This window comes from Pinus tabuliformis, chromosome 7 (assembly GCF_031772625.1).
Source record: "Pinus tabuliformis cultivar Carrire ecotype Pingquan chromosome 7, CPIR1, whole genome shotgun sequence".
Classification (NCBI taxonomy): domain Eukaryota; kingdom Viridiplantae; phylum Streptophyta; class Pinopsida; order Pinales; family Pinaceae; genus Pinus; species Pinus tabuliformis.
The window spans coordinates 1,477,377,103-1,477,521,281 of record NC_142293.1 but is presented as its reverse complement, the minus strand read 5'-3'; the positions used below and the strand labels follow the sequence as shown (position 1 = coordinate 1,477,521,281).

The window sequence follows — 144,179 nt, the reverse complement described above, 5'->3', positions numbered from 1 at the left end:
AGAATTTTCCCTTCACCCCCCATAATTTTAGCCCTAAATTGCTTCATCTTAGCTAGTTTTAAAACCAAGATTGCCTGTATGCCTACTGGGGTGTGATCACCTACAGGTTGTTCCAATGTGGCTTGCATTGGTCACCAGTTAGATTCTCCCCTTTGCACCTATGTTGGTTCTAGAAATCCAGGAGAATAATCGAGATTCCAGAAGCTTCCCCTTCTACGAGTTTCCAGAAGTTGTTTCAACTACATATCTTGGATAAAACATATGTATCTTATCCTTCCCTATTTTGGAGTCTTCACCACTTATCCTTTGATCCTATCCCTCCATCAAAGGTGGATCTCAAACCCTAGATTGGTAATTAGATAAGAACTCCCAAATTACCTTTCTTCTATATATATTCCCAACTTTCTATGTGGTTGGGGGTTGGCTTTAGGAGAGTGATTCTACCTTTATGTTGATGTAGTGAGTGGTCATCATCTCATGCATTTAGGGCGATTGGGGGTGCATATTGTGACAAGGAAAGGACAAGTCAACAATTTGGAGGGGATCTTCTACAAGATCAACTACTACTTATGGTTGTAATCTCCTTCCATTTATATTAATGTAAATAATTCATTGTTTTCATATATGTGATGTTTTTATTTCACTTATTTCAATACCAAGTTGATCTATTGAATGAAGTACTTATATGATACTGCATAGATCTCGTAGTTTCTTGGCTTGTGATAATTGACTGTGCAAGTTCTAATTTTGGCATTTGGAGTTGGAATTGGAGCTTCCAAGCTAAACAAGGAACGAAGTGTGTGAAGGATTACAAATAGGCCTCACTCTGTCATTTATTTACTTTAAGGAAAGGAATTGTGTTCCTTGTCTCTATATTGTTCTAGGTTAGCCACCAACCTAGGAGAGATACTTTTGTCCGCAATTGTAAATCCCATATAACATGGTTTATACTTTATTTCCCTTTGCAAGAGCTGCAAAGGGGACCTCCTATATTAGGGTTTTAAATTTATGTTGGGAAATGGCTGACTCAGTCGAGGGGGGTTCTTTTTTTCCAACTCCAGTTTTACGATTTTTTTAGACAAATTCCTTATTAGCTTGTTCATCTCGTCTAACTTATGTTCTTGGGTTTCCTTTGCATACCTCAAAGAACTGGCTTCTTCCTTTCCCCACCTCCTATCACCATATTCAACCTTCCCTTTCCACTTTCCAGTGGAGGTGAAATCTGCTTCAACTTCTAGGGTGTCTATTTGGATTTTATCTAGAGTACATGACCTTCTTTCTCTAAGGGTAAACTCAAACTGTGGTTCAAAGGCCCCAGCAAAATCAAATTTTGCAGTAGTCTGTGGGGGTTTAATTTTCACAAGAAGATTGTTATATAGTTCCTTAAATCTCCTTATAAACTCTAAGACATCTTCATTGTGTTTTTTCTGCATTGCATTGAATTCTGTAAGGATATATCCATGGTCCCTTCTTTCCCCCCATTTCTGCATGAAAGAGTTCTCCTTCTCCTCCTAGTTATTGATTGAATCATATGGTAGCTTCTTGAACCATTTCTTGGCCTCTTTGTCCAAATACTGAACAAAGAGTCTTAGTACTACATCTAGATGTTCTACATTCAGATTCTCAGCAAATGCACAAAAGGTTTCTATATGCTTCTGGGTTGGGATCTCATCCTCTCCCGTGAATCTGGGTAGGATTTTAAGGTAATCTTGTGGCATCCCATTTAGAGGTTGTGGTAGGTTGAGTGGAGCATATATATTAAGTATAAAACCAAGGATAGCCATGTTTTGCAATGGAGGTGGTAGAATGTTTACTGCAGGACCTGGTTGGGCAGCTATATGGATTATGGCTATTTGGAGTTGAGCAGTTCTCTGAGTCGGACTATTAATGAGGATATCTTTAATTTCCTCAAATGTTGGGGAGGTATGGTAAGTGAAAAGAGGTGTACTGATAGAAGCCTCCTCATAGTTGGTTCTTGAGGGAAATTAGATTAATAGTTGTAAACATTCTCCTGAATGTTCCAAGGCTTTGGAAGAGCGATGGGAGGATTTTATTTCACCCTTTTTTGAGTTGGAAGTTGTTACTTTAGGGAATGAGATTACAAGATCTGGAGTAATAGGGGCCCTCTCTTTCTGAGTCCTCCTGGATATGATTTTTTCAAGGTCGAATATAGGAGGAGTCTTCTGTTGAGAAGTATCAGAACGAGTATGAGGCCTTTTGAAAGCCAGGATGATGAATCTAAGATTTAAAATAGTGGAGTCACCAAGGTGAGATATCTTCAACCAACACTTCCTTTTCTCACCTGACAAAAGGAATTCACTAATGTCATCCCCAGGGAAAATATTTTGATCCGTTCCCCAACAACGACGCTAAAATATATTGTAGCTCCTAGAGAAAACCCTTGGGTTGAGGAGAGGTCAGTGCCTAGGACATCTTAGTGTCTCTTCAAGATAAATCAGTGCATCTCAAGAGGTGGATGTAAAATGATTTGGATTTTGGTTCAATTACCTTTCTCAGAGGCAGATTCAATATACGAGTTAACAATGTATAATTCCCAAGAATACATGTTCAGATTGAGTGGCCAACGCACAAAGAATGCAACTTAATTTTTTGTTTCAGTAAATATGGAAAGAAAAAAAAAAAAAAAAAAAGGAACCTAGTGTAGAGGGTTGGATAAACACAGAGTCCTAGGCAACAAATCCCAGCAGAACCATGAAAAGATAAAAGGAGTGAGGTGCAGAAATTATGGAGCACATTTTAAGGCTTTCAACTCTATCTCTTACAGGTACTATCATCTATTTTGTAACATGGGTAGTTCTTCAATTTCATAGGTATCATCTGCTAATACATAACATAGATAAATCTATAATTTCACAGGTTTAACCTGTTGTCACATAACGTAAGTAAATCTGTGAATTTAGGAGTGAAACAGCACTACAATTACACAATTTTTGAAGAAGAAAACATACATGAAGTGGAATACAGAGGAAGAACACATACTACATATCTCAAATGGTTGGAATCACCAAAACTTGTTCATTAATCATCCTAAATGAAATGCATGTCACAACCTAGACTTGTGGGATTTGCAAGACAATAACATCTCGTTGGAACCAGGAAAATCAAACCCTTCCTATTAAGTTCCTCTTACCTTTAATAGGGAGAGATTTCAAACAAATGGTTACAAAATATATTAAATTCTCCATTTGTCTGAACTGCCCAGTTGTCTAAGCATGCAAGTGGCCTAGCTTTCCTAAAAACTTTTGATTCCTCTTTGAAATGAAATCGTTACAAAACATAAACAAAACATGAGGTGTCATGATTGACACAACAAAATATTTCCCTTACCGATTCCTCCAATTTCCTAAGGTGGACTCAGGCTCCATTATCTGGGTCTATGGTGGGCTGATGATCTGGAGTAGTGGGGCATTGACAAACTGATCACATTTATGCATCATTAACCACTGAGAATGGGCCTTTGAGTGATATCCATGCTGAGAATTAACTCTCAGCCATACTGCACAAAGATCAAAAGGTACAGCGGTATGGCTTCTCTAAATTGATGGCACTGTTCTTTATTTAATCCCCTCTAACGTGCATGTTATGTCAGGGACGACTTACTTCTCAGCACAAGACATGACCAAACTTCTCTTTGCATATCGTGGTCCTTCTTGCTTTGACCCACTGATCTCTGCAGTTACAATTACTCTTGTGACACCAACCTTCTGCATGCATTTACTAAGTTTTTGACCTATTTTTCTTCCATGCTCTTTTGCTGCAATATCATGCCTTAATATATCACAAATCTAATAAAAATAATGTTACAAAATCATAATCTCCTGATGCCCCTAGCTCCTCTTCATTTAGATCCTTATTGCTTATTCTCCATAGAACTGTTGCCTATGACCGGAGGCTTTCATACAATACAACATTCGATATTTCAGAGCCCCCATGCATTGTAACTTTATTTAAAAGAACATTACGAATTACAAAGTCTCGATTTGATTTTAGCTCCTTGATGCCGCCCTAGCCCCCCTTCTTGTTTATCCTCCATGGGACCTTTTCTTGTGACCACCGGTGTAGTTCTTAGGTGTTGCGATATCGAAGCCTTCATCCATCATAACTCTATTAAAATAGAAGTTATGAAATCATATCATCTCGATTCTCTTATTCCCTTTTCTATTATCCTCCTTATCGCAACCCCACCATAGAACCGAGTGCCATGACCAGTTTCTTCGTGCTTGGGTGATAAGGCCTTCAAGCTCCTGTTGAGGCCTATTTCCCTTTGTAATTTATCTTCTGCCCCTGGTTCCTTTAAGTCTCTCCAAAACCATGAGCCATCGATGCATCAGAGATCCTTTCCTTGGAAGTTCTTCAAAATCAGTTTTCAATGGAGTTATGAAATCCTCCGCATCTAATTTTATCCATAGCACTTAGGTGTTAAACCTTCTCTCTCTCCAGATTCTTTGTATTTATTATGACCACGGGCTAGTCCTCATCAAAGCCCCTCTCTTTAGAAATTGTTAAAAAAAGGTTATAAAGGAGTTCTGATATTTTCAACCTCTGATATGATGCCTCCAAGGCCTTCTCCTTTCAATATCAGGTTCCAAAATGTTGAGGCTCTGATATGCTCTTCGCCTCTCATTTTGATTTCCCTCTCCGATATTCAATTTCCAGCCTGCCTTTTAAATAAACCACCAAGGTCACTCATGCTCCGACCCCCGATATCCTGAAGTCTCGATATGTTGTCTGTTGGTCCCTCTGATATGGAGTTCTGATATTATCAACCCCCAAATTCCAGCCCTTCCTTGTGATATCAGCCTTTGAATTTCAGCCCTACCATTTGGTTTTGGCTCCTAATTAAATATTGGCCTTCCTTCTCATTTCCCTTTGGTTTTCGAACTTCGGCTCTTCCTTTAGTCAACCAAGAATGCACCGTCCCTTCTCTACATCAAGGATGAAAGATATGACCATTTGGCATAAATATAAGATGGTATGATAGGTGACAACAAATATGATTCTATAAGAAGAGAATTCTTTGGGCTTTCCCCTGGTGGGGTTTTGGCCCTGGATTGGAGAGCCTAATTTCTTGTATTATTTTGTTTTTTTTTTTTTTTTTATCTTCATGTACATTATGGAAATTTCTTGATGAAGAATAATAGAATGTAGCAATAATAAGCCAACAAACTCTCACAAGTAATTATCATGAAAGAGAAATCTACCCTAATATGTAATCAACATGATTTCGCAACATGATCAACAGTGGAGAGCCATTTCTCCCCCCGCCCTCTTCTTCTTATGTTAGGAGCCACTTTCCCCTATCGTGGATTAATAAGAGTTGCTTGTGGCATTTGAACCGAGACCCCATGCTAGCAATGCACCTAGTCACCAATTTGACCATAGAAATTCGATTGAATCCTCCCAGAATTGGGAATGAGTATGGGTGTTCAGGGATTGTCCCATAATAATTGGCTATGTATGGATTAATATTAAGGGTTTATCATTTCTTCCCAGGCTCAAAAAATTTATAAATGAGAGGAATGAGAACATCCTACTTCAAGCTGAGAAAACCTAGACTGGTTGTGTCAGTTATGGTTAAAACATTTAATTAGTATGTTTCCCAAGGTGAAGGAAATGTGAATTTCCTTCCATGCTCAACATGAGGGAATAAATTTATCAAGGTGCCAAATCAATCAAGTTCCAAGAGGGGTCAAATTTCTCAAGGTTTCAAGCCAATCAAGTTCCAAGAGGGATTAAATATCTCAAGGTGCAAACCGTTCTTGAAGTATTTCGCTGTAAAAGAAACTTACATAATAAGAAATTTGATCCCTCTCAACCCTTCATACACCTGGCATTAATATGGATATATTTCATTATAGTATTAATCTATTCATAAAAATGGCCATGCATGTAGAAATTATGGTGTAGATTTTCAACTGCTCATGAAATTTTAATCAAAATCACAAGACACAAACCTACTCTATTGCTTTACAAAATTCAATTCACAATTTATAACATCAATCATAAACATGCAACGAGAAATAACACACATGCACACAATATTTTCCAAGGGGAAAGAAATCTGCTAAAAATCCCTTATGACTATTTGCATTAATCTGATGAATAGATATGTATTACAATTACTAGCTCAATTTGAGCTCAACCTACAAGTGAATAACCTATCTCTCTACTCACTGAGAAGCTCTCACCCAGATTTAGTCAATTTATGCCTCTGATTGAGCCCCTATTTCCTTACACAATTCCTGAGTAAATTAGACACCTATTATTTAGGAATTTCCTCCACAATGATTGTGCAATTCCCAAGGTTGATCATCTGACTTCATGCAACACTTGTACACTCAAGACTAGTCTACAATTGATGTTACACTGCCTTGGAATATCCACCCCAGTTGGGGAACTCAAATTCTCTACATGAACTAGATATTTTCGGTTGATTGATCAGTTACCTAGATGATCATTGAGTTATATTGAAGTCCCATTGCACAACTAACCTTCCACTAGTTCCTCCAACAGTTAGAACTAGTTTAACTTACAAAAACTTGAAATAGCTAACCTTGATTGCTATAAATTATAAATCACACATGATTAACTAAACTCCAACTCCTCTAACTCAAATTTACTAAGCTAACTAAGTGACAAGAGCCATGTCACACAAGTTAGTTGCATCCAAGTTGTCTGCTAACGTTGAAATTCAAATTTTCTCAAATTGACCAAGGCAAAGTCAAATTGAGACTTTCTTGCTACATTTTCCAACACAACCCTTTAGCAAGAAAGAGATTATCAACCACCCCTATCCTTCACATGTGGAACTCAAAATTCCCTCTTGACAAAGTTATCAAAATGTTAGCATCTTGTTCCTCTGTCGGAATGTATTATAGAAACACCCTCTGTAACACCCTCCTCCCACATCTACCCAAGTAACTAGCCAATTGGGGTAAACATGAGACGAGAGGCTACTATGATTGGATTTGACCTCCTATGTGACCTTAAGGAAGTGGAATCAATGGAAACATCACACACAATCATCCAACATCAGCTTCAGAATCCTCAGGAGACAAGTCAACCACTCAGACAGCCTGTCCCTAGGTCCCACTGATGTTTTAGACATCTTAGGCCTCAGTCACTCCCATGCTATGGGCAAGAGAGTGTCTAGAAACCCAAAGTCGCTCTCATAGGCTTTCCTGCCAACGACTAGAGACTAAAATTTCCAGTTTTGTGCCAGCGACCCCGGGATTTAAGCCACTTTTTCAGGCCCAGAGCCCAAGTCACTGCCCAGAATGGAGTGATAGCTTAAAATCAGTAAAGTTACAAGGAAACAATGATGCCAAAGTAATAAGTTGAACAAGATCTTAACCATACCCCTACTCACCATGATAGGCATTTCATCAAGCATATCATTGACATGTAACCTACAGGTTTAAACAATAGAATTAAGTGTATGGATCTCATACTTATCTGAGAATTGCTATGAACCATTGTTCCCTCATGTCATTTATTTTATTATCACTTGTTAGGCCATAGATACATTAGCCATTCATTTACAAGCAACAACATGCTGAGATCCATACATTGTTGCTATCATAAAACATACATATAACCAGCATAATAGGGATAGAAATATCATAAGCATATCACCCATAAAATCCACATATACATCAGTGCATCTACACATGAAAATTAGGGGAATAAATTTCTCATTAATGATTGCAATAAACCATCTGGAGATGGGACTACGATGTTCCACCCGACCATAGAATGGTTGAGCCAAATCTCTCTTCATCTACTCACCCCTGTACCATATTCCAATTATGAATGTCGGACTCAAACTAAAAGAACCAACCTAGGCATACTGAGGCTAAACCACCTCACCCTCATTAATAGAAACTAGCCTTTACCGTAATCCATCCCAGATCATAGTTGGGTCATATTGACATCCTTGGCACAACTAGAGACAATCATGTTTGGCCCTATTCTTTAATATTTATTTTTTCATTGATTCAGGGAGGTAGGAGGCAGAACATGGCGGATTAGGGTTGTGTCAGGCCCTACAACAGAGGTTCTGCTCTGAAGATAACACGTCTACAACAACACCTCTGCACCCCTGGCAACTGCTTATGGCAACGAATAGCACATTCGTCAGGAAACGATGAGGTTCCCAAAGCAACCTCTGCAACCTGCAAACATGTTGTAGCAGAGAGACCAAAAATTGAATTACCAAGTCAAAGAATCAATACCCAAATCCAGTTCATGAAAGACCATGCTCTCATCGGGAAATTTATTGGCTTCTGGCCAACGGAGAAAGCCCTGCAAGGATGGATTGCAGCCAAATGGAAACCCAAAGGGCATATCACCCTGCAGCTGGGACCAAAAGGTTTCTTCACGGTGGTCTTTAACTGCATAGAAGACTGAAATAGGGTAATCGATGGCGGCCCCTATTTCTTCAACGTTGCAGGCCTGTACCTGAGAGACTGGATCGAAAGATTCAACCCGGACAAAGAGGATCTGAGTTGGGCACCAGTCTGGATTCGGCTATACTCCCTTCCATTGGAGTATTGGGATGAAGAATCACTAAAAGACATTGGAAATGGTCTGGGGGAGTTCATAAAGATCGCGGAAGAAACAAAACTCAGAAGATATACTTCCTACGCCCGCATCTGTGTCTACATGCATCTGAACAAAGCTCTTCCAGATTCGGTAAGTCTATATCATGATGATTTTGAGTGGATTCAGTCTATAGATTATGAACATGTCCCCTTCAGATGTAGAAAATGTCATGCCCATGGCCATCTTTTTCGTGATTGCCCACAAAATGCAAAGCCCACTACCAATACCACCTCAGAGAAACCTGATTCTGAAGGATTTACCAAAGTAAACAATCAGAAAAAGAATCACAAAAAACCCGCATCGTACCCCAAAAATCCCCCAGCCAGTGCCTCAATACCCTCTACTAGCAACAGCTTCGACATCCTGGCTCAACCAGCATCACTGGCCTCTGAACCCCCCATGCATTCTGCTGAGCCACCCAAGCCACCCTCTGCAACCAATCCCATAGATTCAAGGCAAGCACAAAAGCCCTTGCAGACCAAAGAATTCCCAATCTCCACTTCCAATAAGGATTCTGATTGGAAACCTAATGGTATGGACATCGATATCTTTCTGCAAGAACCCAACCATTCAACTGACTTCCTGGCGGAAAGCAGTGAACCCAAGCATATGGAAGAAGAGCCTGAAAGTATAGACATAGGAGATCTGGACATATTCGGCCTTGAGCAAGCCTGTAGGAAAAAAGAATTTGACAAAATCCCAGAAAGACAGCTAGAAAGTTTGGAGGTAATTCTCTCTAGAGCACATCAGCAGCGAACTTTAGGAATTCAACCAGGGAGTCAATGGGACGGGAAAAATATTCCCAAAGATACCAAGAAACGAGGGAGAAAGACAGATCTACAAAGAACCATCCTCATTGGGGAAATGTTGGTGGAATCAAGAAGATATTCCAAGTTAACAAAGTATTACAGGCCGCTCCCCAATACTGAATCATGAAGCTCACATCTTGGAATTTAAGAGGGTTAAATAGCCTTGTGAAATACAGAATGATCAAAAACATGATACAGCAGGAGAAACCTCAAATTTTCTTCATGCAAGAGACTAAATGTAATAGTATCACACTTGGCACCATTCTCTCAAAAGCTTGGCCAGGAAGCCAAACAGTAGTAGTGGACGCCTCGGGAGCCTCAGGGGGACTTGCAATAGCATGGGATGCACAGGCTATTACGCTCACTGATATCCATGCATCTCATCATTTCATTCAAGCTACCTTCCATATCATAGGGACCAATGTTCATGGTCATCTCACCAATGTTTACTTTCCCTAGGAAGCAGCGAACAAGTTAGCAATTCTGAATACATTAACTTTGCTCAATTCCACCAGAATCCATCCACTTTGGATAACAGGTGGTGACTTCAACATGATCACTAAACTTGAGGAAAAAAGTGGGGGCCGAATCAAACTGGACATTGAAAGTACTCATTTCAAGGATTTCATACAAAACAACTGGCTCATTGATCTGCCATTTAACAATGGAATCTATACATGGAATAATAAAAGATCAGGCACCCAGCAGATTGCCTCCCGGCTGGATCGATTCCTGATTTCAGACAATGCCATCCACCTTGGAGGAGACTTTTCAGCCTCAATCTTACCTCTATTTGGATCAGACCATTGGCCCATCTCGCTTCAATGGCAAAGACCTGGAAAATCCACTCGAAGACCCTTCCGCTTTGAAGCATTTTGGCTGACACATCCAGACTTCAACAATTTGGTCCATTCTGCGTGGAAAAGCTTCATTCCCCTAGAAGGAACAAAAATGTTTCAATTCCAGCAAAAACTCAAATATCTCAAAATGCACATCAAGCAGTGGAATCAATCGACCTTTGGAAACATCTTTCAAGCTCAAAATGCTTTAGCTCAGGAAATGAAGAAAATCCAGCAAACCATAATTACTAAAGGAAGGACTGAAGCACTTTCAGAATAGGAAAAGAACCTTCAGAATCAGATTGCAGAAAGAGAAAAGCAAGAGGAGATCCTCTGGAAACAAAAATCCAGAGTAAGATGGCTAAAAGAGGGAGAGCGGAATACGAAATTCTTTCACCGCACCACCATACAGAGAAGAATGCACAATAACATTACCCAAATTCAGAATCAACGGGAGAAAGATTGGAAGAACATGAGGATATTGAAAAAGAGCTCCTCAATCATTTCAAAAAAGTTCATCAAGAGCCACAAATCAATAGACAGCCAGCTATAGAAAGGATTCTCCAGCACATCCAGAAAGTTATAACAGAAGAACAAAATCAATTGCTCCTTCGTTCGGTCTCTTTATAGGAAGTCGAGTCTGCCATGCATCAGCTCAAGGAAGGAAAAGCACCTGGTCCAGACGGTTTTACCTCAAACTTCTTTCATAAATTCTAGGATCTTATCAAAGAGGAAGTTTGGCAGGTAGTGGAAGAATCTAGGACCCTCCATTGGATGCTTCCCTCTCTAAACGTGACTTTTATTACTCTCATTCCCAAAGAAGAGCAATCTATTACTCCAGACAAATTCAGGCCTATAGCTCTCTGTAATGTTATCTATAAAGTCATATCTAAAGTCATTGCTTCCCGACTGAAGCCGCTGCTTCCCCTGCTCATCTCGCCAGAACAATCGAGCTATGTGGAAGGACGGCAAATCATAGATGGCATCATTCTCACCCATGAGATCATACACTCCCTAAAGCACCATAAAAAAGTAGGTATGCTCCTCAAAATTGACCTCTCTAAAGCTTTTGATAAGTTGAGTTGGATTTACATTCAAAAAATGCTTTCAGCCTTTGGCTTCTCTCCTCCTTGGGTAAGATGGGTCATGAGTCTAATCTCCTCTACTTTCTTCTCCATTCTAGTTAACAGAATTCCTTCCATCCCTTTTCATCCCTCTAGAGGCATCCGTCAAGGAGATCCCCTCTCCCCCTTTCTCTTTGTACTTATGGCTGAAGGGTTAGGTCGTATTATCAAGAATGCACTTCAATCTCAATAGCTTAGAGGAATCTCTATCCATAATTCCCCTGCTATCACTCACCAACAATTTGTGGACGATAACATGTTGTTTGGGCACCCTTCGGTTCAAGAGGCCCTAAAATTCAAATCCCTACTCGATGATTTCTCAGAAGCATCTGGAGCCAGCATAAATACTGTCAAATCCCAAATCTTCTTTTTTCACACTCCCTCCATAACTCAATCCTCTATAGCCTGCATTCTTGGATTCTCTGTCGCCTCTCTCCCATCCAAATATCTTGGTGCCCCCTTGACTGATTCTACATTAAAGCATACCTCCTGGCAATTGCTCCTAGAAAAATTTGAAGCCCGCCTTTCCTCCTGGACTTATAGAGCCCTCAATATGGCTAGTCATCTAGTGCTAGTCAAAGTTGTCTTGCAATCAATGCCTCTTTATCTCTTCTCTGTTTTGGCGGCACCAAAATGGGTGCTTAAAAAGATCAAAAATCTACAACGGAACTTTTTATGGGGATCTTCTGGTCAAAATCGCAAATGGGCACTAGTCAAATGGGCAACAGTGTGCCTCCCAAAAAACTCTGGAGGTATTGGTCTCCAAGACCCTCAACACAGTAATGCAGTCATGGGAGCAAGAATATGGTGGAAATGGCTCTCTACTCCACACACACCTTGGGCCATCCTCTGGACTGCCAAATATGCAAACAACAGACCGCCAGATGATTTAATCCGACTCACAGATACGGAAAAAGGCTCCTTAATCTGGAATGTTGCCAGACAGCACAGAGCCATGATTCAACAGCACAGTTTTTGGGAAATAAGAGACGGCAACAACGCCCGCTTCTGGGTCGACTCTTGGCAGCAAAGACCCAAGCTAAGCAACCTGATCAGACCACCCCAAACAGAGGATTGGGATGAGCATCAGATGGACAAAGTCAACCAGCACTGGACTCCCACCCTCAATCAGGGTTATAGACAATGGCTAAGCGTGACACACATCATCAGGCAAGGAACATAGCTAATACATAAGGAGATTGACACAGAACTCACAAACCGGAAAATTAGATTTTCTGATAAGAAGGATATCTTACGTTGGGGGTACACTCCACGTGGGACCTTTACCACTCAGGAGGCGTACAACCTTCTGATTAGCAATCAGAAATTCAAGGACCCTCTTTGGGACAAAATTTGGTCTCCTAGAATTTGGCCCAAGGTCTCTACTTTCCTCTGGCTGTTATGTCAAAAAAGAATACTCACCTGGGACAACCTAAGGAAAAAAATCTTCCACGAGCCCTCAATATGCCCCAACTGTAAACAACAGGAAGAGACCATACAACACCTCATGGACACATGCAATTTGGCAAATAAACTCTGGGAAAAAACAAGCTTCAGATGTCAAAAAGAAGGCAAAGTAAAAGGGGACATTACCAACACCATCCGCAGTTGGGCAATCAATCCGTACAAGAGCAAACTACTAAACTCTTTGTGGAAAATCATCCCAGGTCTTCTCATTTGGACTATATGGAAGGAAAGGAACCGCCGCATCTTCAAGAATCAATGCACACCAATAGAGATCATATGGAGAAATCTCTGCAACAATCTTCAGGAAACCTTAGCGCTCCAAACATGGCACGAAGATGATTTTCCCACCCTTCCACAGGAGCAGAACATATGGAAGAATTGGAATCTTCGGATTAACCAGATACAGGAGAACCCCAGTAAATCCTCTTTAAATCACAAAACTTCCAGCAAATGGCTCCCTCCGCCACACAGAATGACTCAATTAAATTTTGATGGAGCCTCCAAAGGCAACCCAGGCATGGCAGGTTATGGAGGAATATTCAGGGATCACAAAGGCAAACCTCTCTTGATTTTCCTAGGCACAATTGGATGGGACACGAACAATTCAGCTGAGCTTGAGGGACTGTGGCAAGGACTTCGTCTAGCTCAGCATCATGGCTTCTTCCCCTTAGTGATTGAAGGAGACTCTCAGATACTTATCAACATGGCTAATCAAATTCTACAGGGGACCCCTGCTCACAAAGTGGCCTGCAGTTGGAGATTGGCAGCACGTTTAGAGCTCATTGAACAATGGCTCACAACTAACAGAGCAATCACATTCAAACATATCAGAAGAGAAGGCAACAAAGTGGTTGATCTCCTGGAAAATTTGGGGTGAACAGTGATAAGACTCTACACTCAGGTTCGCTCAACATTATAAATGATGGATCCCAGCTACAAGATTGCACTGAACTGGTGCAAAATGATGCAACACCCCCAGATGTGGGTGATTACAGATGCGTTAATGCGGATTAGACAATGGGACGGCAAGCGGCTTAGCCACATGGCCACCCGCGTTCCCACCCGAGATGATTTATGGCGAGCCACCGTTAACCTACAGGCGCAATTACTCTAGTGCATAGGTAGAGGACTCCTCTGCAAGTTTAATTCCATGGCTTCGGCAAGCCTGCATACTTACGCCCCGCCCCCTCTGAACTACTCCTACCTCCCTGATGCTATGGAGCCAAGCTCTCACACGACAACAGGGAGGTGCTGTCAACTCCTGAGATGTATAGATTTGGGGGATGGAATCCATTTTTCCCAAAATGTTATCTACACTCTGCAAACTAAAGCCTCGATTCTGGTCTCTGTCTCTCCTCTGAATCGCCCTCTGAATTCCCTCGCTGAGTCTGCCTCTTCCTCTACTCACACTGTTAGCACCTTCATCATTTCAGCCCATACCAGTCAGCTCCACCCCACCCGCAGGACCATGCTGCGACTTCGCCGGCGAATGCGTTGCAGAAGGGGCAGCAACTGAGGCAGAGCCATTTGCCCCCCCTCTTCATCCCCCTTTGAGCCAACGACCCCTTCGTCCTCCCCTTCCTCCACCTTGTCCACAGCCCAATTCTCTAACAGATATCTCACCACCCACAGTGGGAGAGGCCAGGTCCAACCCATCAAAACTCGGCGTGTCAAAGCTGTAACCCAGATGCTCAACCCCTCTCTGTCCCCTCACCAGCCGCATCAAACGGCCCAATTCCGCTTCCACTGCACCATGAACCGCCCTGCCATCATCGCCATTGTCTGTGGTGTTCAGAGAGGAGACTCGCCCGTAGAATGAACAGACTCACACCATTGCAAAACATCTTGTCACTGCACAACCCGCTACTGTTCAGGAGAAGCTGGACACTAGCAAACAAAAGGTGGCCCAGGAGAAGCCATCCATCAGCAAACAGAAGGCCTCGGGCAGCAGCTCTAGTTCTCGCAAATGCAAAGGCGCCCAGAATAGCGTCAAGCATGCATGGTGAAGGCATTCCTAGTAGCACGCAAGCAGTTGAGGATGATTGGGATGAATACAGATGTCTAGTTGTGGAAGAGCCTCCTCCACCAAATGACACCTAGAGGGTCATCACAGCTAGGTTTCGATTCCCAATTCCTATTCTTAGGGGATTTTTTATTGTTTTTTCAAATTATGTTGTCAATTTTGGCAATTTACCATAACTGTGTCTCTTGGATTTTGAGCTGTAACCCCTGCGCGGGCAGCATTTTCCATCGGTTTTTCGAACTAGTTTCCCCTCAGTGGGCAGTCTTGAATCAGTCTTTTGGATGTTTAAACTTGTTATAACTATGTTCTAGCACCACAGAGGCTTGAGCCTCACTGTAAATTAACTGTTTCATTAATAGAAATAGTGCTACTTAGAAAAAGAAATCCATCCCAGATCATTAGGCCAACACAATGAATATATCATAACAGGATTTACTGTGATCTCCACCCGATCACTAGGCCAAACAAGCATGGATTCCACCAGATTTCTCCATCTACACCGTGAGGAATTTTCCTGTCTCCTAGTCTCTCAGGATTTACCGCAATCCCAACCTAGATCACTAGGTCCTAAACCGAGACCCACTCTCCAGGCTTTACCGCATATCCCAAACCTGAGATTACTAGGCCCAATGGAGAGAAAACCACCTCTTGGCTTTACCATATATCCTACCATTCACCGGGAAGGATTCCTAGGCCCACCGAGGCAACATAATCCTAGCCTTACCACAGCCCACAGTCTAGCTCAAGGGTCACTAGGCTAGTGGCTTTACCATGATCCATAATCTGATTCAGGGACCAGTAGGCCATGTGCTTTATCATTCGGATATCCACCCCACTCAGCTTTGAATCCATCCAGCAATCTACCTCAACCAAAACATGAGAACCCCATCACACCATGGCTATCCAGAAATGGCAAGGCTAGGCTGAAAACATTGTCATGCCTGGAAAAACCCATGCCATGATAGAAAAGAACCACATGCAATCCCATGCATGCCAATTCTAGTAAGGAAAATACACATGCAAATCGATACTTGCAATGAATCTAGTTGTACATGCTTGATCCTACCTTTCCCTGCTTGATCTTTGTTTCCTCTTGTCTTCTTTTCCTTTCTTACTCCAATGCCAAAATGCTCCAAGAAACTCTAAGTGTACAAGAGTGAGAGAGAGAGAGAATAATGAGAGAGCTCCAAAACTCAACTGACAAAAGGTTACCAACTAATCCTCATAAGCCTTTTTTGTAGGTTTAAACCCCATACAGAAATTACCTTCATACAAATTCTAAAACACAGAAAATAAACAATGTGAGAGCATAACACATAAAACACATAAACATGGAGATTTTCCCCTGGATCCCAAAACTGAGACTACCAGCTTGATTTTTCATTTATGTTCCTTTCAATGTTACAATACATATTTATACATGCTGAAGCATCCAATACCATGGACCGAAAACCATCGTATCCAAAACCATGGACCAAAAACCATAGGTAGGTTCGCCCAACCTAATATAGGGTCCAAAAAAATAGCTAGACTAACCCCCCAGTTCACTACGTAGGTTAGTCGTGGAAAGAATATAACACAACCCAACATTTTTATGAATGAGGCCTCTATTTTCTTCATTTTCCATTATTTTCCTTCATTTCCTCCTCACATGCAACCTGTGACTTTTCACCTTCTTTTTCTCCTAATTTCCACTATTTTCATAAATAAATGTGGCAAAAATGCCATTTTTCCTTTCCAAAGCCTTATCCATTGCCTTTGCCAATTTCCTTAGCCATAAACAACCAAATCAACACCCCCTAGGATGTCTTGCCCAACATTCAGCTTGGAATAAGTGTCCCATCAACTATGGTTAATTTTTTAACTTTTATTACATGGAATGTTTACCGGGGTTGTTACAGAACCCTCCCCCTCGGGGAACACCATCCTCGGTTTTAGACCACACCAAAACCTCAGCAAAACCACTGAAAATCAAACATACTACCCATGGAGCTTTATAACATAGCTCGATGTAGTATTTACAATGATCACCCTGCTGAAAGCAAACCAACATAATAACATGACATTATAATGACATGACACCTATACCGTTTATTGGAGCTTTATAACTTAGCTCATGGCGGTATTTACATCCATATACATATGTACATAAACCAACATCATCAAAAGATATACCAAAGAATATACCACAATATATACCAAAATCACACCAAAACACCAAGCCAAAACTTCTTTGCCTCAATCGGAAAACAAGGAAGGATACATAGCCCACATTTGATCCGCCATCTCCCATGTAGCTTCATTGAGACCAAAGTGCTTCCACTGCACTTTAACTTGCTCGATTGCTTAGTTCCAGAGCATGAGCACCTTTTTCTGCAATATACATTGAGGCTCCGGCTGGAATCCTCCATCTAGTTCCACCTGCAATACAGACCGGTCATTCACATGATCAGCATCCTTAACATACTTCTTAAGAAAAGATACATGGAAAACATCATGGACTTTCACTGTCGGAGGCAGTGAAATTTGATAGGTTACTGGCCCAATCCTCTTAATAACACTGAAGAGTCCACAAAAGTGTGGTGCCATCTTGGGACAAGATCCAATCCACAAGGAGCTCTTCTTTGGTTTGATGCACAAGTACACTTGTTCCCCAAATTAGAACTTCTTGAACAACATGTTCCTATCTGCATAACTCTTCTGCCTATCTTGTGTTGCATTTAGATTCTTCTTAATCACCTGCATTTCCTGTTCCATGTCTGCCAACATCTCTGGTCCAATCAACACCCTGCTAACCGAATCACTCCAACTGATGGGAGTGTTACAACTCCACCCATACAATGCCTCAAAAGGACTCATTCTCAATGATTCCTGATACCCATTGTTGTACACGAACTCTACCAAGGGGAGATACTCTTCCCATTTCCATTTTTAATGCATCACATACATCCTCAACATGTCCTCCAATATCTTGTTGACCCTTTCTGTCTGTCCATCTTTTTATGGATGATAAGTTGTACTGAAGGCCAACTCTGTGCCCAAACCTACAAACAACTCCTTCCAAAACTTGGAAGTGAACTGCCCATACCTGTCTCACACAATATTCTTTGGAACACCATGTAGTCTAACCACATCTCTAATGAATACTTGTGCTAGATCACTAGTTAAGAATGTAGACTTGATTGGAATGAAATGTGCAACCTTTTTCGACTTGTCCATGATAACCATGATGAAATCATGTTGTCTCACTATCTTCGGAAACCTTGTAATGAATTCCATGGAAATTACCTCCCATTTCCACTCTGGAATCACAATTGGTTGCAGCAATCCACCTGTATGTTTGCACTTAGGGTTCACTCACTGACAATCAAAACACCTCGCCACAAACTCTGCTACATCCCTCTTCAAATTTGGCCAATAGTAAAATCTCTTCACTATTGTCAGTGTCTTCTAATAACCCAGGTGACCCGAATATGGTTTTTCATGAAACTCCCTCAATATCATCTTATTAAGCTCATTGTTATCTGGTACAAATATCCTATCTCGGAACTTGACCAATCCATCTGATGTAAGATAATAATCCATACCTTGTGCACCTGCACCTATACCCGTGCATGTGCCTATACCTGTATTGTCACCAGTACCTGTACCTATACCTTCATCTATACATGTACTATCACGTGTACCTATACCAGCACCCTATTGCAACTTGTGCACAATATTTGTATACCTGACATCCTACTGACCAGCCTACAAGATTATATCCTATAGATCTATCCCATAGGATCTCATAGCTACCAAGTGATTTACCTATACCCTCCTTTTGAAGCATCTACCACCCTATTCTATTTACCTTTGATGCACCTGATCTCGAAGTCAAACTAACTGATCGTGGCCAACTATATAGCCTACTTTCCATTCAAATTTGGCTAGTCAAACAAATACCTCAACCGAATGTGATCACTCATAAGTACAAACCTCCTACCAAGAAGATAATGTCTCCACATTTTCAATGCATGTATGATGGCTCCTAACTCAAGATCATGTGTCGGGTAGTTTTGATTGTGCTCATTCATTTTCTGATACTCATAGCATACCACTTGTCCATCTTGCATAAGGAATCCACCAAGCCCTCTCTTGCAAGCATCTATGCATACCACAAACTCTTTGTCTAGATCTGCAATCTATAGCATTGGTGCATGTGTGAACAACTGCTTAAGCTACTCAAAGCTAGCCTCACACTCCTCTATCCATTTGAACTTATTAACTTTCCTTTGCAATGATGTGATAGGATAAGCAATCTATGAGAAGTTCTTGATGAACCTCAACACTGTTGCTAAATGCTCAGCATGCTCTTCCTCATTTTTAGAATATACCAATATGTCATCAATGAACACAATAAAAAACTTACCCAAATATGGACACAGCACACTATTCATCAAGCACATAAATGTAGTTGGATCATTAGTTAAGCCAAATGGAATAGCAACAAACTCATAATGCCCATAGCTAGTCTTGAACGTGGTCTTGTAAATGCCCCCCTCTTTGATGTGTACCTGATGGTATCGAGATATCAAGTGAATCTTCGAGAACACTGTTTCTCCCTTCAACTAATCGAAAAAGTCATCAATCCTCGGTATAGGGTACTTGTTCTTGATAGTCACTTTGTTCAACTTCCTGTAGTCAATGCATAATCTGAGAGTTCCATCTTTCTTCTTCACAAACAATATTGGTGCGCCCCAAGGTGATATACTTGGCCCAATGTATCCCTTGTCCAAAATTTCCTTCAACTGTAGCTTTAACTCAACCAACTTAGGTGTGCTAATCCTATAAGGTGCTTTTGATGTTGGAGCTTCCCCTGACATTTACTCAATAAAAAATTCTACTCCCTATGAGGTGGAAACTCTGTAATGTCCTCAGGAAATACATCTTGAAACTGCTGCAAAATCGGGTAGTTGTTCAACACATCTGCATCCTCAACCTCCTTACCCTTATCACTAAAAATGTGTACTACAAATAACATACACCCTTTCCTATGGCTACGCTTTGCTTGCATAGTTGTCACCATCCTAACTGATGTGGCTTTCTTCTTACCCTGCAAGACTCTTGGTTCTCCATTATCATCAACACACTCAATAGCTTTGTCATAGCAGTCTACCTTGGTTCTATGAAGATACAACCAATCCATGCTCAACAACATACTGTATGATCCCAATAGTAATACATGTAGATGTGTTGTGGTAGGCATACCATTAAAATCAAATTCACAAGCTCTTACCCAATGATGAACTCAATTCTATGTACATGTAGCCAACTGCACTAACCAAGACTCTGCATGAAATTCCTTACTCAAACCACACTTATTCACCAAGTTGGGACTAACATAGCTATAATTAGATCTAGGGTCAATCAAAATAGAAATAAATTTATCACAAAGATTATTGTCCCTCTCAATGATAGATGTATAGTATTCTTCTTGCCTGCTTTCCACTGCTGGATAGATACGAGGAATTCCTTGTCATACATCCCCAACATTTTGTGCCTCATGTGCACTGTATATCTAAGGCCTACCACCCTGATTCTATGTACAATCTCTCTTAAGGTGTTCCTTGCCACATGTCCAACACTCCAGCCAACCAATGCCCTCACCTTTATGTTGTTGTTGTTGTGACCTATGTCCCTGCCTAGCTGCATTAAACTTCTTTTGTGGTGCCACATTCTCTTTCTCATATGCATGTTGAGGCCTTATCCTCTTAGGCTGCCATTTACCTTTACCTTTGTCTTTTCCTTTCCATCCTTGCTGAGATTCATTCTTATGCTTTGATTGTTCATAGCAATACTTTAATTTCCCAATAACTTCCTCAAGTGATCAAGGCTCATCATACTCAATCCAATCTCTAAATTCTAATGGCAAACCATTGATAAATATCTATACTTTAGCCTTTTCATCAGTAATATACAATTCATACCTCAATAGCTCTAGAAAATTGGTCATGTACTCTTCGTCTGTCATCAATCCTATCTTTAGCTCATATAACACTTTAGTAACTTTCTGATAAGTACTTCTTCCTGAAAAACCTCTTGAACTTTCACCAACTCAAGTCATCTATCCTGATGTCTCTGACTTGCTTAACATATTCCCACCAAATTTCTGCTTTACCTTCCAAGATGAAGATCGCTACTCGGGTCTTCATGTTATCTGTGTAATTATGCAACTCAAATAATTTGTTCATCCCAAGTATCCAAGCCTCTGCATCTTCCAACTTCTTCATATGTCCATCAAAAGTAGGTGGCTTCTTAAACTCATCTGGTAAGTATCCCCTATCATTCCTCCCGTAAGGATGATAGCGATGACGATCATGTTGTCTATCAGAGCCAGAACTAGAATAGTAGTTGTACTCATTACCCCTCCTATCCAAAGTGTCCAACAACCTACCATCTCTCACTGTATTAGATCTATTTGACCTGTGTCTGCTAGCATACCTACTGCCATATGCCCCATTAGTTCTATCCTCATTTCCATGGCTGATCTAAAGTGGCCCTCATTGCTGCAAGTCTAACAAACTCTGAAGAAGTATAGCATTAACCTCTGCTTGTTTCTCTTGTGCCTGTATGATCCAGTCATTATCTACCTTACAACTCCTTATCTCTTCTTTCAAGTTTCTCATGATGTCTTCCAAATCAGAAGAGTGCCCCACACGCTACTCATCTGATGCATAGGGAGATTCTATGTAGTCTACCACCTTGCTAGCCATTTCATCTCTTTCATACAATGCATAATATGTCAGATAAACCAAATCACAATAAATCAACGTACCTTAGTATAATTTGGGAAGGATACCTCATCTGCAAGATCATCAAATCATCATGATACATGTATAACATAATCATAACAACATATAGACATATAACAAGTAAGTGCATTAATGAATAAACATAGTTCTAGTTAGGGTCCAGTCATCAAAGCAAGGCCATATCAACAATGCATGTTATGACCTCATGCATGACAACAACCATTACTCCATTGTATACATTGCCACATGAAACCATCAACATGTCTAATCAACTACACCTACGCATAAATGCATGTAGTCGAACATAAGTGATCAATTCTTGTAATCAACCTACAAGATTGATACATGTAATCAAAACATTCAAGAATGCAGCCTAACATACAAGGATGTAAGTAGGCGATATGAAATCAACATGTAAGCGGCATATAATCCATATGCAACCATTCATATACTCATGACAAATGCATTCCACAAAATCAACATCAAATTATCCATGGAAACACTACTGCAACGATAATCAATCACCCAGAAAATGAAATAAGCACATGGAATGCAAGTGTCAAAGACACACATGAAACTGACATGCACGCATGACCAACACACACCGCCCATCCAGTCTAAGGGGTGAACCATGCTTTGATACCACTCTGTAACACCCTCCTCCCAAATCTACCCAAGGAACTAGCCAACTAGGGTAAACATGAGATGATAAGCTACTATGATTGGTTTCAACCTCCTATGTGACCTTAAGTAAGTGGAATCAATGGAAACATCACACAGAGTCACCCAACATCAGCTTTAGAATCCTCAGGAGACAAGTCATCCACCCAGACAGCTTGTCCTTGGGCCCCACTGATGTTCTGGACATCTTAGGCCTAAGTCGCTCCCGTGTTATGGTCAAGAGAGCATCCAGAAACCCAAATTCGCTCTCACAGGCTTACCTACCAGTGACCAAAGACTAAAATTGTCAGTTTTGTGCCACGACCCTAGGATTTAAGCCACTTTTTTAGGCCCAAATCCTAGGTCATTGCCTAGAATGGAGTGATAGCTTAAAATGAGTAAAAGTACAGGGAAAAATTGATGCCAAAGCAATAAGTTGAACAAGACCTTAACCAGACCCCTACTCGCCATGACAGGAATTTCGTTAAACATATCATCGACATGTAACCTAGAGGTGTAAACAACATAATTAAGTGTAGGGATATCATACTTATCTAAGAATCGCTATGAACCATTGTTCCCTCATGTCATTTGTTGCATTATCATCTATTAGGCCATAGAGACATTAGCCATTCATTTACAAGTAACAACATGTTGAGAGCCATACATAGATATTGTCATAAAACATACATATAACCAGCATAATAGGGACAAAAATATCATAAGCATATCAGCCATAAAATCCACATGTACATCAGTGCATTTACACATGAAAATCAGGGGAATGAATTTCTCATTAATGAATGCTATAAACCAACCGGAGATGGGACTACCACGTTACACTCGACCATAGAATGGTTGAGCTAAATCTCTCTTCAACCATTCACCCCCGTGCCATATTCCAAGTATGAATGTGGGACTCAAACCAAAAGAACCAACCGAGGCATACCAAGGCTAAACCACCTCACACTCATCAATAGAAACCGGGATTTACTGTAATCCATTCTAGAACACTAGGCAAACATAATGAACACATCATAATAGTCTTTACCGTGATCTCCACTCGATCACTAGGCCAAACAAGCATGGGTGCCACAAGATTTATCCACCTACACCATGAGGAATTTTCTTGTCTCCTAGTCTCTAAGGCTTTACTATAAGCCCAACCCGAATCACTAGGCCCTAAACTGAGACCCACTCTCCAATATTTATCACATATCCCCAACTCAGGATTACTATTCCCAATGGAGAGAAATCCACCTCTTGGATTTATTGTATATCCTGCCATTCACCGGCGAGGATTCCTAGGCCCACCGAAGCAACATAATCTTGGTTTTATGGCAACCCACAGTCTGGGTCAGGGGTCACTAGGCCAGTGGCTTTACCATGATCCATAGTCTAGTTCAGGGACCACTAGGCCTTGTACTCTATCATTCAAAAATACACCCCACTCAGCTTCGAATCCATCCGGAAATCTAGCTCAACCAAAATATGAGAACCACATCACACCATGGCTATCCGAAAATGGAAAGGCTAGGATGAACACACTTTCACACCTGGAAAAACTCATGCCATGATAGAAAAGAACCACATGCAGTCCCATGCATGCCAAATATAGTAAGGAAAATACACATGCAAATTGATACCTGCAATGAATCCTGTTGTATCTGCTTGATCCTACCTTTCCTTGCTTGATCTTTGCTTCCTCTCGCCTTCTTTGCCTTTCTTGCTCCAATGCCAAAATGATCCAAGAAACTCTAAGTATCCAAGAGTGAGAGAGAGAGAGAGAATAATGGGAGATCTCCAAAACTCAACTGACAAAAGGTTGCCGACTAATCCTCAGAAGCCTTTTTATGAATGAGTCCTCTATTTTCTTCATTTTCCAATATTTTCCTTCATTTCCTCTTCACATGCAACCTATGACCTTTCACCTCCTTTTCTCCTAATTTCCATTATTTTCATAAATAAATGTGCCAAACATGCCATTTTTCCTTTCCAAAGACTTAGCCATTTCCTTTTCCAATTTCCTTAGCCATAAACAACCAAATGAACACCCCCTTAGGATGTCTTGCCCAACATTCATCTTAGAATAAGTGTCCCATCAACCGTGGTTATTGTTTTTAACTTTTATTACATGGAATTTTCACCAAGGTTGTTACACCTCCTCCCACATCTACCCAAGTAATCGGCTAACCAGGGTAAACATGTGATGAAGATTTACTATGATATGATTCAACTCCCTATGTATTTGTTAAGGAAGTGGAACCGATGGAACATAGCCAGCCAGGCCTTCTACACATGCAACAGAACCCTTAGAAGCCATCCAACCCATCCAAGTGACAAGCCCCTGAGACAAATTGACATTTTGTTGCATTAAAGACTCATTCATTCCCTTGACATGGGCATGCATGCAACTAGGAACCTCCAGTCACTCCCACAATAAGGCATCCCTGTGACTAGGAAATTTTCCAGTTAGTTCTGTGCTAATGACTCTACATTATGTGCCACTTTTTCAGGGCCAGGACTTAGGCCACTGCCCAAAACTCCATGAAACTTCCATAAATTAAAAATAACATCAAAACATTGATACAAATGAAAATACTTGAACAAGGACTTAACTGGACCCCTACTATCCATGACAGGCATTTTATCAAACATGCCATAAATATGCATTCTCTAGGTTTAAACAACATATCTGAGCATAGGGGTCTCACACTTATCTGAGAATCACTAAGAATCATTATTTCCTCATCACAATAATTGCATTACCATCTATTAAGCCATATATTCATTGTACATTCAGTGATTAACCAAAACATGATGAGAGCCATACATTTTCACTATCATAAAACTCACTCATAACCAGCATATAACCAACATAAATATCAAGGATATAACAACCATATAAGCCACATATAAACAAGTATATTTACCCATAAAATATCAAGGAGGAAGAGCTCTTATTGATGATTGCATAAGCTGACCAGGTATGGGACTTCCACGAACCACCCGACCATAAACTAGGCTGAACCAAATATTTCTTTCAACCAGTCACCCCCATGCCATATTCCAAGCATGAATGTGGGATCTCATAAATAAAACCAATCAAAACCACCCAGGGCTCCCAGAGGCCAAACCACCTCAACCCTTAATCAGTGATTCCACCTCATGGTCGAACATCACTAACCATCACCAGATTGGTCTCTACTCAAGTTATCCAGGGCTCCAGATGTTGTTGGGAAAAGTATCCATTCAGAATGCCCCTATCCCACTCTAAGGTGTGATAGTGCCTTAGCAACAAACAAGGAAAACTATTTTCGTATTCTTCTTTATGAAATGTAAACGAAGAGGAAGGATGTAACTAACCTGTGCCTTTCGCTAGTTTGTTGGTCCAATCGCTCTCCTCTTTGTTCGCTTCCCGCTACCTGCTCCCTCACTGGTCCAGCTTCACCAAGTTCCTGCAAGATCACAGAAGAGGAAACTACACAAAAGACATAGATTTACATTCATAAAAAGCTTAGGATCAGATTAAGCTAAACATGCAAATATAACAAAGCATCATTGATACACAGCATGTAGGAGAAACTCAAATAGTTTTATTGATATGATAAGAAAGTCCAAGAGGAGATACAATCAAGAGAGTCCTGATCCAGCATCTACCTCCCAGCAAAGGAATCCCTTCCTCTCCTCCAACAAAGCATAAATCACCCAATGCACTAATCTCAATCTCAAACCAACAGCAATTCTCTGCAAAATACAAAATTCCAGCCTCCGGATCTCTGGGATGAGGGATCCATATATAGATGTAAGCAGAGGGGATGAGTCAGCTTATGTTTTGACTTGTGGCTTCTCTCTGTCAGTTCTTGCTTCCACTTGGAGACTGAGAGCCTCTTACTCATCATTAGTCGAATTCAGTGAGGCAAGTGTCATTGGAGAAGATTCTGGAAGCTTCCATTGTCTTTCCACCTCGTTGAATGAGCTTGCCATTTGTCATTTCCCGCTCAACGCACCCTGGTAGTGCATTCACCTGCGTTGCAACGCACCTAGCCAGTGTATTTGGGTGCTTTGCAACGCAGGCAGCTAGTGGAGCCTCTGAATTGATCCTGATTTGACTAGTTTTGAGCAGTTTTTGGTGCAGAACTTCTGGGAGAAGATGTCATTGGTTGACCTTGTTCCTTTAGGGGCAGGAACAACACTTTTAGGGACTTTGGATCCCTTGGATTATGGACATTTCATGCTCAATGTTGTAAGGCACAAAAATGTCTATAACAGTTGCCCCCTCAAGTATGAGGCCGTTTATCGGGTGAAATGCTTTATTAGGAGGATCCGAAGTTCTTTCAATGCTGGGAGGAGACCTGTAATAAGATACAATACAATACATTATTTTCATATTGTTTTCATGATCTAGCTGAGGCGGACATTCCCATGCTCAGCTTTATAAATTCATTTTTATGTACATAGGACAGACAATCGTCTGATGGTAGACTGATGATTCTGATGAAATCATCATCCTTTTGGTAGGATGATTATCTGTGCTGCAATGCTGTACATGTCAATGTCTTTATTTTTTCCTGAATACATATCGCAGCCCGGATGGATGAAACTAGATCCGGGGTCTTCAATCTCGTCCGATCTTCACTCTAAGTACAAGTCGATCCATGTGAGAAATGTTCTGAAGTCGAACATGGAAAGACATCGCTTGATTACCAGTCAATGATGTAAACTGTTAACAAGCGCGAGAGGAATCACCGATAATGATAATGACCCTCAAGGTACTGCAGTACAATTCACGTGGTGTGAATAAAGGACTTGGCGTCGAACACCACGCAAAATCTTTCGGTCGAAGGTCATTGATGTATACCTGTCTCCGGAAGTGAGAAACTTGCCATTGAGGCATGCAAGCTTCAAAGTACTGAAGGGGTGTTCCTAGATCAACTTCTTGGATAATGAGCTGATGTCGACAAGAAGCAATCCGTCAAAGGAGGGCCTTGATGTATCCCACATCAATGACACGGAACGGAGCAAATGATTTTGATGGAGGTGAAAACGATCTGATGATATATGGTTCAGGGTGGCGGTCATGAAAGAATGAAGTATAATGTATGGTAGTGGATGGGACACGGTTGACTTCTCTGGATGACTTCTCTTGAACATATTGGCGACACTTGTATGATGGATTGGTAGCATTTACCCCAAAGGTGGATGGTATGGCGAGACCATGGTGATGTGACCGGTGAATGAAACAACCCAACCCGACTCAGGCACGGAGCGGAAGTGTCATGTTCAAGAGCGACTTGCTACCAATAAAGGTTCTTTGAGTTTCTTCCCAATTTTTCCCCAGTCATTGCTGACCAGTACCTCTTTATTTTTGTCAAGCTTGAGGAGGATAACATATGCTTGTTCTATAATTTGCCCTTGGGGCAAACCCATCGCTATGTTTTAACGAGCCTAGCGATAGTGAAACTCGTTCTCGTCTAAAGACAAGTTTGTCGCTATTAATGTTTTTAACGAGTTTAACGACAAAGATAACTCGGTCCTTTTCATTTTTAGAGAGTCTGAAAAGGAACGTAAAGGTAACTCCGGAAGTCCTTTTTCGTCATCTAATCCCTTAAGTCCGAAAAAGTATAAAACAATACAGAAGGGATGAATTTTCGATAGTTTTAACGAGCCGAACTAAACAAGCGCTCGATCTTTTTGTGCAATAATCCCTCAGGTCCAAAAAGATTAAAATCTAGAGGAGGGATAGCACTTTCGGTCGCTTTAATGAGCTGGAAGGCCAAAACTCAGCAATCTTTTCATATTTTACGAGTCAGATGAAAAGAGCTTAAAGAAGACTCGTCTTTTGAGGAACGAGTGATAAAACGGGTAGCAGCTGATTCCAGGTAAGGGTTGGAATTTTCCAATCACGGCAGTGTCACAAGGATGGCTAGTGAAATCACTCTTCGCAGTTGTTCCTCAAAATGGGTAAACAATCAAATGGAGGTGAATGATCGGCCAATGGAAAAGTGGAGGTGACGGTGCAAACACGACCAAGGCTTTAATGGCTGATAATGTTACATTCACGGTGGCTATTTATCGGAGGATAGTTCATTTTTTAACGAGCTTAAACGTGGGTCGAAACACTTGCTCGATCTTATGTTTATTTTTTAACGAGCATGAACTATGTGCTAAAATTGCTCGATTAATCCAGTCATATGATAAGAATGTCTCATGTAAGATGCCATTTTTTATGGAGCTTGCACCTTACAAAGCTTTTGCCCCGCATCCTTTCGTTATGCAAGTTCAGAAACGACTAATCCTACGAGTTTAAAGGGTTAGAGGCCCTAAAAATTTTAAAAATAAATAGCCGCCCCTTGCTTGCACTCCAAAAAGGTTTGCATGCCCCCAGGTATAAAGCAGAGTTTCAAAGTTACCCCTACTTTAGTCCGATAAAACATTTGTTTTAGCGAGAGAGGCCTACCTCTTACAGGTCACCCAAAGACTGTTCTATTCACACAGCAAATAAAACACTTCTTCGGCGATGTCTACCGAGATAAACAAAGGTGATTGACTCAGTTCTGTCAACTCACATAACTTTGACAAGAGAATCTTATTATAGAATAACCCCTATCTCAATCACGGACGGGGTACAGACTAGTCATATTCTCCCGCGGAAACCTACCCTATACCCAAAGTTTTCCTGCCGAAGCAGACCAGGACGCATGCCCCCTGGGTTCCAATCATATCCCTCTGAATTACTCGCGCTCATCGGAAGGACGGACCGTAGGTTGAGACATTTCTTGCGTGAAGAGACCATTTAGGGATGGTATATGACTATTTGCGATGCGTGATCTGGGAAATGAAAGCTGGTCCACGAGCTTGACCACTCTTCCTTCGTGCGGAAAACACATTACTCTAAAGAGTGAGGAGATGATGGCTCCCATGCAATATATATAGTCTCGTCCAAGGAGTAGGTTATAATCCAAGGGTCCTTGAATGACCATCACGTTCATTTGAACGGTCTTCCCTTTCAATGTTATGGGCACATTGGGGAGGATCCCTAAAGGTCGACTGGTTCCTTTATCAAAGCCTGTCAGATTTCTCATCTCAGGCAAAAGCGATGGCGAACCAAGCGCTTTCCAAGCAATAGAGGAAAGGATACTCACAGAAGCCCCCTCATCAATGATGGTACCAGCCATGACCATTCTGTATATTTGGACGATAATTCTGAATGGTATGCTTGCTGGCAAACGGGGTCTGCCTAGTTGGTTCCAGTCGAAGGACACAACTAGGTTGCTTGGAGGTGGGACCGAGTAGACGGCCGGGTATGGCTCCGACGAACTTCCTTCCTGCGATAAAGGAATGGGTGGATTGCCCCCGTGTTCGTCGGAGTCTGTGTTGATGAAGAGAATTTGGACGGTGTCATCCTTATCCTCTTTAGTGACTGTATCATTCGAAGATAAAACCTCTGAAGGCAAGACCGGGTCAACTGCCGCCTCGACCTTTTGACTTTTGTCTGGTATGGATTCAGTTGGTTTATCTTCAATGATAGACGCTTCAGCTGACCACTTGAGCGGGCCAGCTGGATTCTCAACTAATGAAGGACTTGGCAAGAGTTTTTTATATCCAGGAGGAAGTCGCAATGGTGAAACCGGACGATCATCCAAAACTCTTTTAGCTTCGTCTAAGAAGGGACAACGGTGGAGGGCATGGTTGCCTTCGCACAGTCTACAGGGAGGTCTAGCCCTCCCTTTTTGTCCTGGAATTTCACTTTCACTAGTTGACGGTGTACTTTCAACATGGCCATCAGAGGTTGACGACACCGGATTGTGCAAATGGGGAGACCAGTCCCTTAGTATCTGAGGGATGCAAGGACAATCTCTTTGAAAGTGGTCTCCCTTGCACATGACACATGGCGATTTAGGCCTGGTCAGTGCTGTGTGTGGATTTTCATTAGACAACACTTGCTTTCCCTTATTTGCCTTTGGCTCCTTCTTCTTTTTCTCTTTCTTCTTCTTTTCCTTCTTCTCCTTAGGAACTTGGTTTTTAGCTTTACCAGTCCCGTCAGACAAAGAGGAAGGAAGAGAGGAAGAATTAGAGGAAGTAGAAGGTTGGTGGGAAATTCTGGACTCGTCTAACTGCTGATTCGATTGTTCAGGAATAGTGGTGTTCTGAACGACATTGGTTGAGAAGAGCCAGACCGGCAAGTCAATTGTCAGTCCTGGAAGTGACAATGTGGCCATATGGGGCGCACCAACATCTCCCCAAGAGGAGAAGGGACTAGGATTTCCACCAAGGGGAATTCCTTGGTTGGTAGGCTCCATTTTCTCAACCTAAAGATCAACGCAGGAAAAAGGGTATGATTATTCCGTTTAAAATAAATTTTAATGACGCTTGGACACAACTTACTTTTTCAATTTTAAAGAGTCGAGAAAAAGCAAAAGATGACTCTAGTCTCCTTCGATTTTTAATGAGCCTGAAGTGACAAGTGCTCAGATGGACCTTTTCCGTTAAGGAGTCTGAAAAGGAACGAAAGGGACTGCTCTAGAGTTCTAGGTAGAGGGTGTGCCAAACCAATCGCAAAACCGCAGAATACTTTTTAGGGTACGGGCGGTCAATCTTCCCGAATGCTGTGTTCAGTGCATTGCGATCAGTAGGGCGGCCGACACGGTTTCCTATGGATAAAGGTTTTATGCCTATAGGGGTCTCCCAATATATACTCGACGGTACGTGGGAGCACAATCCGTACTGGCACTTATTGTCTCTCAGGAGGAATCACCCAACCATCAGTGAGGCCAACAGTTACCAGGTTTTACGACGCCGGAACACGTCTCTATCCTAGATCTCTATGTTGTGCGTTAAGTTACAAAGCGTTGTTAAGTTCATTCAATTTATTTTAGGTTGATCTTTCTTAGAAGTTTGCCTTTTTGGATCACCACGAGATGTAGATACAATTCCTAAATGCAGTCTAAAGATGATAAGCAAGCTTTTATCTCTTTTCAACAATGAAAATCCTAGCTACAAGGGGAAAAGAAAGACACAATCTTTTCTCAAAGAGCATAGAGCACACTGTAAATGCACTTTTCCTAAATCAATCCATACAAACTGTCAAAATGCAAATGCACTTGTGCATGTATTTGTTTTCACTTTCTTAATATTGATGCCTAAAAAGAAAGTTGTTGTACAAATTTGAATTTTATTTCAAGTGAAAACACAAACAAGCTTCTTTTTGAAATCAAAAAGACGATTACGACACTTTATGATTTTGAAGTAAACACTTGTTTCGACACTACAAATTCATAAATTCAAACCAAAAGACAAAAGTAAAAGCATAATCAACTGTCAACAGCAAACAAACTTATTCCTAAGATCAAAACGACACTTACGACAGGTCTAGATCTAAGGGCGACAGTATGACTAGTTTACTTTTGTAATGGGAAACTGCAAATGATGTAACAAATACACAAAAACAAATACAGTTTCTTTTATACAACTGAGGTGGAATTAAGGCAAAGAAAAGGGGTTTTCAGATAGGTACACACACTGATAACAGGCAACAAAAATCAGAGATAAAACTGAGCAAAATGAAGCAGAGAACCACAGCTGCACAGGGCAAAGGCTGATCAACGCACCTGTTGCACAGAGAAACTGAATTGCAGCGCAGGTAGCCCTCTCGGGACCTGCGTTGAAATGCAGAACCTCTTCACAGAGTCTGCGCTGAAGCAGAAACGAGAATTGTCTCTGGGTTCTGGGTCACGGTTTGCAGTTTAATCTACAGTTTTTGGCCGGATAAAAGCTATCAATAAGGTACAATTAGAGGGATGATTTAAAGGAGGACTAAGAGCTATCACAAAGGGCAGTTAGAGCATTTGTGATTCAAGTGTTCAGATCATAAACAGGCCCAGTAAATGGACTAGAGTAGCAGATCTCTACTTTGCATTTGTAAATGGCAAATGCAGTTCGATTTTCCACTCCTAAGTTTATGAGAAGAACAACAATAGAAACACAAATAAACTAACTAGATACGCTCCCCAGCGGAGTCGCCAATTTGCTGTTGGGAAAAGTATCCATTCAGAACGCCCCTATCCCACTCTAAGGTGTGATAGTGCCTTAGCAACAAACAAGGAAAACTATTTTCGTATTCTTCTTTATGAAATGTAAACGAAGAGGAAGGATGTAACTAACCTGTGTCTTTCGCTAGTTTGTTGGTCCAATCGCTCTCCTCTTTGTTCGCTTCTCGCTGCCTGCTCCCTCACTGGTCCAGCTTCACCAAGTTTTTGCAAGATCACAGAAGAGGAAACTACACAAAAGACATAGATTTACATTCATAAAAAGCTTAGGATCAGATTAAGCTAAACATGCAAATATAACAAAGCATCATTGATACACAGCATGTAGGAGAAACTCAAATAGTTTTATTGATATGATAAGAAAGTCCAAGAGGAGATACAACCAAGAGAGTCCCGATCCAGCGTCTACCTCCCAGCAAAGGAATCCCTTCCTCTCCTCCAACAAAGCATAAATCACCCAATGCACTAATCTCAATCTCAAACCAACAGCAATTCTCTGCAAAATACAAACTTCCAGCCTCCGGATCTCTGGGATGAGGGATCCATATATAGATGTAAGCAGAGGGGATGAGTCAACTTATGTTTTGACTTGTGGTTTCTCTCTGTCAGTTCTTGCTTCCACTTGGAGACTGAGAGCCTCTTACTCATCATTAGTCGAATTCAGTGAGGCAAGTGTCATTGGAGAAGATTCTGGAAGCTTCCATTGTCTTTCCACCTCGTTGAATGAGCTTGCCATTTGTCATTTCCCGCTCAACGCACCCTGGTAGTGAATTCACCTGCGTTGCAACACACCTAGCCAGTGTATTTGGGTGCTTTGCAACGCAGGCAGCTAGTGGAGCCTCTGAATTGATCCTGATTTGACTAGTTTTGAGCAGTTTTTGGTGGAGAACTTCTGGGAGAAGCTGTCATTGGTTGACCTTGTTCCTTTAGGGGCAGGAACAACACTTTTAGGGACTTTGGATCCCTTGGATTATGGACATTTCATGCTCAATGCTGTAAGGCACAAAAATGTCTATAACACCAGAGCATTTGTTCCAACCAGGGCTTCCATGACGAGTAACTCAACCCACAGTTGCCATCAGGCTTCCAAAGTGTTTGTCCAACCAGGGCTTCCAGGAATAGTAACTCAACCCAACAAGGGCTTCCAGAGAGTTTGTCCAACCAAGGCTTCCAGGAACTCAACCCACAGCCAAAGGCACAAGAAAACCAACCAGAAAACAAAATTAAAACCCACAACACCATGGCTATCTAGGAAATGGAAAGGCTAGGCAAAACCACTGTCAATCCAGGAAATCCTCCATGCCACTAACAGGTCATAACCAAATAACCACATGCATATGCCATGCATGCCAAAACTAGCAAGGAAATCAAACATGCAACTCGGTACCTGCAAGAAAAATCCAATTTATTTATTGATCCTAATGCCCTCTTGTGCTTTCCTACTTTTCCTTTGCCTTTTTTCTCCAAATCCCAAGTATTCCATACTCTTCCAAGAGTGCTCCAAGAAAACTCTGAGTGCTCAAGAGTATGAGAGAGAGAGTAGAAGAGAGATCAAAGTTAAAACTGAAAAAATGGTTACCAAATGATCCGCAGAAGCCTTTTTATTAATGAGGCCTCTATTTTCTTCAATTTTCCATTATTTTCTTTCAATTTCCTCCTCACATGCAACCTGTGACCTTTCACCTTCCTTTTCTCCTAATTTCCATTATTTTCATATAAAATGTTAAATAATACCTCTTTGCATTTCCAAATCCTTTTTCATTACCTTTACCAATTTCCTTAGCCATAGTAAAACAATTGAACACCCACTAGGTTGTTTCTCCCACCATTCAGCTTTGAATACATGTCACATGACCTTGGTCTCATTTATTTTTTTACATGGATTTTTAACCATGGTTGTTACAATGTCTCCACTCTTTACTCCTCAATTTGTGGTTGCTCCATAACTTCCTGAGACTCCTCCTTTGTAGCTAAAAGCCCCTCTTCTGGTGGGATTTGAAACTCCCTCTCAAGAGAGCACGCGTCACTTTCTCCACATCAAAATTTACATCCCTTTGCAAAACTATCATTCTAAGGGAAGGTAAGTACACACAATAGTTATGAGGAGTTTTTGTATAACCCACAAATATTTCCAACTCTGTTGTCAACTCAAGCTTCTTCCTTGATTATTTGGAGTCATGGTAGTAAACAAAGGCTCCAAAAATATTGAAGTGCGACACATCCGACTTTCTCCCCGAGAAGGCATCTTCCAATGTAATCATACCAAGAATCAAATGAGGGTACTAGTTCTGCAAGTAGAATGTTGTGTTGCATGCCTCTTCCCACAAATCCAGTGGTAGGCCTTGGCCATGCAACATAGCCCTCGCAACTCCCACAATGTTATGGTTCTTTCTCTCAGCCATCCCATTATGTTGTGGGTTGTGGGGTGCTATCATCTCTCTTTGAATGCCTTCTTTCACATATAAATTTTTTAATTCATTCGAAACATACTCACCTCCATTATTTCTCCTGAGCCTTCACCTTCTTGTTGTTTTCTTTCTCAACCAGTGCCTTGAATTCAACGAACTTGGAGAATGTCTCATCCTTCTTCCGCATGAAGAAGATCCAACACTTCCTTGAGAAGTCATCAATAAAAATGAAAAAATATTTGTTTTTTGCAGTGGAGAATTTCGAGAAAGCTCCATGGACATCAGAGTGGATCCTTTCCAATACTGCATGTGCTTTGTTGTCCCGATCATGGAATATGTATTTTTCATAATTCCCTAAGGTACATCCTTTGCATACATCCTATCGCTCAAGTTCTCCTTTGGGGAGGCCAGTGCTTATTTTTTGCATAATCTTTAAGGTGTCATGATGCAAATGGCCAAGTCTTTTGTGTCAAATTTCATCGACATCGCAAAGTTGCACTTTCTCCACCTTATTGTTTAATGCAACACAATATCCCACATCAAGCTTATATAGGTTCTTCACACAGACCCCAATCTCTTTCACCTGTCCCATGGCTATGTGTCTCATGAATGCTTTCCCTTTACTAAAGATCACATCATAACCATGGTCTTCCAAAAATGTTGCAAAGATGATATTGTTCTTTAGGCCTGGAACAAACATGACATCTTTGAGTTTCATAGGGAAGCCTGACTCCCTCTGAAAGGTGAGTGTTCCAATCCCAGTCACGTTGCACCTTCCGCCGTCCCCCATCTTGATGTGCATCTAGAGATTTTTCTCCTCGAGGTCACTGTGCTAGCCATGCATGCAATAAGTGTGAAGTCAAACTCGAATTGTGAAGCCAAGGCTTCACCTGCTACTCTTCCTAAGTTCTTCTTGCTTGAATTTTTGTGTCGACACTTCGCGGCATAGTGCCTGAATTCATGAAAATTGAAGCATTTATTTTTGGACAAATCTTTCTTCTTGCCACCTTGGTTGGATTCTGGTTTGGTTTGAGATTTCTTCCCTTTTCCCTTCTTTCCCTTTCCAACCAATGCACCTTGGATGAGGTTCCATCTCTGGTATTCCACTTGATCTCCTCTTGTACCAAATAATACCATAAGCATTCTTAATTCGGTAATTTCTCCCTCTTGTTCACCGAGTCTTGGTAGTTGTGATAACTTTTGGGAAGGCCTAGAAGAGCTAGGCTTACCAAGTCACATTATGAAACATTAACACCAACCCCTCCAAGATCATCACGAAATTTTGTAAATCTTATCAGATACTACGAAATAGTGTCACTCTTCTGCATCTTGATATTTCAAAGTTTGTCTTTGAGGGCCAATATCTTATAGTCGATGTTATTATAGAATAGACCTATTAGTGCTTGCCACATTGCGTAAGGAGTTTCTTTCCTGTGGATATTTGAGATAATGTGGTCTCGCACTCCCTCCAATATTATTATCCTTTCCTTTTCCTACATATTTCTTCCACTAAGCAAGGTTCTGAGCATCAGATGTCTATGGTTTTGCAATATTTGTATTGACATGTTCTAGCAATCTATTTTCATCCAATACTACCTCCATGCAATCCTTCCATGAAATGAAATTCAAGCTACCTTCCAAGGCATACTATAATCTCAGCCAGTGGAAGGTCATCTTCCCAACTTTGAAGAGATCCTACTAAATTGAAGCTGCAAATTCGAACCTCCTAATAAACAACTTCGAAATAATTGTTCTAATGTGAATCCAGCTTCGATACCATGTAGAAATTGTGGTGTATATTTGCAACTTCTCATGAAATTTTAATCAAAATCACAAGACACAAACCTATTGTATTGCCTTGTGGAATTCAATTCATAATTTAGAACATCAATCACAAACATGTAATGAGAAATAACACACATGCACACAGTATTTTTCCAGGGGAAAGCAATCTGCAAAAAAACCCTTATGCATGTTTGCATTAATCTAATGAATATAGATGTATTACAATTGCTAGCTCAATTTGAGCTCAACCTGCAAGTGGATAACCTATCTCTCTGCTCATTAAGAAGCTCTAATCCAAGCTTAGTCAATTTCTGCCTCTTCTTGAGGCCCTATTTCCATGTGCAATTCCTGAGGAAATTAGGTCCATATTGTTTACGAATTTCCTCTAAAATGCTTATACAATTCCCAAGGTTGATCATCTGATTGCATGCAACACTTGTACACTCAAGACTAATCTACAACTGATGTTGCACTACCTTGGAATCTCCGCCACAACTGGAAAACTCAATTTCTCTGCATGCATTGGCTATTCTGGGTTGATTGATCAGTTAACTAGATGATCACTCAGTTAGACTAAAGTCTCACTGCACCACTGACCTTCCACTAGTTCCTCCAATAGTTAGAATTATTTTAATTGAAAACAACTTGAAATAATTGACCTTGACTACTACAAATTATCAATCACACATGATTAACTGAAATCAAACTCCTCTAACAAAAATTTATTGAGATAACTGAGTGACAAGAGCCATGTCACACAATTTAACTGCATCCAAGTTGTTTGCTGATGTGGAAATTCGAATTTTCTCAATTTGACCAAGGCAAAGTCAACTTGAGACTTTCTTGTTGCATTTTGTGATAAGGTTTGAGACTTGATTCTTATTAAGTAATAAATTAAATCATACTGACAAGTTATGTTATAATGGAAATTGAGAACTTTAAAAAAAAATTAACATATTTTTTATAAATAATTATTTTTCTCCTTAATAATAATAATAATTTTAGAATTCACAAAGGATATGAGGGCATGCTTGAGCTTATTGACTCCCTGATCTCATTGGTCCCTAATTTCCTATGATTCCTACCAACTCCCATGTTCCCTTGGAGTCCTCTCCATGGGGAGGCCATCCCCCACCCTTGCCTGACCCTTCAACAGAGGCCTTCCTCTCTCTAATCTTCTCCCTTGGCCCTTCGTGCGATCGACCTATGGTCTCAAAGTTTTTCAAACGCTTGGAATCCATCCCAGAAATTGAATTGCCTCCTTTAGTTCCTCACAAGGTATCTCTTTCCCTTATCAAGAGAGGCATGGTAGGGCAGCTTACCGGTCTCTGGCCTTCACCAAAATTGGTACACAAGTGGATTGAGTGTAATGGGTCCACCAAAATCAAGGGGAAAATCTCAGCTTGCTTTTGCAGAAGAGGGTTTTACACCTTCTACTTTGAAACTAAGGAAGACAAAGAATTAGTCGTCAGAAATGGGCCATACTTCATGGATGTGAGAGGTATTTGCTTAGCCAAATGGACCCCGGACTTTGATCTAGTTTTTAACATCCTTATTGCAATCCCAATATGGGTTTGTCTTCCACACTTGCCACACCATTGTTGGGGAGGTGACTCAATAAGAAAAATACAAAATGCAATTGGAAAATACATAGATTGGAGCGAGCCAAATGAGAACATGCATGCATGCACAAGGATCTATGTGGAGGTTGACTTAGGCAAAGGCCTTCCTGAAGCAGTAAATATCAGTGTTAACAACTAGTCACAAATAAAATAGATTGACTATAAGCATCTACCCTTGAAATTCAAGGTATCCGGCAGATATGGTCATTTTGAAAATAGATGTCCGAAATAATCAGCAACAAAAATTGAAGAAAACAAATAAGACAAATGGGAAATAGCCAAATGTAAAACCAGCAATACCAAAAAAAACCCAATCCTAAATGGGAAATTTCATCATAGTATCCCCCCTTCGGCTCCTCACTCTTGACCATATATCCTAGTTCCCATCAATACCAACCTTTCAAGTCCCTTAGGTGCTTCAATTCCTTGTTCCTCTAACATTTTTGAAATTTTGGCTAATACTACTATTGATCCTGAATACCAACAAAATATAACTACTGAGAAGGAGGATGAGGAGGCTTTAGAGGATCAACGTCCCCCAACCTACCCAAGCTGCAATCACCAAACTATTGTACTTAATAAAACAAGATATAATCCCCAGCCTCCTCTAAATCTAGAAGAATCCTCAATGTACCATGAATCGATGCACCATGATTCCATGTTTCTTTCCTTTGATATGCCCCTTATTCCATCATCCCAATTAGCTCCCTCCTTTGTTGGCATCTTAATTGATGAACACCAGTATTGCAGCAAGAATGTTGCAACTCCTAGGCTACCATCTTTACTTTATCAACCGGGGTTCGTACAAACTTGGAGGTGACAGTGTTGTATACACAAGTAAAAGTGATGGTTCTGCCTTTTGTCACTTGTTCAGCTGGCGAGAGACCACTGGGGGTTTTCAAGCCAAACTTCTATGGATTCAGAAGAAGCTTGGTTTCTTGATGAAAGAAAGGGAAATCTAATCTAAGAGAGAGTTGATCTATTGCAATAATGAAAAAGACCGAAATTCAATGCTAAATCACACCATTTCCTAATTAACTACTAAGAAACTATGATTTGCAATAATGCTAAATTAACATGAACCAAATGCTATTGTCTAAGTATGGAAGTTAAAATCATCAAACATCACTATTGTGCAAGTAAAGGGACTAAAATAACTTTGTTTTGTCTTTTTGTTCTTTTCATGCAAAATCAAATATGCAAACTAATCTCTTTTGGTGATGTGGCAGGTGGTTTAAGGATGTTTGAGGATGGCTAGAAGGTTTAGGAGATGTCTGGATGGTGTGGGAGACCCTTGGGTGGCCTTTGGGGGCTTCCTAGAGGTTTTCCCTCAATTTGGCCTCAAAACAGGCCACTACAGGAAAACCTACAGGATGTACTAGAAACCTACAGGATTCCCTGTATTTCTATAGGATGCAGCCGTGAGAAAAACGATGGGTGTTGGAGGTGATGGAAAGCTTAGGGAAGGTGGTTGATGGGTGGAATGGAGTGAGAAGAGACCTAGGATCACTCAGAAATCAACAACAAGGTTAGGAGATGGTTGCATTCGCTCAATGTGCTTGGAAGAATTTCTATGTAAAATGATGAAATTAGTGAAGGCAATGGTGAAAGCAATGAATGATTATGGTGGATGTAGTGGAAAGTGATTGTTGGATATGAGGTCTCTGTCTTCCCCTGAAGCACCTACTTTATATCAAACATGTATAATTTCCAAAAAGTCATGTAAACAAGAAGCATTCTCATAAGCTAGAAAAGCAGAATTAATGAACTAATTGTCTACCTTATGCATAAGGAAAGTAGCTAAAAGGAATGGAATCAAGGATGAGATCTACTGCAAGAATGAATATATAAGATATGGAAATGTAATCCTACTGCGCAAAACTTATCAAATGCTAGCTTAAATACAATAAACGCTAAAGCTTATGAAAGAAATAGAAATCTGTGTTTTTGGGGCTGCATAAGGGTCCCTTCCTCAAATCATGATCCCAAAGGGAAGAAGTGAGGCCAAGACACCTGCTGACAGCCTTGTGGTGCTTCTTTTATCCCTGTCAACCTGCTACTGAAGTAAGGCAAAAATGGAAGCAAACTAATAAACAACCAATCAGATCTACACTACTTGCAATGAAAGTACCTCTAAAGAGAAATTAGCAATGAAGCTATGAAACTAAGCTAAACATACAAATATAAAAAACAGGATCCTTGGTTTCCAGGGTTGGGCCCTAACCCAAGAGCTTCAGCCCTCTGATTTAACTCAGTGTTGGCTCAAAACAAAACTCATTCTTATTACCAAAACAGAAAATTACATCAAAATCTTCCACAAGTCTAGAGCTCGAAAATACTTAGAGTTTTACAACAAAAATTCGAATCCTAATGAGGCTCTAGGCCTCTCTACTTATACAACTAAAGTCCCCAATGACTTCCTTAAAATTAGGGAGGCTTATCTCCCAAACTCGAGATAAACTAGCTCTTTGTCTCTCACTTGCTCGGCTGCCTTCTAATCCTCATGACTTGGTTGCTTGCACTCTGAGCTAGTGTGATAAATGGAGGAATATTCGAATGGGGGACAAGTAAATGAGGAGGATTTACCTCCTACAATCCATCTCGCTTGTTCCATTCAAGTTTCAACCTTATTCTTTGCCAAAATTCCTTGATTTTGTCCTTCAAACCTGCTGTCAATGCATATTATTCCACCAGGCATGATATCCCACTCTAACTCATCTCATAAACAAAATAAAATCAAAAACATGTAATAAGTTATGAGAAAAGTTGCTTTTACTAAGCTAGGAGGTGAATTAAGGCCCATATAATTACCTAATGATTAGGCTCATCATCACCCCCTACTGAAAGTGTTGCTCATCCACTGAGAAACTCAATCAATATCCATATCCTTCATGGCTCTAGTGGCCTCCCTGACATCCCATGCCTCTACTGTGGTTTCCTCTTCTTGTTCATAGAAACCTTCTTTCTTTTCTACCTCCTCCCACTGCCTCTTTTCTTCTTCTTCCTTCCTTCCTTCTAGCATTCCTAAGAGTAGTGGTGGACTGAGTTTCAAGCCAATCCAATTGACTTTGAGCCTTTGCATAGATTTCTTGTACATGGGTGTCTAGTTCAGTGCTTCTCTCATCCTTTGAGGAGAGTGGTACTCTCTTATCTTTAAGTTGTATGGAAATGTGTTCCATCTCCTCAGGCAAGCATGTATGTTGTCATCCCCTAACAACCTGAACATGTCCTCAAAATGTGAAATTGCTTTCTCTTGGGTAGCAAGATACCTGGGTGCAAGTTGAGGATCATTTGCAATTAAATTATGTGTGCTGATGAGAGCCATTGGATTGGACTGCTCAGCTCTGATCATAAGAGGTTTTGTTTGTTCTCTCGCTAATATCATTTTCATTTATGCAGCCCTTGATTCCTCATGGTTCATCCATGATGCCAAGGCCATCAACTGTAAATCTCCTATCTTTGCATTACGGTCCCATACATTCATGTATGTTAAGGCCATATTATGCAAATAAAACTCAGACATCTTGGCCCTATCTTCTAGTGTGCTCTGATCACAAAGATCAATGAACTGCCTATAGTCCTGAAATGGCATAGTGCCCCTCTATGCTAGGGTCTTAATTTGGAACTACAGCCACTGTTCCTTAAGGTATAGGGCATAGGATTTAGCTGGCATCCTACACTGGATTGCTTCCAAAGAGAGACTGGCCATACATGCCAATTGGTTCTCTCTTTCTTGCAGTTGTCCTTTCAACCATGCATTTTTTGTCTCTAACTGATTTCTCATTATGGCCTCTCTGTCTCTCAAGCTACTTAATTCTCTGCCCATCTCCTTGAGCTTCTCCTCCATGTGACCAATGTCTTCCACCCCCTTGGATTTGGCAATCTACATCCATCGATGAGTTCTAGCTCTCTCCTTCTCAAGCTCAAAGAATAGTGGAATAACATATTTTTGTGGAATGACCCTTCCCCCATCAATAAATCTATAGTAAGAGTCAATGTAAAGTTGGGGGCTAGGTTCCTTTAAATCTCAGTCCTCTTATTTGGTTTCTTACTGTAGGCTTCCCTCCTTATCTAATTTTTGAGTCTCCTGTAGGTTGAACAGAGTATCCTATAGGTCCTGCAGTGTATCCTGTAGGATTGTGTTTCCTTTGAATGAGGTGGATCTAGTTATAGGCCTTCTCACATAGGTGATATGAGACTTAGGAGGAGGCATTTTCTCCTGCTGTTTAGGTGAGTCCTCAATCACAATGGGAATTATGGTTGGTGTTTGGGGTTTCCCCTGCCTTATCCTTGTGCTTTTGCTTGTCTTGAAATATAAGGGGGTAAGCCTCTGTCTTTTGCCTTTCTGTTTGATAGGGGTGCTAAGAGTAGTGAGGGAAGTTTTTCTTCTCTCTGAGTGGCCTCTGGAGACACCTTAGGTGACTCCTCCTTGTCTTTTGCCTCCTATTTTTCATTGTCCTTTTCCTCTCTGTTTTTCCTCTCCTCTTCTCCTTCTAGCTTCTCTTCTTGTTTATCAGTCTCTTCGTTGTCATCTTCCTCTATTTCCTCATCATTCTCCTTCTCTTTCTCCTCAACTATATCATCTTCATCTTGCTCTACTTCTTCTTCCTCTGCTTCAGTCTCTTCCTCATCCTTTTCACTAATAGTAGGCCTAACATCATATGTGAGAGACTTGATGTCCTCCTCTGTCTGCATGTCTCTAAAAATTGACCATTGGATAGGAATTCTAAGGTGTGGAGGGCATCTTCTATGATGATTTTGATTAACCCATGATGAGCTAATTGTTGGAAATTTCCCTCTTGCACCTTTATGCTTGTGTCTATCAATGATTGCAAAAGAAAGTATAGTATGATGAGCCTGTGGTGAGGAGGTGTTTCTGCTTCAAACCTCAACTCTTCAAGAAGCCTAAAGTGATAGCCATAGACCACACTATACCTACCCTCACATGATATGTATTTGATAAGTTGGTAGCTCACCTCATTCCAGGGATATGGCAGGTTTCCTCTCCTTACTCCATTCTTTTCTTCAATGGGTTCCCCACCTTCTAAAAATAATTTCCTCTTGGCAATATGGCTATCTCCATTATCTTCCTTCCTCCATGTTACTCCAAGGGGAAGTGTTGTAACTCTGTTGATGAGTTCAGGGTTGAGTGTTGGCATTATGATACATATGTTGTACTTGATGGCAACCCACTCATCTCAGAAAATAAATTATAGTGTAGAGAAAAGTTCACACACTTATATGCAGAGAAAAGTTTATTTCATGTAGAGAAAAGTTCACGCACTTTTATGCAGAGAAAAGTTTATTTCATGTAGAGAAACGTTCACGCACTTTTATGCAGAGAAAAGTTTATTTCATGTAGAGAAAAGTTCACGCACTTTTATGCAGAGAAAAGTTTATTTCATGTAGAGAAAAAGTTCACGCACTTTCATGCAAGGAAAAGCGCGTATATGTTGGAGAACTTACCTTTGGTCCATGGTAGTTAGTCCTTGGTATTTGAACCTATGAGGAAAAGCGCGTATATGTTGGAGAACTTACCTTTGGTCCATGGTAGTTAGTCCTTGGTATTTGAACCTATGAGGAAAAGCGTGTATATGTTGGAGAACTTACCTTTGGTCCATGGTAGTTAGTCCTTGGTATTTGAACCTATGGTTTTGGACCATGGTACCTCGTCAAAAGTGTTGATCTCATGCAATTTCATGGTTGGTTCATGGTATTTGTCCGACAATTTTTAATCCTATGGTTTTGGCCCGTGGTATTGCATCCAAAAGTGTTGATCTCACGTACTTTCATCGTTGGTTCATGGTATTAGTCCAACAGTTTTTTGATCCTATGGTTTTGGCCCGTGGTATTGTGAAAGGCCTAAGACTATAAAAGAGGAAGGAGATCATTTGGCAAAGCATCTTCTGAATTATCGAATATCTAATAAAGTGCTAGATCTGGAATATTGTGATTGGGTTTTGGTGCAAATCTGGATCTGAATGAAGAAGGAACCTGAGCGTAAGGAGAAGGATAAGTTCTATTGATGGGTCAAAATCTTAAGGCTGGAATAGTGGTATCTCTATATGATTTTGATCTGTGATATGTGGCATATGCTTGATCTATAAATCTAATAATCTGGGTCTGAATTATTGATGCATGTTTTATTTTACACATGTTATGATCTGGGTATGTCTAATGTAACAACTGCAAAGTTATAACGAAATATTTGCAGATCTGTATGCAGGTTGGCTTTGGTGAAATCAGAGATTGATGATGCAAGTGTAGTTGATGGGTTTTTTTGATGTTCTTGGATCCAGTTTGAAAATTTATGAAAAGTGGTCCTTGAAAGAAAAGTAGGGGGTTGTAGCTCCCTTCCAGGAGAGACTAGAAAACGAGAGAGAGTTGTAGCTCTCTGCAGGTTGCAGCCTGCGTACTGGTAAAGGACTGCACCAGTACAAAACCATTGTAAAAGGAGTTTCTAATGTGAAAGAAGATAGAGACATATTGCAGCAGGTGGTTTTCACCCACATTGGGTTTCCACCTTACATCTTGTGTTCTTTGGTGTGACTATCTGTTTTCTTTGTTCATGCTCATTATTTTATGGTACTGACATGCAAAAATAATTTAAAGAATAAATAAGGAAGATTTATTAAAAGAACTTGATAATACTGATTCACCCCCCCTCTCAGTATTATTTCCAACAATTGGTATCAGAGCAGGTCCTTCAGAGAAGCTTGATCGCTTGAAGGAAGATCATTCATCATGAGCAACTACGAGAGGGAAGCATCAATCAGGCCACCAATTTTTGATGGGACAAACTTCAATTATTGGAAGGTAAGAGTTATAGCATATCTTCAATCTCTTGGTACAGAAGTTTGGGATATCATAGATACAGGCTACACTTTTCCTTCAGCTACTCCTACAGATACGGCCGAAAAGAAGAAATATGAAACAAATGCTAAAGCAGTCAATACTCTGCTGGGATGCTTATCTCAAACAGAATTCGTGAAGGTTATGCAATATAAATCCGCAAAAGAAATATGGGACAAGATTGTCTTGAGCTACGAAGAAGATGAAGGCCATCCTCAAAGACAGAATGATGAAGAAGAAGAACCTCAAGAAGAACCAGAGGAGCAGATAAGGATAGAAGAGAAGACTCCATCCAGATATGTTCAGAAGAATCATCCAGAATCTCAGATTTTGGGACAAAAAGAAGCAGGTGTACAAACAAGAAGAACAATTGCAGAAGCTTCAAGCTATTTGGCATTACTCTCGTCCACTGAACCACAAAATGTGAAAGAGGCATGCAAAGATGAATGTTGGGTCAAAGCAATGGATGAAGAACTTGAGCAGATCGAAAAGAACAACACTTGGGAGCTGGTTCCTAGACCAAAGGATAAGAACGTTATAGGGACAAAATGGGTCTTCAAAAATAAATTGAATGAAAATGGAGAAGTAATTAGAAACAAGGCTAGACTTTTTTGTAAAGGGTATGCGCAGCAAGAAGGAATAGATTTTGAAGAAACCTTTGCTCCTGTTGCAAGACTTGAGGCCATCCGAATGTTCCTTGCTCTCTCAAGCTTTCAAAACTTCAAAGTATTTCAAATGGACATGAAATCAGCCTTTCTGAATGGAGACTTGGAAGAAGAAGTATACATTGAGCAGCCAGATGGTTTCATTCTTGGAAATGATCCAAATCTTGTATGCAGATTGAAAAAGGCTCTCTATGGTCTCAAACAAGCTCCAAGGGCTTGGTACTATCGTTTGGACAAATATCTTCATCAACAAGGTTTTTCAAAAGGATCAACAGACAGCAATCTTTATATAAAAGTTGAAAATGAAAAATTGCTAATACTTGTTGTGTATGTAGATGACATTATCTTTGGCAACAATGAAGAAGCTATGAGTCAAAGCTTTGCCTTGGTGATGCAGAAAGAATTCGAAATGTCCTTGCTGGGAGAATTGACATATTTTCTTGGTTTGCAAATCCAACAAAAGGAAGGAGGGATCTTTTTGTCTCAAACCAAGTATCTCAAGCAGATTTTGAAGAAATATGGCATGGAAGATGCAAAACCAGTATGTACACCCATGGTCACAGGATGTAGCCTCAGTGCAAATGATGAATCAGCAGCAGTGCATCAACCAACCTACAGATCTATGATTGGAAGTCTACTTTATTTGACAGGTACCCGACCAGACATCATGCATGCAGTGGGAATAGTTGGAAGATTTCAAGAAAATCCGAAGGAAACTCATCTTCAGACAGTGAAGAGAATCTTTAAATATCTTCAAGGGACTCAAAATTATGGCTTATGGTATCCTAGAGATACAGATCTCACACTTCATGCTTATACAGATGCAGATTGGGCAGGAAGCGTGGATGACAGGAAGAGCATAAGTGGTGGTGCGTTCTTTATGGGCTCCAGATTGGCATCTTGGTTCAGCAAGAAACAGAGTTCGATTACCTTGTCTACAGCTGAAGCAGAATATGTTGCTGCTGCATCTTGCTGCACTCAACTCCTTTGGATGATGCAAACCTTGCAGGACTTTCAAATCACTTGTACACCACCTATCTCCATCTTATGTGATAACACAAATGCAATCAGCATTTCAAAGAACCCAGTCATGCATTCAAAGACCAAGCACATACCGATCAAGTATCATTTTCTCCGGGAACAAGTACTTGAACAAAAGGTCAAGTTGGAGTATGTTCCTTCTAAGGAACAAGTTGCTGATATACTCACCAAACCATTGCCCAGGGAGACCTTTGAATACCTCAGGCAAAAGCTGGGGGTTGTTGATGCATCATCTTGTTGAATCTCTTCTGGTTGTTGGTTGTACACAAGGTTCATCTGAAGTATATGCGTACATGTGTTGGGTTGCAGATTGGTCAAAGATCGAATGGCACAGGTTCAAGGGGAGCATATCATGCATTGTTGGCATTATGGAGGAAGTACAGAAGGAGATCATGGATGCTGGTCTGAATATTGCTGCAATACGTCTCTATCTCTTTCATGGTCATGGATTATGGTTCTTCTTTGCAGATCTAGTTTATAGTCAGGGGGAGCATAACCCTTTGCCCTTGATGTCAAAGGGGGAGAGTGATTGGTTGTTGTTTCCATCAAGTCCAAAGGGGGAGATTGTTGGCATTATGATACATATGTTGTACTTGATGGCAACCCACTCATCTCATAAAATAAATTATAGTGTAGAGAAAATTTCACGCACTTATATGCAGAGAAAAGTTTATTTCATGTAGAGAAAAGTTCACTCACTTTTATGCAGAGAAAAGTTTATTTCATGTAGAGAAAAGTTCACGCACTTTTATGCAGAGAAAAGTTTATTTCATGTAGAGAAAAATTTCACGCACTTTCATGCAAGGAAAAGCGCGTATATGTTGGAGAACTTACCTTTGGTCCATGGTAGTTAGTCCTTGGTATTTGAACCTATGAGGAAAAGCACGTATATGTTGGACAACTTACCTTTGGTCCATGGTAGTTAGTCCTTGGTATTTGAACCTATGAGGAAAAGCGCGTATATGTTGGAGAACTTACCTTTGGTCCATGGTAGTTAGTCCTTGGTATTTGAACCTATGAGGAAAAGCGTGTATATGTTGGAGAACTTACCTTTGGTCCAAGGTAGTTAGTCCTTGGTATTTGAACCTATGGTTTTGGACCATGGTACCTCGTCAAAAGTGTTGATCTCACGCAATTTCATGGTTGGTTCATGGTATTTGTTCGACAGTTTTTGATCCTATGGTTTTGGCCCGTGGTATTGCATCTAAAAGTGTTGATCTCACGTACTTTCATGGTTGGTTCATGGTATTAGTCCAACAGTTTTTTGATCCTATGGTTTTGGCCCGTGGTATTGTGAAAGGCCTAAGACTATAAAAGAGGAAGGAGATCATTTGGCAAAGCATCTTCTGAATTATCGAATATCTGATAAAGTGCTAGATCTGGAATATTGTGATTGGGTTTTGGTGCAGATCTGGATCTGAATGAAGAAGGAACCTGAGCGTAAGGAGAAGGATAAGTTCTATTGATGGGTCAAAATCTTAAGGCTGGAATAGTGGTATCTCTATATGATTTTGATCTGTGATATGTGGCATATGCTTGATCTATAAATCTAATAATCTGGGTCTGAATTATTGATGCATGTTTTATTTTACACATGTTATGATCTGGGTATGTCTGATGTAACAACTGCAAAGTTATAACGAAATATTTGCAGATCTGTATGTGGGTTGGCTTTGGTGAAATCAGAGATTGATGATGCAAGTGTAGTTGATGGGTTTTTTTGATGTTCTTGGATCCAGTTTGAAAATTTATGAAAAGTGGTCCTTGAAAGAAAAGAAGTAGGGGGTTGTAGCTCCCTTCCAGGAGAGACTGGAAAACGAGAGAGAGTTGTAGCTCTCTGCAGGTTGCAGCCTGCGTACTGGTAAAGGACTGCACCAGTACAAAACCATTGTAAAAGGAGTTTCTAATGTGAAAGAAGATAGAGACATATTGCAGCAGGTGGTTTTCACCCACATTGGGTTTCCACCTTACATCTTGTGTTCTTTGGTGTGACTATCTGTTTTCTTTGTTCATGCTCATTATTTTATGGTACTGACATGCAAAAATAATTTAAAGAATAAATAAGGAAGATTTATTAAAAGAACTTGATAATACTGATTCACCCCCCCTCTCAGTATTATTTCCAATATTGAGCTCTATAGAGAGGCCTCTTACAACAACAGTGGCATGGAATCTGGTAAATGGAATGAGGGAGAGAGAAAACTCTCGGGCCACTTCATCATCATACCCTCTTAATTTTTCAAAATACCCCATCCAATTATGCCTTGTGAAGGTTTCTAACACCTGAGGGTGTTGTTGATTTCTCACAGTGTTAATGGGCTCCCTTCTATTAAACCCTCTTGTCATCTTGGTTTGTGAAGTTTGAGGAAATGAGAGAGTTGAAACAATTGTTAGATGTAGCAGTAAATAACTGAAATGACTGTGTGGACAATTCCCTTACGTGGCTGTCAAATTCACTCAAACTAGAGGATTTATTGTTCAATTCACTTGGAAAAAGGGAAGTAATTACATAGCCTACCTCTTCATAGTGTTTGTTGTGGCCAACCCCCATGTTTTCCCCTCTGAAACTCCTCTCAGCCAATCCTGTAGACTATCTTTGTGTATCCTATAGGAATCATGTGTGCAATCCTGTAGGAAGCCTTGTGCAAAAAAATGATGGAGTTTTCCTCTTCGGTAGGTGGCCTGGGTATGAGAGTGACTTTTGCAAGAGTGAGCCTCGAGGAAATGCATGCATGAGTGCATGGGGATCAACAAATATTTCTTCTTATGGCCGAGTTATGTGAGGTGGTGTGCTAGCAGCAGAGGTACGTTTTCTATTTTTGGACTGTTGGTCCCCACTACCACCTCATCATTTCCCCCTCCTCGTAATCAACTTCAAATTCATGCCTCCATAAACTTAACTGTTTTTGTCCTATTCTTATCCTTTTTTGACTTGAATGTTGCCACATGTGGGAGGACCAACTGTTTTGTCCTCATCGACTGAACGAAGGTGGCCAAGTTAACTGGCCACCTTTCTCTTATAAACCAACTTACTCATAACCTTTACATCTTTTGACTACATTATGCAAATGAGAGAGTAAGCAAGATACTTACCTGTGGTGCTAACCCTTGCTGCAGTTGTTGAAGACCAAAGATTTTTGTTGTGTGTTGATTGCATGCTATTTTTTCCTTTTTTTATTTTGCTCCCTGATGATTCTTTTGATGTGCAGGTACCTGGTGTGGAAGATGTTGGTGTTGTTGCTACTTTGGAGCTCCTTCTTCTCTTGGATCATTATGCTAGAAGCTTGCTGCAATCATGATTTGTATTATGTGGGATAGGCTGCTACAAGATTTCCTACAGGATGTCCTATAGTTGCTTCTCCCTCAGAACTCTTAATCATACACTCTACTAGGATTTTGAGGATGGTGACATAGATTGAGAGGGATACTAGGAGTGTGGAGAAATGAGACATACTCAGGTGCTACTCCCTTCTACTCTCTAGTTCATGTTTTTTTCTTTTTTTTTTCTTGAAGACTGTGACAAATATTTTTTTTTTGAAACTGATTTTTTTGATGGTGACTATAGGGGTAATGAAAGTGGACATAGGTATGGCAATGAAATGTTGATGTAGGTGTGTTAATTCTTTGACATAGCAGGGCATTTTTTTTAGGGTCACTTCCTGTAGGATTCCCGAGCCACTGTAATTACTATAGGATCATCCTGTAGGTTTTCAGGGGATCCTGTAGAAAACACAGTCCCCTTGTAAATTGAAGCAAAGGAATGAAAAAAATGGAAGAAGTGGTGGAGTGATGAATGACAATGAGTGGAAAAATAACAATGTGAGTGAAATAGGTCCCTTTTTTATACTCCTTTTTTCTCTTATTGTCCTCCTTGGTGACCTGCAAATAGAAAATTTCATGATTTTTTCTCTTTTTTTTTTCTTTTTTTTAAAAACAACTAGGCTGCCTCTGAGAGGTTTTCATCCTAGTTGTTTGCCCTGGGCGCCTCAAGAGAGGTTTTCACCCAGGGATCTTTTTATTTTCCTTTTTTTGACACCATTGGGTCACCCCAAGAGGTTTTCAACCCAATAGTGGGACTCAGGCACCTCATGGAGGTTTTCACCTGAGTCCTTATTTTTATTTTTTCTCAGTGATTTGATGAGGCAGGAGTTGAAACTTGCTCCACTACCATCACTATTTTATTGATACCATCAATGAACTCTTGATTTGACAATGGTCTTTTGTAAACTTTCAATCGGTGCCCATTAACAAGTAAAGGAATGGCCTCTTCATCTATGGTTCTAATTTGCATTGAACCATTATCATGACATCTCTCTATAACATAAGGTCCTAGCCATCTTGTCCTCAACTTTCCCTTAAAGTATTTATATCTAGAATCATATAACAAGGCCCAATCACCTTCTTGAAATTGTTTATCCTTGATGTTTTTATCATGCCATATCTTCCTCTGAAGTTGGGTTACCTCCGTGTGCAGGAGGGCCTGCATTCTGAACTCATCTAAACCATTTAACTACAACAATCTCTCTTTTTGTGCACTGTTGAGATCTAGATCTAGTTGGGCTGCCATCCTTAGTGTGTTATACTCAAATTCAATGGACAACAAGGCCTTTTTCCCATAGACCATCTCATAGGGTGTGAATCTAGTGGTGGTCTTCTAGGTGGTATTATAGGCCCAAGTGGCCTCAACTAGTCTATCTGCCCAATCTTTCTTGCTGTTGTTAACCACTTTGGTCAAGATGCCCTCCAATGCTCTGTTGGTCACCTCCACTTGCCTGTTAGCTTGTGGGTGATAGGGAGTGGAGGTCCTATGCTTGATCTTGTGCTGCCTTAGCAAGTGTTCAATCATGTTGGAGGTAAATTGGCTGCCTTGATCAGTGACCAATTCTCTATGGTACCCAAATTTGTAAAATACATTCTCACTTAAGAACTCAGCCACCTTCTCCTCTGTTGTTGCCTTAATTTCCTTAGTTTCAGCCCACTTAGTCAGATAATCAGTGCACACAATGATGTACCGCTTTTTCTTGAAAGGAGGGTCAATAGGTCCAATGAAGTCCATGCCCCACTTGTCAAATGGCTCGAAAGTCACTTGAGGCTGCAGAGGCATTTCATCCCTTGGAGTGGGCTTTCCCATCCTTTGGCACCGATCACACTAACTAGTATATATTTTCACATCCTGATGAAGAGTGGTCCAATAATATCCTGCTTGTAACACTTTGAATGTTGTCCTCTTTGCTGCAAAGTGACGTCCAGAAGGCCCATCATGACAACTCAAAAGGATGTCAAAGACTTCCTCCTCCCTGACACACCTTCTCAAGATTTTATCTGGGCCAAGTTTGAATAGGTTGCCCCCAATCCAAGTGAAGGGGGCGCTCTTCCTTATAATTTTGCTTTTCTCTTTGGAGGACAAGTTTGATGGGAACTGTGCAGATACCAAATAGTTTTCTATGTTAGCAAACCATGGAGAGAGAACTGAAATGGCGAACAAGTGCTCATCTGGTAACTAGTCATCAACCATTCCCTCTTCACCTGCAGGCAAAGTTAACCTAAACAAAAAGTCTACAACAACATTTTCCTTACAAGGCTTATCAACAATAGTTAGATCAAACTGTTGTAATAAAAACAACCATCTTATAATACGAGCATTCACATCGGGTTTATTCATTAAATATTTGATTGCAACATGGTCAGTATGGACAAATGTTTGATAGCCTGTAATATAATGCCTAAATTTGTTCAATGAATGCACAACAGCGAGGAGCTCCTTTTCGGTCACTGTGTAGTTCAGTTCGGCCTTTGATAGATTCTTACTGATAAAGTAAATGGCATAAGGAAATTTTTCATCTATCTGACCTAGGGCTTCTCCTATGGCTTTATGTGAGGCATCAGTATGAATTTGAAAAGGAAGGGCCCAATTTGGGCCTCGGAGAATTGTGGCAGTGGTTAACTTGTTCTTCAAGATGTCCAAGGCCTCTTGACAGCTTTTTGACTATATAAACTCAGATTCCCTGTCCAACAACCCAAATAAAGGAGATGCCAACTTGTTGAAGTCCTTTATGAACTTTCGATAGTATCCAGCTAATCCTAGGAAACTTTTGACATCTCTCTGATTTTGAGGAGGTGGGACCCTTTGGATAATAGCTATTTTGTTGGGGTCCATTCGCAGTCCTTGTTGAGATATTGAATGACCCAGCACAGTCCCTTCAGTCATCAAGAATTCACATTTGTCGGGACTGAGAGACAAGTTCATCTCAATGCATTTGTGCAGTACCTTACCTAAGTTGGACAAAGCCTCCTCGAAATCACCCCCATAAGGTGTGAAATCATCCATATAGATTTCTACCGCATCATGGACCAACTCAACAAAGATACTCAGGACTTCTCTCTGAAAGGTGGCAAGAGCATTGCATAGGCCAAAAGGAAGGACCCTACAGGAAAATGTGCCCCAAGGACAAGTGAAGGTGGTTTTATCCTAGTCTTCCAGGATAATCTGGATTTGGTTCTACCCGTTGAATTCATCTAGGAAAGAGAAAAAAAAATTCCCTACCAAGCCATCTAGCAATTGGTCGATGAAAGGTAGAGGGAAGTGGTCCTTCTTTGTGGCTTTGTTCAGTTCCCTGTAATCGACACAAATCCTCCACTTATCATTTTTCTTGGGAACTAACACCAGAGGGGAAACCCACTCACTGTCAGAGATAGGATAAATGAATCTTGCATCTAGTAATTTTTACAGTTCCTCTTTTACTATATCTTTAAGAGATGGATTCATCCTCCTTTGGGTTTGTTGGACTGGCTTGAAACCTTCCTTGATATAGATATGGTGAGAACACACTAAGGGGTATACTCCCTTCATTTCTTTGTAACTCCAAGTGAAGGCATCCAGATGTTCCTTTAGCATGTTGCACAACTTCCCCTCTTGGAGAACAGAAACAGATGGATTGATTTTCAAAATTTTCTTAGGGCCGAATTCTATGGTTTTGACACAGAGAGGATTGGAATTAGCGAAGTATAGATCAATTCGATGGTTGTTCTAGGTTTCCTTTACTACTTCTTCTAGGGACAATGTACTGGGAGTTGGACTTTGGAGCAGGCGTTCAATCAAATTGTCTTCATCTTGTGGTCCTCCTCCCATGGTTATTTCTAAGGTATACAATTGGGTAGTATAAACTTCATCTTCCTCCTCTTCTAGCCATAAATATAAATCATGTTCTAGAGATGGCTAAGCAGGAGGGTAGAGGACTAAATTCTTGGACATATGCCCATTCTTGATGGTCATATTCCCAGTTCTGCAGCTAATGTAAGCATCGACAGTGGCCAATCAGGGCCTCCTAAGGATGAGAGGGTAACCAGTGAGCTTAGCCTTAGGCTGGAGAACTAGGAAATCTACAGGGTACTCCCAAGAGTCAATGGAGACCATCACATCCTCCACAATCCCCTCAGGGGTCACTGTGGAGTAGTCTGCAAGTTGCAGGACCGTTGTGGTCTTTCTCAATGAACCTTGGAGGTTGAGCTTGAGCATGGTGTCCTTGGTCATCACATTAATGGTAGACCCAAGATCGATCAAAGTGTGTGGGACAATGGTTCCATTGATGTGCACATCTACTACAGGGCTTCCAGGGTCCAAATACTTTGGACAGATTACCTACACCAACATTAAGTCAGATAGCTATCCAATGACATTAATGGTAGGGGCATCTCTTAGTCGCCTCCCTAGATTCTTGAAGCACTTCTCCTTAATCAACTTATTGTAAAAAGGCACATCTTTTATTGCTTAGAGAAGTGGAATCTTTACACATAGATTATTCAATTCTCCCAGAAGTTCAATTTCTTTTGAGGTAAGCTAGAGTAGTTGGGTTAATCTCTCAGGAAAGGGTGGATTTACTTTAAGAATGCTTTCCTCTCTTTCTTCTTCAACCTCCCTAGGTGGAGGCGGAGGTTAGTTATCCAGGAGAAATCTCCCAGATCCCAGGTTAATTTCCTGGATTTCCACAGCATAATTTGGATATGATGTCTCTCCACTACATACTTGTTGAGCCTGTCTATTGTTTGGGTTCGGATTTGTTTGGGCATACATATGGGGTTGCTTTGGTGGAGCAGAGTGTAACCGCTGTGGTTGGGCAGGTGGTGGAGGCAATAACGATGGAGCATTGTTGTATTGGGTCCTCCACCCCTAGGGCGGTGCATTCCATTGAGGTTGTGGTGGAGCATATGGTTGAAATGACTGGCTGGCTGGCTGGGAGTGATACTGAGATGCAAAGGACCAAGGAGGAGGTGTAGACCAAGGAGGATGAGCAGGGGATCCCCAAGAAGGTATGGAAGTGGTCTGGTTGGGGTTGTAGTATGCATGGCATGACCCTTGCATGCCCTGCTGGTATGGCTTATGCCCATGAGGTCTCATTTGGTTTATGTAGCGGTGCTGCTCAGTGACCCCTTCAGCTCCTTGATATATACTTTTGAGTCTAGGCAAAGAAGGGCACTTGTCTGTGGAGTGGTTTTCTTCACAAACTGAGTAGATTTCAATAGAATTTAATGGACATTCATTCCTAGGGTGCCTCTTGGTGCACCTAGGACAAAAAATGGCCAAGGCTCTCTCTTCTTCCTCTTGCTTTCTCTTAATGTGCATAGTGTCCATTTGTAAGGCAAGGGTTTGTAACATCTCACTCTTGAAATATTCCAACATGTTTCCAATTTCACCCTTGATGGATGAGTTGGAAGAGGATGTACTGACCATAGGTTGACTACCCCTACCCTTTTTCCTGGCTGCCCTAGAATGGTTTCTAAAGATAGTCTTGATGTCCTCATAGGGTAACTGGTAGATATCTCCTCCTGCTAACAAGTGTAGGGTATCCAGAAGATCTTCCCTTACTCCCCTAAGTAGGACCAACTTTAGTGACTCAAGGTCAAGTGTGCACCTGGCCCTTTTGTAACTAAGATGGAATCTTTCTTCATAATCCTCTGGGGATTCATCATTGCCTAACGTCATCCTAAAAAATTCTTTTTTAGCATCCTTAGACCTATAGTAGTCTTGATAATTATTGTTGAAGGCTTGCTGCATTTGAGCCCAAGTTGCGATGCTATCCCCAGGTAAACCCATGAACCAACACAGAGTTGCATCCTTGAGGATAGATGGAAATAGTTTCAACTTATGCTCATCATCTATATAGTCATAGGTTCGGCATATAATAGTAAACTCAAATAGGAAAGTGTCGGGGTCTTCTGTGGTCAAGCCATGGAAATGAGGAAGGGTAGAGGGGCTTATATTTTTCATCTTAGTGTCCCCGTTCATTTCCCTGATGGGGAAGGTACCCTCAACTCTCTCTATATTCCCTCTGTCATTTCTGTTTTCAGCCATTGGCTCGGTAGGAATGGGTCCTTCTTCTTCCCCTGTAGATTCTTCAAATATGTCTGGTTGCTCACCTAAGGGTTCCTCCAGTTCACAGCCACCGAAGAAGAGGGAAGGTTGGCTGTTGGATGTAGTGGGGGTATTTGGAAAAAAATTCCCTAAGTTATCCCTATTCCTACAAGGCATGAAAGGAAATGTTTTTGGTTTGGTTTTGTGATTTTTTCAAATTTTGAAAGTGTTTTGCAAAACTGAATTTGCAGATGGAATGAAAACTACTAACTAAATGAAAAACTAATTGTTGAATTGAAATCTAACTTGCAGAATTAAAATTGTAGACTGAATGAGAACTACTAACTGAATGAAAAGATTAACTAATTGTTTGAAATCTAACTTGCAGAATGGAAAGGAAAGCAAAGAATGCAGAATGAAAATCACACTAAATTACTTTTGCAGAAATGAAACTAATGGTAGAATAGTAGAAACAAGAAGTAGAAGAAATAAAGCAGTAATCACATATTACTTAGACACATCCCTGGAAACGGCGCCAAAAAGTGATGAACACCAGTATTGTAGAAAGAATGTTGCAACTCCTTGGCTACCAACTGTACTTTATCAACCTGGAGTTCTTACAAACTTGGAGGTGACAGTGTTGTATACACAAGTAAAAGTGATGGTTCTGCCTTTTGTCACTTGTTCAGTTGGCGAGAGACCACTAGGGGTTTTCAAGATAGAATTCTATGGATTCAGAAGAGGCTTGGTTTCTTGATCAAAGAAAGGGAAATCTAATCTAAGAGAGAGCTGATCTATTGCAATAATGAAAAATATCGAAATTCAATGCTAAATCACACAATTTCCTAATTAACTGCTAAGAACATATGCTTTGCAATAATGCTAAATTAACATGAACCAAATGCTATTGTCTAAGTATGGGAGTTAAAATCATCAAACATCACTATTGTGCAAGTAAAGGGACTAAAATAACTATGTTTTGTCTTTTTGTTCTTTTCATGCAAAATCAAATATGCAAACTAATCTCTTGTGGTGATGTAGCAGGTGGTTTAAGGATGTTTGAGGATGGCTAGAAGGTTTAGGAGATGGTTGGATGGTGTGGGAGACCCTTGGGTGACCTTTGGGGGCTTCCTAAAGGTTTTCCCTCAATTCAGCCTCAAAACAGGCCACGATAAGAAAACCTACAGGATGTACTAGAAACTTACAGGATTCCCTGTATTTCTACAGGATGCAACTGTGAGAAAAACGATGGGTGTTGGAGGTGATGGAAAGCTTAGGGAAGGTGGTTGATGGGTGGAAGGAGTGAGAAGAGACCTAGTATCACTCAGAAGTCAACAACAAGGTTAGGAGATGTTTGGATTCACTCAATGTGCTTGGAAGAATTTCTATGTAAAATGATGAAATTAGTGAAGGTAATGGTGAAAGCAAGGAATGATTATGGTGGATGAAGTCGAAAGTGATTGTTGGCTATGAGGTCTCTGTCTTCCCCTGAAGCACCTGCTCTACATCAAACATGTATAATTTCCAAAAAGTCATGTAAACAAGAAGCATTCTCATAAGCTAGAAAAAAAGAATTAATGAACTAATTGTCTACCTTATGCATGAGGAAAGTAGCTGAAAGGAATGGAATCAAGGATGAGATCTACTGCAAGAATGAAGATAGAAGAGATGGAAATGCAATCCTACTTTGCAAAACTGATAAAATGCTAGCTTAAATACAATAAACGCTAAAGCTTATGAAAGAAATGGAAATTTGTGTTTTTGGGGCTGCATGAGGGTCCCTTCCTAAAATCATGATCCCAAAGGGAATAAGTGAGGCAAAGACACCCATTGAAAACTTTGTGGTGCTTCTTTTATCCTTGCTAACCTACTATTGAAGTAAGGCACAAACGGAAGCAAACTAATAAACACCCAATCAGATCTACACTACTTGCAATGAAAGTACCTCTAAAGACAAATTAACAATGAAACTATGAAACTAAGCTAAACATACAGATACAAAAAAGAGGAGCCTTGGCTACTAGGGTTGGGCCCTAAACCAAGAGCTTCAGCCCTCTGATTTAACTCGGTGCTGGCTCAAAACAAAACTCATTCTTATTACCAAAACACAAAACTACATCAAAATCTTCCACAAGTCTAGAGCTTGAAAATACTTAGAGTTTTACAACAAAAATTCGAATCCTAATGAGGCTCTAGGCCTCTCTACTTATACAACTGAAGTCCCCAATGAGTTCCTTAAAATTAGGGAGCCCCAGCTCCCAAACTCGAGATAAACTAGCTCTTTGTCTCTCACTTGCTCGACTGCCTTCTAATCCTCATGACTTGGTTGCCTACACTCTGAGCTGGTGTGTTAAATGGAGGAATATTCAAATGGAGGAGAAGTAAATGAGTAGGATTTACCTCCTACAATCCCTCTCCCTTGTTCCATTCGAGTTTCAACCTCAGTCTTTGCCAAAATTCCTTGATTTTCTTCTTCAAACTTGCATTCAATGCATTTAAGTCCACTAGGCATGATATCCCACTCTAACTCATCTCATAAACAAAATATAATCAAAACATGTAATAAGTTGTGAGAAAAGTTGGTTTGACTAAGCTAGGAGGTGAATTAAGGCCCATATAATTACCCAATGATGAGGCTCATCATTAACTAGAACCAAGGCTAAGGAAATCATGGCACCCCTAGAGGGATCACAAAAGATACTTAGAACAATGCCCAATAAGAAAGTTCATCATGAGGTAGCACAAAAAGCCATGGCATTAGGCATTCAACAACCCATGGATTCATTTTCAGGGAAAGGGAAAGAAATGAAAGAATATCTGACCTAAGAAGGGAGAGTCAAGGAATCTACCACCCCTTCCCAAGGTAAATAATGATTATGATCTCCTGGATTGTAGAGGACTTGGAACTGCTCCAAAAATAAGTGCAATAAGAGATCTAGTTAGATCAGAAAATCCCACAGTCCTATTCATTCAGGAGACCAAATCAAGTGAAGAAGAAATGACCTCTACAATCAATAAAATTGGTAAATATATTAAAGGAATAATGATCAATGTTAGAGGTGCATCAAGAGGTATATGTACGATATGGAATCATACAATCATAGCTATACAAAATACACACTGGGAGAAGCATTGGGTAAACACTGATTTCAAGAATGAAGAAAATGGAAAAACTTTCACAATTTACAATATCTATGGCCTGGCCCACTACAAAGACAAGGAGAAATGCTAGAACTCCTTGGCACTTAAGTTAGATTCAAAAGGCATCCATTATACCATACTTGTAGAGGATCTCAATCTGGTCCTAAATCAGAAAGAAAAAAGTAGCGGTCTCCATGTTCATGATCCATGCAAAGACAAACTAGAAAACATTATGGTTGATCACAGTTTCATAGACATCAAGCCAAGAAATGGAAAATTCACCTAGAGAAATAGGCGCCTTGGTCCTAGCAACATCAAAGAAAAATTGAAGAGGTTCATTGTCCACACAGATCTCATAGCTAGCTCTACCTCAACGTCCTAATTTTTTTTTATCTACAACAATATCATATCACAAGCCTATATGTTGGGCAGCAGATCCCCCCATAGCATGTTTTTGGGGCTTAAAGCATGAGTTTTGGTCAATGTAATGTAAATACCCCACGAAATGCGGGCGCGAAGTGCAAGAGTCTAGGGTTGTCTGCCCTAAAATAAAGTAATTTAATGTATAGTATGTCAGCCTACCCATGGTCCATGGACCATGGGTTTGTATAAATAGAGTGAGGCTCTAAGTGTAAAGTTAGTTCGAAGTTTTTGGAAAGAAACAGATAGATGCGAAGGCATGGTTAGAAGATAGAAGTGGATCTGAAGTGTATTGGGTCGTAGTGGTAGGTAGAGGCTCTGCAGTTGAGTGCGCAGAGGCCTAGTAGAGTCCGCAGTTGAGTGCACAGACCCCTGCAGCTGAGTGCGTAGGGCGGAGTCGGGTTTGTAACTGAACTTGAGTATTAATAAAGATAAGATTGATTCAGAATATTGTGCGTCTGTTTGTAGATCTGTATTTCTATGTTCTGGTTATCTTTATGCATTTATATTGTTTTCAAGCACACACGCTTATCTGAAAGTTGAATAAGTAATAAGAATATTGGGCCCGCACAAACTAAGTTAAGCACTAATATAATAGCACAGTAAGGATCGGATCGGAATAATATTGTATTCCCAAAGGTGCGCACAGGTTGTGAAGAATAGAAAGCTGCGCGGAGCAGCACAGCGCACAGATTAGGATCGCAAACCTCCAGAACCTTCATCAAGACATCCCTAGGGTGTGGAAACCTGGTTCCAGCACCCTCCCATACTACTTCGGGTGAGACCTCAGTCCGCGCTTCACGAACTGTTGTTGAAAGGGCCAGTAATACCAAGATTTTCTTGGCTAAACTCACTACTGAACCTAGGTTATGCCCCACATAGCCAACACTATACGTATAACCTTTGAAGAAAAATGAAACTTTGGTCCTCTTCATTTCCGTTACAATCCTCTTTGGTCCAAGAATAAGGATGTACAATTGTTGGTTGAACAAGCCTAGAACACAGAAATAGATGGCTCTCCAAGCTTTGTATGGGAGTCAAAACTTAAGCATGTCAAGTTTCTTCTCAAGATCTTGGAAAAGAATAAGTACGGGGAACAGACCCAAGAAAAAAGTGCCATCAAAACGAAACTAGTAGTGAAATCAAGATTGGAGAATGAAACAAAGACAAAAGAATTCCAAGCTCAAGAAAAGGAGCTCTACTAGAAATATACCAAATAAATATAAAAGAGGAGGAGGATTGGTGAATTAAATCAAGAAGTCTCTAGCTCTAGGAATGAGACAAAAAACACAACCTTTTTTTTATAACCGAACAAAGGCTCGAAGAAATAAAAATAATGTTCATTCTATCTACAAAGAAGGGAATATTCTAGTCGAAGGGGTGGAGGAGGTCAAATAGGAATCATATTAGCATTTAAAAGGCTCCTAACAGTTGATCATGAGCCAACGTATTTTGAGAAAATATTGAGCTCAATTCCAAAAATAGTCTGCAGAGCAAAATGCAATCTTACTCAATCCAGGCACTGAGGACTAAATGAAAAAAGTAATAGGGGACCTACATCCTGACAAAGAAACATGGCCTGATGGATTCTCCATATCCTTTTACAGATAATTTTGGGTGGTCATCAAGAATGACCTCCTAAAAATGATCCAATACTCCCAAAAGAATCTTGAAATTGGAAGTGGCACCAATTCAACCTTTCTAGCCTTAATCCCCAAAGAAACCAAACCTTCCTCTTTCAATCGCTTCCAACCAATTTCTTTATGCAACTCCTCTTACAAAATTCTGACCAAAATTCTTCCAAACTGCCTCAAAACCTTTCTACCATGCTTGATATCCGAAAACCAAGGTGGGTTCATCCAACATAGACAGATTGTGGACAACATTCTCCTTGTCTAAGAAGAAATACATTCCATCCTCTCTAGAGAAGAACCAGGCTTCATCCTCAAACTAGATATGGAAAACGCCTTCAATAGGGTAAGACAGTCCTTTCTCTTTGATGTCTTGAAAATATTTGGTTTTTGTAATGAATTCATTGGTTTGATCAAAGCATGTATGAGTAAGCCATGGGTAGTAGTATTAGAAAATAGAAGGTCTGTCTAGTTCTCCAAAAGAAATAATGGTAATGCAAGGATGCCCTCTCTCGCCCTTCCTATATGTCCTAATGGAAAATGCTCTTAGCAGAAAGCTGGAGAAAGAAAGACAAAGAGGAATGATTGAAGGTATTCAATTCATCAAGGAAACAAAAGGTCTAAACCACTCACAATTTGCAGATGATACTCTCATGATTGGAGGGGCCTCACCAACAATGGCGTGAAGAATCAAAACAATTTTGGATCTCTTCCTCAAAGCATCAGGAGGACTCCTCAATAAAATCAAAAGCAACATATTTGGATGGAATACTCCCCCTATAATGCTGAGAAAAAAACCATCAAATATTTGAAATTACTTACAAATTAGAGTGGACTCACTTCAAGTACTTGGGAATGCCAATATTTAAGCAAGCTATGAAATCGGAGGTCTGGATAGAGATATTGGATAAAATGAGAAAGAAAATGAAAAATGAGGGACACAATGGCTAAATCTAGTAGGTCACACCATCTTAATTAAATCAACCTTAACAACTCTCCCCCTCTATCAATACACGATCCTTCAAGCACCAACTGGAATACTAAAACAAATTGAAATTCTCATTAGAAAATTGTTGTGGTAGGGGGTGGGGTGGGGCAGGGGGCAAAAAAAAATTTTAAAAATCACCTCCTCAATTGGAATAAGGTTATGGCCCCCTACGAAAGAGGAGAAATTGGAATAAGACAACCTGTACTTATTAATACAAACCCGAGAGTAAAAATCCTTTGGAGATTCATTGCAGAGGGATCAACTTGGTGGAAATAAGTGATGGAAGGTAAATATCTCTCCACAACCTACCAACATATTCTTAATTCTCCTATTCCCCCCCGCAACTGCTCATCAATTTAGAAACCCTATAAAAATTCCCTTCTCCTTATAAAATCTCATACTATTGTATCCTTGGGAATGGAACTGATATAGACTTTTGCAAAGAAAGTATTCTTGGTAAGCCTATCTTTTCCACCCTTCTTGCCCTTCAACGTCTTAGGATTTGGTGTGCTGCCAGAAGTATCTCTCACTTGGTGCAAATTTCTTTTTTGGAGCAAGATGGAGCCATTTGGAAGGCCTAAACACCCCCAAACCCCACCCCACCCGCCCCGCCTCCCTCTTCCAACTAGATTATCACATCTTTGGAGATTACTCATAGAAAACCTAAAGGGTGTTGCCCCAACCTCAACCACTCAAAAGGACAGGTTAAAGTGGAATTTATCAAGGAAATACTACACTGTCAAAAGTTGATAAAGGGTGTTATAGGAGGAGCACATCTAACAAACATCCTGGCCATACTAGAAAACAATGTGGAGATCTGAAAGCTTTCCTAAGATCAAACTCTTCATTTGGACTCTCCTCAGGGAGGAAATATTGACCACTAAAATTTTAAGGAAGCGCAACATTTAAGGCCCCTCAAGATGCCCCCCTTTGCATGAACTCTTCAGAATTGTTGCAACACTTATTCCTCTTGCGACCTTTCTCTCAACCCTATTGGAAATATTTACTCCATACCCTTCCAGTCCATTTAAACTTTAGTCTTCCTCTACCTGAATTCTTCACCCAATGGAACATTAATTATCCCTACTTTTTCAAAAAGAAAACTATTATTAGATGTTTCTGGAATACCCTTCCAGCAACCCTTTGCTGGAAAATTTGGCTAGCAAGGAATATGAGTATATTTGAGTCAAGGAAGCCAAAACAAGGGAGGATCATGGCCAAAGCCCGGGGCCTAACAATTGAAGCTATATTACCAAAAGGGAACAATAAATTGGACCAAAAAATCCTTCACAAAACAAAGCTATAATGGTTCAACTTTAAGCTACCAAAAATCAGCCACGACATTCTCAATCAACCAAAGGAATCTTCTACTCTGCCAAAGTGGAAAATTTGGCTGAAAAAATAGGACTTCTAGAACTAGACTCAAAGCGTAAATCATATCATGTATCTTCTTCGATTGAGCATCCAAAAATAAACAAGGAAAGGCTAGCGCAGATGGGATCATCACCAATATTGAAGGAGGAGAACAAATTTCCTTTAAGTGGGGCCTTGGGAAAGAAACAAATGTGTGGAGGCTTACGCCCTTCTTCTACGTGTGATAATCCTCCAAGAACAACAGGAAACCCGCCCCATAATTTTGGGTGATTAAGCTTTGGTTATAAGTCAATTAATTAAAGGATCCAATCCTAATAATGCAAAGCTTGAGACAATATTAATTTGTATCTGTTACCACCTAGGTCAACTGGATGGGGTCTCCTTTTATCACATTTTAAGAGGGAATAAGAAAGCAACAGATATACATACAAATAGAGCATGCAAGAAACTTCAAGGTGAAGCTCGAATCAACGCTAAAACAAGATTCATTCTTATCCCGTGATCATGAGATTCGAGATTAGCATCATGTTGGAACTTGTTCTATCTTTACCAAGTCCCAACCTTGTCACACCTATATCTAGAATTCGTAGGCTTCATCCTCAGGAAATGATGTTTAGAAGTCCAAAATCTCTCCTCCCAAAATATTCAAAAGGGCAATATTCTCAAATCAAATCCCCAAGGAAATCCTCCTCCCTGATTCACATCATCTTGAATTTTGATCACAATCTCTTGAGCCTCATGCACTTCACACGCAAGTAGATCAAGCTGAGCTACATATCCCCCCTTCCTTGGTCACCTTCACACATTCGCTCTGCACCCCTTGATTTCTCTTCGCTCCTTAGCTCCCCCCTACTCATTTTCCCATTGAAATGGATCCCTTTGGATCCTCAAACTCCTCTTGCAAATGTTGTGAATGCCTCTATGCAGAGTTGGCTCAAACCAAAGACCTCTAGCAACAATGGAACCCCAAATGTGAAGAAGCCTTTAGCTATGAAATTAGGAGCTTGCAGGTAGAAGCAACCTCACTTAGGGAGGCGATCAATAGGTGCAATCAACGATGCAGACACCTTATGAAGGCAATCTCTGTGCTGCAAGACATTGTCTCCACACATCATCGTTGAATTGCTTCCTTGGAACATAGAGTTTCTTCGCTGGAATGGAAGACCACAAATGCAAGTGAATCAAACAATGAAGTTTAGTACCATGTTGCAAGAGAAGATAAGTCCATTAACCAAGCCGAATGAGGATGAACAAACAAAAAACACAAAAATTCACAACGAGTTCCGCTAATCATAAAATGCAAATATGTGTTTTTATTGTCTTAGTATGTAGATGGCTACACAAGTAGCAAAGTAAAATCATATTATGGTCTAAAAATAAATAATAATAATAGTGAAGTGACAACTCTATCTTAGAATCCATTTCCCTCTTTTACACTAATATAATCAAACTTCCAAACCTAACTTTTTTTAGAATTAATAAAACATAACCGTTATTATTAAAAATAATAATAATAATTAAATTGGAAAAAAAAATATTATTAATAAAATAATAAAAACCACCGGAATATTATGTCATTGTCACCTTTCGTATACCGCAATAATGACTAGAACCCTTCGGACATAAATCGTTGTCCCAAAGCTGGTTTAAAACCACAGTTGTCATCACTCTATGAGAGTTTTCAAGTCTCTGTCATGTGTCCTTGTGCTGGACTTACAAATTCTGATGTACCCGCCTTTCTTCAGTTGGCTGATCTCATCACTGGGTTCGGCACAAATTGCCATGGACCACATCTATTAAATCAAATAAAAAAATCACAAGGCGTTTGAGTGGAGTTCTCTTTTTCTTGATTGAATTATTGGTGCCCAACTTGTCAGCGCTCTAAACAGTAAACAACATGTTTTATTGCAGGTTTGGATAAAATACGATCATATGTGTTCCCTGCTTAACTTCGATTGGGTTTACGATTTTATAAAGTTATTGGTCGACCTTGTAAATACCCTTGAAACATAGGTGAAGCCATAGAGTTCACCATTCCAATTTCTAATTGAAATTGTGGTTGGAAATGAGATCGTTTTGACCCACTTTACGTTAATCTCTAAACAACCACTCCGTATCTGAAAACAGATTTACACAGTTCCATGGACAGGGCAGCCTAGGCTAGGTAAGTGGAAAAATATATAGAGAGAAAGAGAGATTAGCCAATGCCCTCCTGTCTAACCATGGGAAAACATTCATTAAAGGAATGTGAGCTCTGCAACAAATTGCAAGCCAAAATGGTTTGTGAGTCGGACAAGGCCAATCTCTGTTGGGTTTGTGATGTGAAGGTCCACTCTGCAAATTTTATTGTGGCTCGCCATGTTAGGAAGCTTCTCTGCCATGTCTGCCAATCCCCAACCGAATGGCAAGCCTCAGGAGTGCGTCCATCCCCAACTCTTTCTCTCTGTAACAAGTGCTTCTCCGCCAAACACTCAGCTAGAAAGCATCAGTTTGATGAGAATGATCACCATGTGGTTACTTTCACACCCTCTTCTGCTTCATCACGCTGTGGAGAAAACGATGATGATGCCCGTGGAGAGCATCAGCTGTATGGGAATGGCGACTCATCTAGAAAGCATCAGCGCGATGGGAATGACAACCAAGTGGTTCCTTTCACACCCTCTTTGGAAGCAGCTGCCTCTGCTTCATCAAGCACTGGAGGAAACGCTGGTGATGCCGATGCACAACATATGGGAGCTTGAAAGGGCAGCTACAAGTGAGAATTGCAGTGAACAGCATTGACACTTCTTTGAATTGGACAAAAGGAAATCAGTTGGTTAGTTGCAGGCAATAGTAAGTAATGTTTTTTTATGTGATGCGGCTCACATTGCAAGCGATAAGACTTCAGATTGTGATGATCGAAAATTCAGTGTGGATCTTTGAAGCCATCATGACCAAGTATGTCCTTATAAGCATGGAGTTACATTGGATTACAACAGGGTTTTTGTCTTTTCCTAAGAATTCAGAGAGGGATCACTAGTGAATTCATTTTTCCAAAAATTCAGAGAAGGATCACTAGTGAAGAGTTGGAGTGGTCTGCTGGATCCATGGGAATAGTTTCTTGCTAATATGCTTTTTTGTTATGCAATTCTGGTCAGCACATCACAGAGGTTTTAGTATATTTCGAAATATAATACATATTTTGAACAATATTTCACTCTATTGATAACAAACACTCTTTGATTAGGAGAAGTGTTGTTTTTTCTCTCAGTAAAAAACAAGAGAGCATGGAGTCACATTTAGATTTAGAAAGCTCATGCATAATTGTGAGAAACTACATTGAAAGTTACATATTATCTGATCTCACAATATAAATGCTGCATTAAAGTGTTTTCAATATGAAAATTAAGGAATAATAGCAATGTTTAAGAAGTGCCCAAATGTTTCAGCAGATTTATTCCCATGAAAAAGAAAACCATATTTATGTAATGTTGGTATCTGTTCTTGGCTGGACTTGAATGTGTTGATTATTCATAGGAATACTCCACAAACAATAAACCATGGAGTCCATCAGTGATGCACATTATAAATGACTGTAAATAGCAGGAGAAAAATTTCATTTGTGAACCCTTTGATTCAAAATAATTTTGGTAACACTAGCAAATTGTAGCCAACTGCATGTGTCTAAGCTTCCACAGACAATCCTTAACAAGTTTGTAGCGGATGACACCCTTATACAACTAAATCGGACTGTTAACTTCCTTTTAAAATTATGTCATCTCAGGTATGTGGTTTAGAAGATTATGAACTGGTCTGATTTGAGCTTTACAAAATTTGAAATAGGTAATAGTATAAAATCAACCCAACCTTTGCTTTTGTCTGAATATTCCATTGCCACATTTTGGTTCTGCTGTATCCTTGCTCTCTTCAGTTTTTGGGTCTTATCCAAAGAGAAGTTTTGTTTGCTCTTGAATGTGATTTAGGGGAGAGAATATAACAGCTGGAATTGAGCGTCTTAGTGCCCTTGAGAGGTATAATGCGAATAAGGCTTCGTGTGATGGAAGACAAATCTGTAAGATCTCTCAAAACCTGGATTTGAAGCAGATGCCAACTAAGCTTTTAATAACCTCTGGCCTTTCGTGCTCCATAGATACATGTTCAAGAAATGACCAACCCTACCGTCAATCTGCTGTCAAATCAAAGTCAATTTCTGTCTGTAATGAGCATCTGCCATCAGCTAGCTATAGTTGAGATGTTGTCATGACATACATTATCTAGCTAGTGATCTACAAGACTTCGGATCTGAAAATTGAGTGTTTATTTTTGGTCTACATGCTAATGTTTAGTGTCTTTTCAGACGTACCTGGTCTACAAAACCTTGTTCATAGAATTAAAGAAAATTTGATTAAAAACTTGTTGGGATTTCAATATTGCGATCTAGTGACTATAGCTTTTGGTTATCAAATTTCTTGGAGAGCTTTATAATTGTTTAAAAGAGTGTATTCATTTCTAATGGGTTCATGGTGGGAAATGGAGTATTCAAATCTATAAAAGAAGTTATTTTGTACACTGCTGGGTATTTAGTCAATTCAAATTTTGAGATTAGTCAACTAAATTTTTGGGATTTGGTTATGAACGTCTGTAGATTGTCATTTTCTCCACTGGTATTTATTAAGTAGTTGAAGATACCTCTCATAACATTATGGTTTATAATATTTTTTTCTATGTATTTGCAGAGCTTTAGATTTCTTTAGTTATTGATCTATAGTATTGTAACAAAGTCTATTTATAGACTAAGAATTTACATGGTTAAGAATCTTATTCCATGTTTTTTTAAATGTAGGTATGTTTAACTATATATTACTTTTTTAATAAATAATAATAATTTAAAATAAAGTTATAATTTAGTTTGTTATCTTGATTTTTTTTAATTTTAGCAACATAAAGTTGCCTATAATTTTTAGCAACACAAGGTTAATTTGAATTTTAATATATATAATTTTGTTAAAATTTATAATTTTATTTGATTGATAGGTATTTTGCCTATAAAATTTTAACTCATTTTAGAATATGAAAATCATCTAAATTTTGAAAAGATAAGTCAATTGAATAGAATTTTACTTTATCTTAGAGGAAAAATGAACTTGTTCACATTTTAAGTTACTCCCTTCAATAATACTTAGAATAAGATTTATTTCCTACCATGCATATATATTCACCAATATCATATATTTTTATTTACTTAATATATTTTTTTTAGGCTGTGGTTCATGGACACCCTAGTCAACGAGTGGCGCTACATCCATGGAAAAATCTGGGCTAATCAACCTCGAAGGGAATCTAGCCCCGCAGCCCACTAGCTAGGCCTAACCCCAAGGGCTTCAGGGAGAATGGAAATCTGAGCTAATCAACCCCGAAGGGAATCTAGCCCCGCGGCCCACTAGCTAGGCCTAACCCCAAGGGCTTCGGGGAGAATGGAAATCTGAGTTGATCAACGCCGGAGGGAATCTAGCCCCACGGCCCACTAGCTAGGCCTAACCCCAAGGGCTTCGAGGAGAATGGACCCTGTGACCTCCTGATGGCGAGGCACTGATTTTGACCCACTGAGCTAACCCTTGGAGCTTTTTTTTAGGCTGTGGTTCACGGACACCCTGGTCAACGAGTGGCGCTACGTCCACAGAAAAATATGGGTTGATCGACCCCGAAGGGAATCTAGCCCCACGACCCACTAGCAAGGCCTGACCCCAAGGGCTTCGAGGAGATTGGACCTCGTGACCTCCCGATGGCGAGGCACTGATTTTAACCAACTGAGCTAACCCTTGGGGCTTATTTACTTAATATGTTATTCTAATCTCTTAATGTATATTAGGACTTCTTTATGTCACCAAGCTTCCTAAATGAAAGTTTTAATCTCTAAAAGTCATTTTTCCTTACTAATAAGCACTCTCCATAATACCAAACAATGAAGAGATTTGTAATGTAAAGTCATTTTGTTTCTAATAAAAATATGATTTACAATGTCACTATGATTTTTCATAAATAATATCAACCTAGATTATATTAATTCCTTTTTTTTGTTAATATTCTAATTAACACTTTATTTGTGATAAATGAAATTTTTTATTTATGAAAAATAATTCATTTTCCAATATCATAAATTAATTATTAAATTTATTGAATTGACAATTACTTTTACATAGATATCACCAACCAAAATCATATCAATTTTAAGAAAAACACCTAACTTCAAAGAACATTTTACATCTATTACATTTTTTCTCCCAGATGTTACCCCTCCAGTGTTGAATTTCTGACCTCTTAGAAGGAAACACTTGCTCTTAACCATTAGGCCCACTTAAACTGTATACAGAAAACATTGGGTTTTAACAAATTATATAATATATTTATATTAATTCATAAAATTACTTTAATATATTGTTAATTCTATTTTTTTTAATTTATATATATATATATATATATATATATATATATCTCAGTTTCACAATCTTTGTTACAATACTGACCTTTCTAGCCTTTTACAATGTCAAAATTATAGTGAGCTCGGGAGGCTTCTCTCCAAGCTTTTTGAGTATAGGAATAAAATCTTAAATCAAAATAAATAATTTGTTTCTTTAGGTCCGATAGACCAATGTTTGGTCTCAGTGGACGTTAACCATGATCATCATCATCATCATCATATATATATATATAAACCTAGATTTATTTTAAATCTGGATATACCAATTATATAAAGATATAGTGTGAAGTTAAGATGAAACTAATATTCTTGCATTCCATAATCAATTTCCTCAAATTTTAAAATAGGTTTCATTATAATAAATACTATAATAGTCAACACAACAATATGAACTTGTAAATCACCGTAATTCTATAATTTAATTTAAATTTATAATTTTATAGCTAAACTAAATTGCAAATTTTTTTAAGATACAATTTTAATAGATTTACCACTCTTATTATTTGATTTGATTTTTTATTAATTCACCATGTTTATATTAACATTGCATCATGATTGTTCTAAAATTTTAAAATTAACTTATTTTTAAATTTAAAAAATATATAACATAGAAACCTTGTTAGAAAAATATATTTTTCAAATTTTTTAAGTGGCCCAAAAAACCATGAAAGGGATTAGTGTAGGAAGTGGGCCTTTTGGATCACTTTCGTTACACCCTTTTCAATGCCTTCCGTGTATATGAAAGAGATTAGGGCAGGAAGTGGGCCTTTTTGGATCACTTTCGTTACACCCTTTTCAATGCCTTTCCCTTACACGAAAGGTTATTCCAACGTCAGAAGTTCCAAGGAGATAAGCCGTACAAGAAGTCAAAGGTATACGTTTGTCCTTTGGTGCAGGGTTCTAATAAAATTTGGTAAAAAAATTCACTGTAGGTGTAGGTGTTTGCTGTATTTAGAAATTTCATAATGAATATTTTAATCCTGCAAAATTCGTTGTTGGTGTTTGCTCTTTTTGTAGTGGACGCTCTCATTTTTTAGCAATTGAATTTTTTTCTTTTATAATGAATACTTTAATCATATAAAATTCATGGTTGGTGTTTGCTCTATTTTAGAAATTTTATATGAACACTCTCATTATTACGTAATTAATTCTTTTTTAATAAAATTTCATTATAGGTGTTTGTTTTAATTTAGAAAAAAAGAACTAAAGTGTATAGAAGTGCTTGCTCTTAAAATTCATGGTTGGTATTTACTTTATTTTAGAAAATTTATATGGACACTCATAATTATGTAATTGGATATTTTTTTTACAAAATTTTATTATAGGTTTTTTTTTTTTTTAAAACGAAAGTGTATGAAAGTGTTGGTTTTAATTTCCAAATTTTATAGTTTATACTCGTTTTAATTATTAAAGTTAATGGAGAAATGTAACCTTGGAGTGAGTCAGTTCATTAGTTACCTGTGAAATTTAAATTAGGAATTTGTTCCTATTTTTTAGGTGGTTGTTCTAACCTCCCTATTTGCTTGTAAACTATTTATTCATGGTGATTAATGATGAATCGGTAGAATGGTTAGAGCGTTTTGCCAGAGGCAGTCTCCAAGTGAAGCTCTCACCTGAGAGCTGCTCAGTTTATTGAATATACTGTTTGTTTTCCAATTTTTAACATGGTATCAGAGCTTCAAGGTTAAGTGAGGTAAAGCCAGAGTGCTTTGGTGATTGGATGAGTGCCTGGAGCATGTTTGTGGCCCTGAGTGGTGCAAGAAGGTCTGGTGAGGAGGCGTAGCACAAGGATTTTTTTTTGTGATTTTAATCTGATCAGCACACATTTTTGCCGAGAAAATGTGCTTTCAATGGTTGACCAACGCCTTTCCTACAGAGAAATTCACTTTGTTCGGCCTTCTCTTAACATAATTTGTTGCAACGCAGGCCATCAGCGCGCATTTGGAGGTGGAAGTCGCGCTGCTTCGTTAGTTGACCAACTCTTGACCGTCGTGGCCGTGGAGAGTTGTCGATGTGTGTTGTTGTTCGAGTGAAGGTGTTGATCGCATGGAGGTGTCAGATCTGCGTGGGAGCCGGATCTGCATCAAGGTGCTCATCGCCTAGAGTCTGAGATCACATTGCAGCAGCAGGTTTGGAGATTGTAGGTGACAAACTAGTGAGAAACAACATGTTGTGTCGGTGAGATCTGCAACAACTATCTGTTTATCCGTTTGTGTGGTGCGGTGTGTGTGGACGGAGAGCAGCAACTATCTGTCTGCGTGGAGACTACTGGTGTGGAGGTTGCTGGGAGGCCGAGCGGAGGAGGTCGCGTGCGGTGTGGCGAGTGGATCTGCTAGTAAATTTTACCTCGGTTGGTAGCTCAGATCGTGGTGGTAGCTGCATACTGGTGAGGTGCGAGGTGTTGTGCCTTATTCGGTGAGTCAATAAAACGAGTGACCATATTGCTGCTTTTATGGAAATTCATTATTGTTGTGGAACTCTAGTGTTTTCTTAGCATGCGTGGGGGTCAGAGAGAAGGGTTGATTGCAGAGTGATGTGCTCAGGTGATCAAGATGTGAGTCTAGCATTTTGCCATAGTGGAGCATTTCTTTGTTGAAGGCAATAGGAAATTCGACAATTGCGCACTGAGGTGAACCCAATTAAATAGATATACAATAAGTATTGCATTGTATATTTATAATTACTGGTTAGGGCATGAGATTTGTCAATTTAGACTGGTCATTTTTTAATAGACTTAGATGTTGGAATACCCATAGAAGCTCATATTTTGACACTTTCGATTGCTTTGGTAGCCTCTTGCTCACAACCAACTGTCGATTGCTTTAGCAGCGTCGTCCCCACTGTCTCGCATCAAGAGTGACTACAAGTGGTAATTCTGCTTTGAATATTGTTAAAAAGGGATTTTTAAATATCTTTGAGAGCAAAGTGTTTGGGGTACATTCATAAAGGGGAATCTTGTTTTGTTTGCATCTAATTAAAGGAATTTTTTTTCAGAGAGCACCCATTTTTTTTTTGAAATTACTCCTTGGATCTGGATGTATATCCGTCTTTTAATTGTTGGAGGTCAATTTTTTTATTTCTTGAGGGAGACTTGTCAAGATGAATAACCAGATGGCAGAGGCATATCTGAACGAGAGCAATAAGCTCGACAGATCCAATTACTCTAATTGGAAATTTAAGTTGCAGACCTTGTTGGAGGGGAAAAACGCATGGGCGATTGCAACTAGTGGTGAGTTGAAGTTGACCCTAGTTACAGGCGGAACAACAACAACAATCCAAGACTGGGAAAAGAGGGAGAACAAAGCAAAAGTGTCGTTAAAATTATCAATGAAAAACTGTATTATTCCTCACATCCGTGAATGTAAATCAGCAAATGACATCTGGAAAACCCTCAAGGACCTGTACGAGATCAAAAACACAAATTGCCTATTGTTTTTGAAAAGCAAGATTCTCTCCATTAAAATGGAGGAGAATGAATCAGTGGTTGCGTTCATCTCTCAAATCAAGGAGCTTAGAGATAAACTGGGCGACATAGGAGAGACAGTGTCAAACACTAATCTGGTCACAATTACCATGAATGGTATGACTAATGACTATCAGATGTTTATCACGGGCTTGAATGCGAGAGAGAAAGCCCCCAATTTCGAAGAATTGACAGGAATCCTAATGCAAGAGGAAGAGAGGCAGATGACCCTGAAACCCCAGAGTTCAGATCTTGCTCTAATGGCAAAGAAGAAGCCCTTCAGAGGGAAGGCAAATGCAGGACAGAAAGGCGGAAGTACACCACAAAGAAAACCACCTCAAGGTATGTCCTCAAACATAAGTGATTCAGGACCCAAATGTTTTTATTGTGGTAGAGTTGGTCACATAGCTAAAAACTGCCAGAAGAAGAAGTTTGATGAAGGTTGCCATAGACATAAGAAGCATGCAGGACACTTTGCTAATGAAGATCAGAATCAGAATCTCAGATTGTTTGTATCTGATTCTGCGTTCTCTGTTGAGGATGATGAAGCAAAAACTTGGTTTGTGGACTCAGGAGCTTCCACTCACATGACAGGTAATAGACATTGGTTTGAGAATTTTAAAGAAACCAACAATGGTGCAAATATCTACCTTGGTGATGATAGAGGGTACCAAATCAAAGGGTATGGTAATGTTCCTATCATTTTTCCTGATGGAAATATTAGACATATTCAAAATGTAATGTATGTACCTGGAATAAAAAAGAACCTGATCTATGTTTCTATGATAATAGATCAAAACCTTAAGGTAGAGTTTTTTAAGTCTTATTGTGTTATTAAAGATCTGTTGGATCATATGAAGCCAATTGCATCAGGTATTCAAGTGGGAGGATTGTATAAACTGAATGTAAGAAGTACACCATACCAAGCCTTGACCTCATCAGTTATGACTATAGAAGACTTATGGCATCAAAGATTTGGTCATATCAACTTCAATGACCTGCTACTACTTCAGAAATGAGGTATGGTCAATGGTCTCCCTGTTTTAAAGAATGTTCATGTTGATTGTGAAGCATGTGTTCTTGGGAAGATGTATAAAGATGATTTTCCTGCAAATGTAGATAGAAAGAAGAAAGATATACTAGAGCTTGTGCACATTGATTTGTGTGGGCCAATGCAAACAAGGTCATTAGGAGGTGCCTATTATTTCCTATTATTTGTTGATGATTGCACGAGATTTACTTGGGTATATTTCCTCAGAAAGAAGAGTCATACTTTTGAATATTTTAAAGAGTTCAGAAGCATGATTGAAAAACAGACAAGAAAATTCATCAAAATTCTCTGCTTGGATCAAGGGGGAGAATACAAGAAGGGTGGTTTCATCAAATATTGCAAGGACCATGGGATAGTTCAATAGTTCACAGTACCCCACACTCCTCAACAAAACGGGGTTGCAGAGAGGAAGAACAGAACCCTTGTGGAGTGTGCTTGAAGCATGTTAAAAGGTAAGAATCTGTCTAATGGCTTTTGGGCAAAAGCAATAAATATTGCAGTATATTTGAAGAATAGGAGTCTAACAAAAAGCCTTGATTTTAAAAATCCATTCGAAGCTTTATTAGGTTTTAAGCCTGTAGTTAATCATTTAAGAGTTTTTGGCTCCAAAGCTTTTGCTCATGTTCCAAAAGAGGATAGGAAGAAACTGGATTCAAAGGCCATTAAATGCATTTTTGTTGGGTACTGCACAAAGTTTAAAGCTTATAAATTGTTTAATCCCTCTACTCATAAAGTGTTTGCAAGTAGAGATGTGGTATTCCATGAGCAGGTTGATGATGGAAACCATGAAAGAAGCAATGAAGATTGGCACATACCTTTGCTGGTGGAAGATGGAAGTGATGATAGGGACAACCATGAGCAACAACAACAACAACGACAACAGAAAAAGGAAGATGTGGATGGTGCAGATGCAGGTAGTAGGCCAAGTCCACCAAGGGATGATCAGAACATATTTGAAGCCAGTCCATCACTCAAAAGATTAGGTACAAAAATTCAGTTGCCAGCAAGATATAGGGATCATGCTCCTATAACTAGTATGTTAAATGTTGTTGAACCATCTAATTATAACGAAGCAAGTCAATAAAGTGAATGGACGACAGACATGGAAGAGGAATATGAGTTAATACTGAAAAACAAAACCTAGTATCTAGTTGAACTACCTGAAGGCAAACAACCCATAGGTTGCAAATGGTTATACAAGCCTAAATTTAAACCAGATGGTACTATAGATAAATATAAAGCTAGGCTGGTTGCAAAGGGGTGTTCGCAAAAAGAAGGCATTGACTATGAGGAAACCTTCACCCTTGTAGCTAAATTAAACACAATTAGAATGTTAATTGCTTTAGCTACCAAACATCATTGGATGATACACGAGCTAGATGTGAAATATGCATTCTTAAATGGGGAATTAAAAGAATAAGTGTATTTAATGCAACCTGAAGGGTTTGTTAAACATGGGGGAGGAACATTTAGTCTATAGATTGAAGAAACTATTGTATGGACTAAAATAGGCACTTAGGTTATGGTATGATAAAATTGATTCATTTTTCCTACAACATAGTTATAAAAGAAGCAAGAATGACCCTAATTTGTATACCATGTTTGATGAAAAGGGGCAAATTGTTTTGATTTCTTTATATGTAGATGATCTTATCATTACAGGAAATGTTGATGAACTCATTAAAGAAATAAAAAAGCAGATGTCACAGGTTTTTGAGATGAAAGACCTCAGAGAGTTACACTATTATTTGGGTCTTGAAGTTTGGAGGGATTCTAGCCAGACTTTTTTGTCTCAGGGAAAGTATGTCAGGAGTCTATTGAAAAAGTTCAAAATGGATCAGTGCAAAGCAACATCAATGCCTTTACAACAGAATACCAAACTTCAGAATAATGATGGTTCAAAGGAGGTCAATACAACACTACATAGATAGCTAGTTGGGAGTCTAATTTACTTGACTACAACTAGGTCGTATTTGGCTTTTGCAGTCATTGTATTGAGCCAATTCCTGTCAAAGCCTCTTGAGAAGCATTGGGTTGCAGTGAAAGGTGTCTTAAGGTATCTCCAAGGAACCTTAGACTTTGGTATTAAATGTACTGATTCGTTTGATGTTAGATTGACAGGTTTCTCAAACTCAGACTGGGCCATAAATCTAGATGATCGATGATCCATAACAGGCTATGCATTCAGCATTGGGTCCGGGGTCATTGCATGGAGTAGCAAGAAGCAGAATATTGTATCCTTGTCTTCAGCAGAAGCAGAGTATCAAGCAATGTGCGTAGCAACATGTGAGGCAGTTTGGTTGAGGAGACTTCTCCAGGATGTCGGAGAAGAACAAAAAGAAGCAACTGTTATATGTGATAACCAGAGCTCAATCAAACTTGCAAATAATCTAGTGTTTCATAAAAACATAAAGCATATTGATACATAGTTTCACTTTGTCAGGGAGAAGGTTCAGTCAAAGGAAATCCATATTAAATATTGTAATACTAATGTTGCAGAGATTTTTACTAAACCTCGTGGAAGAATTAAATTTGAGTTATTTAGGGAGATCTCAGGGGTGCTAGTGAACCCTTTCTCCATTAAGGAGGAGCGTTAAAGTTAATGGAGAAATGTAATCTTAGAGTGAGTCACTTCATTAGTTATGTGTGTGACTTAGATTAGGAATTTGTTCCTATTTTTAGGTGGTTGTTCTAGCCTCCCTATTTGCTTGTAAACTATTTATTCATGGCGATTAATGATGAATGGGTAGAGCGATATGCAGGTGAAGCCATCACATGAGAGTTGCTCAGTTGATTGAATATATTGTTTGTCTTCCAGTTTTTAACACTAATTTAGAAAGAAAAAAACAAAGCGTATAGAAATGTTTGCTCTAATTTAGAAATTTTATAGTGTACACTCTAATTATTAAAGAATTGAAAAAGGTGAATTATTTAAATAATTTTAATTACTCTTACTTTAAATTGTACTACAAAGCCAATTTTCCAAATAATATAGATTGATGTCTTCAACTTTCTGACTCATTTATGAAAGCCTATCCAAACAGTTTACAATGCACTAAGAATCCCAAAGTGAAACGTTCTATGCCAATTTAAGATTTCAATATCAAGCCTAAGAAATACCCAATATAAATGTCTTGTAGATACAAGTTTGACAGTAAATGAAACTAACACAGGAGTAGATTTTTACCTCTATCAACCAATCAATCAAGATTGCCCTCATTTTCTCATTGATTTCAACCTGCCTTGTCATATAATCTGGAGGTATGGTGCTACAAACTTTTACTGAAAAGAAAATAAAAAATTACCTTAACATTCCCAAAAAAACTGCGCTTTAATTGACAGAGAGACACACCTCAATCTTCTGGTAAAAGTTATATATATCTTCAACATATTCAACAACTTCCAATTGATTTTCAGGGTCTACATCATCCATGATAGGAAGAGCATTGTGGGAGTCGCTGCATGCATCCTGAAATTACGCTTATCAAGATTATTGAGCTTTTTTTTATCCCACTAACATCATAAATATACACAAAGATATTGGAAGTCTATAACACTTGCTAGTAATTTGGTGTGGATGTAGGTACTTAAAATAAACAAGAATATCTACAAAGTAGCCTTTGTTCAAATACAATAGTTAGTTCACACATTTCAAAATTCAATAATTAAACTAAGTCGCAGGAAATGCTAACTATAGCATGATTTGGGTCAAACTTCCTAATCTGCCTCTGGAGCTTTGGACCACGGAGACCCTCTCCCTGATTGGCAATGCAATCGGTAAATTCATATATGTAGATCCATGGATAAGGGGAGAAAAGGATAAGAGAATTGCTTGGATTCTCATCGAGAAGCCATACAAGGGTAATTACCCTGACCGGATAGATATTGTGTGGGAGGGCTTTAAAATCTCTCAGCGTCTAGACTTCTGGGGCATCCCCTTCCGATGCTCTTCTTGTCATCGGACGGGTCACTTGGTAAGACAGTGCAGGTTTCGCCGAAAACGCAGAACCTCTATGAATCCAGTAGCCAGAAAGAAATCCTCAAACTCGGGGTTCGTTTCAGACGATGCAGAAAAACAATTCTCCTTCAGAGCAACTGAGTTCAGGCACTCTCAACATCTGTCTCAATTCTTATCACAGTCCCTTCCGGGATCCCCAAAGGTGGCGAGAATAAACAGCCCTCCCTCCTCGGAGACACAGGAAGTGCCAACGGAACCCGTGCTCTCGGAAACTGCAGCAGATTTTAACAGCCCGCTTATCCTGGAGCAGCGTGATGATTTTCCGGTTCCTTCCCCCCCGGTGATGGAAAAACCAAATCTTGTAGTGGGGTCACACCCCATCCCCATATCTTCCTCCTCGCCATCGCCCAGGAACGCCCCCTCCGCCAACCAAAAAGGGAAAGAACCAATGGTCTCACCAACCCCTTACAACTCTCCTTCCGATTCTCCGATTAATAGAGTGGACAGCGACATAGATTTCTTGATCCAACAGAATCCCTCGCTCCTTGAACCCCTGACGATTCACAAACCCGCCTCTCCTACCATCAGTCCTAATTCAGCTAGGAACATCACCACGAGGAAAAAGCACAAAGGAGGAAGTCGCCATTTCAGAGGGAGACCGACTGCCCCCGACCTGGGGGTTTCCAATCTCTCACTCGTTGATGTCCCGATCTTGGAACCGCCTGAGTCACAGCCCCTTAGAGCAAGCTCGGCTGGCAAACCTTTGAAATGACCTTCCTGATATCATATAATATCAGGGGGCTGGGTGCTGCCCCCAAATTCTTAGCACTCAAGGAGACTCTGTCCTCGGCGCGCCCCTGCATCATATGCATACAAGAAACTATGCATCCAAGTGATGTGTCGCTGGCTTTCTTTAGGAAAATGTTCCCAGCTTGGCATATGGCTGCGACAGGAGCTGACGGTCTATCTGGAGAATTGGTTGTCCTGTGGGATCCTCATTGGGTCAAAGCACGGGCTTTCAAATGTCAAGCAGGAATCCTTATCTCGGCTTCTATCAAAGGGCAATCCCAAAAAAATAATATCCTAAATATTTATGCTCCCTACAGGAACAGGGTCCCCTTCTGGGATAATTTGTTTGGATCAGAAATCTTAGATATTGCGTCCCTATTGATCGCAGGTGACCTCAATCTGACTCTCGGGCCAGAGGAATGCTGGGGCAGTTGCAAAAAAAAGGACAGCATCGCTGATAAAATTCGCATAGAGCTTTTAAACGGGAACCTTGTTGACATCATTCCGGAGAAAATGGAACCCACCTGGGAAAATGGAAGAACGGGCTCGGCATATATTGCAAAAAGAATCGACCGTTTCCTTCTAAAGGTCAGTGTAATTGGAAATTGGGGGATGCCGGTGGCAAAAACACCTAACGTTTTCTCCTCTGATCACAAGCCTATCTACCTTGACTGGTCAATCATGGATCGCAGGTTAGGCTACGCCTTTAAATTCAACAGGTATCACCTGCTTGATGAGTCCTTCAATGAGCTTATCAAAAATTCATGGAGGGACATTAACCAATCGCAAGAGGCCTTTCTTCTTACATTCCGTGAAAAAATCTCACTGCTCAGAAAGGCTGCCAAGGAATGGCAAATTAAACAGAGAAGAAAGGACAAAATGGAGATTCTCGAGATTAAGAAGGAATTGGATCTCCTTTCCATCTCGGTCCTTCAAAATGGCTTATCTTTTGACCAGAAAACTCTCTTCAGAGATCTGGAGAAAAGAAGGCAGGCGCTGCTGGCAAAAGAGGAAGCTTCATGGAGGTTGAAAAGCAGAGCTACCTGGCTCAGAGAGGGCGACCGCAATTCCAAATTCTTTCACAATTTTGCAAATTCTAGACGATTAAGGAACTCCATTTGGCAGATTGAAAATGGTGATGGTGGGTTTTATCATTCCCAACAGGACATTTCGAAGGAGGCTTTCTGTTATTTTCAAAAGCAATATAAAAAGCGTTCAAGTGACCCCAGTGATTCCCTCTGGGTGGTCAATCAGATGCCTGTTATGTTTGATGCACAAGCTAATGAGGATTTCTGCAAGCCGATTTCTGAAGAGGAGCTATTGAGCACCATCAAAAAGTTCAAATCGGACAAAAGTCCGGGGCCTGATGGCTGGCCGATTGAATTCTTTGCCCACTTTTATGATCTTTTCAAAAACAATCTCCTGCGTCTGGTGGATGTATCTCGTATTTCTGGTAACATCAACAAATCTTTAGCTGCAACCTTTTTGGCCCTCATCCCCAAAAAGGACAAATCGACTTCCCTCGAGGACTACAGGCCGATCGCTCTGTGTAATACTCTGTCAAGATCATCTCCAAGATCATTGCGGAGAGGTTGAAGGTTATCCTCAATACTTACATATCCAAGAATCAGCATGCTTTTCTAAAAGACAGGCTCATCTTAGACGCTGTTGCTCTAACGCAAGAATGCCTTTTTTCCATCAGCTCCAAAAACATAGATGCAGCAGCCCTCAAGATTGACCTAAAGAAAGCTTTTGATTGCGTAGACTGGGGCTTTCTCAGATTTCTCCTGGCAAAAATTGGGCTCGGGTTGCAAGGCATAAACTGGGTTATGGCCTGTGTTGAAAGTGCAAATTTCGCTGTCCTCATAAATGGCACCCCCACTCCCTTTTTCCAAGCCGAGCGAGGCCTCCGCCAGGGGTGCCCTCTCTCCCCTTTGCTGTTCATTTTGGTCATGAACTCCCTCAGCTCGCATATTAATAAGGCAATGAAGGAAGGTAGATACCTGCCCATTAAACTCTGCAGGGATTCATATCTCTCTCATAACCTCTTTGTTGACGATGTTCTCTCTCTGGCAATGCTGCATAAATCCTCTTGGGTATGCCTTTTCGTCATCCTACAAAGATTCCAATCCGCCACAGGCTTATTCATTAACAAGGAAAAGTCCACTCTTTTCCATAATGGCTCCAATCCGGATCTGGAAAAGTGGATTGCTTCTCTATTTGGGGTCAAGATTGCTCTTATCAGGGATGGCTTCACTTATCTCGGCTTCCACTTAAAGCCACTCGGATATCGCACTCGGGACTGGTCATGGCTGGTTGACCGGTTCTATAAAAAAATCTCTCGATGGGAATTAAGGTTCTTATCTCTGGCTGGTAGATTCATATTGGTCCAATCGGTCCTGTCTCAAATGGCCATATACTGGGCTCATCTCTTTCTTCTCCCAGCTTCTATATTAAAGAAGATCAATTCTCTGGCGGCGAATTTTTTATGGGGAGGCGGCACATGTCATTATAAAATCCACTTAATTAAACTTGACATGATTTCCAGACCAAAGGAGCAGGGAGGATGGGGTCTCCTCCATCAAAAGTCTTTTGGAAAAGCGCTGTTGTGTAAATCGATATTGAGGGGTCTATATGGGAGCAGCCCGTGGAGCTCTTTCTTCAAACAAAAATATCTCAAAGGCCGTCCCTTGGTATACTGGTACAGAAGGAACACGCTCGGCATCTCGTCGGGCTCGGCAATCTGGCGAAGTTTCAAAAATACCTTCCCTTTCTTCTTGGATAACTTTAGGTGGAGGCTTTTCACAGGGTCCAACATTTTCATAGGCATTGACAAAACTGTTCTCAACCTGGAATCGTCGATCCCTCCTATCTTGCTAGCCTTCCTTCTTGCACGAGGCTTCTGTACTTGGAACAAACTTATTAGATCATGGTCTCCTCAGGGCCCTGTCTGGAAGGACGCGGTCGAGCTCTCTTTGCCCCCCATCTCTGTCCCAGCTGGCAAGCCGCTGTTAACTCTTTTACAGCAAAAGGTATCTCGTCTTCGGGCTTCAGGGACGAACTTATCTGGTCTCTGAAGGCAACATCTTCGTCCTTCAGTGTTAAAGAAATCTATGCAGCAATCACAAAGGGGCTCCAACAGGCTTCCCCTTCCTTCCCTCTCAAGCTCTGGAAAGCGTCCTGTTTCTTAAAGATGATCCTCTTCGCCTGGCTCCTCTTCTCAGACAAAAATCTATCATGGGAGGTCCTACAAAGGAAAGGCTGGCAAGGGCCGAGCAGGTGTCAGATGTGCCTCTCAGAAACAGAATCGAACCTGCACATGTTTTTCCAATGTGCAGCCACCCTTTCTATCTGGTATGAACTTTCTTTACAATTTGGTTTCTCTCATCAGTCGTTTTCCTCTGTACAGGATGCTTTTTCTTGGTGGAGCTCTCAACGCCCTGCATGGCGCTCCCTTTTTGTTATCTCCTGCTGGTTCCTGTGGTCATGGAGGAACGAATGTATATTCAACAACTCAAACAGGCCTCTGGCATCCATTTCGGATTCAATTTTGGGCCTCCTGCCCCCTTGATCTCTGAACATGCGCTCTAGAACATCTCAACAGGCCTCTGCAATCCATTTGAATTCAAATTTGGGCCTCCTGCCCCCTTGAACTCTGCACATGCGCTCTCGCTTCAACTGGAGAGCTTCATTTTGTTGTATAAACTGTCAACTGCTTTTTGGTTTCGGACCTCACGGGCTTTCTTTATCTGGCTATACCTGTTTTTCTCAGGTTATGCGGCTTCTTATGCGGCTTCATATGCTTATATGCATATCCTTCTTTCTTCTATTTGGATCCATGTCTCGGCAGTCTCTGTTTTGGACCGCTTCAACAAGCTTTACACAGCTTCTGTTTTGTATTACAGATCTTTGTATTTCAGATCTTTATATGCCCTTCATATAATCTATATAGATTTTCTTTCTGAAAAAAAAAAACTATACAGCCTTGTTATATTATTTGATTTAATTTTTTAATTAATTCACCATATTTATATTAACATAATTTTCCTAAAATTTAAAAATTAACTTATTTTTAAATTAAATTAGAAGAATATATTTTTAAAAATTTTTAACTCGCCAAAAAAACATGAAAGAGATTAGTGCAGCAAGTGGGCCTTTTGGATCACGAAAGGGTATTCCAACGTCAGCAGTTCCAAGGAGATAAGCCGTACAAGACGTCAAAGGTATACGTTTGTCCTTTGGCGTGGGGTTCTAATAAAATTTGGTAAAAAAATTCATTGTAGGTGTAGGTGTTTGCTGTATTTAGAAATTTCATAATGAATATTTTAATCCTGCAAAATTCGTCGTTGGTGTTTGCCCTATTTCCATTTTTTTTGTGGTGGACACTCTCATTATTAAGCAATTGAATTTTTTTCTTTTATAATGAATACTTTAATATTTTAGAAATTTTTGTAGTGGACACTCTCATCATTAAGCAATTGATTTTTTTCCTTTTATAATGAATACCTTAATCATATAAAATTCATTGTTGATGTTTGCTCTATTTTAGAAATTTTATATGATCACTCTCATTATTACGTAATTATTATTTTTTTTAATAAAATTTCATTATAGGTGTTTGTTTTAATTTAGAAAAAAAGGAATTAAGTGTATAGAAGTGTTTGCTCTTAAAATTCATGGTTGGTGTTTACTAAAATTCATGGTTGGTGTAAAATTTATATGGACACTCATTATTATGTAATGGGATATTTTTTTATAAAACTTTATTATAGTTTTTTTTTTTTTTAAAAAAAAAACCGAAGTGTATGAAAGTGTTTGTTTTAATCTTGAAATTTTATAGTTTACACTTGTTCTCATTGTTAAAGTTAATGGAGAAATGTAATTTTGGTGTGAGCCACTTCATTAATTACATGTGAAACTTAGATTAGGAATTTGTTCTTATTTTTAAGGTGGTTGTTCTAACTTCCCTATTTGCTTGTAAACTATTTATTCATGGCGATTAATGATAAATGGGTAGAATGGGTAGAGCGTTCTGCCAGACACAGTCTCCAAGTGAAGCTCTCACATGAGAGCTGCTCCGTTTATTGAATATATTGTTTGTCTTCCAATTTTTAACATGGCATTAGAGCTTCAAGGTTGAGTGAGGTAAAGGCAAAGTGCTTTGATGATTGGATGAGTGTTTGGAGTAGGTTTGTGGCCTTGAGTGGTGCAACAAGGTCTGGTGAGGAGGCGGAGCACAAGGTTATTTTTTATTTTTTATTTTTTTCCTAAAGTTTAATCTGATCAGCGCACATTTTTGCTGAGAAAACGTGCTTTTAGTGTTTGACGAATGCCTTTCTTGCAGAGAAAGTCACATTGTTCGGCCTTCTCTTAACGTATTTAGTTGCAGTGCGATCCATCAGCACGCATGTAGAGGTGGAAGTCGTGTTGCTCCATTGTTTGACTATCTCGTTGACTGTCGTGGCCGTGGAGAGTTGCTACTGTGTGTTGTTGTTCGACTGAAGGTGTTGATCACGTGGAGGTGTCAGATCTGCGTGGGAGTCGGATCTACGTTGAGGTGCTCATCGCCTAGAGTCTGAGATCGCATTCCAACAGTGGGTTTAGAGATTGTAGGTGACAGAGTAGTGAGAAACGACGTGTTGTGCTTGTGAGATCTGCAGCAACTATCCGTCTATCCTTCTATGTGGTGCAGTGTGCGTGGACAGAGAGCAACGACTATCTGTCTGTGTGGAGACTGCTAGTGTGGAGGTTGTTGGGACGTCGAGCGGAGGAACTCGTGTGTGGTATGGCGAGTGGATCTACCAATAAATTCTACCTCGGTTGGTAGCTTAGATCGTGGTGGCAACTATGTACTGGTGAGGTGCGAGGTGTTGTGCCTTGTTCGGTGAATAAAAAAATGAGCGACCATACTACTGCTTCTATGGAAATTCATTGTTGTTGTGGAACTCTGATGTTTTCTTAGCATGCGTGGGGGTCAGAGAAAAGGGTTGATTGCGGAGCGATGTGCTCGGGTGATCAGGATGTGAGTCTAGCATTTTGCCGTAGCGGAGCATTTCTTTGTTGAAGACAACAGGAAATTCGATAATTGTGCACTGAGGCGAACCCAATTAAATAGATATACAATAAGTATTGCATTGTATATTTATAATCACCAGTTACAGCATGAGATTTTTCAATTTAGATTGGTCGATTTTTAATCGACTCAGATTTTGGAATACCCACAGAAGCTCATATTTTGATACGGTTGATTGCTTTCGCAACCTATTGCTCACAACCAACTGTCGATTGCTTTAGCAGCCTCATCCCCATTGTCTCGCATCAAGAGCGAGGACAAGTGGTAATTCTCCTTTGAATATTGTTAAAAAAGGTTTTTTAAATATCTTTGAGAGCAAAGTGTTTGGGGTGTATTCATAAAGTGGGATCTTGTTTTATTTGCATCCAATTAAAGGAATTTTTTTTAAGAGAGCACCCATTTTTTTTTTTGAAATTGCTCCTTGGATCTAGAGATAGATCCGTCTTTTAATTGTTGGAGGTCGAATTTTTTATTTCTTGAGGGAGACTTGTCAAGATGAAGAGCCATATGGCAGAGGCATATCTAAACGAGATCAATAAGCTCGATGGATCCAATTACTCTAACTGGAAATTTAAGTTGCAGACCCTATTGAAGGGGCAAAACGCATGGGAAATTGCAATTGTTGATGAGTTGAAGCTGACCCTAGCTACAGATGGAACAACAACAACAATCCAGGACTGGGAAAAGAGGGAAAACAATGCAAAAGTATTGTTAAAATTGTTGGTGAAAGATTTTATTATCCCTCGCATCTGTGAATTTAAATCAGCAAACGACATATGGAAAACCCTCAAGGACCTGTACGAGATCAAAAACACAAATTGCATGTTGTTTTTGGAAAGCAAGAACCTCTCCATTAAAATGGAGGAGAATGAATCAGTGGCTGCATTCATCTCTCGAATCAAGGAGCTTAGCGATAAACTGGGCGACATAGGAGAGACAGTGTCAAACACTGATCTGGTCACAATTACCATGAATGGTATGACTAATGACTATCAGATGTTTATCACAGGCTTGAATGCGAGAGAGAAATCCCCCAATTTCGAAGAATTGATAAGAATCCTGATGCAAGAGGAAGAGAGGCGGATGACCCTGAAACCCCAGAGTTCAGATCTTGCTCTAATGGTGAAGAAGAAGCCCTTCATAGGGAAGGCAAATGCAGGAAAGAAAGGCGGAAGTACACCACAAAGAAAACCACCTCTCAAGGTATGTCCTCAATTAGAAGTGATTCAGAACATAAATATTTTTATTGTGGTAGAGTTGGTCACATAGCTAAAAACTGCCATAAGAAGCATGGAGGACACTTTGCTGATGAAGATCAGAATCAGAATCTCAGATTGTTTGTATCTGTTTCTATGTTCTCTGCTGAGGATGATGAATAAAAAATTTGGTTTTTGAACTTAGGAGCTTCCACTCACATGACAGGTAACAGACATTGGTTTGAGAATTTTGAAGAAACCAATAGTGGTGCAAATATCTATCTTGGTGATGATAGAGGGTACCAAATCAAAGGGTATGGTAATGTTCCTATTGTTTTTCCTAATGGAAATATTAGACGTATTCAAAATGTAATGTATGTACCAGAAATTAAAAAGAACCCGATCTCTGTTTCTATGATAACAGCAAAACCTTAAGGTAGAGTTTTTTAAGTCTTATTGTGTTATTAAATATCTGTTGGGTCGTATGAAGCCAATTGCATCAGGTATTCGAGTGGGAGGATTGTATAAGCTGAATGTAAGAAGCGCGCCACACCAAACCTTGACCTCATCAGTTATGACTGTAGAAGACTTATGGCATCGAAGATTTGGTCATATCAAGTTCAATGACCTGTTGTTACTTCAAAAATGAGTTATGGTCAATGGTCTTCCTATTTTAAAGAATCTTCATGTTGATTGTGAAGCATGTGCTCATGGGAAGATGCATAGAGATGAGTTTCCTACAAATGTAGATAGAAAGAAGAGAGATATACTAGAGCTTGTACACATTGATTTGTGTGGGCCAATGCAAACAAGGTCATTAGGAGGTGCCTATTATTTCCTATTATTTATTAATGATTGTATGGCATTTACTTGGGTATATTTCCTCTAAAAGAAGAGTCATACTTTTGAATATTTTAAAGAGTTTAGAAGCGTGATTGAAAAACAGATAGGAAAATTCATCAAAATTCTCCGCTCGGATCAAGGGGGAGAATACAAGAAGGGTGGTTTCATCAAATATTGCAAGGACCATGGAATATTTCAAAAGTTCACAGTACCCCACACTCCTCAACAGAATGGGGTTGTAGAGAGGAAGAACAAAACCCTTGTGGAGTGTGCTTAAAGCATGTAAAGAGGTAAGAATCTGTATAATGGCTTTTGGGCAGAAGCAATAAATATTGCAATATATTTGAAGAATAGGAGTCCAACAAAAAGCCTTGATTTTAAAACTCCATTCGAAGATTTATTAGGTTTTAAGCCTGAAGTTAATCATTTAAGAGTTTTTGGCTCCAAAGCTTTTGCTCATGTTCCAAAAGAGGATAGGAAGAAACTGATTCAAAGGCCATTAAATGCATTTTTGTTGGGTACTGCACAGAGTTTAAAGCTTATAAATTATTTAATCCCTCTATTCATAAAGTGTTTGCAAGTAGAGATGTGGTATTCCATGAGCAGTTTGATTATGGAAACCATGAAAGAAGAAATGAAGATTAGCACATACCTTTTCTGGTGGAAGATGTAAGTGATGATAGGGACAACCATGAGCAGCACAACAACAACAAATCAGCAGAAAAAGGAAGATGTGGATGGTGCAGATGCAGGTAGCAGGCCAAGTCCACCTAGGGATTATGAGAACATATTTGAAGCCAGTCCACCACTCAAGAGGTCAGGTAGGCAAATTTAGTTGCCAACAAGATATAAAGATCATGCTCTTATAACAAGTATGTTAAATATTGTTGAACCCTCTAATTATAAAGAAGCAAGTCAATAAAGTGAATGGAGGGCAGCCATGGAAGAGGAATATGAGTCAATATTGAAAAACAAAACTTGGGATCTAGTTGAACTACCTGAAGCCAAACAACCCACGGGTTGTAAATGGTTATACAAACCTAAATTTAAACCAGATGGTACTATAGATAAATATAAAGATAGGTTGGTTTCAAAGGGGTGATCACAGAAAGAAGGCATTGACTATGAGGAAACCTTCACCCCTGTAGCTAAATTAAACACAATTAGAATGTTAATTGCTTTAGCTACCAAACATCATTGGATGATACACTAGCTAGATGTGAAATATGCATTCTTAAATGGGGAATTAAAAGAAGAAGTGTATTTAATGCAACTTGAAGGGTTTGTTAAACAGGGGAGGAACATTTAGTCTGTAGATTGAAGAAAGCATTGTATGGACTAAAACAGGCACCCAAGTCATGGTATGATAAAATTGATTCATTTTTCCTACAACATAGTTATAAAAGAAGCAAGAATGACCCTAATCTGTACACCATGTTTGATGAAAATGGGAAAATTGTTTTTATTTCTTTATATGTAGATGATATTATCATTATAGGAAATGTTGATGAACTCATGAAAGAAATCAAAAAGTAGATATCACAGGTTTTTGAGATGAAAGACCTCAGAGAGTTACACTATTGATTGGGTCTTGAAGTCTAGCAGGATTCTGGCCAGACTTTTCTGTCTCAGGGAAAGTATGTCAGGAGCCTACTGAAAACGTTCAGAATGGATTAGTGCAAAGCAACATCAACGCCTTTACCCACTTTACGTTAATCTCTAAACAACACTCTCGATCTGAAAACAAATTAACACAGTTCCATGGACAGGGCAGGCTAAGCTAGGTAAGTGGAAAAATATATAGAGAGAAAGAGATATTAACCAATGCCCTCCTGTCTAACCATGGGAAAACATTCATTAAATCATTATGAGATCTGCAACAAATTGCAAGCCAAAATGGTTTGTGAGTCGGACAAGGGCAATCTCTGTTGGGTTTGTGATGTGAAGGTCCACTCTCCAAATTTTATTATGGCTCGCCATGTTTGGAAGCTTCTCTGTCATGTATGCCAATCCCCATCCGAATGGAAAGCCTCAGGAGTGCGTCCATCCCCAACTCTTTCTCTCTGTAACAAGTGCTTCTCCGCTAAACACTTAGCTAGAAAGCATCAGTTTGATGAGAATGATCACCATGTGGTTACTTTTACACCCTCTTCTGCTTCATCACGCTATGGAGAAAACGATGATGATGCCCGTGGACAACATCAGCGGGATGGGAATGGCAACTCAGCTAGAAAGCATCAACGGGATGGGAATGACAACCAAGTGGTTCCTTTCACACCCTTTTTGGAAGCAACTACCTTTGCTTCATCAAGCACTGGAGGAAACACTAGTGATGTCGATGCACAACATAGGGGAGCTTGAAAGGGAAACTACAAGTGAGAATTGCAGTGAAAAACATTGACCCTTGTTTGAATTGGATAAAAATAAATCAGTTGGTTAGTTGCAGGCAATAGTAAGTAATGCTTTTTTATGTTGTAAGAGACCTACCCTAGGGTCTGCTAGCAGATCTACTTTCTTCTGAAATTAAATGTGTTCAGAGGCGATAACTTACTTACTTACACGACTTTTAAACAAATACAATTTTATCATTCCATTCTAATCAGCATAAACTAAGGTGAATATTTCATTCTGATAAAATTTACAAGAGTAGTCTATGGAGGAATACCTGTACCGATGGCTGATGGAGATACCTTTGTCCTGTTGCTCCTGCTGAACGCTCCTCTTGACGAACCCAACTGGATTTACCTCCCAGCCAACTAGGAAATAATCCCTAGCCCAGGAAACCTCCACAGGTTCCCTAGCCCTCCGAGCCCAAGTCCAACCAGATGTAGTGTGTGTGTCCAAGATGAATGATCCAGACCAAGATAACAATACTTCCCTCCTCTCAACAACCCAAGAAACCTCCACAGGTTCCTAAGGTCTCCAAAAACACAACAAGTCCAAACAATCACAACCAATCCCCACAATCATATGCAAGACCCAACCCCCTTTCTCCCTTCCCCCTTCCCTTTTTATACCCTCCTTCCCTTCTCCCTCTCAACTACCTCTCATTAATGTCATTAACTTCTCATCCATCCTTACAATTGACTTCTCTTCTCCCTAGTAAAGCTGGGAGTACATTTGGAAATGTGACATGAATATAAAATTTGGAATTTAATGGGAAAGGACCATGTCTTCTCCCAAGTAAATATGAAAAGTACATTTGGGAATGTGAGATGAATATATATATTGATAATTAAATGGAGAGGACTATGTCTTCTCCCAAGTAAATGTGAGGGTACACCGGGGAATGTGAGATGTAATTACATGGAGAGGACCATGTCTTCTCCTTAGCAAAATGTGAGGGTACATTGGGGAATGTGAAATGAATATATATATTGATAATGAGTTGGAGAGGACTATGTCTTCTCCCAAGTAAATGTGAAGGTACATTGGGGAATGTGAAATGTAATTACATGGATAGGACCATGTCTTCTCCTTAGTAAATGTGAGGGTACGTTGGGGAATGTGAGATGAATACATATATTATTTGAAATAATGGAAGGAGACCATATCCTACCTAATATTCAATTTGAGAAGGTAAGTGGGAAATTTGAATAATGGAAATCATGAATTTTATATTAGACCAATATTTCTCAATATTTTCAGATAATGTAAACATTAACAAAATTTGTAGGATAAGATTTAAGTGGGGCATTACATACACCCCTCCTTTAGAAAACTTCATCCCGAAGTTAGAATGAAAAGATGCAAGGAGTTTGAAAGCATAGCAACCAGAGAGAGTTATAGCAATAAAATCTGATAAGTCCAACAATGACATTACTTCCCATTAAGAGTCTCCAACTGATCTATATCCTCCTATCCATCCTGGCCTACTTCCATTCCCACCCTATCCGTCCTCTGCTACTTTATCAGTGGCAACGGCCATACTAACCACTGATAAAACCGACATGGTGGAAGTGTCGAATACATCAACCTAACTTCCCCAGCAGGCAACTGGCAATCATCATCACACGTCTAGGGGAGCGTGTCCACCACTGCCCTCCCACGATTCCAGGTTTCGGAGGATACACGGTGGGAAATGCCTCCACCCCTCCTGCAGAACTAGGGTCAATACCCTAATACGGACCACACTATAGAGCTGGTTGGACTTGTCATCGAATAATCCAGTTGGGTCGTCTTGCCACCTTCCCCATGAGATGTCTCGACCTTCCCTCAATGGAAGAGTAGCTCTCGGCTATGATATAGTTCTTTGCCGCTGCGAGTTAGCTCTCATTCATGCATTTATATAACAACAAGACGTATAATCATCACACTATTAAGTCTAGTATCCATGTGTCAATTTTGTAGTTCATACTGGAAACAATCATAATTTCACTACGTCATTCATTAGATAGATCATATCCACTTAAGCCAGACATGAAAAACAATAGCTCTGATAAGTCATGTACTAGATAAATCATCACCAAGTAAGTAAGTTATCGCTTCTGAACGCATTTAATTTCAGAAGAAAGTAGATCTGCTAGCAGACCCTAGGGTAGGTCTCTTACACATGGTATTAGAACTTTGGTTCAAAATCTAAACCCAAAACCCACTAAACCCAAATTCCGCTATAAAGAACTTGTAACCCTCATAAGGACTTGTAATCCTAATATATATGTATAACAATTTGTTTTTAGATTGAAAATGATACATTAACTTTTACCTCTGTTAAAGAAACCAAAGACTAAAATGGTTTCGCTTAACAGTCATTTGATCATTCTTATGCCATCGGTACAACGCTTTCTTTAATGAAAAACCACTGCGAAAGAAAGCAAGATCACAAACACAAATCCATGCTTCAAACATGAGATTGCTTCGGTCTTTTAGGAATGCTAAAGTCGATTACAATTTTTATGACTCAATGCCAGAAGAAGAATCTGATCTAGTTCCATCATAGAGTCAAGGCCATTAACATTTATTCTAACACCAAGATAACTGATATTATGCCCGAATTCGGTTATAGAAAGAGTTCTTATGGAAGCGACACTAGGCAACGCAACTAAACACCAAAGTCCACTTTGTATACGTAGTTGCTTGAATTTGAGGCTAGGGTGGATGCGGCCCTGGTCAGAAAGATGACTAATATCTGGGAAGCCCTAAAAAAAAAAAAATCTGCCCTCCCTTCAACGTCGCCTTTTCTACAACGCCGGACAGAGCGAGGTCCTGCCTTCGAATCCCGCTAAATCTCTGATTCTGTCCCTGTCATTGTCATTGGGGAAATGAAACGAAGCTTCTCATCTGTTTTATTATTGTTGATTTCAGACTTCGAATGCCTCTGAGTGAATGAAGCAAGCAAAGTTGTTAATTAATTAATCCCGCTAGCAATGGACCACGACCGTTCCAATTGCAGTGGTAAGCGTGTCTGAAATTTGTTTTGCATGTTTTCTTTGTTTTTCAGTCTTAATAATATATTTCTATCTTTGATGCTCTTAACGTAGCATTTTTTCTTTCATATTTTTAGTTTAACGACAGTAATCCCCTCCCCGGGCATGTTATGTTAAGGCAATCTCTATTAATCTTGTGAAATAACAATATACTGACTAAAATTTGCCCTAGAATCATGTTAGAAATGGAACGGCCGTCTATATCTTGGAATTAAGCTTCCTATACTGGACTAGGGTTTCGGAAAGGAGAGTTGGAGAATTTTATTTCCAGAAATCTGTATTTCTCGCAATTCCTTTGAAACAATAGCTCCCGTGTGGAGTTTATGATGCTATTGAAGTCCTTGCAAAGTTTTTATTTTTAATTTTTTTAATTAATTAAGTTAATTAATTAATTTTATATGGAAAATAATTTGATGGTTAGAGACCATGGCGAACAATCTCCTTTGGCGTTTATTACCGGTTTTCCGCACGTGAAATTTTACGAACCCTGGATTGAAGCCTTGTGTAGAATTATGTTTGGAAGTTGTGTAACTTAGGGCGATAAGATATCAAGAAGCTTCTCACTGATTCCCGTTATAAATTCTGTTAAAATGGTTTTTATCTTTATTTTTACATATTTGTAGAAAGTATGAACTTCTTAGGGTGTATCACAACTTTGCACTTACTGGTGCAATGCAAAAGCATTATAACTTATCTTGATTGTTAAAATATAATGTAAATTTTACAACTATCTAACAAACTCATGTGCAAAACAACACTTTATTCATCATATTCTATCGGATAAGCGATTCTTCTAATTAATTTGCATCAAAGGGGCATCTGCCAGCATGTTTTTTTTTTGACGAAATGTTTCTGATTGTCACTGCAGCAAGCATGCCCTTCCCCATTCTAGTAGTATTACAATGCAATGTAGTTTGCTTACAACAATTGAAAGAATCCCTTCTACTGAGATTCCACGAGTGTGGGTAACTATTATGCCATTGTCATCCATGACTTGCACTGGTCCATCTGCATGAAAATGCCCTCTTGCACTGGCAAGACAGCTCGTGAAGAGGGAAGCATGTCTTTTGGGGGGTTTTTGAACTTTGGTGAGGGTAAATACCCTTGCTCTACCATTGAATCAGGGCATTTTTGGTAAACCATTATACTATAACTTGCAAGTATTTTGATTTTTAACATTGTTGAACTTACTAAACTATATATAACAGCATGCAACTAGCCCCCAGCTGAATATGCTTCTAGTAATCAACAACAAAATGTTTGCCATGTTGGCAAATGGCCCAACTTTCATGATTCAGGGTACATTTTAGTACCTATGAGTAGCAGTATTACCGCCCCCCACGTTAAATATAGAGATGCTTCTTTTTAAAGTACAGCATACATTTTTCTCTTGATATGAAAATCAACTTTGGGTTGGCTATCTTGAAAATTAACTTGGATAAGAGAAGAGGCTTCTTTCAAAAAAAAAAATTATCTCCTAGTACTCAGGAAGGATGAAAAGCATATGATTTGAGGAAATAATTGTTAGAGTTATGATCTTTTATATCCCAGAAGCTTTCTCAGCATCTCTATTCTCTGCAGTCCATCCACTTAGAGCACAAGATAAGATTGTCAGGAAATAGTCCTGTTGGCCATGTTTGCTATGAGGTTTTAGTGGATGTTCCTTTCCCAAGGAAATGAGTGCATTTTGGCTAATATTGAGAAGCACAAGGACATTGATGCCTGCGATGAAGCAAATTGTGGAGCAATTAAAAGATTCATGAGCATCGTCACAGAAGATCAATTTATCTGCGCTTTAGTCAATCCCCTGTGGAGTTTATAAATGCTTAGATAGCCTCACAGAGCAGGGATTTAAAGCTTGTTGCCGGGGAAGCAAGCCAGAATGCTGAGAAGGAGGGCAGGTCTGACTTCTACAATCAACCATGGGTTGAAGATGCAATCATTCGTTATCTCAACACAAGCCAACAGCAGGGAATGAACCTCTTGGAACTACATAAGAGCTTGATTCTTGAGATTTGGAAGGGGAGAGCTTATAGAACTTGGAGCCAACAATATGTTGCTTTTCCAGTATGTCAAATGAGCATAGTGACTTTTAATAGTAGTTATATGCATTCCAATCATCAGTGAAATCGATGAGGTAAGAAGTCTACAGTGAGTTCAAATAGTTAAGAAAATATCAATTAAATAATATTTGTTTTATTTCTCCTCTAGAAATAAGAAAAATTTTAAATAATGAGTATGTCGGGAGATATAAATAGTAACATAACTCGAGTACAGCCACTACTGCAAAAGTAGGAATTTCACGTGTCTACAGTCTTCTTCAAAAGGAGCTGTAAATCTAGAAACAAATTTCTTTTATTATTGACACATAAGTATGATTCTGGGAGCTTGGAGAATTCATCGCTTCCATTCCTTATTTAGTGCACAGAGGATACCAATTATTAATTATTTAATAAAGGAAAATCAGGGGAATGGGTATTAGATTCCAATTTCATTTATTTTTTTTAAATATATACCATTTATTTTTCTATTACCACTAAATATGCACTGTACTGTCGCCAATATCACCAGTATTCTCATCCTTCTATCCTAATTTTCCTATTTGTTCATCACGTGCAAAAAAAAAAGGGATATGTCTTCAAATTTTGCAGCCTTAACATTCAATATACAATTTTCAAGACCAACATTTTTTGACCTGGGCATCAATTCAAGTTGATGTCATTTTGATGAGACCATGTATTACCATACATTTGTTTTGTAGGGCTGTGAATTGCACATTTTGTTTCTAATGTTGTCCCTCCAACAGGTTGCAAACCTGCCTGCTCAACTAGGTCTGTTCCTCTGAAATTGACCAGATCATGATGAAAATCATCCTCTATGTGTCCAATTTGCTGTAACTTTATTTCTTTAGAGAAAGTATCATCCCGGTAATCAATATTATCACCTTTTTTAAATTCTGTGCATGAATTTGGACTGTAAGAAATGCCATCAACTTCATTACATTCACTTCCATTTTCGGGTATAAAGGAAATGTATCACCATATTGTAGATTGATGACACCATTCTCAGGGTGAAAAATGTAGATGTGCATCACATGTAATATATTAATAAGTTATGACTTTGGAGCACACTGCTCATTTTCCAAGCTAACATTCTCGGTAGAATATTCACTTTTGGTGGCAGCACCATCCTGTTCAAATCCTGTATACAAATGTTCCTTGGACTAAATTTCATGGATGCTATCATTACTAGAACATAGGTGTATGGATATTTTACAATCTTCATAGATGGGACTGCCCTCGAAGTACACCATATAAAACCTTGGATTCAGCTGCAAAATATTTGCAAACCCTTCAAATCTTTTATCCTGTTCTAGATCTCTTTCAATGGTGATTTCATTCATTTGGTCATCAACATTGTCCTTATCAAACTCTAACAACAGACCTTGCTTGCAAGTAACAAGTGAATCAAGCCAAATCATTGTGGCTCTATCGTGGACTGACATTATCATCTAAGGTTGTCAAGAATATACTAGCAAACAAAATTGTCAATTTCAAGGCTTAAAACAGTAACAAAATAATGCGAAAATCCCTTGAGAACAATGTCTACCCTATTGCTTATCCTAGTCCTCTACAAGGTGAAAGTCGAGAGTAATCTGCACCATTTACTTCTATTACAATATCTGAAAAGGATACGATCATATGCTGGTTTGAAATTTAGGTTACTTTTTGATTTTGAAACCTTGAAATTAATACTTCAAGTGACCAGAACAAATGCCTCTACATATGTAAGTGTTAAATTTCGGTATGTTCTATGCTAAGAGCAATTTACTTCAAATTTCTTATAAGCCCAATATCAATATCCATATTAACAATCACATTAGCATGACAATAAAATGCAGATATAACATAAACATAAACAACAATGTAGTAAATGTCCTCAAGACAGTTACACAAACATCACCAATGCATTATTATGTGACTGCAAGAACTCGTCTTAATGCTAGCACCCAATCTGCATATGAAATTAGCCCTACGTAGATCCAATTTAAGTTTGAGGGCAGACTTCTTTGACACACAACCTCACCTTATGATTGTGGTTCTTATTCCTTGCAGTCAATCTTTAACTCAAACCTGGAACAATCTCTATCACTGTGCTATCACCTACAACAATCTGATCATTATTATTTGATGCTTTTTTTTGTTGTGCTAAGGTCCCTCTGGCTGTAGCTAGGGTCTCTCCTCTTTTGGTTGCGGAATAGTGACTACCTTTTGCTACATGTCTGGCTTCTCTTGACAGCATCTAAGCTTCCTTTTGACTGCGGCTAGGGATGCCTTTTGGCTGCATTTTAGGGCTCTCTTGACAGCAGATTAGGCCCTCCCTTTAAGTGCGGATTAAGGCTCCTCTTGACCTGCGGCTAGGGCACCTTTGGACTGCGTATAGAAGCCTCTCTTCATCGCGGCTTGATCTCCTTTAAGACAGCGTATATAAGCTCCTCTTGACTACTGATTAAATCCTACCCTCGCTGCATATAAGAGCCTCCTCTTGCTGCATGTAAAAGCCTCCTCTTGCTGCGTACAAAACCACCTTAGATCTGTGGCTGGTCATTTGGAATTAGGATGCCAAGTAGTTGGGTTGTCAATTTGTGATTGGTAAAAGATGCTATCATTATAAACTTGAGCAGGGATGAAGTTATTTAGGAGAAAATTAATCTCCCTAGGTAGCCCTTGTTTGATATGTTTAAAACTTTATTGATTCATTTGCCTTACAAATTCGAAATGTTCATGTTTGTTTTTTTTATTTTTTATTTTTATTTCTCCCTAAATGAATGAAAAGTTTATAATGAAACTAATAGAGAAACACCTTTTGATCTGTAATGAAACTTTGGATGTGAATCGTTTGTTGGTAAACATCTATAAATTAATTTTACTATTATAAAAAGTGTTCATTGTATTGTTTCAACTATCACTTGGAGGTTTGCCAAAAAGTCTGGAAGAACTTGTGGTTCAACTTCAATTTTTTATTTTTGTACTAAATTGTTTTGAATTAAGTGCAATTAATTAGATATTTTGAAGGGATGTTGATGTTTTATGATTTTTGCATCTAAAGGGAGAAGAATACACAGAATTCTTGGTTAAAGTTTTATTTTCTTGTCAATTGGATAACACTAACTTTAATTTTGTAGTATTTTTCACAGCGGCATTGAAAGCTTTGTCATATTTGCCACTACCCTATTCAATTCTCAGTAGTTTCCAACTTATTCCAACTCCACTAAGGGATGTCGTTTATGACTATGTTGCCAATCACCGTTATGATTGGTTTGGAAAATCTACAGAGTGCATTATACCAGATAATGAGGTGCTGGACCGATTCATAGATAGATATGAAATGTTAGAGAGGCAAAGAATCAAGTTGTAAGACAGTTTAAGGAACAAGGACTACAATATGGAAATACACAACTAATCAATATGAGCCAAAGCTATCATGAGTTTCGTTAAGGCTTTTGATTTTGGATTTGTATTTTGCAACCATATTTGACATTTCTCTTCTTTTGTAAATTTAGCTTCTCTGTTTCTTTTCTCTTAGAAATGTAGCTTTTTGGTTTCTCTTTTTGCAACTAAACATTACAACATAAATAAACATTGAAGTCATTTAAGACTTCTATGCGGAGACTTACTGAACAAAATTTTCAGGTATGGTTTGTTTGAGTTTTTCTTGAAATTAGAGTCAGACTAGTTAGGATCATTATTATTGGCATCAAACAGAAATTAGTTTCTTATCTTTCATTTATAACTTTTATGTCTTGCCCAAAGGAATCTGTATTGTATTGTTCAATGCTTGGGTTGGTTCCACGTCAGTGCAAGAAAACGTGCACATTAACTACATTCGTGTTGCTGATGCAAGTATGTCTTATGAACCTTTAAAGTGGGGCAATATTTTGCTTGATTTTAACATAGTATTTTTTTTATAAATTTCTTACAAGGAGAACAAATTGAGAGCCTCTTTATAAATGTTTCAGATCTCCCACTTTTCAATTTGCTTTCATATATATCTTCATTTTGAATTTTCCATTAAATTTGTATGTTCTGGGATTTTTCTTTATTTTTGTGACTCAGTAATAATTTTGACTCACACTAGTGGTCCCTTGGTTATCAGAAGTCATGGCAACATGAGTATTTACACAATACAAATGCTTTTGGACTGGGTTGTACCTGGAATTTTTTTTTAACATCTTAGTTTTGTTAGAAAGTTAGTTGGTCACCTCTTCAATCTTGAATCAAGCTGATTGCATATTTGGATCTCTTCATAAATTACATGTGAAGGTGGCGAGAATTTATATTATCCTACCTAATTTGTAGGCCAATTTGTATGAATAACTGGTCATCCTCAAAACTGTTTGCAAGAGCACAACCTAAGACCACATAATCTTGCTTGGGATTACCTACATAGTCCCTTTTATCATCCTTTATAAAAAGGGAGAAAGTTATCCATAACAGTACTTGGGTTAACATAACATCTGGATCTCACAAGGACATCCACCTCCAAACCCTCAGTGACATTCTTTACTACTTTTGAAAAGCATTTCTCTTTTGTGTAGAGTTAGAAGCAATCAAACTAAGAAAGGAATAAGGTAGTACATGACCGAGTCAAGATATTGCCTAGCATCCATAGACTTGAGATTGAGCTATTCATATTCATTGAGGTATTAAAGAAATTACATGCATGAAACTTATACTAGCACCTTCTAGTGGAATTGATAGTGCACTAATCCGTTGCTTGCCATTATTTTGGTTTTGGTACCACCTTATAGCATATCTAGGTTCAAATGCTATTTTCCATGATAGACAGTTGAATCTGTTTCAACTCTAATTGATTCGAAGAGTTCCACAAGGATGTCACATGAGCATTTATGATGCCTATTTTGATGTAGATAGCTACCTATGTTAAGGTTTTATTTTGCAGTTCCATGTTATTTATTTATGAACATTGTGTAATATTGATGCATTTGGTTGAACACTTGAAACTACTTAGGTTGGATTTTGATGATGGAAATATTTGATGTATGACTTGGTGATGATTTATCTAGTACATAACTTATCAGAGCTATTGTTTTTCATGTATGGCTTAAGTGGATATGATCTATCTAATGAATGACGTAGTGAAATTATGATTGTTTCCAATATGAACTACAAAATTGACACATGGATACTAGAATTAATGGTGTGATGATTATACGTCTTGTTGTTATATAAATGCATGAATGAGAGCTAACCCACAGCAGGAAAGAACTATATCATCGCCGAGAGCTACTCTTCCATTGAGCGAAGGTCAAGACATCTCACGGGGAAGGTGGCAAGACAACCTAACTGGATTATTCGATGACAAGTCCAACCAGCTCTGTAATGTGGTCCGTATTAGGGTATTGACCCTAGTTCTACAGGAGGGGTGGAGGAATTTCCCACCGTGTATCCTCTAAAACCTGGAATCGTGGGAGGGTAGTGCTGGACATGCTCCCCTAGATGTGTGATGACGATTGCTAGTTGCCTGCTGGGGAAGTTAGGTCGATGTATTCGACGCTTCCACCATGTCAGTTTTATCAGTGGTTAGTGTGGCCGTTGCCACTGATAAAGTAGCAGAGGACGGATAAGGTGGGAATGGAAGTAGGCCAGGATGGATAGGAGGATATAGATCAGTTGGAGACTCTTGATGGGAAGTAATGTCACTGTTAGACTTATCAGATTTTATTGCTATAACTCTCTTTGGTTGCTATGCTTTCAAACTCCTTGCATCTTTTCATTCTAACTTCGGGATGAAGTTTTCTAAAGGAGGGGTGTATGTAATGCCCCACTTAAATCTTATCCTACAAATTTTGTTAATGTTTACATTATCTGAAAATATTGAGAAATATTGGTCTAATATAAAATTCATTATTTCCATCATTCAAATTCCCCACTTACCTTCTCAAATTGAATATTAGGCAGGATATGGTCTCCTTCCATTATTTCAAATAATATATGTATTCATCTCACATTCCCCAATGTACCCTCACATTTACTAAAGAGAAGACATGGTCCTCTCAATTACATCTCACATTCTCCAATGTACCCTCACATTTACTTGGGAGAAGGCATGGTCCTCTCCAACTCATTATCAATATATATATTCATTTCACATTCCCCAATGTACCCTCACATTTACTAAGGAGAAGACATGGTCCTCTCCATGTAATTACATCTCACATTCCCCAGTGTACCCTTACATTTACTTGGGAGAAGACATAGTCCTCTCCATTTAATTATCAATATATATATATTCATCTCACATTCCCAAATGTACTTTTCATATTTACTTGGGAGAAGACATGGTCCTTTCCCATTAAATTCTCAATTTTATATTCATGTCACATTTCCAAATGTACTCCCAGCTTTACTAGGGAGAAGAGAAGTCAACTGTAAGGATGGATGAGAAGTTAATGACATTAATGAGAGGTGGTTGAGAGGGAGAAGGGAAGGAGGGTATAAAAAGGGAAGGGGGAAGGGAGAAAGGGGGATGTTGGGTCTTGCATATGATTGTGGGGGTTGGTTGTGATTGTTTGGACTTGTTGTGTTTTTGGAGACCTTAGGAACCTGTGGAGGTTTCTTGGGTTGTTGAGAGGAGGGAAGTATTGTTATCTTGGTCTGGATCATTCATCTTGGACACACACACTACATCTGGTTGGACTTGGGCTCGGAGGGCTAGGGAACTTGTGGAGGTTTCTTGGGCTAGGGATTATTTCCTAGTTGGCTGGGAGGTAAATCCAGTTGGGTCCGTCAAGAGGAGCATTCAACAAGAGCAACAGGACAAAGGTATCTCCATCAGCCACCGGTACAGGTATTCCTCCATAGACTACTCTTGTAAATTTTATCAGAATGAAATATTCACCTTAGTTTATGCTGATTAGAATGGAATGATAAAATTTTATTTGTTTAAAAGTCATGTAAGTAAGTAAGTTATCGCCTCTGAATGCATTTAATTTCAGAAGAAAGTAGATTTGCTAGCAGATCCTAGGGTAGGTCTCTTACATATGTGATGTGGCTCAGATTGCAAGCAGTAAGACTTCAGATTGTGATGATCGAAAATTCAGTGTGGATCTTTGAAGCCATCATGACCATGTTGGAAATTGACAACTAATTATGTAAATTTGGGTTAAATGTATTAGTTATTATCAAGTTAGTTTTATATCGAAACATCGGTTATGTAACTGAGGAGGCTCATATAAAACTGATGAATGCCCGAACTATTGTAAGGAGAATTTTATTGATCGAATAGAGATTCCAATCCCTTGCCCCGTGGATGTTTCCTTGATACTCTGTTAGGGTTTTACCACGTAAATCATGAGTTATTACTTATGTGGTTGTATTCAGTTTCATGTCGGTTTCATTTCTTTCTTGTTTTATAACCTCCATAAACTACAATTAGTATTGGAGGCAGTGAGTTGAGTTGAAGGTCTTGGAGAAATCGGAGCTCGAGAGAGAAATCTGCTGCGTGCGTGTTAAAGATCAAAAATCTGCTGCATGCGTGTTAAAGACCAGAAATCTGCTCATCGTTGTGTGGAGGCTCATTAATCTGTTGCGTGAGTGTTAAAAGCTGTGAGTGTTGCATGTTAAAAAGACCTGCATGTTAAAAGCTACCAAAACTGCTAAAGGCTGAGGAGGAGGAGCGTGGAAGCATGGAACGAGGAACGGTATGCAAGGAATCTGCGTGGACAAGAGCATGTGAAGACCTGAGCCATCTGCGTGGACCAGATCAATCTACGTGGACTAGAGCCATCAAGCACTGGAAGAGGATGACCGTGTGTGCCTCTGCGTATCCCGTACCAGAACCGCTGCCTGCCAAGAAGGTCGCCTGCATGTGAAGAAGGTTTTGCCTCTGTGGAAGATCCGGGTAAAATAATTTGAAAGCAATTTCTTTTCCCAGGAAATTTTTCCAGAAATTCATTAAAATTTGAAGGAAAGAAAAACGGGTTTTTTCATTAAAATTTGAAGGAAAGGAAAACAAAGGGTTTTTTGAAGGAAAGAAAAACAAAGGGTTTTTCATTAATTTGAAGGAACAACAAGATTAGTTTTTTTGTTAAAAAAAAAAACCTAGTTGAAGACAGAAATCAGGGTTTTAAAAAAGGGGACAACAAAATTAGTTTTTTTTTTGTTGAAAAGAAAGAAACCCTAGTTGCTAGCAGATTGTGGTGAAATTTAACCCTAGAAGTACAGTCTAGAAGCAAATTAGAAAGAAATGGCCAAAATGTCGAATGCAAAGTTCGAGGTGGAGAAATTCACCGGCAAGAGCAACTTTGCTCTTTGGAAACTGAAAGTTAGGGATTTGCTGGTGAAACAAGGGTTTCACAAGGCATTGGATGGGGCAAATAAGAAACTTGCAACCATGATTGATTTTGACTGGGATGACTTGGATGCCCGAGCTCTCAGTACCATCAGGTTATGCCTGGCAGATGAAGTTCTCTTCAACATTGTTGAAGAGAGTACAGCTTTAGGTTTATGCGAAAAACTGGAAAAACTATATATGACAAAGTCGTTAACCAATAGAATTTATTTGAAAAGACAATTGTACAGTCTTCTAATGAAGGAGGGTTCAAAATTTGCAGAACATTTAAATGTTTTTAATACACTTATATTTCAATTAACAGATATGGAAGTTAAAATTCAGGAAGAAGACAAAGCTATAACCTTGATGTGTTCTCTACCCGAATCATGGGATCACTTCGTAACTTCAATTAGTTTGAGCACTGCTGATTCTTTGAAATTTGAATCAGTTGTGGAGCTCTCTTGTCTGAAGAAGTACGAAGGAAATCCAGTAATGAAACAGTTGCATCAGAAGCCATGATAGCTAGAGGACGATCAAAGGAAAGAGGAGAAAAAAAAGGGGGTCTTCCAGATCTAAATCAAAAGGAAAGAAGTGTAAGGAAAAATGTTGGCACCGCAATAAAATTGGACACCTGAAGAAAGACTGTTGGAAACGACAAGAGTCTGATAACCCAAAGAAGGAAGCAAATCACGTTGTTTCAGGTATGATAGACGAAGTTTTATCTGTTGAAGAATTATGTATGATAGATGAAACTTCATGTAATGTCTCTCAGGGTGTTGAAAGTTGGTTATTAGACTCTGGTGCTTCTCATCGCATGTGTCGACACAGAAATTGGTTTACTTCATATGAAAAGGTAAATGGTAGTTTTGTGTTTATGGGTAATAATGTATCATGTTAGACTGTTGGGATGGGAAATATCAGGATTAAAATGTATGATAACACAGTTAGAAAATTAACCAGTGTTAGAGATGTGCCTGATTTGAAGAAAAAATTGATTTTTTTGGGAGTGTTGGATTTGGATGGTTATAATTTTATAGGTCAGAATGGCGTGCTGAAAGTCATTAAAGGCGCCCTAGTTGTTATGAAAGCAGAAAAGGTAAGAAATCTTTACAGACTCAAAGGAAGTACTCAGATCAGTGAAGCAGTGATTGTGTCAGAAAAAGAAGAAGAAGGTACTCACCTATGGCATCAACGATTGGGTCACATGAGTGAGAAAGGTCTTCAGGTACTAATGAAACGTAAATCACTTCTTGATTTGAAATCCTTGAAGTTGGATTTCTGTAAACATTGTGTGTATGGAAAACAGTGTAAACGGAGATTTAAAACTGGGAATCATAATAGTAAAGATATTTTAGACTATATTCATTCTGATCTGTGGGGTCCATCTCCTGTTGTATCATATGGAGGTGCTCTATATTTTTTAACGTTTATTGATGATTTCTCCCATAAAGTTTGGGTCTTTATGCTAAAAAAGAAAGCTGATGTATTCAATGTCTTTAAACAATTTAAAGCAATGGTAGAGAAAAGAACAGGCAAATCAATTAAATGTTTAAGAACTGACAATGGTGGTGAATTCACTTCAATAGAATTTGAACAATACTGTAAGGATGAAGGAATTGTTAGGCACAAAACTGTTGTTTATACTCCTCAGCAAAATGGTATTGCTGAACGTATGAATCAGACTCTTATGGAACAGGCCAGAAGCATGATCAACAATGCTAACTTGCAAAAGGAGTTGTGGGCAGAAGCAGTATCCACAGCGTGTTATTTAATTAACAGATCACCTTCAATAGCAATTAATTGTGAAATTATTGAAGAAGTTTGGACAGGTCAGTCTTGTGATTATTCACATTTAAGGATATTTCGTTGTGATGCTTATTCTCTTATTCCTAAAAATCATTGTTCAAAATTAGATCCAAAATCGAAATGTTATGTCTTTGTTGGGTATGACTATGCAGTGAAAGGATATAGGTTGTGGGATCCTACATCGCAGAAGATAGTCATTAGTAGAGATGTAACATTTGACGAATCTTCTCTTTTAAAATAAAATGTTGAAAGAATTGAACAGGAACAGGTATCGCCAAATCAACAAGTTCAGTTGGAGGCCATATTTTTTGGTTACAGTCAAAAGGAAGAAGAAGCTTCTGGAGAAAAAGGTGTTGAAGATACAAAGCAAGTTGTTCAAGTTTCTGAACCAGTTTAGCAACCAGTCACTCTAAGAAGGTCTACAAGGGAAAGAAAAACTCCCAAAAGATATGAAGATTCTGCTTCATCTTTTGCTTTGATCACTGAAGATGGGGAACCTTCTTGTTATCAGGAAGCAGTAGATGATACGGATAGCGAAAAATGGAAAACGACTACGGAAGAAGAAATGGATTCCTTAGCCAAGAACAATACCTGGGATCTTGTAGAACTTCCTGAAGGGAGAAGTGTTGTTGGATGCAAATGGGTCTTCAAACTAAAACGGAAAGTTGATGGAAGTATCGAAAGGTATAAGGTGAGACTAGTTGCAAAAGGGTATTCTCAGGTTGAAGGTATCGACTTTCATGAGATTTTTTCACCAGTTGTAAAACTTGTTTCTATTCGTACTGTGTTGGCACTAACTGCATTACTTAACCTTGAGTTGGAACAATTAGATGTTAAAATAGCTTTTCTACATGGTGATTTGAATGAAGAGTTATATATGGAACAACCAGAAGATTTTGCACAAGGTCACAACAGAAGATTAGTTTGCAAGCTCAGGAAATCATTGTATGGTCTGAGGCAGTGTCCCAGACAATGGTACAAGAAATTTGACTCCTTCATGGTGAGCCAGAACTTTATTAGAAGTGAGTATTATCATTGTGTATACTTCAAAAGTTTCAATGGCATATTCATTATATTAGCTTTGTATGTTGACGATATGCTTATTGCAAGCAAAAGCATGGAAGAGATCAACAAGTTAAAGGCTCAGCTCTCTAGGACATTTGATATGAAGGATCTTGGAGTAGCAAAACATATCTTGGGCATGGAGATACACAAAGACAGGAAAAATGGTAAGCTTTGGTTATCACAGCAGAAGTATGTGGAGAAAGTACTTGAAAAGTTCTGTATGAACAATGTGAAACCTGTTAATGTTCCATTAGCTTCCCATTTTAATCTTTCTCTGGTTTTGAGTCCTAGAACTGATGAAGAAAAGCAGTATATGTCTCATGTACCATATGAAAATGTTGTAGGAAAATTAATGTATGCGATGGTATCTACAAGACTTGACATTTCACATGCAGTTGGAGTTGTCAGCAGGTTCATGGAAAATCCAGGTGAAGAACATTAGCGAGCAGTGAAATGGGTGCTTCGATATCTAAGAGGCACAAGTGACCATTGCATCATCTTTAATGGTAGTGAAGGACCAGTCTGCGGATATGTAGATGCTAAATATGTAGGTGATTTGGAAAAAAGCAAAGCTTCAAGAAACAGTTGCGTTATCCACTACCGAAGTAGAATATATAGCTGCTTCAGATGCTAGTAAAGAAGCAATCTGGTTAAAGGGTCTACTTGATGAGATTAGAAGGACGCAGGAGAAAGTTAATGTATTTTGTGACAGCCAAAGTGCTATTCATTTGGCTACAAACCCTGCTTATCACAACAGAACCAAGCACATTGATGTAAGGTATCATTTTCTGAGACATGTGATTGATGGTGGAAAAGTAGCTCTTCAAAAGGTCCATACGTGAGAGAATTGTGCAGACATATTTACAAAGCTAGTTACAGTAGAGAAGTTGCAATGGCGTTTCGCTTCTCTTGGCTTGCAGAAAATATGATGAATGGGCATGGGCAAGGGATTAGAAAAATTGTTGTCAAGGTGGAGTTTGTTGGAAATTGACAACTAATTATGTAAATTTGGGAAAAATGTATTAGTTATTATCAAGTTAGTTTTTATACCGAAACATCGGTTATGTAACTGAGGAGGCTCATATAAAACTGATGAATGCCCGAACTATTGTAAGGAGAATTTTATTGATCGAATAGAGATTCCAATCCCTTGCCCCATGGATGTTTCCTTGACACTCTGTCAGGGTTTTATCACGTAAATCTTGAGTTATTACTTATGTGGTTGTATTTAGTTTCGTGTCGGTTTCATTTCTTTCTTGTTTTGTAACCTCCATAAACTATAGACCAAGTATGTACTTATAAGCATGGAGTTACATTGGATTACAACAGGGTTTTTTTTCTTTTCCGAAGAATTCAGAGAGGGATCACTAATGAATTCATTTTTCCAAAAAATTCAGAGAAGGATCACTATTGAGGAGTTGGAGTGGTCTGTTGAATGCATGGGAATAGTTTCTTTCTAATATGCTTTTTTGTTATGCAATTCTGGTCAACACATCACAAAGGTTTTAGTATATTTCGAAATATAATACATATTTGGAACAATATTTCACTCTATTGATAATGGATGTAAGCTGATATAAACACTCTTTGATTAGTAGAAAAGTGTTGTTTTTTCTCTCAGTAAAAAACAAGAGAGCATGAAGTCACGTTTATATTTAGAAAGCTCATGCATAATTGTGAGAAACTACCTTGAAAGTTGCATATTATCTTATCTCACAATATAAATGTTGCATTAAAGTGTTTTCAATATGAAAATTAAGGAATGATAGCAATGTTTAAGAAGTGCCCAAATGTTTCAGCAGGTTTATTCCCATGGAAAAAAAGCCATATTTATGTAATGTTGGTATCTGTTTTTGGTTGGAGTTGAATGCATTGATTATTCATACAAATACTCCACAAACAATAGACCATGGAGTCGATCAGTGATGCACATTATAAATGACTATAAATAGCAGGAGAAAATTTTCATTTGTGAACCCTTTGATTCAAAATAATTTTGGTAACACTAGCAAATTGTAGCCAACTGCATGTGTCTAAGCTTCCACAGACAATCCTTAACAAGTTTGTAGCGAATGACAACCTTATACAACTAAATCAGATGGTTAACTTCCATTTAAAATTATGTCATCTCAGGTCTATGGTTTAGAAGATTTTGAACTGGTCTGATTTGAGCTTTACAAAAATTGAAATAGGCAATAGTATAAAATCAACCCAACCTTTGCTTTTGTCTGAATATTCCATTGCCACATTTTGGTTCTACTGTATCTTTGCTCTCTTGAGTTTCTGGGTCTTATCCAAACAGAAGTTTTGGTTTCTCTTGAATGTGATTCAGGGGAAAGAATATAACAACTAGAATTGAGCATATTAGTGCCCTTAAGAGGTCTAATGCGAATAAGGCTTCGTGTGATGGAAGATAAATCTGTAAAATCTCTCAAAACCTGGATTTGAAGCAGATGCCAAGTAAGCTTTTAATAACCTCTGGCCTTTCGTGCTTCATAGATACATGTTCAAGAAATGACCAACTCTACCGTCAATCTACTGTCAAATCAAAGTCAATTTCTGTCTGTAATGAGCATCTTCCATCAGCTAGCTATACTTGATATGTTGCCATGACATATATTATCTAGCTAGTGATCTACAAGACTTCGGATCTGAAAACTGACTGTTTATTTTTGGTATATATGATTATGTTTAGTGTCTTTATGATTAGGACTTCTTTATGTCGCCAAGCTTCCTAAATGAAGGTTTTAATCTCTAAAAGTCATTTTTTCTTAGTAATAAGCACTCTTCACAATACCAAACAATGAAGAGATTTGTAATGTAAAGTCATTTTGTTTCTAATAAAAAGATGATTTACAATGTCACTATGATTTTTCATAAATAATACCAACTTAGATTATATTAATTCTTTTTTTGTTAATATTCTAATTAACATTTTATTTGTGATAAATGAAATTTTTTATTTATGAAAAATAACTCATTTTCCAATATTATAAATTAATTATTAATTTTATTGAATTGACAATTATTTTTACACAAATATCACCAACCAAAATCATATCAATTTTAAGAAAAACACCTAATTTCAAAGAACATTTTACCTCTATTACATTTCTTCTCCCATTCTACCTCTTCAGTTTTGAATTTGACCTCTTAGAAGGGAACACGTGCTCTTAACCATTAGGCCCACTTAAGCTGTGTAAAGAAAACATTGGGTTTTAACAAATTATATAATATATTTATATTAATTCATAAAATTACTTAAATATATTGTTAATTCTATTTTTTTTAATTCATATATATATATATATATATATATATAAACCTAGATTTATTTTAAATATGGATATACCAATTATATAGAGAGATATAGTGTGGAGTTAAGATGAAACTGATACTCTTGCATTCCATAATCAATTTCCTCAAATTCTAAAATAGGCTTCATCATAATAAATACTATAATGGTCAACACAATAATATGGACTTGTAAATCATCGTAATTCTATAATTTAATTTAAATTTATAATTTTATAGCTAAAACTAAATTGCAATTTTTTGTAAGATATAATTTTAATAGATTTACAACTCTTATTATTACCTGCCACAACAGGGTAATAATGTATTAAAAAAATATTGATGTTCACATTAATTTTAAATTTACCAAAAATTAAATGATTTTATCTAATGTTTACTTTCGAAAAAAAATTATTTTTATTTTTTTATTTTTTTTTTAAATATATTTATTTCAATTTTGATTTGTTCATCTCTTATTTTACAATGATTACATTGTACCACAAAATCTATAATTTATTGTACCATAAAATCTTTTTTTGTACCAATATAATTAATAAAAAACAATAATTTTGCAGTACTGCAGCTTCAACATTTGTAAAGTAGAAACACTGACTCAGCGGACCATATTTCATGCAGAAATTGGATGAGACATTCACGTGGGAAGGCATTAATTCACCATTGCAATGTCAACAAAAATTTATGAGAACGTCGAGCCCTCCTTTTCATTTCATTATTGTTGAAGGCATTATATCGCTTTAGCCTATACTTCAATACCACGCACTGTACAACTTAATGTGATTTATAATCCTCCCCCACTCGTTTATAACGTTAGGCGCCTCTTGTGGTTGTTAACAATCTGCGTTCGTTATTATTAGTGTCGTATCAATGTTGCCAATGTGGCATATTTTAATAGCCTAATTTAGTTAGTAGATGTTTGTGTTTTTGTTCAAAGTTAATTATAAATTTGTTTTAGAATAATAAATTTATATAAATTTTCAAATTTTGGTGTAATTTATATAAAAAAAATTAAGATATTAAATTTATTTATATATTTTAAATAATAAAAAATCATAATAATTAATTTATTAAAATACACTTATTTCTATTACAAAATTTACTTCCTAAAGATTTAGGAAGGTCAATGCAATAGATTGTGATCAACGTGATAGGTTATTATCAATGTGGAATATCTCTTTAAGGGGAATTTTTTTTTCTTTAAATTATTATACACTATTTTGCAGAAGATTAAATGACATATGGAACATTACTAATAAATGTGATAAACTTATTTATAAAACATTAAACTGAATAAAAAAATTATTTATATAAGACAGATAAAAACAATTTATAAAATACTTTATTTATATAAGACACATAAAAACAATTTATAAAATATTATATCCCTGGAAGTTTTATTAAGTTGAGAGGATTGTAGTGTAATGTGTAAGGGTGTTCGTCCTTCATGAAAATTAATCCAGTATAATGTGTAAGGGTGTCCGTCCTTCATCAAAGTTGAAATTTTGTTCATATTAACCAAAATTAAAATTTTAAAAAATCCAAAAAAATAAAATTAAAAAAATTAAAATTAAATAACTATACAAAACATAACGTTTAAATAATATTGGATGTTGGTATATTTTAAAGTGAAGTTTCAAAATCCAAAGTGCCAATAATCTTCAACAAAAACCATTAAGATATTTTTATAAGTTTTGAATAAATAAAATTATTAAACGTATTTATAAAACATTAGACCTACTAAAAGCTTCATTATTCCCTGCCACAATAGGGTAATAACGTATTCAAAAAATATTGATGTTGACATTAATTTTAAATTTACCAAAAATTAAATGATTTTATCTAATGTTTACTTTTGAAAATTTTTTTTTTTTTTTTTTTTAAATATATTTATTTCAATTTTGATTGGTTCACTTCTTATTTTACAATGATTACATTGTACCACAAAATTTATAATTTGTTGTACCAATATAATTAATAAAAACCAATAATTACAGTACAGCTCACAATAAAGCATTGATGTCACTTCATTCTATATACCAACTCTACAATTAATTTCTATGTTTGCAATTAACAATCAACGAGAATAAAGAAGAGAAATATATTAATAATTGCGTGTGATAAGAACATTATAAAATGATATTTATAGGTGCTCATTAAGGCGAGAGTAACGAATGATGACATAATAAATTAAAACATGTGATAGAGAGAATAGGGCATCTCATTACACTTCGTGGAATAAAGAATAACAAGAACAACCATAAGCATGCGCTTAAATGTCTCACACGCTTGTTTCAATTTTTCTTAAAAAACTAAATTTGTTACGTGAACAACAAGAACATGTGGTTACAAATCTTACATGCTTATCGCTTCTCTTTTTTAATGGAATTTTAAGGATGAGTAACTATTATATTAATTTATCATTAAATAAATATATTTTAAAAAATAATTATATTTTAAAAAATAATTATAATTATTATTATTCCATGCCACATATTCAAAGATAATAACGTATTCAAAAAATATTGATATTGATATTAATTTTAGATTTACCAAAAACTAAATGATCTTATCTAATGTTTACCTTTGAAAAGATTTTAATTTTATTTTTATTTTTTTTAGATATATTTATTTCAATTTTGATTGGTTCACCTCTGAATATACAATGATTACATTGTACCACAAAATCTATAATTTGTTGTGCCATGGAATCTTTTGTTATACCAATGTAACTAATAAAAAACAATAATTACAACACAACCCACAATAAACGTATTGGTGTCACTTCATTCTATATACCAATTGTTGGAAAATGTAACTCCTATTTGTCTTAGTTGTGATTCTTACTAAGTTACGGAATCTGTTCCTAATAGTTAGGATCTATTCCTACATTGGTGTGTGGTTGAGATATTCTCTCAACCAACAGATTGTGTGTGCATGTATATATGTAATTGCATTTGATTAATGAAACAATTGACATTATTAGTTTTTATCATGGTATCAGAGCCCTTAAGGCCTGGCCCCTCCTAGGCTAAGGGGAAATAAAAAGTTTGTTGAATGTTTTATTTTGGTTTGTCCATTTATTCGGTCCGATTTTGGCTAAGTGTGGACGAGTGTTTAGATTTCTGACCGTTGGCGTCGAGAACAAGGTTGTTGTCCGGTGGTTGCAGAATCATGTAGTGGCGGAACACCTACTGTGTGTTGGCAGCCGAGTTTAGTTAGAAACAGAGTAGGACGGTGGTGTCGTGGATCCGTGGACCGATCTGGTGTGTTGGCAATGCGTGGCAGTAGATTGGTCAAGCTAGCGAACTAGCAGCATTGGGAGACGCCGACTGGCAGCGCTGCTGCTATGTTTTTGGAGTGCTGGCCCGTTGTGGAAAAGATCGTCGCTGTAGGGTGGATCTATTGAGTGCAGATCTGCTACGTTGACCAACTTTGTGCATATGTGTGGAGATCGCGGATCTGGATCTGGTGTGGATGAGTTTTGAAGGCTGATTTTAAACTGACGGGAGATCAATGGCTTGTGCAAATCATTGTTTTTATTAACGTTGCTAATTTTCTAGTCAATTTTCTGGAGGAAGTGCAGGAGTTGCAGTGGTGAATTGCTGCTCGTCGAATTGTAAACTAGCAAGCAGTTGCAATGGTACTGCTGACGCCTGTTTGTGAAGCAGCGTGGAGCGATATGTTGTTAGCAATCCGATAGGGATTGGAACAAAGACAAGTGCAATGTATGATCTTAGATATGCCCACAAAAGCAGTGTGGGCAGTGTTCTCGTGCGCTGAAGTTTGGGGTGGTCTGTCTACCACAGTGAATGGCGTGGCCCTATGTTCAACGTTTTTAGGCCAATTGTTCTTCAATTGTCCGAGGCTTTGGATCCTGCTAAATCTGATGGCATACCGGTCTGTGCTAAATTTGGTGTACTTTTCATGCATTTTGAAGGTCGCCACGATTCTGGCAGAGCACAACGAAGGCGATGCAGAACTGGAGGAAGTAGCAGCGGAATGTTTAGAGAGGGTTCACGCCTTTACACAGCCGATTCACGCATACCAAAAAAAGAAAAAATGTACAGTTTTCTAATGGACGGCTCATTTGTTTACTGTGCCATAGTGGATGACGCACTCGGGAAACTGCAACTCTTTGTATTTCTCGAGCATGTCAGAGATGAGTTCAAGAAATTGTTGAAGAACAGAGGTTGTGAAGGGCTCAGTTCGTGTTGTTTTGATAAAGAATTCGGTCTTGTTTACAAGTGCATTGTGGCTCCTCTTGTGGGTGTTCCTCAAATAGAAAAGGATCGCTTGACGGAGGAAGAATCGAAATCCCAACTTGCTAAAACGCATCTAGTCCAGGTATTTAATTCTCCCAAAGATTCTCTACCTGTGTATGATAATACCCAAATTCGGGATTTGAATCACGAGCCCCTGTTGGGCCATGGAAAGAAGAAAAAGGATCAGGCCACTGAGGTCATGGATATTATCCGGGAGAATGGCAGCAAAGCATTGGATACGAGTAATGGGCTCGAGGTAATTGTGTCATGGTATTTTTTGGTTGTCATTGAAGTGACATTGGTCTGACCAACTATTGTCACAATTATGTGTGTTGGAATTGGTCATTCCAACAATACATAAATTTGCAGGGTATGATGAAGACAGAAGATATGACAATGAAGATGGCATTAGAAGAGCCGCATCAAAGATCAGAGGATGATGGACATTCGATTTAGTGTGAATTAGTGTGAGTCTGTGGAACATATTATGTTGTATTATGAGTCACACATTTTATTGGTAAGCAAGTCTAGGATGCTTTGTAGTGGTCTTTGTAAAGTATGTACCTGGTAACTCCAAGAGTTGGAGTGTTAAATATAAGCCTGATAAGGCATGTGTACCCCCACAATTCGTGGTAATCTAAAAACCACTTTGTATTTGCAGTTTTGGTTTGTAGTAAGCCAAAAACCATGTGTAACAGTGAAGTGGGACAAAGATTTATGTTGGCATGGTTTATGGTTAGCCGAGAAAACCCTCGACCTGGTTGAGTCAGGTCTTTGGAGTGCCCTAGTGGCAGGTTTGTAGCCCAGAGAGGATGGAGTGCCCTAGTGGCAAGATTGTGGCCCATAGTGGATGGAGTGCCTTCGTGGCTGAGTTGAGCCTTTGTGGCTATGTTGAGCCTTCATGGTTGAGTTGAGCCTTGGTGGTTGTGTTTAGCCTTGGTGGTTGAGAGCCCTTGGTGGCATGGCTAAGGGTGATCCGATAAAACCCAGAGCATGGTTACGGATAATCCGATAAAACCCATGATGATATTGGAGGGGGATTTACAAGTACAGGTACAAGTGTGCAGTTATAATGGTTGAAAGAACCATGTATGCGAAGGACATTCTACAAGACTGGCAGTTGCAGTAGTTAATACCCATGCATTTCGGTGGATGGTTGCTCCTTTATATGGACATCAACATATTCTTTTTATGTTTGACCACAACTAGATTTTGCAGATTGATATTCAGACAAGTAGTCATTAAGGGGGAGTGTTGGAAAATGTAACTCCTACTTGTCTTAGTTGTGATTCTTACTAAGTTAAGGAGTCTGTTCCTAGTAGTTAGGATCTATTTCCTACATTGGTGTGTGGTTGAGATATTCTCTCAACCAACAAATTGGGTGTGCATGCATATATGTAATTGCATTTGATTAATGAAACAATTGAGATTATCAGTTTTTATCACCAACTTTATAATTAATTTAATAAAAATGTCATGTCATTCTATATACTATCTAATCAACACAAACTCAAGCAATAATGAAAATTGACGAATCAACTCATATGGAGAATATCAGGAAGTGTGTGATCTGTTTACAAAGAATATTGGGAAGTGCGTGATCTGTTTATTGATATTAGTTGGAGCACCTGCTGTATATTTGGCAAAAGTAAGAAAAAAAATTGAATGTATTTGTAAAGCAACTATTCCTCTCCATCATTTCGCATAAAGTCAAAGATAATTTTTTAGCGTTGCAATTTTTTTCAAGCCCAAACTTTGAAAGTGACCGCGACCACAAAGAATACCAACTGTGCAAGTGTGAAGAGAGGCATCTGAATGGATGATGATCGCAACCAGGGTTGGAATTTCAAACCAGGTTTACACATCAAATTTGCCAGTCTTCATACCTCTTTACCCGTTTTTACAATTTCAACAAAGAATGTTGACGATTTTGCAATTTTTTAACTGTATTTGACGGGCAAATCACCCCATGACAGGCAATTTGCTCGTCAAATTCCATCCCTGATCGCAACCATGTAGGAGACCATTAAGTTTAAAAGCTTTGAAATTTATTTAACAAATAAAAAAGGGGCACAATGAATTCTATTTTAGCAGACAACCCTATTCACGGTAGCCATGAATTTGTGAATTTGTTTTCAAAATACTAAAAAGGTATTTACAAATTTGTTTGAATGACTTGCATTGACCAATTTATTAAAAAAAATTGACATTTTAAAATAATATGTGCTAAAATTTAGAAGTATTTGTCAATTCATTTATTTTTGTATTTATGATAAGTATATAAAATATTTATTTGAGAAATTATTTATGTAAATAAATTTATGTTACCTAATAGTTCAATATCATATGGTACTTTTCTTAGTTTGGTATCTTGGTTTCATAAAAATAGATATTTCATATCTTTATAACATGAAATAGCTTAAATTTAAATATGACATTTCTAATTAATTTGCAAAGTGAATTTCTAATTAATATGTAAATTGAAGAGTCTTTGAATTTTTAGATAGTATAAAGATTATTAAAATAATTTATTTATAATGTTGCCTAATTTAATATATTTATTATAATTTTTAATCTAAAATAATTAAATAAATTAAATTAAAGTATTAAGTGTATTATATTTTTCAATCCACATTATTATTGTTTTGATTTTTTAAAGTGAGAGCAATTAGAAGTATTTAAATAACTCACAAAAGTTATTTTGATTTTTTCTTATGTTTTAAATTTCCATCTATTATTATTTTTTTAAGCTTTATCCACGATATTAAATTTGTGTCATTATGATTTTTTAAACAATTTTAATAACAAAATTATTAATATTTTAATTATATTTATTCTTATTTAAACTAAGCAATAGTATTCACTACTAATGATACAAATTTAGTAACGTATATAAAGCTTAAAAAAAAATAATAGATGGAAATTTAAAACATTACAAAAAAATTATAATCATACAAATTTAATATCGTGGATAAAGATTTAAAAAATAATAATAGATGAAAATTTAAAAAATCAAAAAATAATTAAAAATAACTTTGGTGAATTATTTAAATAATTTTAATTACTCTTGCTTTAAATTGTACTACAAAGCCAATTTTCCAAATAATATAGATTGGTGTCTTCAACTTTCTGACTCATTTATGAAAGCCTTTCCAAACAATTTACAATGCACTAAGAATCCCAAAGTGAAACGTTCTATGCCAATTTAAGATTTCAATATCAAGCCTAAGAAATAGCCAATATAAATGTCTTGTAGATACAAGTATGATAGCAAATGAAACTAGCACAGGAGTAGATTTTTACCTCTATCAACCAATCAATCAAGACTGCCCTCATATTCTCATTTCAACATGCCTTGTCATATAATCTGGAGGTATGTAGCTAATGGTCTGGACATATGGACATATGGTGCTACAAACTTTTACTGAAAAGAAAATAAAAAATTACCTTAACATTCCCAAAAAAACTGCAATAATTGACAGAGAGACACACCTCAATCTTCTGGTAAAAGTTATATATATCTTCAACATATTCAACAACTTCCAATTGATTTTCAAGGTCTCCATCATCCATGATAGGAAGAGCATTGTGGCAGTCGCTGCATGCATCCTGAAATTACGCTTATCAAGATTATTGAACTTTTTTTATCCTACTTACATCATAAATATACACAAAGATATCTGAAGTCTATAACACTTGCTAGTAATTTGGTGTGGATGTGGGTACTTAAAATAAGCAAGAATATCTACAAAGTAGCCCTTGTTCAAATACAATAATTAGTTCATACATTTCAAAATTCAATAATTGAACTAAGTGGCAGGGAAACGCTAGCTATGCGGCCTTGTTATATTATTGATTTGATTTTTTATTAATTCGCCATGTTTATATTAACATTACATCATAATTGTCCTAAAATTTTAAAATTAACTTATTTTTAAATTAAAATATATATATATATATATATAAAATATAGAAAATTGGTTAGAAGAATATATTTTTAAAATTTTTTAACTAGCCCAAAAAATCATGAAAGAGATTAGTGCAGGAAGTGGGCCTATTGGATCACTTTCGTTACACCATTTTCAATGCATTCCAACAGTGGGTTTGGAGATTGTAGGTGACAAACTAGTGAGAAACGACATGTTGTGCCCGTGAGAGCTGCAGCAACTATCCGTCTATCCGTTTGCGTGGTGCGGTGTCCGTGGACAGAGAGCAACAACTATCTGCCAGTATGGAGACTGTTGGTGTGGAGGTTGCTGGGAGGCCAAGCGGAGGAGCTTGCGTGTGGTGAGGCGAGTGTATCTGCAGGTAAATTCTACCTCAGTTGGCAGCTCAGATCACGGGGGCAACTGTGTACTAGTGAGGTGTGAGGTGTTGTGCCTTGTTCTGTGAATAAAAAAAATGAGCGACCATACTGCTGCTTCTGTGGAAATTCGTTGCTATTATGGAACTCCGGTGCTTTATTAGCATGCATAGGGGTCAGAGAGAAGGGTCGATTGCGGAGGGGTGTGCTCGGGTGATCAGGATGTGAGTCTAGCGTTTTACCGTAGCGGAGCATTTCTTTGTTGAAGGCAATAGGAAATTCGATAATTGTGCACTAAGGCGAACCCAATTAAATAGATATACAATAAGTATTGCATTGTATATTTATAATCACCAGTCACAACATGAGATTTTTCAATTTAGACTGGTCGATTTTTAATCGACTCAGATTTTGGAATACCCACAGAAGCTCATATTTTGACACGGTCGATTGCTTTAGCAGCCTCTTGCTCACAACCAACAATCGATTGCTTTAGCAGCCTCGTCCCCATTGTCTCGCATCAAGAGCGAGTACAAGTGGTAATTCTCCTTTGAATATTGTTAAAAAGGGTTTTTTAAATATCTTTGAGAGCAAAGTGTTTAGGGTGCATTTATAAAGTGGGATCTTGTTTTGTTTGCATCCAATTAATGTTATCAGCGCACATTTTTGCCAAGAATATGCGCTTTCAGTGGTTTACCAATGCCTTTCCTACAGAGAAATTCACTTTGTTCGGCCTTCTCTTAATGTAATTTGTTGCAGCACGGACCATCAATGCGCATTTGGAGGTGGAAGTCACGTTGCTTCGTTGGTTGACCAACTCGTTGACTGTCGTGGCCATGGAGAGTTATCGTTGTGTGTTGTTGTTCGAGTGAAGGTGTTGATCGCGTGGAGGTGTCAGCTCTACATGGGAGCCGGATCTGCATCGAGGTGCTCATCGCCTGGAGTCTGAGATCACATTGCAGCAGCAGGTTTGGAGATTGTAGGTGACGAACTAGTGAGAAACGATGTGTTGTGTCAGTGAGATCTACAACAACTATCTGTTTATCCATATGCGTGGTGCGGTGTGCTTGGACAGAGAGCAACGACTATCCGTCTGCGTGGAGACTACTGGTGTGGAGGTTGTTGGGAGGCCGAGCAGGGGAGGTTGCGTGTGGTGTGGTGAGTGGATCTACTGGTAAATTTTACCTCGATTGGTAGCTCAGATCGTGGTGGCAGCTGCATATTGGTGAGGTGCGAGCTGTTGTGCCTTATTCAGTGAATCAAAAAAACGAGCGACCATACTGCTGCTTTTGTGGAAATTCATTGTTGTTGTGGAACTCTAGTGTTTTCTTAGCATGAGTGGGGGTCAGAGAGAAGGGCCGATTGTAGAGCGATGTGCTTGGGTGATCAGGATGTGAGTTTAGTGTTTTGCCATAGTTGAGTGTTTCTTTGTTGAAGGCAATAGGAAATTCGACAATTGTGCACTGAGGTGAACCCAATTAAATAGATATACAATAAGTATTACATTGTATATTATAATCATCGGTTAGGGCATGAGATTTGTCAATTTAGACTGGTTATTTTTTAATCGACTCAGATTTTGGAATACCCACAGAAGCTCATATTTTGACACGTTCGATTGCTTTGGTAGCCTCTTGCTCACAACCAACTGTTGATTGCTTTAGCAGTGTCGTCCCCACTGTCTCGCATCAAGAGTGACTACAAGTGGTAATTCTCCTTTGAATATTGTTAAAAAGGGTTTTTTAAATATCTTTGAGAGAAAGGTGTTTGGGGTGCATTCATAAAGGGGAATCTTGTTTTGTTTGCATCCAATTAAAGGAAATTTTTTTAAGAGAGCACCCATTTTTTTTTTTGAAATTGCTCCTTGGATCTGAATATAAATTTGTTTTTTAATTGCTGGAGGTCGAATTTTTTATTTCTTGAGGGAGACTTGTCAAGATGAATAACCAGATGACAAAGGCATATCTAAACGAGAGCAATAAGCTCGACAGATCCAATTACTCCAAGTGGAAATTTAAGTTGCAGACCCCGTTGGAGGGGGAAAACGCATGGGCGATTGCAACTGGTGATGAGTTGGAGCCGACCCTAGCTATAGGCGGAACAACAACAACAATCCAGGATTGGGAAAAGAGGGAGAACAAAGCAAAAGTGTTGTTAAAATTGTCAATGAAAGACTGTATTATTCCTCACATCCGTGAATGTAAATCAACAAACGACATCTAGAAAACCCTCAAGGAATTGTACAAGATCAAAAACACAAATCGCCTATTGTTTTTGAAAAACAAGATTCTCTCCAATAAAATGGAGGATGAATCGGTGCTTGTGTTCATCTCTCGAATTAAAGAGCTTAGAGATAAACTTGGTGACATAGGAGAGACAGTGTCAAACACTAATCTCGTCATAATTACCATGAATAGTATGCGTAATGACTATCAAATTTTTATCACAGGCTTGAATGCGAGAGAGAAAGCCCCCAATTTCGAAGAATTGACAGGAATCCTAATGCAAGAGGAAGAGAGGCAGATGACCCTAAAACCCCAGAGTTTAGATCTTGCTCTAATGGCGAAGAAGAAGCCCTTCAGAGGGAAGGCAAATGTAGGACAGAAAGGCGGAAGTACACCACAAAGAAAACCACCTCAGGGTATGTCCTCAAATAGAAGTGATTCAGAACCCAAATATTTTTATTGTGGTAGAGTTGGTCACATAGCTAAAAAATGCCAAAAGAAGAAGTTTGATGAAGGTTTCCATAGACACAAGAAGCATGCAGGACAATTTGTTGATGAAGATCAGAATTAGAATCTCAGATTGTTTGTATCTGATTTTGCGTTCTCTGTTGAGGATGATGAAGCAAAAACTTGGTTTGTGGACTCAGGAGCTTCCACTCACATGACAGGTAATAGACATTGGTTTGAGAATTTTAAAGAAACCAACAGTGGTGCAAATATCTATCTTGGTGATGATAGAGGGTACCAAATCAAAGGGTATGGTAATGTTCCTATCATTTTTCCTGATGGAAATATTAGACATATTCAAAATGTAATATATGTACCTAGAATTAAAAAGAACCTGATCTCTGTTTCTATGATAATAGATCAGAACCTTAAGGTAGAGTTTTTTAAGTCTTATTGTGTTATTAAAGATCTGTTGGATCATATGAAGCCAATTGCATCAGGTATTCAAGTGGGAGGATTGTATAAACTGAATGTAAGAAGCACACCACGCTAAGCCTTGACCTCTTCAGTTATGACTACAGAAGACTTCTGGCATCAAAGATTTGGTCATATCAACTTCAATGACCTGCGGCTACTTCATAAATGAGGTATGGTCAATGGTCTTCCTGTTTTAAAGAATGTTCATGTTGATTGTGAAGCATGTGCTCTTGGGAAGATGCATAGAGATGATTTTCCTGCAAATGTAGATAGAAAGAAGAGAGATATACTAAAGCTTGTTCACATTGATTTGTGTGGGCCGATGCAAACAAGGTCATTAGGAGGCACCTATTATTTCCTATTATTTGTTGATGATTTCACGAGATTTACTTGGGTATATTTCCTCAGAAAGAAGAGTCATACTTTTTAATATTTTAAAGAGTTCAGAAGCATGATTGAAAAACAGACAAGAAAATTCATCAAAATTCTCTGCTCGGATCAAGGGGGAGAATACAAGAAGGGTGGTTTCATCAAATATTAGAAGGACCATGGAATAGTTCAACAATTCACAGTACCCCACACTCCTCAACAAAACGGGGTTGCAGAGAGGAAGAAAAGAACCCTTGTGGAGTGCGCTTGAAGCATGTTAAAAGGTAAGAATCTATCTAATGGATTTTGGGCAGAAACAATAAATATTTCAGTATATTTGAAGAATAGGGGTCTAACAAAAAGCCTTGAATTTAAAACTCCATTCGAAGCTTTAGTAGGTTTTAAGCCTGCAATTGATCATTTAAGAGGTTTTGGCTCCAAAGCTTTTGTTAATGTTCCAAAAGAGGATAGGAAGAAACTGGCTTCAAAGGCCACTAAATGCATTTTTGTTAGGTACTACACAAATTTTAAAGCTTATATATTATTTAATCCCTCTCCTCATAAAGTGTTTGCAAGTAGAGATGTGGTATTCCATGAGTAGGTTGATGATGGAAACCATGAAAGAAGCAATGAAGATTGGAACATACCTTTGCTGGTGGAAGATGGAAGTGATGATAGGGAGAACCATGAGCAACAACAACAACAACAACAACAACAACAACAATAGAAAAAGGAATATGTGGATGGTGCAGATGCAGGTACTAGGCCAAGTCCACCAAGGGATGATCATAACATATTTGAAGCCAGTCCACCACTCAAGAGATCAGGTACGAAAATTCAGTTGCCAACAAGATATAGGGATCATGCTCTTATAACTAGTATGTTAAACATTGTTGAGCCATCTAATTATAAAGAAGAAAGTCAATAAAGTGAATGGAGGGCAGCCATGGAAGAGGAATATGAGTCAATACTGAAAAACAAATCCTAGGATCTAGTTGAACGACCTGAAGGCAAACAACCCATAGGTTGCAAATGGTTATACAAGACTAAATTTAAACCAGATGGTACTATAGATAAATATAAAGCTAGGCTGGTTGCAAAGGGGTATTCGCAGAAAGAAGGCATTGACTATGAGGAAACCTTCGCCCCTGTAGCTAAATTAAACACAATTAGAATGTTAATTGCTTTAGCTACCAAACATCATTGGATGATACACGAGCTAGATGTGAAATATGCATTCTTAAATGGGGAATTAAAAGAAGAAGTGTACTTAATGCAACTGTTAAACAGGGGGAGGAACATTTAGTCTATAGATTGAAGAAACCATTGTATGGACTAAAATAGGCACCCAGGTCATGGTATGATAAAATTGATTCATTTTTCCTACAACATAGTTATAAAAGAAGCAAGAATGACCCTAATATGTACACCATGTTTGATGAAAAGGGGCAAATTATTTTGATTTATTTATATGTAGATGATCTTATCATTACAGGAAATGATGGTGAACTCATTAAAGAAATAAAAAAGTAGATGTCACAGGTTTTTGAGATGAAAGACCTCATAGAGTTACACTATTATTTGGGTCTTGAAGTCTGGAGGGATTCTGGCCACACTTTTTAGTCTCAAGGAAAGTATGTTAGGAGCCTATTGAAAAAGTTCAAAATGGATCAGTGTAAAGCTACATTGGTGCCTTTACAATAGAATACCAAACTTCATAATAATGATGGTTCAAAGGAGGTCAATACAACACTATATAGATAACTAGTTGGGAGTCTAATTTACTTGACTACAACCAGGTCGGATTTGGCTTTTGCGGTCATTGTATTGAGCCAATTCATGTCAAAGCCTCTTGAGAAGCATTGGGTTGCAGTGAAAGGCATCTTAAGGTATCTTCAAGGAACCTTAGACTTTGGTATTAAATATACCGATTCATTTGATTTTAGATTGACAGGTTTCTCAAACTCAGACTAGGCCATAAATCTAGATGATTGACGATCCATAATAGGCTATGCATTCAGCGTTGGGTTCGGGGTCATTGCATGGAGCAACAAGAAGCAAAATATTGTATCCTTGTCTTCAGCAGAAGTAGAGTATCAAGCAATGTGCGTAGCAACATTTGAGGCAGTTTAGTTGAGGAGACTTCTCCAGGATGTCAGAGAAGAAAAAAAATATGCAACTGTTATATGTGATAACTAGAGTTCAATCAAACTTGCAAATAATCTAGTGTTTCATAAAAATATAAAGCATATTGATACACAGTTTCACTTTGTCAGGGAGAAGGTTCAGTCAAAGGAAATCCATATTGAATATTGTAATACTAATGTTGTAGATATTTTTACTAAGCCTCTTGGAAGAATTAAATTTGAGTTATTTAGGGAGATGTTAGGAGTGCTAGTGAACCCTTTCTCCATTAAGGGGGAGTGTTAAAGTTAATGGAGAAATGTTATCTTGGAGTGAGTCACTTCATTAGTTACGTGTGAGACTTAGATTATGAATTTTTTCCCTATTTTTTGGTGGTTGTTCTAGCCTCCCTATTTGCTTGTAAACTATTTATTCATGGCGATTAATGATGAATGGGTAGAGCGTTATGTAGGTGAAGCCCTCACATGAGAGTTGCTCAGTTTATTGAATATATTGTTTGTTTTCCAGTTTTTAACAATAATTTAGAAAAAATAACCAAAGTGTATAAAAGTGTTTGCTCTAATTTAGAAATTTTATAGTGTACACTCTAATTGTTAAAGAATTGAAAAAGGTATATACAAAATTTTCAATTATAGTATTTGCTCTAATTATTAATGTTTTGATTTATTTATTTATATTAATAAATGAGTTTTATTTAAAACTAATAAAATTTTATTAAAATTATAAATTTGAATCGTATAGTTTATACAATTTAAGTATTTTAAAAATGTTTTTGAGAATTAAATCCATTTATGTATTAAAAATACATATTAATAATGAAGATGACAATTTCACCCAAAATTGTAACTTCAAATTATAGAAAAAAAAATAAACCTACACCACCCACCTTTATATTTATAAGGTACGCCATCTGTTTTAGCATCAAAGAAGTAATAGTGGATAGGTTATAGTTATTTAGAGATGGGTAAATTAGTTTATTTTATGAGTTTATAGTAGTTGGTGAGTTGGTAAAGTGTGAAGGTATAATTGTTATTGGTTTTAATTTTGTGGATATTATGTTTATTATTTTTAGAATTTTTTTATTTATAAGGATAAGATTTTTTTGGTGAATAAAAAATATTTAGCTTGTTCCTTGGGTTTGGGTTTAACTAGAATGGGTAAAAAAATTATTTATAATCCTTCTCATCCAAATTTTAAAAACTTGTGATAAGGCTTGATTCTTACTCAATTATATCTTACTTGCTATATTATAATAACAAAATATATATACATATATATATATATTCCATCCGCAATAATTACTAAAACCCTCCGGACATGAATCATTACCCAAACCACACAACACTTGCAGTTGTCGTCACTCTATTTGAAAGCTTTCAAATCTATCATGTGTCCTGCCGCTGGACTTACGATTTCTGACCTTTCTTCATTTGGCTGATCTCATCGTTGGGTTCCGCGCAAATTCTTTCAAATAAAAAATTACAGAGGCCTTTGAAAGGAGTTCTCTCTTTCTTGATTTGACTATTCGTGCCCAACCTGTCACCGCTGAAACAAAGTGCTTTAATTGCAGCTTTGCGTAAAAGCCGGTCATGTGTTCCATGGTTTTGAAAACGACTGGTCTTACGTTGTTTTTATGAAGCTATTGGTGATTCAGAAACCTGTGAATTGCTTTGCAACCTGCCGAAGCCGTAGGGGTCACAATTCCAAATTTCGCGCAAATTCTTTCAAATAAAAAAATCACAAAGGCAAGTTCTCTCTTTCTTGATTTGTCTATTCGTGCCCGCCCAACCTGTCAGCGCTCTACACAGAAACAATGTGCTTTAATTGCAGCTTTGCGTAAAAGCCGGTCATATGTGTTCCACGATTTTGAAAACGATTGGTCTTTATACGTTGTTGTTGTTTTTATGAAGGGAGTTGTTTTTTTGAGATTCTGGTGACGGAATCCGGCGGAAGAAATTGAGGTTAAATCTTGATTTGTTGCAGTTAAAATGGTTTTTTAACTGCATATTTGGATTCAGCACCTTGAAAAACCCTTGGGACGCTTTCATTGTGCAGAAACTAGCTATCAAACTTGCGATTCCAATAAATTCCTGCCGGATTTCGACCGGAAAACCCGACCGGAAAAGCTTTCAAAAAATCACGCGTTATAGATAACTGCTTTATTGGGCGAGTCAGAATATTCCTTTACAACCTGCCGAAGCCATCGGGATCACAATTCCAAATTTTAATTGAAATTGTGTTTGGAAATGAGAGCCTTTTGACCTACCTTACCGCTCTCGCTTCAAGGGATATTTATGTTGTTACCAGGACAACGACATGTTTTTACAATGGCGGTATATTTTTCTAGCTCAATAGTTTTAATAATGTTGAGTGCTGAGGTTGTGGTTGAACGGTTTTATGTGGAATTTTGGTTTTTACAAGTTTATTTTTGTGCAGGGTTATGTATGTGTGAGAGTTATTCCAGCAACCATTTTTCAATTGGAAAAAAAATTACTAGTGTTAAAAAATTAAAATATTTATTCTCAATAAAAAAGAAAGTAACACCTGTGATTTGAGAATTAGATCATATAACTGTCCATTCAATTTAAAATTCATCAAGAATGAATATATTTTGAATTCAATTAAAGTTTATCTGAGATGAATATATTTTGAATTCAATTTAAAATTCACTTTGATAGATGTATCATAGGCTAGGATAAGTGTTTAATCCCTAAACAACCACTCTATATCAATAGATCAGAAAACAAATTAACACGGTTCAACCACTATATATAAAATATATAATAGATCAGAAAACAAATTAGCACAGTTCCATGGACATGGCAGGGCCTGGGTAAGTGGAAAAATATAGAGAGAAAGAGAGATTAGCCAGTGCCCTCCTGGATAACCATGGGAGAACATTCATTAAAGGAATGTGAGCTCTGCAAAAAATTGCCGGCCAAAATGGTTTGTGAATCGGACAAGGCCAATCTCTGCTGGATCTGCGATGTGAAGGTCCACTCTGCAAATTTTATTGTGGCTCGCCATGTTCGGAAGCTTCTCTGCCACGTCTGCCAATCCTCAACCGAATGGCAAGCTTCAGGAGTGCGTCCATGCCCAACTCTTTCTCTTTGTAACAAGTGCTTCTCCGCCAAACACTCGGCTAGAAAGCATCAACTTGATGAGAATCATCACCAAGTGGTTCCTTTCACACCCTCTCTAGAAGCAACCGCTTCTGGTTCATCACGCTGTGGAGAAAACGATGATGATGCCCGTGGAGAACATCAGCGGGATGGGAATGGCTCAGCTAGAAAGCATCAGCGGAATGGGAATGATAACCAAGTGGTTCCTTTCACATCCTCTTTGCAAGCAGCTGCCCCTGCTTCATCAAGCACTGGAGGAAACGCTGGTGATGTGGATGCACAACATAGGGGAGCTTGAAAGTGCAGCTACAAGTGAGAATTGCAGTGAACAGCATTGACCCTTCTTTGAATTGGACAGAAGGAAATCAGTTGGTTAGTTGCAGACAATAGTAAGTAATGTCTTTTTCTAAAAACAAGAGAGCATGGAGTTACATTTAGATTTAGAATGGAGTCGCATTTAGATTTAGAAAGCTCATGCATAATTTTGAGAAACTACATTGAAAGTTACATATTATCCGATCTCACAATATAAATGCCGCATTAAAGTGTTTTCAACATGGGAATTAAGGAATAATAGCAATGTTTAAGAAGTGCCCAAATTTTTCAGCAGATTTATTCCCATGGAAAAAAAAGAGCCATATTTATGTAATGTTGGTACTTGTTCTTCGCTGGAATTGAAAGCTAAGAATGGGCAAATGAATGAGGTTTCTTGAAGTCTCTGTCTTTCGACCCCTCGAAACTTAAAACAAGGTCTCTGATGAAAGAGTTCAACAATATATCTATTTCACATATCTATCGGAACCAAAACTGTGAAGCCGACCGACTGTCAAACGAAGGATGCAGTTTGGGGCCTGATTAGATCATCTTCCAGTCTATTGATGGTAACATTTTGCAGGGACAGGACACATTTCGATCTAACTACTTTTTCTGGCCGCTGGGCTGTATGCAGCCTCTGCAATTTTTTGTTCAAGTCCTCTTTTTTCTCTGAGCAGCTGTTTGTAACTTTGTTGTACTTTTCCCTCTTGTAAGGTCATATGTAACAATTTACCTGTTGAGGAATGTTTTGCTATATGTCTATATGTTTCTTCAGATATTGATAGAGAGAAGATCACCTCTCAGATATATGTACTTTCTTTCCAAACATAGAAAGTGTTTCTTCTGTTTTGAAAAAGAAAGTTGGACTTGAATGTTTTGATTATTCATAGGAATACTCCGCAAACAATAGGCCATGGAGTCGATCAGTGATGCACATTATAAATGGCTGTAAATAGCAGGAGGAAAACTTCATTTGTGAACCCTTTGATTCAAAATAATTTTGGTAACACTGGCAAATTGCAGCCAACTGCATGTGTCTAAGCTTCCACAGACAATTCTCAACAAGTTTGTGAACCCTTTGATTCAAAATAATTTTGGTAACACTAGCAAATTGCAGCCAACTGCATGTGTCTAAGCTTCCACAGACAATCCTTAACAAGTTTGTAGCGGATGACACCCTTATACAACACAACCAAATCGGATGGTTACCTTCCATTTAAAATTATGTCATCTCAGGTCTCCGATTTGGAAGATTTTGAACTGGTCTGATTTGAACTTTACGAAAATTGAAATAGGTAATAGTATAAAATCAACCCAACCTCTGCTTTTGTCTGAATATTCCATTGCCACATTTTGGTTCTGCTGTATTCTTGCTCTCTTCAGTTTTTGGGTCTTTATCCAAAAAAAAGTTTTGGTTGCTCTTGAATGTGATTCAGGGGAAAGAACATAACAGTTGGAATTGAGCGTCTTAGTGCCCTGAAGAGGTATAATGCGAATAAGGCTTTGTGTGATGGAAGGCAAATCTGTAAAATCTCTCAAAACCTGGATTTGAAGCAGATGCCAATTAAGCTTCTAATAACCTCTGGTCTTTCATGCTTCATAGATACATGTTCAAGAAATGACCAACTCTACCGTCAATCTGCCGTCAAATCAAAGCCAATTTCTTTCTGTTATGAGCATCTGCCATCAGCTAGCTATAGTTGATATGTTGCCATGACATATATTATCTAGCTAGTGGTTTACAAGACTCCGGATCTGAAAACTGAATGTCTTTTTTGGGTCTATATGCTTAAGTTTAATGTGGCTGTGGAGTTTGAATGTCTTTTTTGGGTCTATATGCTTAAGTTTAATGTGGCTGTGGAGTTTGGCTTCTGCGGACCAGGTTTGTCACTATAAGATGCACTGGAATGGTGGCCTAGGCACAAACACGAGGACTTGGCCCAGGCACAAACACGAGGGCAGAAATCTTGGCACTCTAAGGATTTCTTGGTTTTTAAGAAGTTTGTCTATCTAATCTTTGAATGTATATGGGGACTCACATGTGCTAATTGAGAAGATGTTGAATAATTCATATTTCTCTCCCTCTTATCTCTCTACATGGATGTCACAGATAAAACTCTTCAGGAGGTCATTTACTTGGATCACCTTCCAGCATAGGAGACAAATGGGACAGCAAACTCTTTGTTAAAGAAAAGGCTCTCGGCAAACATATGATATATGCATTATACACATTTGGAATCTGATAACATTAGAGTAGAGGGATCTATTCCCCTTCTTTAGTCTTTTTTATTATTATCTCCCTTATTATATGTTGAACTATAGTCATATATGTTGATCAATGCATTATTTTTTTGCCTTTGTCTGATTATGGGGTCTTATTAAAAACATAATTTTGTGAAATTGTATTGTAGCATTAAATGAGCTACCTAATTTTATGTTTGTATATTTCTCACTTCTTTAGAAAAACAATTGCTAACTCTTTGTACAAAATATTATTTTGGATAATGTACACTAGTACATTATATAAACCAACATTTCTTTTTATCTGAAAAATATTAAAATGTATCTACTCCACAAAATCTTGTTAATAAAATTAAAGAAAATTTGATTAAAAACTTATTGGGATCTCAATATTGTGATCGAGTGGCTATAGCTTTCGGTTATAAAATTTCTTGGAGAGCTTTGTAATTGCTCAAAAGTGTATTGATTTTCTTGGAGAGCTTTGTAATTGCTCAAAATAGTGTATTCATTTCTAATGGGTTTAGAGGGTGGGGAACAGAGTATTCAAATCTATAAAAAAAGAGAGCTTTGTAATTGCTCAAAATAATGTATTCATTTCCCAGGGTGGGGAACGGAGTATTCAAATCTACAAAAGAAGTTATCTATAAAAAAAGAGAGCTTTGTAATTGCTCAAAATAGTGTATTCATTTCTCAGGGTGGGGAACGGAGTATTCAAATCTATAAAAAAAGTTATTTGTACATTGCTGGGCATTTAGTCAATTCAAATTTTGGGATTGGTCTTCTTTAAAAGAGATTATTCAAAGTTTTTATTTTTATTTTTTTGTTGGTAGGTGAGCACTCAGGAGGGAGTTGAACCAGTGACCTATCGTAAGGAATGCTTTATGAGTGCACCCACTCACCATCAATCCAAAGCCCTATGGGCTCAATAGATTATTCAAAGTTATTTGATATTTAATTTATTTAAAATTTTGATAAAGTTTTATATATATATATATATATATATATATATATATATATATATAAGGTTTAATAAATTGTTTTTCTATACAAAATATCACTACTTTCATACTTTTGTATATTAAAAACACATTAAAAATACTAAGGTTGAGATTGTAAATGAATGAGATTTATTAATAAAATTAAACATGATTTTATATTATTTTTTTAAAATATAATTTAATAAAAAAGATAAGATAACACTTCTTGAAATCAATATATGATAAATTATGACGCTTATTTTTTGATGTTATTTTATATGTTTTTCAATATTCTTATTATCTAAGTTACTATAGAACCCATCATTATGATACTAATTAGCCATCAAAAGTTTAATGTTTTTTATTTTATTTGTAAAGGATGTGAACTATTAATTTCGTAGACTTTAGTAGTCAAATCGCCGAGAGAAGGTGGGTCCCTTGTTTCACAAAGGGGTCTTATACACCAATTTGGTGTATGGCTTGGCCATGACCTTAAAATCAGATATATATATACCATGGAAATCAATAATTCATTGAAGTAATTTATGTTAGGCCTAAGATCAAACTTACTCACCACCACTATGATCTTAGAGTATATCCAACAAGCCCCAACTTAGTTATTAATATCTTCTTTAACATGATGAATGATATCAATTATACTATTTTGAATTTTTTTGTATGCATTTTGATTCTTTATCATTTTATAGAATACAAGGTCTACCACCTCGTAAGGTTGTTTTATGATTTTTTCTTTTATTTCATTTTTTAAATAAAAAAATTGTATAAAAGATGTGGAGAGTAATCTCAACCCTTAAGAGAGAACATACTCCTGAGTCCCAAGAAGATCCGATTTTCACTTGGAACAACTTTCCTCTTCTATGTGCATGGTTTATGAGAGGGGAAAGGGTTCCTATTTAAACTTGTCATGGAAGCATGAGCATAAGAGATGGTTAGAATTTCTAAAGAAATGAAGACCTTAAACTCCTCCTTTCTATTTCCATTCTTACTTCTTTATTAAAATGAAGGTTAGCCTTCTTAACTAACCACGAACAACATTGAAGAAAGGGAGTTAAAATATGTCACAAGGTGTTATAGCTCAAAACGTCACCCCCTAGGGTCTAATAGAAGAGGACAACACCTGCTAAGTCAATATGTCAAAATGTGATTAGTGGAACGCTCCACAAAAGTAGAATTATAGGCTTTGACATTCCCTTGTTGTTCTAGCTGAGCAACACTAGGCCCAACAATGCCCCACCTTAGTGTAACTTGAGAAACAAATGCTAACAATGTCCTTCTATCACTAGATTAGAGCAATAGAGAAAACATTTTGCATGGATAAGGTTGATTTGGTCATGTTTGATCAAAACCTCAAACATGGTCAAGAATATATCTAGGTCTGATGTGATCATCCCTAAGAGAAATCTATATAAACAAAGCTCCCCACAAGTCATAGAAGAGGAAAAAGTGTTATATGCCAAAATCTAGTCAACATAATTCCACAATAAGCCTACATAATCATATCTAGATATCAACAAATGTAGGAAAGGAGGTGGCTAAGGCAAAAGTTGTAGAAGGCCTTAACTATTTACTTGCAAAGGATATAATCCAAAGTAAAGCATTTCCCCATTGCATTCATGTGTACTTTCTTGTCTCCACGTTTTATTTGATATTATATGTGTGCTTGTACTAGGTTTGGTCTTCATATTTATCTTTGTACTTGTATCAATATATATTTCATGTAAAAGTAAAAAGAACAAAAATAAATTTATTATTACTATTATTTTCTAGTCAAAACACGTTCTTCATGCTTCTAGGTTTATTAAGTCAATAAGAAAATTTGTCATGAGTCAAAGTTTCATTTGGACTATTAGTAAGAAAAATAAACTTTTTTATTTTGAGTCAAAAGATTCAATTTTGTCACCACAAGACCAAGTCAACCCTCTAGATGGACAAGTTGGCCAACCCATAAGTTGTGCCTCTTCATATTGTTAAACAACTATATATTGACAATTGTGATCCACATTTTGGCAACAAATTCGATTTTTGCGCATGCACGAAGAAGAAAATCAACAAAGTCAAAGGTGAGAGAAAGCAAAGGAAAAGGAGGGAGAAAGGTTTGTTTTCTGCCATAATCTGTCAACATGTGTGATATTTTCTGTGGTATTTTAGAGCTAGTTCAAGGCCGAAATTGCAGGGACCAAAATTTCAGGAAGAGGCTAAAATTTTAGGAAGTGACCAAAATTCAGAGATTTGACTAGCATTGACTTTCGATGACTATGATATGTTGAATGGCTAGAAGGAGGGCTAGCTTGGGTCTATGTGGCAGTCTTGGTCTTGGTCTTGGGTCTTGGATATCTCACTTTGATATGATTTAGTAAGAAGATAATTTTTATGGGTTCCCCCCCTTGTGGGTTTTTTTCCTTGGCTTGGAGCCTATATTTTGTGTCATTGTCCTTATCTCATAAGTAATTATCATGACAAAGAAATCAACCCTAATCTACAAGCTTATTGATTTCTCAACATGGTATTAGAGCTAAGGTTAAAAGAAGGCAGTGTGAAGATTCTGAAGGTCATATTTTTTTGGCATATTCGAAGACATTCTTACACCAATCCTTACAAGAAGGAGATTTGAAGAAGCCCTAAGTTTGGAAGAACCCTGAAAGAAATTTGCTCTCCCGTTCCGATCACTTCGAAATGCATTGTCAGGACTCAATGTGGAGAACATATTGATGACTATTATATTTTGAACGTCTCATAGAATTACTAATCCTCTTGAATGCCCTTAGGTATCTATTGCAATAGACTAGAATTTTCTTCTCTAGTTGTTGGTGAGGTTGGACAAACCTTCCCTCGAGATTTTGGTTTCATGTATCATCATAATTATTGGATTGTCTTATTACCACTTATCTTTTACGAGCCCTTGTTTTCCTTGACTATTAAGGCCCATCATATTCCATGATATACTTTTCATGACTGAGGTTTGTTGGAGCCATGGAATACCTGCCCAAAATTTACCAAATTGCCTCTCATTCCATCTAGGATATGTAGATTTCTCTTTCGACCTTGTTGTTTGTCCTCTTTATGTGGTTTACCTACTCCCTTCAGAGAATGTCCTTGGAATCCCATTGTCTCATATGATGAGCTTGTTTTAACAAATATATGTTTGTATTTTATATATGCTTTTCCTATCTGACTAACTTGTTTCTTAGGGATGGTGGATAGATTATTACATTTCCATGCTTTTGCTATCTCTAGAAGGTTCAGTGCATCCAAGTCTGTATCCATTCTTTCCATTTGGTTTGGGAGCTCTTCAATCTCTTCATGTGTTGTATGTAATACAATTGGTTGGTAAAGCGTCGGAGAAGGTGATTCAAGAGATTTTTTTTCAAAAAGGCATGGGATTTCCAAGTGATTGTGAAGGGGGGTCTATTGTATGATATGGATCGGTTGATACCTTTTCATATTTCAACCTGGATGAGGTTGAGGAGGGACCTGCATACTCTTGTATGTCCAGATTTGTTGACTAATCTAGGATGAGGATGTCCTCATTATTTAATGATGTTAACAAATCAAACTAATTTTCTAACCCACCTTTCTTCTCCACTGTGATCTAGCATTGGGGTTGTTATTTTGTGTTCCTGTAGCCACGATATGTTGTTTTAAACCCCTTATTAGGTTGAACCAATACAAGTTTCATGGTTTGATTTTCCCAAACTAGGGGTAGTCCCAACGTAGATTCTCATACTCATGGAAAATTCTGCATTTGAAGGAAATTTTCTCATAATCGAGTGATTTCCTCCATAGGTCGCCCTAGAAATAAATGTCAAATGATTCCGGGAGAGGCTCCAAGATGTTCATGTATACACATATGCGAACATATGAGATGTAGTGAACCTATTTAGTTGCCTCTGAAGCTTTGACATAATTCCTAGAAGGGAATTTCCTATTCCTGCCAGTGTTTGCTCATCCAAAAATTCTCTCGATAACAAGTACAATCATATCCATACTAGGGTTGTCGTGAATTCCTCCTTGTCTAGGTTGAATTATTTAGTCCAAAAAGATGATGGACTCAGTAACTTACTTGAACCTTTGAAGAGTATGCTGGAAATTCTCACACCAACTTGAGAAATACGAGGACACGCTACTTCTTCGCTCCTTCAACTCGCTTTACAATCTCAACCACAAGTGATCTTAAAAGAACTGTCCTCAGACAGGCGGCCCAGCAGGCTTTAGAATTAATTCAAATAAAGATATTACATACCAAGTTATGCTTCAGAGTAGAGCGAACTAGCCTCTGGTCTCTTAAAGCACAGAATACAAACACTCTTTCACACACTCACATACACACTCACACTCCCGATAATTCTTTACATATGAACACACACTTACTTATAATATCTATATGAGAATTATTGAGGGTCCTTGTCAGACATTACTTAGTCCAGACAGTGTCTGCTCAATATTCTCGAGTACAATAATTAAAAAGAAAACGCACTACCAAGGTCCCATCGGACTTCAGTCACTATCAAAATCAGAATCGGGATTATGTGGATCACGTTCTTCAGATGAGGAAGAGGGAAGCCTTTGATTTAACCAAGATTGATTTAGCCATTGTAGATATTCGTTTTCTCATGTGGGGTCATGTTGTTCTTGAGCATCTTGGTACATATCTACGAACACAGTTTCTTTTTCTTCGGATGCCTTCTCTTTTCCTTTTGTGGTCACTGCCTTTTCTTTTGTCATGGCTGTAGAAGATTCCCCTTTTAGTGGTGCTCGTGAAGTTTGTCCTGTGTCAAACTTTATCGTGTCTGTCGTGACATAAAGATTATTTTGTGGAAAGATGTATTCATTATCAGCTTTAGTCCACCTGTTAACATAGGCAAATGGGTCTATCTCTATGTCAAGAAAAGAATCTTTTTTACTTTTTCGAAAATCAGGCACTGTTTGGACTGACATTTCCACTCCATCTAATAATTCCCATTTGAAAATTTGGAACATGCTGACAGAACGTTCTATAGCACATTGAACCCATAGCTTGCAGTTATGATTGATATTTTCTTGCTGTTGCCAACCTAATTCAAAAATCATGGATGAACATACTTTAGTTGACAATAATAAATTTATCAAACAAACTACATCATCATTCCAATTTCCGGACATAACACTAATAGTAATTAGTGCCTTCTGATTAATTAGCAATTTAATTACTCCAAATCTTCCTTGAAGCCCTTCCAACGTTCTGATCATTGACAATTTTTCAGGCAGCCTGAGGGTGTGGAATTCCTTGAGCCAAAGTGTAATTTTATTTATTTCTTCTTGATTGTTGGCTATCACTGATGCAACAACTCTGTTAGGGCCATACAACTGTGCAAAAGGATTTGGTACAATGGGATTTCTAAATTCCATGCTTTGGTAATCCCATGGTGTAGAGAAAGTTCTCAAACACTGCAGTGTTATTTCAACACATTGAGAAGCTCTAATTTGTTGCTTCTTTTTATAGCGGCCTTCTCTAATTTCCTAATCTGAAAATGGTTCAAATAATTCATATTGGGGAAATGAATCTGTACCTGCAAAGTTTTCATCATTTCTTTGCAGAAATGCAGCTTCAAGTTCTTCAAATAGATCAGGAATTCTCAAAGACTTTAAAAATCTTCCCACTCTTTCAGTCATATTAATTTCTTCTAGATCTAACATTTTAGCAGATGTGTAAACAGCAAAAGAGAAATTTATTCCTCCAATTATCTGATAATAATTCAAAGTTTGCAGAACCTTGATCATGGCTTCAGTGTATTCTTTGGTCCAGTAATCATCAAGAGTTTTAAAATATAATTTCACTTTCATATTAGGTAGAGGATATACCTTTACCAACTCTTCATCTAGACCCAACAAAACACCAACATTTTTGGACTGCCAGGCTTGACATCTCTGTATCCACTGATTCCTTCTAAGTCTCAGCCCAACAATCTTTTTGATTTCATCAACAATGTCGCCAAGAATTAATTCAAGAATCTGAAATCTTTTGACAAATGTTTCAAAATTATCATCTGCAGGAGTCTTACCAGGGAGATTAAAAATATCAGTTCTTTGCCGGTGAACATGGACTTTGTTCATTTCTCTGGTAAGAGAATCAACCAAATAATTGGAGTTACCTGGAACCCATTCAACATCAAAATCATACATTTGAAACCAAATTTTCCATGCCAAGAGTCGTCCTCTTGTGAGTTGTTTTGAAATCTTCGCTGAAAAGAAATATTTGAAATTCATCGAATCTGTTCTTATCAGGAACTTGGCAGGGGCTAAATATAACTCAAATTTCTATATACCATTAAAAATGGCCAGAGGTTCTTTCTCTGCTCGAAAATAATTTTTCTGGTGAATTAAAAATTCTCCAGATGTGTAAGCACATAAAATTTCTTCCTTTTCTCCCTTTTGTTCAAAAAGGACTGCTGCCCAAAAATTATCAGAGGCATCAGTCTGAAGGATGAGGAATCCATTACCTGGAGGTTTAAGCTCAGGGAGATGTTGACATTCAGCTTTTAGCACTTGAACTGCTGTTGTGGCTTCTGGTGACCATCCAGAATGTAAATGCTTGCGAATCGGGGCAGTTTTTTCTGAAAGTCTAAGAATATATTTATGCACATAATTGAGTATTCCTAGAAAACGTTGGATCATTTTAACATCTTGCAATTGATCAGGAAATTCAGATAGCTTGGTCAATACATGGGGCTGCATCTGAATTTTTCCATCTATAACATGAATACTTAAAAAATCAATATTATCTTGAAACATAAGCATTTTCTTTTCTGACAAAACAATACCATGCTGTTTTGCTTCTTCAAGGAATATCTGTAAATGCTTCAGATGTGACTCAAGATCTTGACTGTGAACCAAAATATCATCAATATATACAACAATAAAGTCATATTTACCAAAGATATGATCCATTCTTCTTTGGAAGAATGCTGGAGCATTCTTCAAACCAAACGGAACTACTCTCCATTGGTAAAAACCGGCGGGACATGTAAAAGCGGTTTTGTGTCGATCTTCTTCTTTGATTTGTATCTGGTAATAACCAGATTTCATGTCGAACTTATTGAAGATCTTACTGTTCTGGATCTTCTGCATTATCGTTTCCTGGCGGGGCAGAGGATAATTAAAGCTCTTTGTAATTGCATTCAAAGGCTTATAATTAATGACCATTCTATCTTTTCCTCTGACAATTTCAGAGTGGTTTCTTACCAGGAAAGCAGAACAGGAATAATGTGAAGAACTTGGTTCAATCAATTGAAGATTTAATAATTCTTCAATATGCTTTCTTATTTCTCTTTCATCACTTGGAGTGCAGGGTATCAGCTTACCTTTAACCCCGTTATCATGGAGAGTGATTATTTCTTGCTAAGGACTCTTGATACTCCAAAATGCTTAAGGATTCTCAGAACAACATTTCAACAATTCATCAAAAATGGCAACTTGAGCAGGAGACCAATCAGGATTTCGATTTGCTTTTTGTTTGGGCTGAATCCTTTTTTCATAGATCTGCAAGGCTTCTTGCCAATCATGAGACTCATTTTGGGGTCTCTTCATGCCTACTTTCTTTTGGCTATTTTCTCGTCTAGCTTCTGAATTAGCCAAGGTTAATCTTGGAACTGAAATTGCCTTCTTTTTTATATTCAAAATTATTTTATCTTTACTAATGGTAATGGGCGATACAAAATTAATGAATGGGATTCCAAGAAATAAACTTGCAGAGGCATCATAATGTTGAATTGCAGAAAATTTTACAATACTCCCCCCAACTTTTAAAGAGACATTATCAACATAATGGGTGAGATTGACGGAGCCACCAATGGTCTTGGAAATTAAAATATTCTGTAAAGGTTTCCATAACCCTTTGAATAATGATGGTCGTGCCAAATTGTTGGAGCCACCGGTGTTAATGAAAGCATCCACAGAGATCCAGTCGCCTTTGACAAGAATTTCAACAGGAATGTAGAGAAGATTGTTAGTTTTAACAATCTTTTTTGAGGAAGGAGCTTTCATTAGTATTAACAGAGGTATGAACAAGAAAAGATGAGGATGAGGGAGAAACTGTCTTTGGCTAAGGGCAAAAAGAATTCAATGTGGATTGTGGAGGCAGGGAATTTAAAACGGAGTTTGAATTCTCAGGACCTTGACTTGTAGAGACAGAGGGGACAGTATCATCTGAAAAATCTTCAGAAGTCTCATCAGTGTATTCATCTGAGCTATATTCATCACTATAGTGCAAATCATGTTCATCTTCTGATTCAGAACAATCATAGCAAATATTCATTTTCTGACAAATGTCGGGGACTGACTCGGTATCGGACAGGGAAGCATTAGTTAAAATATATACATCTGACACTTCATCTTGGGAATAAAAAATAGACCAGTTATCTACAAAATCTTCAATTTATATACATGCTTTTAACTTGTTCGAAGAGCTTTTGGGACATTTTCGAGCAAAGTGACCTTCTTGCTTGCATATAAAACATGCATTGTCTCTCTTTGGTTGCCTGCGTTTTTTCAAATATTTGAACTTTCTGAATGGTCTTCTAGGGTTAGCTACTCTCTTGGGTCTGAACTTACCATACCTTTTGGATTTTCTCTTTTTAAATGGTGTCCATGGGAGTACAGAATGACATACATCAAGACCAGGAGAAAAGTCTTGGGCTTTCTTCTGCCAACAAAGATATTTAACCTTTTCTTGACACCTGAATAAGAGATCTATCCAGTAAGTTTGGTCGATCTTTTTGCCTTGGACTTCTAGATCTTTCATGATCATATCACCTAAATTTCCAGGCAATTTTGACAAGAAGGAAATCTTTTGAGTAGAATCATTGGTAAGATTAGCTTTATAAATCTTTGCCATATACTCATTACCAAACTGTTCTAAAAATTTCAGATCCTTTAATTCCATTCTTGTTAAATCTGTTATAATTTGTTTCCTTTCATCAACTGGTTCAGGAACAAACTGAGTTTTGAGTAGCAATTCTAATGTAGCTAATCCTGCAGCAGCTACATTCATTCTTTCTTCTTCTGATGGTCCCATCCACCAGTCATGGACAATTCCGGCCATTCTTTTTTCTGCTAGGGCAAATATAGAAATATTATCTAATCGGGAGACAACTTGCATCTGATAAAGGGCACCAATCCAAATTCTAATAGACTCGGCTGGATTTGTAGATTTGTCTAAATCAAGAACATATCCAGTGGAATTGGCTGCAAACAAATCTTCTTCAACCCTTGGGTATTTATGGACTTCTCGAAGTACATTGGCTTTTTGGAGAGATGGCAAAATGAAGGATGGAAATTTAGAGGCAGCATTTTCTAAAGTGGCTATTTCACTTTTTGGCTTTTGAAAATTGATAGACTTTACTGGCTCTAATCTCCTTTCAGCTTGAGAACTGGACTCAGCTTCACTTCCTTCCTATTTTTCATCTATATCCCAGTAGTTAGGGGCATCCATGGATATAGAGAATTTGGGAGTTTTGGATTCTCTCCTTTTCTTTTCTTTTTTCTTCTGTTTGGCTTCTCTCCTATGTTTTTCTTCTTGCTGTTCATCATGGAGAAGCTTAAGATTAGCCAAAATCAACTCACTCTGAGATCCTAGATCATCAAGGACTTCTTCTGCATGTGCACACCATGTTGTAAGATAATTACCTATTTGGTAAGTATGATCTAACTCATTGGTGTTTTGTGCATTATGCTATACGAGAGGAGCACAATCAGCTCAAGTTGCTGGCTGTCTGGATGGAGAAGAGGTAGTGCAAAACTTTGTCTTAGGGGGCCATTTCCCACCTTTTACAAAACGATGGTTGGCATACTGCCATTCTTCAACAGGAGGATATTGTGTATGAGAAATACGATGCATTTTATTTACAGCTAAAAAAGGTTTTGATTCTGGTATATACAATTCGGTCGGGGACAACTGTGGTTCGGAAAGACTAACTTCTTCGAGTGGAGGTAACTCAACGCTTCTGGAAGACGGTGCTTCAGTTGGAGGTACAGGAATTACAAAACGATGAGGCCTTACAATGGGTCGAGGAATCTCTAATTTCTTGGGAATTAGCTTGACTTGACCATTATCAATAGAGACTCGTTTAAGCTTAGACTCAGGCTTTTTGTCATCTGTAAGTGACTTGTATTGAAAATACCAATTGCTTGGCAATTCATTCGGATCATATAAAACACCTTCAACTTGTGCATTGGACAGACCAACAGTTCAATTTAGGATGAGCCGTGTTGGTTAACTGGAAAGAAGCTTGAACTAATGTAGAAAGATACTCACTATCTTCTATCATTTTGAGACCTTGAACTCCCACTAAGAGTTTCCAACAATCCTTAAGATGGGCATCATTCAAACTGATAGAGTAATCAGGATATATTGTACCATATTGACATCCAGTGGAAAGATTTCCCATAATAGTTCCTATACGTGCATTGTCATAAGTTTGATGACGGGTATCAAAGAGTTCAGCAATGCAGGGGGTATTTAAGCCATGTCGGAATAGAGGAGCAAGACCAATTCTTATACCACCAAAATGAAGATAAGCATACTTCTGATCCTTTACATATTGTCTAAATTTCTTGATCTCATCATCAGAAAATAAATTTAGAGCTATTATTTGGACTGCGGGACCAGAAATCTTGATAGTAACTTCTACCTCTTTCAGAAAAGATTTTCTTTTGAAAACAAAAGACAAAGGCATTTTATAAACATCAGTAGCATGAAGAGCAGGAGGATTCAAACTCTCGGGATTTTCAACAGCCTCATGAGTTTCAGTGTTTTCAATATCAGATTCAAGAGTGCGAGATGACACTTCAGCAATGATTTTACGATCAACAGTAGAAAAAGAGCGTAACAGATTGGCCATGTTTACAAACTATACCAGAGATTGACTAGAGCAGCATTTATCTGCTCAGCAATTGTAAAACAAGAGCTTTTCGAAGGCTTCCTGGCTGGCTTTAGGCTCTGTCTGTAGTTTATAACTCAGGACTAGAACAGGGCTCTGATACCAAAAGATGATGGACCCAGTAACTTACTTGAACCTCTGAAGAGTATGTTGGAAATTCTCACACCAACTTGAGAAATACGAGGACACGCTACTTCTTCAGATGATGGACTCAGTAACTTACTTGAACCTCTGAAGAGTATGCTGGAAATTCTCACACCAACTTGAGAAATACGAGGACACGCTACTTCTTCGCTCCTTCAACTTGCTTTACAATTTCAACCACAGGTGATCTTAAAACGAACTGTCCTCAGACAGGCGACCCAGCAGGCTTCATAATTAATTCAAATAAAGATATTACATACCAAGTTATGGTTCAGAGTAGAGCGAACTAGCCTCTGGTCTCTTAAAGCACAGAATACAAACACTCTTTCACACACTCACATACACACTCACACTCTCGATGATTCTTTACATATGAACACACACTTACTTATAATATCTAAAAGCATATGAGAATTATTGAGGGTCCTTGTCAGACATTACTTAGTCCAGACGGTGTCTGCTCAATATTCTCGAGTACAATAATTAAAACGAAAACGCACTACGAAGGTCCCATCGGACTTCGGTCACTATCAAAATCAGAATCGGGATTATGTGGATCACGTTCTTCGAATGAGGAAGAGGGAAGCCTTTGATTTAACGAAGATTGATTTAGCCATTGTAGATATTCGTTTTCCCAGGTGGGGTCATGTTGTTCTTGAGCATCTTGGTACATATCTATGAACACAGTTTCTTTTTCTTCGGATGCCTTCTCTTTTCCTTTTGTGGTTGCTGCCTTTTCTTTTGTCATGACTGTAGAAGATTCCCCTTTTAGTGGTGCTCGTGAAGTTTGTCCTGTGTCAAACTTTATCGTGTCTGTCGTGACATAAAGATTCTTTTGTGGAAAGATGTATTCATTATCAGCTTTAGTCCATCTGTTGACATAGGCAAATGGGTCTATCTCTATGTCAAGAAAAGAATCTTTTTTACTTTTTTGAAAATCAGGCACTGTTTGGACTGACATTTCCACTCCATCTAATAATTCCCATTTGAAAATTTGGAACATGCTGGAATAGACAGAGGTTCTAGTCCTGAGTTATAAACTACAGATAGAGCCTAAAGCCAGCCAGGAAGCCTTCGAAAAGCTCTTATTTTACAATTGCTGAGTTGATAAACACTGCTTTAGTCAATCTCTGGTATAGTTTGTAAACATGGCCAATCTGTTACGCTCTTTTTCTACTATTGATCGTAAAATCATTACTGAAGTGTCGTCTCGCACTCTTGAATCTGATATTGAAAATACTGAAACTCATGAGGCTGTTGAAAATCTCGAGAGTTGGAATCCTCCTGCTCTTCATGCTACTGATGTCTATAAAATGCCTCTGTCTTTTGTTTTCAAAAGAAAATCTTTTCTGAAAGAGGTAGAAGTTACTATCAAGATTTCTGGTCCCGTAGTCCAAATAATAGCTCTAAATTTATTTTCTAATGATGAGATCAAGAAATTTAGATAATATGTAAAGGATCAGAAGTATGCTTATCTTCATTTTGGTGGTATAAGAATTGGTCTTGCTCCTCTATTCCGACATGGCTTAAATACCCCCTGCATTGCTGAACTCTTTGATACCCGTCATCAAACTTATGACAGTGCACGTATAGGAACTATTATGGGAAATCTTTCCACTGGATGTCAATATGGTACAATATTTCCTGATTACTCTATCAGTTTGAATGATGCCCATCTTAAGGATTGTTGGAAACTCTTAGTGGGAGTTCAGGGTATCGAAATGATAGAAGATAGTGAGTATCTTTCTACATTAGTCCAAGCTTCTTTCCAGTTAACAAACACGGCTCATCCTAAATTGAAACAACCTGTTTTAAAAGATTGTGTTACTGTTGGTCTGTCGAATGCACAAGTTGAAGGTGTTTTATATGATCCGAATACATTGCCAAGCAATTGGTATTTCAGTACAAGTCACTTACGGATGACAAAAAGCCTTAGTCTAAGCTTAAACGAGTCTCTATTGATAATGGTCAAGTCAAGCTAATTCCTAAGAAATTAGAGATTCCTCGACCCATTTTCAGGCCTCGTCATTTTGTAATTCCTGTACCTCCAACTGAAGCATCGTCTTCCAGAAGCGTTGAGTTACCTCCACTCAAAGAAGTTAGTCTTTCCGAACCACAGTTGTCCCTGACCGAATTGTATATACCAGAATCAAAACCTTTTTTAGCTGGAAATAAAATGCATCGTATTTCTCTTACCCAATATCCTCCTGTTGAAGAATGTGTTGGAAATAATACTGAGGGGGGGGGGGGGGGGGGTGAATCAGTATTATCAAGTCAAATATTTCCTTTTCCAATTCCAGATGATATACGCTACTTCTCTTAATAAAAACCGCGTATATACGCAACTATAGATAAAGAAACCCACGTATACAAAGCCGACTTATAATTTGATTTATCTTTCAGATGTCAGTGATTAATCTGTGATTCAAAAGCAAATAACCAGTAACCAGAAATAGTAAAGCAGAGCAGAAAGACAATCGCACACAAGAACACAAGATATAAGGTGGAAACCCAATGTGGGTGAAAACCACCTGCTGCAATTCGTCTCTATCTTTTCTTTAATTAGAAACTTCTTTTTACAAATGTACTGGTGCAGTCCTTTTACCAGTACGCGGGCTGCAACCTGCAGAGAGCTACAACTCTCTCTCGTTTTCCAGCTTCTCCTGGAAGGGAGCTACAACCCCCTTTAGCTCTTGCACTAACCAAGATACTAGTACGTAGGTGCTGGCCTACAGAAGGCTACAACCTTCTCCTTCT

The 144,179-nt window shown here is 38.3% G+C and overlaps 1 pseudogene; it reads left to right on the top strand.

Moving 5' to 3' along the window:
* The first annotated feature begins 113,200 nt into the window (after positions 1 to 113,200).
* On the top strand, positions 113,201 to 114,030 carry LOC149253402 (vesicle-associated membrane protein 727-like; annotated as a pseudogene).
* Positions 114,031 to 144,179: the final 30,149 nt, after the last annotated feature.